Below are 144,179 nucleotides of genomic sequence, written 5' to 3' on the forward strand. Positions count from 1 at the left end.
AGCCGGTTGTATGACTACACCAAATCTAGGCCGATTAAATGATAGTCGTTGAGATTTAAATGCATTAGTGATACATGTGTCATAATTAACATTTTTTTTTTAATTTAAAAATTTAGATTAAGTACACATTGTTAATTAATGCAATCATATTTTTAAGTTTTGAACTAGGCTCTTAGAGTCGTAATAAATAAATAAATATATAAATATAAAATATATATAATATAAACTTCCAATGCTTATTTTGTATTCGCTGCTGTATATTATTTTTGTTTGGGCAATTTGTTTATGACTTTGTACCCATTTTTTATAACCAGTCAATCGGATAAAATGCAATTTTTGAAAATTTCGGGTTTATTTTTTAAGTTTCTTTTTAATAATTTGGCGAAAAATTGTCTCGAGTTGGGTTATATAGTTTTCTAAATTATAGTAGAAATGTAAAATCGGATTTTCATCTAATAAAGTTTAATGAAAATGGGAATGTGTCTGTTATAATTCAGAATAGTCAATTGTAAACGGAAGCAGTCAAATGTAAACGAGAACAGTCAAATGTAAATGCAAAGGCGTCATATAGAAATGAGAACTATCAATTGTAAATAAGAAAAACGTCACTTGAATATGATAATGATCCATTCTTAAAGGGAAAGCAACAAATTCTAATGCGAAAGCGCCATTTACAATTGACAAATCTCCAGCCCTCTCATATAAAAGCGACTATTCTCATTTACATACCACGGTTTCTAATTTACAATTGGCTATCCTTGTTTTAAGGTAACACTTTCTCATTTATAACTGGAAATGGATAGCACTTTAAACAAAAATGAGTTTTGACAAATGATTTTGGTAGTTACATAACATAAATTTATATATGTACCTTTGAATTTGGAAAACTCATAGCTCTTCTTTAACTTTTTTTGCTAAGTATTGGCGTTTTTTGAGGAAATTTGTACCAAAGATTAAGCAAACAAAAGGAATTACTTATGTAGTACAATTAAATACTGGCAAATAGAGCTGCCTGTGTTGTTGACCTCACCTTTAATATTGCATTATGAATTTAAAGAAACAAGTAAATATATTGAAAAATTGTAATCAAATAAAGAAAAATTTCAATAATAAATAACCAGAAACCTAGATATAAACAAAACTAATAATAAAAGTGAAACAAAATAATTAAAAAAATTAATACAAGCATATTACAGAATAAAATAAGAATACAAAAAATATGTATGTCTCGAATTAAAAATACCCAAAAAAAGTAAAGAATACAAAAGTTCGGAACTAAAAGAGAAATAGTGTTAAAATTGGCTGTCTTAGTCAGAGCTTAAAAAAAAATTGTGTACAAAATTGGCTGTCTCTTTTCATTAGGAAAAATCTGTTCAAAAATTTCCGAATTAAAAAAAAATTTTATTTAACTTTTAATACGTTTTGTTTTTTATTATTATGCTGCTTTTTTCTATTTTACTTTATTCTGCACAGTAAACATTTTTTTTTTCGCACAAATAGCCATTAAGCTAATTAAGAAACTTGAAAAAATCTAAAGGATATCGCAAATTAAAAAACAAATTAAGTCGAATAAATTAAAAAATTTAAAGATGTTAAAAAATCTGGAAACTGAGCAAATAAATATATCACGTAAAAGATTTGAAAATTAAAAAGTGTAAATAAAAAATTTGATAGCAAAATAATAACAAAAAAAAAAGTTTCGAAACCAATTTCGGAAAAGTAAAATGTCTATTTTAAAAATGTTAAATTATAATTTTACAAATATTTAATTTTAAGAGAATAAATAAAAGAGGTACTTACTGTAGTCATCAATTAACAACAATGCTTGGTCAAGTCCCGACAGCTAAAAGCATGTATAAGCTATGGAATTTACATAAATTGGATACCCAGATAACGGATAGCCACCTAGCGGCAATTTTTTTCGCAGGCCGTTTTCTATTCATGTATGTATAATGTGTTCCAAATATGAGCCAAATCGGACCACAAATACGCTTTTTGTGAATATCTCGATCCATGCGCCACCTAGCGGCAATTTTTTTACATGGGTCGATTTCTATTCTTGTATGTATTATGTGTTCCAAATATGAGCCAAATCGGACCACAAATCAAAAAAGATCAAAAAAGTTAGTACTGATTTGTTGCTATTTTCAAAATTTAAATCAAATTTTCTCAAAGACGGCTCGGTAGAAAAAGCTTAAATTTTTGTTTCTGACTTAATTTGGTCCATAAAATAAGAATCCACGAGAAAATCGGTTGTGCTTTGGCCCTTCAATTAACCTTGCTTCAGGCACACCGTGAGTTTGCTTTAGACCCGCCTTTGGAAAGGGATTTTCGATTATTCCACAGCTTGTTTTCGGTTCTTATGGTTTAGGTTGAACTGGCCGGTCAATAAAGAGCTCACATAGACTGAATGTGTCCATTGTGTTCGGTTCTTATAGAGCGTTTACTTTTATGATCTGGTTTCTCAGGTGTCCGCAATATTTGCCGTCCTCGCTCACCATCCTTATTATACCACACATTTTTCCTCTTGAATTTTTTCTATGATTCTCAAGTTTGACCAGTTTTGAGAAAAACGCATGAGATTTGAGACGTATGGTAGCTCTAATGTTTATTGATTAGATGCTTAATCTACTTCAGTAGCCCGAATAAAGAGATAGTGTGTCGCGCTATCATACCGAAAGTCTCAGGTTCAAGTGTCGGGGCAACTAACATCAAAATACTTGAGAACATGTTTCTAAACTGGATCACCCTTCCCGTGTAGTTCCTAGAGTATATTTCTGCGGGATTCAAGGGGTTGATAAGCGCATTATAGATTCTGAGCTACCGCAACCCAATTGTCAACCTCACATACGCTAGGAGAATCCTGTTACAAATATGAATGTATCATACGCACTCTGGCGATCTCAAGTTCCTTATGGAACTAGAAGTGGAAGGCGGTATGGCCTAGAAGGTTCAATGTGCTCAAATTACATCGTTCCCTATATGGTTGGGCTAGTACCTTAATGGTGCTTGTTACCGGAACGTATCGGATCTATATCCGGCAAAGAACCATCAACATCGATAAAACTCCCCAAAACCTGCGGGGAGTATGTTGTTGTTGTTGTTGTAGCAATGCTTCGCCCCACCTAACAGCCGCGACCGATCACAAATTGTCATCAATATCCTCTCACGGGAGTCCAAGGAAACTTGCTGTTTCAACAGGGTGGACCATAAGGAAAGGGGTGTTAGAGGCGTAGGTTCCACATTACAATTAAAGAGATGGTTGGTGTCATGTGGGGACACATTGCAAGCGGGGCATACATTTTGTATGTCGGGGTTGATTCTGGATAGGTAAGAGTTTAACCTGTTACAGTATCCAGAACGAAAATGAGCAAGAGTGACACGCGTTTCCCTGGGGAGTATGCGTTTCTCCTCCGCGAGTTTTGGATACTTTTCTTTGAGTACTGGATTCATCGGGCAATTCCCGACATAAAGGTCCGACGCCTGTTTATGGAGTTCACCAAGGACCTGCTTGTGTTTTTTCGCTTCATACGGCTGGGTTCTCAGGTACCGTATTTCTTCAAAATGCTTACGGAGATGACTCCTTAAGCCCCTAGGCGGTGCTGGTTCATCAATCAGATGTCTGTTGGGATGCTCAGGTTTCTGGGTATTCAACAGGAACTGTTTGATCAGCATCTCATTTCTATCCCTGATGGGGGGTATTCTCGCCTCATTATGCAGATGGTGTTCTGGGGACATAAGAAGACAGCCCGTGGCAATTCTGAGAGCAGTATTTTGGCAGGCCTGTAGCTTCTTCCAGTGGGTAATTTTTAGGCTTGGCTTATGGGTGACACGTAGCACATAATAGGCTGGCTAATTGCTTTGTATGTAGTCATGAGCGTTTCTTTATCTTTTCCCCAGGTACTGCCAGCGAGGGATTTGAGGATTTTGTTACGGCTCTGAATTCTCTGAACAATTGCGGCTGCGTGCTCACCAAAATGTAGATCCTGATCAAACGTCACACCCAAGATTTTGGGGTGTACGACAGTCGGTAGCGTAGTGCCATCGACGTGGATGTTCAAAATGGCCGACATTTGGGACGTCCATGTTGTAAATAAGGTCGCGGAAGATTTAGTCGGTGATAATGCCAGGTTTCGCGAGGCGAAAAAACTGGAGAGATCAGGGAGGTAGCCGTTGGCCTGTGGCCATTATTGTGCCGTCATCGGCGTAGGAAACGATTGTGACTCCTTCCGGTGGTGAAGGTAGCTTAGATATTTAGAAATTAAACAAAAGTGGGGATAGGACACCACCATGTGGCACCCCTTGTTTAATTCTCCTTGGTTTTGATGTTTCGTTTCTAAATTGCACCGATGCCTGCCGACCACCCAGATAATTTGCGGTCCACCTTTTAAGACATAGAGGAAGGGTAGACCCTTCCAGGTCTTGCAGTAACGAGCCATAGTTGACCGTATCAAAAGCTTTTGATAGGTCTAGCGCTACGAGTACTGTTCTATGGTGGGGGTATTGATTTAAACCGCAATTTATCTGGGTGCTAATGGCATTTAGCGCGGTGGTAGTGCTATGGAGTTTTCTGAAGCCATGCTGATGAGAGGCTAGTTGCAAATTTGCTTGGAAATAAGGGAGCAAAATGGCTTCAAGCGTCTTTGCTACTGGCGATAGGAGAGATATCGGACGATACGACTCTCCTATGTTAGCTGGTTTCCCAGGCTTTAGTAACGGGACCACCTTGGCCATTTTCCATTTCTCGGGTATGACAAAGGTGGAGAGAGACAGGTTGAAGACATGCGCTAAATATTTGAAACCCGGGGAGTCTCTTTATCGTTACAACAACAATGTTATGAGATAAATGAGAACAAAGAACACCATGCATCACTCCTCGTTTGATTCGCAGCTTGTATCATAGCTATATAATTGTAAAGCAGCTCCAAATAGGAACGCACCCTTGAGAGGCAACAATAAGAACTGTCGATACGCCAATTACTCCCCCCAGCGAGACAGGGGGCTTAGAATATACCAGCGGCAGGTATGCCTGCCGTAAGAGGCGACTAAAATACCAAATTGATTTAAGGGGTTTTGTAGCGCAACCCTTTCAAGGTATTGCTAGCGCAAAATATAGCTTCTCCAACTCAATTGCAAACCTCACTTAGCCTATTGAATCCTGTTACTTTAACAGCTGAGGCTCTGGTGACCCCAAGTTCCTCACAGATGTAGGAGGTGGGAGGGCGCTATGGCCTTGAAGGTTTCATGTGGTCATACTAAATTGTTTTCGAGATGATCGGGCTGGTGCCTTAATGGTGCTTGTTACCGAAACGTACCGGATCTGCATCCGGCAAAGGACCCTCAACATCGACAAAACTCCCCTAGGTCTGCGGGAAGTGTCCTTATCGCTACACGAACAACAACATACGCCAATTACTGAAAAAAATTAAAATTCAAATAGAAGCTGGGTATTTTCTTGAAAGGTGTATCAGGCCAAATTATTATTATTGAACTGTAAGCCTTTAAAAATAAATATAAATAAAAATACAATTGTTTTTCTCTTTTGACGTGAGTTTTGACATAAATCCAAAAAATCATATTTATTCAAAACCACTATTATAATATATATTTTTTTTACGTTTTTCTTTTTTAAATAAAATGTTATAATTGAAAAAAAAATAAATATATGTATATTTTTAAATATAATACATATTGAAATTAATTAGCATTAATTGTTGATGTATGTGTGTAGTTGTATTTTTTTGTAAATATGTGTATAAAATTAAAAAATGTTTATGTATGTAGATATATATAAACATATGTATATATAAATAAAAAACGCTCTCAACATACAATTTAATATAAAAAATATATGTAGTAAGTATGTATGTAAATATGAATGTATGTACATATGCAGATGTAAAATTACATAAATGATTAATAATGATGAAAAAAACCAAAAACATTGAAAAAAAAAATTAAAAAGAAATTCTTCAAATTAACAAAGAAAAATTATAATTAGAATAAATAAGACTGTTTTATTTGTAGTGCTGATTATTTTGAACATTTTTAAGATCAACATAAACTTCCGGGAAAATTGGAATCACGCATATCTAATGTTGAACTTAATATTTTAATTTGACGCAAATTAATTTCAATAATACGAGGTTCAAGTTTCCAAGAAAATGTTTCATATGGGTCATTCCATGCTAAATGAGTTTAGTTCCAATTTCTTTTTTAAACAAATAACGAAGATTTGCAAAAAATATATCCCGCAATGTATTGATAGTGTGGTTTTTTTAAACCACCGTATTATTATGTATATGTTGAAAATGATACCAGATTTTTTTTTTTTTTATTTACTATAATGTTAAGTGTGTGAAAGTTAATATAACGCAAAACAAACACAGTTCATAACACAAGATATAGATTTTTTAAATACATGAAAAAGAGTTACATTAACATTTTTTATGAAAATTTACAACAAACACGTGGGTAGGAAAGCCTTTGGTTAAATCCATTTTATTTTTTGTAAGTATGAATCTTCAAACGTCAACTGTCAAAATTTCATGTAACTTCGTTGAAATCTTCAAGCGTCAAATCTACATTTCATTTCGTGCATTTTTTTAGAAATTACAGCGATTTAGGTGAAGCAACTTTTGCTATTTTTGAAAACATGGATTCAAAGCAATTTCGTGTGTTAATTTAACATTGTTTTTTGATGTGAAAAAATGCCGTTCAAGCCATGGTGGAATCACCAGGTGCAGTAAATAAACAAAGACGGAAGATGTACGCTATCTGAAACGGTAGGGATGTATTTTCAACGGTGAGAAGAGGGTAAAATTTTTACCGGCTTTGAAAAAATAGGAGCAGAAAAATTAATACCTTGCTACGAAGGCCATTACAGAAACTGCTTTTTTTTCAGCATATCAGTGTCACCTAACGCCAATACAAAAGGGGATATAGAGGACCAGTGCATCGAGTAAAATGAAAGTAAAATTCAAAAATGCGTCTAAAGTAAAATTACCTAAACTTCAACTGAAGTTGAGACTTTCATCAAACAACCAGACATAAAAGGGAGAGGTGTTATCTATTATTTAGTTGAACTATAGTATCTTTGCGCACTTAAATGGGTTTCGGGTTCGGTGAAAAGTTTTACAGTCCCACTTGGAAGTGACCATATACTTCTAAATGTGTTTCCATCCCTAAAAATGCATTGATATTTTCATCTGCTCTGTTGATTTGTCGTTGAGGGTCGGAACTAAAATATATGCCCTCTAATATATTATACAAACTTGTACAGAAGATCCCACACAAACTCCTGACAGCTGAATTCATGATGTATTACTACCCTGCAAAAATCGTTGGACCATGTGGTCCACTGGAGTACTTACCATTATACTCCACTGTAATGCAGAAATGGACCAACTAATGTTTCTACACGAACATATTGTAAGCCGATCATTGCTCGTTGTTAACGATTGTAATCACTACACGATGTTTATTGGACTGTGGGTACTCCATGGATTACTCTGATGTAATGCGGAGCTGGAGTATATGGTCCGGTCCTAGGACATCGCAATGTTAATTGGACCATATTTTTTGTATGGATTGTGGTTAATTTTGGAGCACTGGGTTGGTCCATAGCGAGTACTCCATACATGCAGGCATGGAGTACTCGCGATTTTTGCAGGGTAATGTTACCAAGTTATTAATTACTAAAATATGCCAGGGGATATACTATGCTCCGCGGCATTCGGCCTAGAACCAGAAGATACTGATCCGATCGAACCGGATTCATATATTCTAAATTACAATCCATAACTGTAACAGTACTCTTACAACAGTGAGTTAGAATTTTTATTTTTTGTTACTATTCGTATATTTAGAAATTCATTGTTTTAGCGAAGTTTTTATATAAATAAGATGTAATACGACAGTTTTGGCGTTCTTGCTGCAGGAATGACAAAACATTCTTCGATAGTCTTCAGTAGCGCTGCACAGGCGAAAATCCTTGTTGGATATGACATGAATACAAACAGTTTGTTTTAACAAAGACCTGTTTAAATTTATATATAATGGAAACATCAACAATATGAACCTAATAGTTGAAGTACGGCCTTACTTATGAAAGCCAATACGAAAGATACTCAAATGATGAATATCTGTAATTAAACCCAGTAAAGGTCCATCGATATTCACCTATTAGTTTATGTGAAAATTTTACTCCTGAAAAATGCAAAAAAACTACACTTTTTCGGGGGCAACATTGGTGAACATTTTTTCAGATAGCCGAATGACAGAACAAAGAAGAATTTAGAGCGAGACAACTTACAGCTTACTTCACCTGGTGATTACACCATGGTTCAAGCTCACCAATGGCTTGAAAAGTGTTATGGGGACTCTGATCCGTCGAAATCAAGCATTTTTATTGGTATGCTGAAGTTAAATGGGGTCGTACATACACCGATGTTGTACCACGCCTTGGTCGTCCAAATGAAGCTGTTACTGTTTAAAACTGTTCGAAATAATCGTTAAATGAAATTGAGGTTGCTGATATCGTAAAGATATCAAAAAAAGTGTGCATTATATTTTATACGAGTGGATACTGTTTGCTCTTTGACCAAGACAATTCACAATTGTGTGAATTGAAGTTCGAATTGCTGCCCCATCTACAGTATTCTATAGATCTGGCCCAGCTACTATTATCTTTTAAAAATCTGAAAACGAGCTTGAACTGATTTCAGCACTGTCAAAGTAGACAATCTTAATGGATGATGTCAGATTTTGCCAACAAAATATTTTGTTTTCTTATTTAGTCCAATGACTTTGTTACGCAAATTTTAAGACAATTAGTTTTGTTTGAAAAAATTCGTCCTATCGTAGTCGACTTTAAATATTTGTGTATATAGCATGGAATTACCCACATGTACATTTGATCGTAAATACATAAGTATGTGCATCTCAACTGAATGAAATCTTGATTTAACTATATCCATATAAAGTGAGGGTCCAACCATTATGCCTAAGACGATGTCCACACGGCACCTAATTGAAGCCTGAAATAATTCAGCACATAGCCCGTGAACTGTTCTACCTAGATGACGTATGTATTCGTTTGGCAGAAGCAATCAATAGATGCTACTTTGAAAGCTCCAGGAAGCTGCAAGTTTTTCAAACATTATTTGCGTATTTGTGTAGCCAATAAAACCATAAAACTTTCATTATCTTCTCAATTTCCTTTTTTGCTTCCAATTTACACTTGTTTGTTTATTTGTATGTTTTTATGTGGACTTTCCGCCAGATTTTGATAAACTTTCGATAATAGTTAAATAAAATAATGAATGTTAGCACAGTTCGCGACATAATTCAAGAACCTTATTCTGTAACTCGATTCGAAGGAGGGTCGGGTATTTAAAAAAAAAATTACATCTATCGAATCGCATTTCCTTTCGAATCGAGTTACAGAATAACGCCCCACAGCAAATTAAGATCGAATTTTATACTGAATTTTAAGAATATTAGAGTGTATTCCGAAAGAGAATAATCGTGTGGACATCATAAGCATGACACATTTTGACTTTTTGAACTATTGGTTGTGTAACTACCAGAGCTACAAAAATTTTCAAGCACTATATTTTACAATCAGTGATAGTGCTTCTGAACTGAATGCAATCAATATAATTGCTTTGATTATGATTACTATTCCATTATTCTTGTTAAATCACAAGGTCAATAAAGTATATTTTAGGAACAAACGCAATTGATTGTTTACGTTATTGCAATCACAATTTTCGTACAATAAATGAATGTTCGATTAATTCAGTAATTTGTATGCAATCATTGATTGTACAATTAATGATTGTAAAGGAAACGTGAATGCAATCGATTACATTAAAGTGATTGTAGATTGTAATTTTGTAATCACAATCGATGCAAACGAAATAAATACAACCGCATTTGAATTCAATCGAATATGAATGTAAAATTTCTGGTATTTTGTGATTGTAATCAAATGAAATGTGATTGCAATGTTTTACAGCTCTGGTATTTTATGAAACTTGCTAACTTGGTCAATTAATATTAATTAATATTAAGTTGTTCATCTTAAGCGAACTCGACTTGAAGCTACAGTGCAAGAATTTACTATAAAATATGTCGCCACTGTGAAAATTATCTTTGAAGAAAACTTTGGGTTGAAAAGGATTTTATTTAAACTTTTTTTTGTGAACACATCGCAGCAGCAAAACAGTCGCCTATTTTGCTAGCGTAGTAATTTATCGAATTTAACGAAAACATAGATACGATAATTCAAGGTCTAAGGTCAATCTTTCGTTGTTACAAAATTTTTGATGAAACTTTGAATTTTTTAATAAATTAGTGATTAGGTTAGGTTAAGTTGAACTGGCCGGTCCATGAGGAACTCACATAGACTGAATAAGTCCGTAGTGTTACCAGAGGTTTGTTTTAACGACCAAACTGAAAAACCCTATCCAAACCCAGGACCTGTTATAAAATAACTCCTTCCTCTTGGCAAATACTAAAAGTTTCCTAGGACTTAAGCCATTTGCTGCTTCCACATCTGACAGCTGTATCACTCATAATAGCTGCAGTCTTAATATGGCAAGCGCAGGGCACGACCACAAAACGTGCTCGATCGTTTCCTCCTTCAACCCCCACTTCCTACATCTGCTATCACTGACCAAGCCTAATTTAAAGGCATGTGACGCCAGAAGTGTCCAGTCAGAATACCCGTCAGGAGTCCACAGTCCTCTCGTTTTAATGATAGAAGCAACTTTGTTAGTCTAAGGTTGTAAGACCTACATATAATCTTCGACACTTTACAGCCCCCGCTTGGACCCACGCCTTTCCCGCTTGGTCGACCATGTGCACCTCTCGTGTGCTCTTAATCTCGCCCAATCTAATTGGGACGTCTACGGAGCAAGCTCCAAGGGATACGCCCCTTTTGGCTAGTTCATCCGCTTTTTCATTCCCATCTATTCCCATATGCCCTGGGACCCAATATATATGTATGCTTCTCCCTGTCCCGATTCTCTCCAGGGACTGCTTACACTCTAACACGCATTTAGATGCTGTGCTATGCGAGATTATTGCCTTAATTGCTGCTTGACTGTCAATATAAAAGTTAACACGATTGCAGCTTGGACTAGTTTTTCCAGGGTTTCTACCGGAACCACCGGCTACTATTTCCGCTTGGAAAACGCTACAGTAATCCGGCAGCCTGTAGGATCTGTTTATTTCCGGATCAGCACAGTATACCGCAGACTCTACTCCTTGCGCCAACCGTCCACCTCTATTGTGCCCTTAAGATCGCCCTCGAAGCTCAGATAGGGAATCAGGTAGTCTGTTCAATTAGTGATTGTATTCTATAAATTGAATTTTGGTTCGTCTATGGTTTGTCTATTGATAATACGATTGAATGTTTTGGAGTTAAAAAAAAATGTTCAAGCTTATTGGGAAAAATGGTTGTAATGACCTTAGCGTGTGTTTTAAATAAACTTAAAATAGTAAAAATATATACAAATATCCTGAAGAATATGGTTATCGTTGCATTTATTACAACAAAAATCAGTCCAGTTTACTAACTGAAGTTATTTGCATGTATATATATATATGTATGTATCAAACATACATTACTTAAAAAAATTAAACTCAGACAAATAAATAAAACAACCAAATGAACAATGAACCCAATATTTAAAAATTAAAATAAAAAAGTTATGCAACAAAAAACAAAAAACTTTTCCAATACATAAACGGTGGTGTCAAAAAAAAATTGCTTGCTATTCTTACATTCTAACGCTCTGCACTACTTACTAGCTCAACTATACACAAATGTGGCTGCAGCATTTTGCCCCAAATCAACGCACACGTCTCTACTGTCAGCGCTGCTTCACAATTATAGCGCAGGTGGTGGCGGCGGTGGTGGTAGATGTTGAAAAGAACGCGAATGTTGCTGCTGGTGGTTATGGTGGTTATGGTGATGATGATAATGATGATGGTGATTGTGACCAATATGAGCTGCTTGTTGTTTCTGCTGCTGAAGCTGTTGTGTTTGAAGTTGTTCTTCTAATTGGTGATGATGTTGCTGTTGCAGTTGTTGCTGGTGTGCATGTTGATGTGAATTCGCATGCGTTGTTGTTGTGTTGTGATAGTGATGATGATGTCGATGATGACCACCAACGCTGCCGCCACTCACCACGGCACCACGGCTCACATCACTGGAAACCATTTGCGCCGCTGAAGTTGCGGCAATATCAGCGACTGCATTGCCGCCGCTGCTATTTGCGCGCATGCAATTTAGCGAGAAATTACTGAATTCTACCACAATGGGCGCCGCTGATATAACATTTACATTTTGTGTTGCATTAATGGTGCTAATATTGCTGGGTATCGCAGCAGTGCCATTATTGTTTATGCTGCTTGCGCCATATGTTGTTGGTGTTGCTGTTGAGATCGCCAGCATAGCTGTAGGAAAAGAATGCTGTTGTTGCTGCTGCGTTACCGCAGAAACGTTTAAATGCTGCTGCTGAGGCGCGTGTGTATGCTGCGCATGTGTATGTACTGATTTTTGTTGCGATTGCTGCTGGTGTTGTACATTCGCTTGTGATGTATTCGTTGTGTGCGCAGTTGTAGAAGAAGCGGCATGCGATGTTTGTCTGTGGCGAGCTACATGCTGATTTGTTGCTGTCGTTGTGGTTGTTCCTGTTGGCGGATGGAAATGCTGATGTGAATATGGTGCCGCTTGCTGCGGCCCCGTATGCGTCTGCTCCCCTTTTTGCTGCGGTTGTTGTTGCTGCTGCTGCTGATTGTGATAGTAAGCTGTTTGCAATTGATAATGTTGCTCGTATTGTTGTTGTAATTGTAATTGCATTTGTTGGTGATGGTAAGCATCGGATAATGGCGTTGCCGTCGAGTTACCAACAGCATATTGATGCTGATGTGGTGTCTGCTGTTGCTGCTGCAGTGGCTGTTGATGGTTGTGGCAATGCGTTGATGATACAAGCGGCGGTGGTGGTAGAAGCGGTAGTGCTGGCAGCGTATGTCGTTGTATTGTTGCAGCAGCGCCCGGCAAAGTTGTTTGTGGTGTCAAATCAGCTGAACCCGTATAATAATTAAAATTGCTGGTGCTTGTTGGTTCCGCGCTACTGGGCGGCGTACTACTTGTCGATGTCGTATTACTCCCTTTCATATCCCTTAAACATACGCTGGCGTTGTGTATATTGCTGTTGTTACTATTGCCATTACTTGAAGTTTGATTGCTATTGCTGTTTGGGTTATTGCTACTGCTACTAAGACTACCGTTGTTGTAATTATTGCTTTTGTTCGCGTTGGCTTCATTGTTAACCGCACCTACATTGCATTCGACATTGTGAGCATTTATGCCAGTAGCAGGTGCCGCGCTAGTCGTCGAGGATGTATCTCTTGTAGTTTTTGTTGTCGCATTATCTATGTTAGTAGAGCACTTTAAATTTTCTGAGGTCGTTGACGATGTTGTCGAAACTGTTGAATTATTTGTGGAATAATAATTGTCAATTTTAGAAGCTGATGATGAATGCGACAAACTAAATGAGTCAAGTCTTTGTCATTTGGAATTGCTTTGTAGAGCCGCATTGATTTGTGTCCATAATTCCTTTTTGCAAGATTTTGATCTAAAATTAGTGTGAAATATTAAAAAAGTTATAACTTTACTTGATGAATTGGGTGAATAAACAAAAATTTTGTAAAAACTTTTCCTAAGTCGTAAGAGGCGACTGAAAACCCCAAACTATTCAAGGGGTTGCCAGTGCATTTTATAGCTTCTCCAACTAATTGTCACCCTCACCTACAGGCGAATTCTGTTTCTTTAGCAGGCGAGGCTCTGGTGACCCCAAGTTTCTCCTGGAACTAGGGGATGGCGGCGGGATGGCTTAGATGGTTCAATGTGCTCAAATTAAATCGTTCTTGAGATGGTCGGCCTTATACCTTAATGGTACTTGTTATCGGATCTCACCGGATCTATGTAGCCCCAGCGGGTAAGGGGATCAGAATATACCCGCGGTAGGTATGCCTGTCGTAAGAGGCGACTAAAATACCAGATTCAAGGGGCTGTGTAGCGCAACCCTTCAGGTTGCCAGCGCAATATATAACTTCTCCAAACCCAATTGTCAACCTCACCTATCCGCGGCGAATCCTGTTTCACTAACAGACGAGGCTCTGGCGACCTCAAGCTCCTCATAGAACTTGGGGGTGGGGAGGGAGGGAATGGCCTGAAGGTTTAATGTGGCCACATAAATCGTTCCTGGGATGGTCAAGCTAGCACCTTAATGGTGCTGCGGTATCGGAGCGTACCGGATCTGTATCCGGTGAAAAAATACTGCTCTTATCCGTAGAGTTCCCCTTTATCTTCGGAGTCTGTTTTGCTGTCTGTTCTTTGACTAACAAAGCTTCAGAGCCGAGACCGAAATCGAAACTGGGATTTCGTTACCACTAAGCAACAGTTTTCGTATGGCAAACATATTCTTTGCAATTTGTTGCCATACACAAACATTATTATATTCTATTACTCGCCATACGAAAGTCGTCGCAAAGAAGTCACAGCGTTCATCTTCTAAACCGGTAATGGAACAGAAGCCGAAGCCACATCCGAAAGGGAAATTTAAACTGAAAACGGCAAAGAAACATAAAAAAACTGAAAAAGAGCTGAAATCAAAACCGAACTGATACTGCGAACCGCACTAAAATTAAAATCGAACTTAGTACGATTCCATTGAAATCAAAGTGCAAATGGAAACCAATTTGTTAATGCAGAGCAGCTGAAATGAAACTTAAGGTATACATCAAAATCAAAACTAGGTTAGGTTAGGTTGCGAGGGCAGAGCTGGACACTGTGGTAACAGCTCACTACTTAGGCCACCAATGGGCCCATTGTAATACCCCATACGGTCTCAAAGAGGACCCCTACCCTGCCTAAAGCGGGTCAAACCACTTCGTGGAATTTATATATTTTGCTAGACCCTTGACTTCATAGCTAGAGACCACAGCAAGGTCATATAGAAAAGGTTTACCAAGGATGGCCAACCTACGCCTACTAAGCGCTGGACAATGACAGAGACGGTGCTGGACACTCTCCTCCTCTTCTGTACCTTTGCAGCCGCGACAATAGCCGAAGGTCGTTATCCCCATTCTAACACTATACGTGCCTATTAAACAATGCCCTGTTAGAACCCTTATCAGGGACGATAGAACTGATTTGTTTAAAATCAGAAGCGCTCTTGTGCGCCCCTTGTCATATGAGGGCCAGGTTAGCCTGGATGTCTCACACGATGATATGGCTGACTATAGTCCATTTGCAATTCTTATAGTGCTTGTGTTCACACGAAGCCTGAAAGTGGTCATGGGTATTCCTACCGAATCATTTCCCGGAAGGATATGGTCGGTGGTGCCTCTTCTGGAGAGCTCGTCTGCTCTGCAGTTGCTAAATTCAGATAGAAATCTAAAAGGCATGAAACCCAGTTACAAGTTAAATTTTACCGTATTAAAATTCGGGCATTCGTGGCATAATTATCGCCTTTACTAACTCACCTTTTTATCGACTGCAGCCAATCCTTGAATTGTGCACTACCCTCCGGTGTTATTTGGAATGCGGCGCGTGCTGCCAATATAATGCTTGCGAAATCCTCATAGTCAGCCTGTGTCAAATGGTATAACTTCTGGTGAATGCACTGAATGTACCTGTATTTTACAAGCAAATTTACGAAATTAGTCAATAAAAACAAAAAAGGCTAAAACCATTAACGTACATCTGTTGACACTTTTGTACCAAAGGCGTTAACGCCGAACGCAAATGTTGCATAACCAATTGATGATTATTACGCCCCAAATAATGAGCTGACTCAATAGCTACATCATGCAAAACAAAAGGACTCACAATTGAATTCACAGCACATACACAGAATTGATGTAAATATTGTGTGCCCAATTTCTTGGAAATGCGTAGAAGCCATTTCACATCTTCACCATATGGCGGATTACGTGCATACTTTGCTTGCGGTCTATCATCGTGTACACGACGTGCTAAAGTTTCCATTGCTAACATGCCAACATTGTAGGCGGCCAACAAATAACGCAATTGAGTTGAACTGCAAGTATTGAAAAGAATTAGTACATATGATGAGGAGAAATTTATAAGCGCGATACTTACGTAAACTGATGTGGATGCCTTTGACGCACAGGTGGTTGTGGCGGAGCTGCATGTACCTGTGGTTGTTGTACTTGCGCCACTTGCACGTATTGTGGGTAGACACCCTGCTGTTGTTGTTGTTGCTGGTGTTGCCGCAACTGATGTTGGGCCATAGCCACGCTGGCTGCCGCTGCAGCAGCAGCCTGTGATGGATGTTGCGGTGGTGGTGCTTGCTGATGTGGTGCCTGTGCATAATAAACTGCAGCTGCTGCAGCGGCGGCTGCTGCTGCTTGTTGCATATTTTGTGGTGGCATGTGTGGGGGACCACCTTGAACGGGTTGCGGTGGAAAGCCTGTGGGTGGTGCACCAGTAGCGGCACATTGCATAGCCTGGTACGCTTGTGGTGGTATTTGTTGTGGCGGCATTTGTGGTGGAAATCCGCTACCAGGTGCAGATGCTTGATGTACATAGGGTGAGGGTGGTTGGGTAGCACCACCTTGCTGCATGGGTTGTGCATTTTGTTGTTGTACTGGTGGTGGTGGGTAGCCGGGATATGCTTGCGGTGGCGGTGGTCCTGCGGAGATATACATTTGCATTTGATTTCCTGGATAGGTGGTAATATTATGATGGTATAAGTTTTGGCAGAAACCATACGGCGGGAAAGGTGGTAATCCAATTGATGCCAATGTGGCCACGCCTTGTTGAAAAGCTTGCGGTGCAGTAGTAACCACGACTTGCCCTGGTTGGCCGGGCGCATTTGGCCCACCTGGTGGACCTGTCGGCATAACTGGTGGTGGGCCAACCATGCCCCCTGCCTGTTGTTGTTGCTGCTGCTGCTGCTGAGCCTGTACTTGTGCCTGCATTTGTTGTTGCATTTCTTGATGCTGATGCGATTCGATCAAAGCACTAAAACTCACTGCAGAATGATCTAAATGATCGTCGTGTTGCTCGTGTTCGTTATTCGGTGTATTGTGTCCATACAACTCGTACCAATAACGCGCTACTTGGAACAGTACTTCGGGATAAACACCTCCACCCTTGGCAGCATTTTCAACAGTAATGCAAGCTCGTTCCAACATATGATCGCTTTGCTCTTTACATTGCAGTATAGCGCGTTGAATTTCGTTGGGATTTAAAGCTGCTGCGTGTGGTAACACCGAAAGCGCTAACTCTGCCGCGGGATAAACCATATTGTTGTCCCAGCCGCGTGAAGCGCGATCAGCCATACCAGCGGCTTCGGGCGGTGTTAAATGTCCTTCCCACGTGTCTATTAGAAAACTGATAGCTGGTGCGCCAATCTCCATTGCTTGTCCGAGTATCCAGGATACGTGCGACGAATATGTGCGCGAAAGCCAGTTGGGACTGACCCAATTGTGCAAGCCGAGCGCATATAGACCCAACTGAAAAGCGCACATATGCAGGGCACGATGCGGTCCATGATGATTTTGATTAGTGGTGGCTTGTGTGAATAGCGAAGTGGATGAATTGCCACCTGCTTTAACTAGTAAGTTCTTTGCTAGCTCAAACATAAAATGTGCACTAGCCTCCGATGGTTGATTAGGGATAGAAGGATATGCTCGTTTGCCCTTATAACGGCTGTCCTTAGAACGACTCGTAGCATTGCCAGCGACGCTTGTTTGTCCGCCAGGACCAGCCATAGATTGATTACTACCAGCAGCACCAGCCATTGTTCCACTACCACCGCCACCTCCACCTTGGGATGATGATACGCTCAATGTGCCCATGCCCACTTCTAATTCAGCGCTAGTTGAACTGTGTGGCCGACTATTGCCGCCAACCGAACCATAGTCTGAAGGCAACATATCATTAAGATTGGGATTGTGGGCACCACCATTCATAGCGTTAGCATATTCATGTTCCTCACGTCGTGACATAGATGATGCCGCAGTGCGCACAGGTGGATTATTTGAGTAATAAGCTGGCAGTAAAGGTGATTTCAACAGCACATGAATCTCACGATCCAATAATTTTTCCATTATCTTAGCTATCTTTCGTGGCTCGTCCTTGTAGTAGGAGAGTAATGTAAGCGCTAATTCACCACGTTGGCGGCGCGTGCCCTCACACAGCAAGGGATGTTCAGCTTCGGATACATTCGCTTTCAAACCCAATGCAGCGACGGCTGCTTCAAAGCCTAAATTCTCATCGGAAGGCATGCGATACATCATACTCATTAGGCGATTACGTTGCTCCTTTACTGTCACCAGAGGCATAACTAGTGCATCAAAGATGAATGTAGCTAAATTGATGGGTAATAGTGCCTCACCACGCGACTTCAACGTGCCGTTACGCAAACATTCGGCGCGATCTCGTATCACCTGTAGCTCAGGTTCGTTGAGGGGGATCTTTTTGAGTAAGGTGAGAATATCTGCTTCTTGATTAGCCAATTTTACTTCCAGCGGTTTTGTGCTAGCTGGTGGTCGAGGCATTTCCAGAGCAAAAAGACAAATTCGGAAAGCAATGTGAAAATGTTCTGAGTTCTCCGATAATACAGTGCAAAGAAATGCACATTTAGATAAAGTTGATGATGCCAGCACAGTAAGATGGTGTGAAATAGGATTGATATTTTTATTTTTACCTTTACGTTTCGGCATCTGTGGTAGTTCTACCATTAAATTGGGTGGGTTGGCCAACATTTCTTCTGCTAGACGCACGGCTAATATACAAGCCTCGCTCCCATGACCATGTGCATGTAGACCTTCGGCACGCGCTAACAGTATATCCCACGCATCCTCGCTAGGGCGTACATTCGAGAAGATGTGCGGTTTGTCAGTTACAACTGCTGTAGGGTGCTGCGTAGTTGTTGTTGGGGTTACTGCCTGCTGATTGCTAGAAGCTGCCGGTCGAGTTTCAATGTGGGGAGAGCTGACGGTTGGCGCTTGCTTTACTGCTGGCGTGGACGCAGTTTTACAAGTTGGCACTGAAGACGCCGCTGCTGCTGATGTACTTGCTATTGGAGTCAGATCCACTGATTTTAACGCTGTTGGTGAATCTTGTGCCGTAAACTCATCGCTAGATGAAAAGAAAGATTCTTCTTTTGACATACGTCTCACATCAACCGCTTTATTGCTATTACTTTTTGCTGTTACATCAGGTGTGGTATCGATACCTGCTGCACCCATCAACATAGATGATGATGAAGAGTTTGATGATGAGCTGGAGGTCGACGAAGAGCTATCGGACGATAGTGAGTTTGTTGTCTGATATGCAGCACCAACATTCGGTCCCACAACGCTCATAACTGGTACATCATTAACTGCCAATGTGCTCAGTGATTCGAAGCCGCGCTGAGTATCTGCTTCTTCCAAGCGCATTTTCATTCCTATGTTACCACCACTACTGCCAGCTACAGCAGCCGCATGTGCGGCTGGTTCAAGTGTTTGTCCACCTTCAGCGCATATATTATTGCTGCTACTATCGCCGCCAAAGTCTTCATTCTCACAAAATCCTTCACTACTTGCACTAGAACGATTGCCGTCGCCGCGTATACCCCCTCCGCCGACCACACCAGCAACACCACCGCCACAGCTGCCAGAAATACCACTACCCGAAACGTTATTCATCGGTAATCGCGGTAGATCAGCAATAGCTGAGGGACCATTGATGCTTGTGATAGTAACGCCGCCTCCAGGAACACCTCCAGCATGTCCACTCCCACTTGGTGAAGCAGCTGCGCGTATGCTACTACTTTCGGCGCTTTTTAATGCTGCAATCGCTGCACTTGAAGATGATGGGCCATCTGGGGGTATAGAAACGCCAATATTGGACCCGACTCCTACTCCAGCAGCACCAAGTCCTTGATGTAGGCGCGCATGAACGCTGTCACTTGATGAATTGCTGGAATTATTGCTAGACGAAATATAGAAACGTTCGCGGAACGGACGCTCATGTCTTTGCTTAAAAGCAGCAGCATGCATGCCATGATCTGTTGATGAACTGATGTAATTGTAGTGCTTATTGTTTGCCATTAGAGCTTGTGTGGCATTTAGTGGACCGCCATTCGTTTCGCCTTTTGAATCTGTGTGCTTGAAACATGTAAAAGGAGAATAGTAAATTGGATTGGTATCATGTGTATGTGTGATGCCAGCAATTGGATACTCTTCCCAATCCAGATAACATGCTTCAATCGCTGGCTTAAAGCCAATAAAAATTTCCGCGTCGGACCTATAGAATAACCAAAATTAAGTAAGCGTTAGTAAATATTTGAAAAAATGTAGATTTGAATGTTAAGGAATGACATTGGGACTCTGTTTTAGACCAATGTTTGGTAGAGGAATAAGTCCAGCTCAGGATTATAGACCATATCGTCTCTATGCTCAGGAAAAAATTTGAAATTTTGTTGGAGAGATAAATTGTTGAAACCAACAAAATTTCCAAAATATTTTAATTTCTAAACACAATGAGGGTTGAAATAGAAATTTTCTCTGAGATACAATGCACCAATTAGTCCAATGAAGATAAAGAAACTAGTATGTTTCATTGAAATATCTACAACTTTTATATGAAAAATATGTTCGTAGGGCTGGAAAAAAACCACCAAGGGCGATTGCAATTGATTAAAGGCTAATTTTTTTGTTTTAGTTTATTGCTGTTTGCTTCGAAAATCAAAACGTAGAACTTGTCTGCGGAGTTGTATGTTATTTCTATAAAGTTTTTGCGCTACGACTAAGTGAAAGTTGGGATTATTTTAGAGCATTTTTACCCCTTACCACCAAATTTAATTTATTTTCATAATTAAGGTCAAAACCGTTCGTTAAAGAAACCTTTTGTTAACACAGTCACACTTATCTTAAGAATGAAAAACTAGATATTGTCCCAGTGCACACTTTACCTTGAATTCTGTTGATGTTTATTACTATATGATGGCGGCATCATGCGACACTTTACGACACGGTCGAGTATCTTCAAATGCCATGCTGTGAATTGTGCATGCAACATATCACGCTCATCCGGCGCTAAACCCGGATTTAGTGCCGCCAAACGCCACAACGCAACAATTTCGTCACATAACGAACTACAAGCATGTTGTAGCGCTGTCGAATTCGAATGTGTATTCGAATGTTTACCACCACTATGCCCATGTGAACCCATCATGAGTGATAATTTTGTTTGGAACCACCATATTAATATTTGATCACAAACCATACATTCTTCGGTGATGATCTCAAGCAAACGTACAGCATTACGATCACATCGTCTATACATTTCACGTACAATCGATAACAGATTCCACATACCCTCCGGTTCACGACCGCGCAACGGACGTAATAGTGAAGTCCATTCGGCTGCAGCTGGTGGAGCAGAGTTTGTTAAATAATTTACATCGCTGTTTAAAAAAAAAATATTGTTAATTTGTTAAATATTGGCAAAAAAATGTAAACAATTGTGCTGCATGCTTACCTAAAAACTATGGGTGCCGGTAGGCAAAATTTAATTAAAATACGCTTAATATTAGCGTGCAATGTCTTCTCATCCAAATACCAACTAGTCTGATCGTGTACAGAAGCACCAGCTGTTGGATCAGGTGCACCACATACTGTATTTATGGCAGTGGGCTGTGAGCTAAGCAACTCATCGAGCAAACGCTGCGCTGTTGGTAAAATTTGTTGCGGTAATTCGCTGATTAAATATTGCGCGAATTTTTGCAATTGATCACGTTGTAGACGCGTCAATGATTCTGAGACTGGAGCACGTAAACATACTTCTAAGGGCTACAAGGAAGAGAAGAAAACAATGAGTGGATTAAAAAAAATATTGCAGAAGTAATTTTGAGAGATGAAAGTCCTTGTAATTGTAAACCACGCAATCTGTCGACATATAGAACGTTGTTGAGGCTACCAACAGGGTAGCCAATTTACAAATGACTCTTTATTAGGAAACAACTTTTATCAAAAGTATCAAAATTAAACTATTATTATTGATATTAGAGAAAAATTGCAAAGTTTATAAACGGCGATGGATACTTGGACATGTTCCTGAATTTCACTTCTTCATCAGCTAGCTTCTCGGGAGTATTGAACTCGAAATCTTCAACTGGTCTCTAATTTATTGCGTTTTTGTTGCTATTCCTTTATACACCATTAGGTACATACTAATTCTATATTGTAACGAATTTTGGGAAATTCCGATAGTTATACACTTTCTGCTTACGTTCGAATCTCTGAATTGTCGAATAAATAACTCCAATATTCAGTATTGCAAAATGGTCTTTAATTAGACTCATTTGGGAGTAGTGCATTTATACTTCACTTCACAACTAATCGCGTATTTAAATCAAACTGATTGTTAATCTTCAGCTTGCGCTGCTTTTATACTCTCTGTTACCTCGTTCGCATATTTCTCCTAAGGTCTAGATTTTTCACGACATTGACTTTTGGAACAGTTGTATCTCATACTTAGTTGTTTAGTTATACGCGTGTGTGCCGGCTACATATATGTATGTGAAATAATGTCTCTGCTTCAAGCTGCTGGTTATGTGTATGGAATATTCTTCGTTGCCTTGTACATAAGTGTGACTGCTTGCTTTAATGCGTACATATACATAAGTGTGGCTTCTTGCTGTTTTTGTTATTGTGATTATTTACTAACAGCATAGTGATGCTAACATTCGCCACAATATATTTTTAATCCTAATTGTGGGGAATACTTATAGGCGCACTCAAGAGCTTAGTAACATTGCTATTTTTCTCTAATATCAATAAAACAATTGTATAAAGCAATATGAGCATGTCTCGCTAATTAAATACAGATAACAAACTATTATTGTTTGAATTATTTTAGTATGATTTTGGATCATCCCTTGTCAAGTTTGGTTTGAAAACAAACCAGTTCTGGCGATGTGCCATTTCAGGTTTCCTTTTGTGTTCGTTCGTGTTAAGCTGTATCCGAAGAAGATTTAAAAGTACAATATGCGCACTAATTCTTAAGGGCTTTCATCCTTAAATAGATTCATTACTTACATTATGAATTCTATGTAAACAAACAGCAACCACATGTGAGCACCAATAGGCAGCCGATGTGCATGTGCAATTACATGACGAGATACGCCTACGATCGAATGTAACTGCAACATTAAAATGAGCACGTGGTGTTTGACCAATTACTGTGGCGGATAAATGAAAACCTACACGAAAAAAACAACAAAATTTACTGGTTTACATATATGCATACTATAAGAACTAACCAATTTGTAGCGTGTCTTTAACGGAACGCGTCTTAAACAATTGATCGCCGCGATTAAATTCCTCCGCTGAACTATTAGCTAAACACGAATAGAGGCGTATGTCTTCTTCATTGTCTGGGAAACTCCAAAATGCTATACGCAGTTGTAATTGCTCTGGTACAGGCGGATACACATGCTCGACCAACTCGAAGGGGATGTATGACGCGACGCAACGTGCAGCTAACTCAGTTAGTGATGAAACTTCTGCAAAAATCAAAATAAAATTTGAATTGTTTATAAATGAAAATTTTTTAATTGTTATTCTGCTGCTATAATTATAAACCAACAGTCTTCAAAAGACCATATGAGCCAATCAGCGAGCGAAACGTATGCATGTTTGTCGGCGGGGAAAGTGGGATTTATGCGTGTTGCCAGATTGTTCTCAACACACATATTTTATGATTGTCGACCTAAATGAGTTCCATACAGATTAAGTACACCTCGCTGTTATAAAAAGAAAATGAGCGGCAACCTCTATATATGAACTAAACGCAAACAGAGAAACAGTTGGTTAAGATGATTACACCGTTCAAAGAAAAGCCAACAAGTTATAATTTATCCAAGGAACCAGTAGCTGAACTCTGTAAATCGCATATGGAAGGAGTTCACTGCAAACACATTACAAATTTCCCTTTGCAAGATCTTGCCTTTTCGCTTCCGAAAGAGTATCTCATTTGCTCAACAGCACTTCAACTCGCTTATCGAAAAAAGGCGCCGGAAACTATCAGCGATGCCGTACTCAAATTGCTCTTGATTGGAAACTGTTCTTTAATGCCTTATTGCGCGTCACAAGCTTTCGCCGCGCGACAGAATTGCACTAACATACTGGTACAAAGTTCCATACATTACATCGCCGCACAGTCGTTGCAGAACTGTTGCCGTCGCAATGTTGTCTTAAGAGTGCTTCACCTTACTCAATGGGCGCAACCACTCACGAATTGTCATCCATATCCTCGGCTACGGGTGCGCGCGACGTGAGCTTCATGGCTACTCTAACTCTAATAGGTTAGGCATCCATCCTTTGTTTGCTAAGAAGTATATGACTATCTGCGGAACGCATCCCATCTGTCGCTCCGACAGGTCATATTATTGATGACCCTGCCCGGGAATAGGTCGCCAAGTATGTATATCTTCTACTCTCCTTCGCTGTTGGGCAAAGTCCTCGCATTCGAGAACGTGTACGGATTTTCAACCTTACTCATTCTGTGAAGATATTTTCGGAAACAACAGTGTCCGGTTAGATATCGGGTCATGTAAATGTTGACCTTTCCTTGTGGTCATCTTCTTCTACTTCTTGTAGCGATGAAGACACTCCCCGAAGGTTTTGGGGAGTGTTATCGATGGTGATGGTCTTTTGCCGGTTATAGATTCGGAACGTTCTGGGAACAAACACCATTAAGGTACTAGCCCCGACCATCTCGGGAACGATTTAAGATGATCACATTGAATCTTCTAGACCAAAGATTAAGAAGTTAAGTACTCAGTCAGGACTCGATATACTCTGTTTCTTAAAAACATAATCTCAACGAGTTTTGAGTTCGATTTGGCGATTTCAAAACGTTTTCAAACTACAAAATTGATAAAACTATTATTTTTAGTTGACTTAAAACCTCAAAACCAATCAATGGTTAATACAAAAAAAATTAAATTTCAACAAGCAGTCAACGACAACGACAAAATAAGGTTAATGGCACTTCGCATATTCACATAGTAGATATGTACATACAACTTGTATTGAATTTTTTAAGTTCTTCGCGGTCAAACACTTGCTTATTCATGCCAATGACTTATTTGTAAAATGTTACACACAATCCTGCGTATAAAAACCACAACAAAAAAGCACAAATGTGCGAACAATAATGAGCATTCGTGCCACACACGGCTGACGACTCAAATGGATACCTCAACTAGCCACCTGGGGTACCGTTTGGTTTGTTTGACTATACGCTCGTAGGTCAGCATACACATAAGCAACTTGCAGTAGATTTTTTTAAATATTTTTATACTCAGCGTGCTTTGCACACATGTTACCAAAGTTAACATAACGGTTGGTTTTACAGGTACAAAGGAATCGAGATAGATATATACTTTCATATATCAAAATCATCAGTATCGAAAACAAATTCTGATTTAGCCATGTCCGTCCGTTAACACAATAACTTGACCAAATATTGAGATATCTTGACCAAATTCGGTATCTAGACCCAGAATATATTGGCATTGAAAATGAGTGAAATCGGATGATAACCACTAGAGATATACGCCGCCGCTGCCGCCGCCGAATGTTGCGGCGTCGGCGTCTGGCGCGTTACTATATTTTCTCGTTTAAGACTGTTTAGGCCATTTATTGTTATGTCGAAAATTGGTCGGATATGGTCGAAAGTGGTATCAACGGATGCGCATCACTGCCAGTTATAAGAAACTAATTGCGAAATTTAACTCTTTCTAACTGTTCAAAATATATTTAAAAAACAAAACAGGCGTTTTCATGACCCAATTTACCAAGTTATTAAAACAAAACACTGAAAGAAAAGTTATATAATAAATTTATATGCTCACTTTGCATATTCCTAAGCTACTTGAATCGCTTATCACAAAACAACTTGCTTTTAGAGTATCTTCGTTAGTTGATTTTTCACAACATGGATTTTGCAAGGTTAAGTCTACGGTGTCCAACTTGCTTGTGTTTACAACCTTTGTATCCAATAGTTTTAAGACTAATTGTGAAGTTGATGTTATTTATACTTATTTTAGTAAGGCCTTTGATAAAGTTTCTCATTCCATACTTTTATTCAAACTTGATCGGTTAGGATTTCCTCCATTGTTCCTCTCTTGGGTTTCTTCTTATTTAAAGGAAAGAAAACAAACAGATATATTCAATAATTGCTGGTCTCGGTTGATAAACGTATCTTCTGGGGTTCCACAGCCAGCCACCTTGGCGTAGTTTTGTTCCTGCTGTTCATTAACGACCTCCCAAGTGTTTTGAAGCACTACAAGCCGTTGATGTACGCTGATGATGTCAAACTTATAATACCTATCCGCTTACCCGTGGATAGGGCATTTCTTCAGGCTGATCTGAATTATCTAGTTAATTGGTGTAATGTAAACGCCTTGTCACTAAACTTGCCGAAGTGTAAATTCATGTGTTTAACAAGGAAGTCCTTCCAATCCCATGATTATGCTATTGGCGATTATTTAATCAAGCAAGTCACTAACTTTATTGATTTAGGCGTTACAATGGACCCAAAACTGGATTTTAAACTTCATATTGAATCTTGTGTGAATAGGGCTAAAGGTACTTTGGCTTTCGTTAAACGTTGGTCTAAAGAATTCAATGACCCATACGTTACAAAAACTCTCTTTATATCGTTGGTCAGGCCTCTTTTGAAATACGCTTCAATAATTTGGAATCCGCGTTATCAGGTTCATAGTGACAAGCTGGGATCGGTTCAGAAACAATTTTTGCTTTTTGCTTTAAAACACTTAACATGGGATCTCTCAAAAAATCGTCCCCCTACTGCAACCGGTTAAAACTATTACAGTTACCCACGTTACAGGGCCGCAGGGAGATGCTTGGCGTCTTATTTATTGTAAAACTAATAAGAGGGTCAATAAATAGTCAATTTTTGCTTAGTGAAATCAAGTTTAATGTTCCGTTCCAATTAGGCCATCTAGACATTTTATTTAAATTTTTGTAGCTACATGCAGATCGAATTATGAAATGCACGAACCACTTCGCAGTTTATGCCATGATTTTAATAAACACTGTAAAAATGTTGACGCCTGTGACTCGTTTTTTAGTATTAAAAAATTTCTTTTAACCACATTAAATTTGTAATTTGAAATGAAGCAAAGACCGATAAACCGCGAAAATACTATTCAGCCCTCTATTTCAAATATAAAATACGAGTTATTGAAACTTGATCACTATTTTTATATGTATGTACTCAAATTTATTCTGTTTAAATTTTGTCTACTATTAATTTGCTCTATTGTTGTCATTTTCATAAATTCTCGTGTGCCCCTTCCGGGAAAACAGCTCCAGCATGAGTACTCTGCGTAACATTTCCTAAAGTTGGCGGCCGCATCCAAAACTAGTCCCTTGGAATGAATCACATTGATTATAGCCTATCAACCAAGTTTAGCGCCCTCTGCCACAAATCATGAGTATTAATAGACCATTAATAGTAACCGTTAGCCGCCTTTGTGCGTGACCGCCAAGGAGCCACAAATAATTTAAAGAAATTGTGTTCGCGACGATTATTAGGAGTTAACCCCAGGTGAAACTACGCTTTGCACGAGATATAGACAAAAGTGTGACCATTTTATGTATCTCTATTTCTTTTCAGCAGACGGAGCAGTACGAATTCCAAAGACCGGGGTTAGGTTCGAAGCTTCTCTGGAGTAAGTGAACGAGCGACAATCCCTCCGCAAGGAGCTACTCCTGAACATTTTTGAACGATCTGCGAGAATTTGAGGCAAAAACCCCGGATCTTTCCGAAATGGCCAAAACGCTGATTTCCTTAAATACAGACAAACAAAACCTTTCTTAAATATAATTTTTTTAAATAGAAAAATTAAGCTTTTTAAAGTAAAAGCACCGGCGTATGCTGGCGCGCCGACCACGCCGCCGCCGCCGCCGATAAAGTGATCGGCGTAAACCTCGAATAACCACACCCACTTTTTATACTCAGTTGAGCAGAGCTCACAGAGTATATTAAGTTTGATTGTATAACGGTTGGTTGTACATATATAAAGGAATCGAGATAGATATAGACTTCCATATATCAAAATAATCAGGATCGAAAAAAAATTTGATTGAGCCATGTCCGTCCGTCCGTCCGTCCGTCCGTCCGTCCGTCCGTTAACACGATAACTTGAGTAAATTTTGAGGTATCTTGATGAAATTTGGTATGTAGGTTCCTGAGCACTCATCTCAGATCGCTATTTAAAATGAACGATATCGGACTATAACCACGCCCACTTTTTCGATATCGAAAATTTCGAAAAACCGAAAAAGTGCGATAATTCATTACAAAAGACCGATAAAGCGACGAAACTTGGTAGATGAGTTGAACTTATGACGCAAAATAGAAAATTAGTAAAATTTTGGACAATGGGCGTGGCACCGCCCACTTTTAAAAGAAGGTAATTTAAAACTTTTGCAAGCTGTAATTTGGCAGTCGTTGAAGATATCATGATGAAATTTGGCAGGAAGGTTACTCTTATTACTATATGTACGCTTAAAAAAAATTAGCAAAATCGGAGAAGGACCACGCCCACTTTTAAAAAAAAAAAATTTTTTAAAGTAAAATTTTAACAAAAATGTAATATCTTTACAGTATATAAGTAAATTATGTCAAGATTCAACTCCAGTAATGATATGGTGCAACAAAATACAAAAATAAAAGAAAATTTAAAAATGGGCGTGGCTCCGCCCTTTTTCATTTAATTTGTCTAGGATACTTTTAACGCCCAAGTCGAACAAAAATTAACCAATCCTTTTGAAATTTGGTAGGGGCATAGATTTTATGGCGTTAATTGTTTTCTGTGAAAATGGGCGAAATCGGTTGATGTCACGCCCAGTTTTTATACACAGTCGTCCGTCTGTCCTTCCGCATGGCCGTTAACACGATAACTTGAGCAAAAATCGATATATCTTTACTAAACTCAGTTCACGTACTTATCTGAACTCACTTTATCTTGGTATGAAAAATGAACAAAATCCGACTATGACCACGCCCACTTTTTCAATATCGAAAATTACGAAAAATTAAAAAAATGCCATAATTCTATACCAAATACGAAAAAAGGGATGAAATATGGTAAGGTAATTGGATTGTTTTATTGACGCGAAATATAACTTTAGAAAAAACTTTATAAAATGGTTGTGACACCTACCATATTAAGTAGAAGAAAATGAAAAAGTTCTTCAGGGCGAAATAAAAAACCCTTAAAATCTTGGCAGGTATTACATATATAAATAAATTAGCGGTATCCAACAGATGATGTTCTGGGTCACCCTGGTCCACATTTTGGTCGATATCTGGAAAACGCCTTCACATATACAACTACCACCACTCCCTTTTAAAACTCTCATTAATACCTTTAATTTGATACCCATATCGTACAAACTCATTGTAGAGTCACCCCTGGTCCACCTTTATGGCGATATTTCGAAAAGGCGAATACCTATAGAACGAAGGCCCACTCCCTTTTAAAAATACTCATTAACACCTTTCATTTGATACCCATATCGTACAAACAAAGTCTAGAGTCACCCCTGGTCCAGAAAGGCCCACTCCCTCTTAAAATACTCATTAACTCCTTTCGTTTGATACCCATATTGCACAAACGAATTCTAGAGTCACCCCTGGCCCACCTTTATGGCGATATCTCGAAACGGCGTCCACCTATGGAACTAAGGATTACTCCCTTTTAAAATACTCATTAACACCTTTCATTTGATACCCATATCGTACAAACGCATTCTAGAGTCACACCTGGTGCATCTTTATGGCGATATCTCGAAAAGGCGTCCACCTATAGAACTAAGGCCAACTCCCTCTTAAAATACTCATTAACTCCTTTCGTTTGATACCCATATTGCACAAACGAATTCTAGAGTCACCCCTGGTCCACCTTTATGGCGATATCTCGAAAAGGGTCCACCTATAGAACTAAGCCCCACGCCCTTTTAAAATAATCATTAACACCTTTCATTTGATACCCATATCATACAAACAAATTCTAAAGTCACCCATGGTCCACCTTTATGGCGATATCTCGAAAAGGCGAACACCTATAAAACGAAGGCCCACTTCCTTTTAAAAATACTCATTAACACCTTTCATTTGATACCCATATCGTACAAACAAAGTCTAGAGTCACCCCTGGTCCACCTTTATTGCGATACCTCGAAAATGCGTCAACCTATAGAACTAAAGCCCACTCCCTCTTAAAATACTCATTAACTCCTTTCGTTTGATACCCATATTGCACAAACGAATTCTAGAGTCACCCCTGGCCCACCTTTATGGCGATATCTCGAAACGGCGTCCACCTATAGAACTAAGGCCCACTCCCTTTTAAAATACTCATTAACACCTTTCGTTTGATGCCCATATTGTGCAAACAAATTCTAGGGTCACCCCTGGTCCACCTTTATGGCGATATCTCGAAACGGCGTCCACCTATGGAACTAAGGATTACTCCCTTTTAAAATGCTCATTAACACCTTTCATTTGATACCCATATCGTACAAACGCATTCTATAGTCACCCCTGGTCCATCTTTACGGCGATATCTCGAAAAGGCGTCCATCTATAGAACTTAGGTTCACGCCCTTTTAAAATACTCATTAATACCTTTCATTTGATACCCATATCGTACAAACGCATTCTAGAGTCAACCCTGATCCACCTTTATGGCTATATCCCTAAATGGCGTCCACCTATAGAACTATGTCCCACTCCCTCATAAAATACTCTTTAATGCCTTTCATTTGATACACATGTCATACAAACACATTCCAGGGTTTCCCTCGGTTCATTTTCATACATGGTTATTTTCCCTTATGTTGTCACCATAGCTCTCAACTGAGTATGTAATGTTCGGTTACACCCGAACTTAACCTTTATAACTTTTTAGTATTACCATTTGTATGTACCCATGAAAAAGACAATTTTGTCTCCAAAGCTCTCAGCTGAGTATGTAATGTTCGGTTACACCCGAACTTAGTCTTTCTTACTTGTTATATATACAACATTTTGGAAAACACAAAAAACCTGATTATTTAGTAAATAATTAACCTAGAATGTTGAAATTTGATATTGAGACTCTTGATAAAAATTTTAAAACATTTTTTAAAATGGGCGTGGCACCGCCCACTTGTGATAAAATCAATTTTACAAATGTTATTAATCATAAATCAAAAATCGTTAAACCTGTCGTAACAAAATTCGGCAGAGAGGTTGTCTTTACTATAAGGAATGCTTTGAAGAAAAATTAACGAAATCGGTTAAGGACCACGCCCACTTTTATATAAAAGATTTTTATAGGGGTTGTGGACGAATAAAATAAGCAAAAAATAGCTTTATATCAATTATATTTCTTTTCCCCAAGTGTAATTATAATAAATAGGAAAAAAAAATAAAAATTTTAAAAATGGGCGTGGCACCGTTGACCAAGCAATTTTTATGTTTCGGGAACCATAACTCGAAGAAAAAAATTGCCGGATCGTAATAAGATTGGGAACACATTTTTTCCTTATAGCAGGAAATATTTCTAGTAAAAGTAGACGGAACTAATTGATGACCACGGTCACTTTTATATAAAACATGTTTAAAAGCGTCATAGACTATAATAATTAGATATATCTTAACGAAAAATAGTTTTGTATCAATGATGTTTCACTTACCAAGTTTTATTGTAAGAGGGAATTGGGATACATTTTTTAATGAGCGGTGCCACGCCCCTATTCCTATCAAGCATTAGACAACATTTCTAAGGCCTCTAAAAAAGTAAATCACTCGAAAAAGTAATTTATCTGAAATTACAATTGAAGCTCACGCTGAGTATATAATGTTCGGTTACACCCGAACATAGACACCCTTACTTGTTTTTTTTTTCTGTTCCTTTATATAGTTTTCATTTTTTGGTATGTTGACACGTAAAGTTTTGAAAGCAACAAAAATAGTCCAATAGCGACAAGTAACAAGACCGATAACAACAATAGCCAGTCGACCATTCAACTGGTGAGTTGGCCAAAATGTCAAATATGCAGCCAGAGTCGAAGATAGTCAACAAAAGGACGCAAAATAAGCGACAACAACCTTTTAACAACCTTAAAGTGGCACGCAGTGTTGTTTGTCTGTCTGTCTGCCAATCAAAAAGCCAGTCGAACAAAAAATCTCAGATAACCAGCCGTCAACCGAAAGTGAACGAAGGACTGCAAAAAAATATAAATTGAAAAAAAATCAACTTTGTAAGGAATATTTAGTTTGTATTGTTGGCCAAATATAAGACTACCCACATAACCAGCGGTGCACATGAAACTAAACTAGTGGATCCACAAAAAGCCAGGGGATAAAAAAATAAGAACAACTTGCTTTCAGAAATAACAAAAATTTTCTCTCCAAAACTTTTTTGCTTCCGAAAGCCCAATGTTGCCATTTTGGTGATTTTTAGCTGAGATTATTTGCTCATTAATCAACGACTAAACCACTACCATAACGATGATTTTTAAACGGTTTTATTTAGCTTGACTCTGTGTAGCGGCCGGCCGGCCATTGTTTACGAATTTTGTAATTAAAATTTAAGTAACTTCCCGATTAGCTACAAGCTTTACACTTGGAATATGGTTCAGAACCCGATGACAATGCAATAATAAGAAAAAACTCCGATAGGTGGCGCACGGATCGAAATATTTCAAATCGTATTTGTGAAGTTCCTTAAGCTAGCCCAACCTTTCCAGCCCACTCAATAAACGAAACCGTACTAAATTTCACAATATTTAATGCTAATTTAATACGGGTTAATTAAATTTATTACACTTGTTTTTTTTTTTAAACTTAAGCTAGCCCAACCCATATACTTAATTACTTACTTAATTGGCGCTTAACCGTCTTAAAGGTTATGGCCGTCCAACAAGGAGCGCCAGTCGCTCCTTCGCTCCGCCAACTGATCACACCAAGGGAGTTTAAATCGTTTTCCACCTGGTCCTTCCAACGGAGTGAGGGCCGCCCTCTACCTCTGCTTCCATAGGCGGGTTCCGATATAAACACTTTCTTGGCCGGAGCATCATCATTCATTCGCATAACATGGCCTAGCCAGCGCAACCGCTGCGTTTTAATTCGCTGACCTATGTTGATGTCTGCGTATAGCTCGTACAGCTCATCATTAAATCTTCTTCGGTACTCGCCATCGCCAACGCGTAGAGGTCTATAAATCTTTCGAAGAATTTTTCTCTCGAACACTCCCAGAGCCGCTTCATCTGCTGTTGTCATGGTCCATGCTTCTGCCCCATATAGCAGGACGGGTACGGTAAGTGACTTGTAGAGTATGATTTTCGTTCGCCGAGAGAGGACTTTACTTTTCAATTGCCTACCTAGTCCAAAGTAGCATTTATTGGCAAGATTGGTTTTTCCCAACCCATATGCCCAATCAAAAAACGAAAACGTATTTAATTACAGCATACTTAATGCTAATTTAATATGGGTTAATTAAATTTATTACACTTGTTGTTTTTTTTAAATAACTTATAGCTCAAACTTAAGCTAGCCCAACACTCGATATTTTTTAAAAAACAAGTGTAACAAATTTAATTAACCCGTATTAAATTAGCATTAAATAATGTGCAATTTAGTACGGTCTCGTTTTTTGATTGGGCTGGAAAGGTTGGGCTAGCTTAAGGGACCTGTATTTGTGGTCCGATTTGGCTCATATTTGAACAAGCAGAAGGGTTCGGTAGAAGGGACATCAAAATACTTTGGAGTTCGAAGAGGGACAAGCATACGTGGCACTGAGTTGAGTAAAGTCTTTGGAAGGATTATGTATTGAAGCCTTAGATTGTAAAAAAATGGTCAGGAAAGAGTACTTGTAATAATGAGACCCTAAATGAGCTAAATTAAATGAGAAATAAATTAATTAAACGGTTCTATTGAAAGCAATACTTACATGAAGTAATAATAACACTAAAAGCTAGAAAATAATTAGGTAGGTCCTAGGTACTAGTCATCACACTCCTCATCAATCTAGGTCGTTGATCAGACAATTAAATGAAAGCATTGGACGCGCCAAATTTCTATTGATAGTCATAAGTAAGACCAACTGAACCTTAATCAGGTTATGCTAAGCTTCACATTTTTAGAAATTTCACGCGCCCAACGCTTTTATTCAATTGTCTGATCAACGCCCTAGTTTGATGAGGAGTGTGATGACTAGTACCTAGGACCTACCTAATTATTTTCTAGCTTTTAGCATTATTATTACTTCATGTAAGTATTTCAATAAAACCGTTTAACTTAAAAAATTTTTTGTATTATTTTATTTTTAAAATTTTAATTGAGTATTTGTTAAGTTGGTGAGTAAAACGTTGTTGTCATTAAAATTCCTAAAAGGAAGGGAAATTTACTGCTTTTTTGCTATGGACGGCAGCGAATGTGTTATTAATGAAATTCTAAGGCACCTTAACCTAATGCTTACGCAGAAGACGTTGCAATTGTCATACGTGGAAATTGACTTCCAACGATTAGCTCTTTAATGGATCGGGCGCTTCGGGATATTCATACCTGGCCATCTAATGTCGGGTTGAAAGCCAACGCGGAGAAGACGGATATATTATGCAGACTATCAATGTCTAGCATTACGGGAGCCCTGAAAACAACCCCGACGACGGCACTGTATTATGCGCATTCCACCTGTAGACCTGGTAGCAAAGAACATAGCGTTAACAGTCTCGGTGCCTCGGGGCAGCTTGGGCGCCGACCATACGACCATAGTAGTATAGTGTCATCAATTGCAAGACGAACAGACTACCTGATTCCCTATCTGCGCTTCGAGCGAGATCTTAAGGCCACAATAGGAGTGAATAGTTGGCGCAAGGATGCTCAAATGGCGGACGAGGCGATACATGTGTACACAGATGGTTCCAAAGTAGTGGAAAGAGTAGGGTCTGCGGTATACTGTGCTGATCCGGAAATAAACAGATCGTAAAGGCTTCAGATTACTGTAGCGTTTTCCAAGCCAAAATATTAGCAGTGACCAAAGCATTATAAACACTGAAAAAGAGTAGCTTAAGCTGCAACCGTGTTAACTTTTATATTGGCAGTCAGGCAGCAATTAAGGCAATAGCACAGCATCTAAATGCGTGTTAGAGTGTAAGCAGTCTCTGGAGAGAATCGGTACAGGTAGAAGCATACATCTATATTGCGTCCCAGGGCATATGGGAATAGATGGGAATGAATAAGCAGATGAACTAGCTAAAAAGGGCGCATCCCTTGAAGCTTACCCCGTAGAGGTCCCAATCAGACTGGCCGAGATTAAGAGAAGGCGAGACGTGCACATGATCGACCAAGCGGGAAAGGCGTGGGTTTAAGCGCGGGGCTGTAAAGTGTTGAAGATTACAACCTTAGACTAACAAAATTGCTTCTATCATTAAAAAGAGAGGACTGTAGACTCATGACGGGTATTCTGACTGGGCACTGCCTTCTGGCGTCACATGCCTTTAAATTAGGCTTGGTCAGTGATAGCAGATGTAGAAAGTGCGGATGGCAGGAGGAAACGATAGACCACGTTCTGTGATTGAACTTCTTGCCTGACAACTTTCCAATCCAAGTAATGTGGAGCGCATTTTTATCTCTCCTAAATATTTTTACAATTTCTATGTCAAAATTTTAAAATCAAAGTTCAGTACAAGGACACATTTTTCGCTGACTTTTGTCCATTTATATTAAGGAAGTGCTTAAAATTTTTTTATTGTCTTTTTATTTTATAATTAAGTTATATAGGTGTTTTATTTAAAAAAAATAAGTTAAACCTTTTTTGTAAAGAATGCATTTGCAAAAATTTAGCATAAGCTGAATTTGTTTTCCACATTTACAGGGCTAGTGTTTGAGCATGCCTGTAGAAGTTACAGTTTATATGGGGTGTATAATATATATACCACCGATATCTATGATTTTTTCAGACAACAATTAATGCTCTATACCTAAACATTTGGTGAAATTTTAAGCTTCTAGGAGCAGAACTTACGAAAAGTTTCTTATCTGAACAATCGGTTGTGGGGGATATGTTGTGGTTGTAGCAATAACGACACCCGCGAAGGCCTTGGGGAGTGTTATTGATGTTGATGGTCCTTTGCCGGATGCAGATCTCGGGAATGATTTGTTATGACCACATGCGACCTTTTTGGCCATATACGACCGATCTCATACATTTTTTCCGGCAATAATATGTGCAATATACGAAAGCATATGGTGAAGTTTGAAGCTTCAATCTGATAAATTGAGATATGACAAAAATCCTCTTTTCTGAAGAATCGATTATATGGGTAGTCCGATCCGACAAATGTCTAATCGGACACCTAAATATACCCGCTCACTAAATTTTATCAAGATATCTCAAAAATTGAGGAACTAGTTTGCATACAAACAGACAGACGGACAGACGGACATGGCTAAATCAACTCAGCTCTTCATCCTGATCATTTCAGTATACTTATCGGTGGGACTATCTATTTTCCTTTTACGACTTACAATTTTGAGATTATTGACGAAGTTAATATATCATTTCATTTTCATGAAAGGTATAAAAATATAATATCTGCTGAGAGCGGGAGGTGGGAAAGGAAATTGAAACAGCATACATTGAGACAGGCTACGCAGAAGGGCATTCAAAGGAAATGAGACAGGAAAGATAGCATGACTTGTTCGTGAGTAAATAATACTTTGAAGGCAAGCAATAGCTGGAAATATACAAGGGTTGCTACATAAGTGTAGACGTTTTGGGCTCGTGCCATGTGCTCGCCACGCTAAAACTCCAGCTAATAGGTGTGATACAGCTGTCAGATCTAGAAACAGCAATAGACACAGGTCCTACAAAGCTTCTAGTATTTGTCAAGTGGACGAAGTTATTTTATAACATAGACCAAAGTTTTTGATAGGATTTTTCAATTTGACCGTTAAACCAACTTCCGGTAACACTATGGACTCATTCAGTCTATGTGAGGTGCTCACAGACCATTCAGTTCAACATAACCTAACCTTGTTGAGCAAAGGGAAACTGGAATACGACAAAGAGCAATTGAGTTTGATACAAGGGCAAAGGTATTTCAAAAACGGCGAATATATTTTGCGAAGAGGGCACATGAAATTCAAAAAATGGTAAATGTTTTTGGTTAAAGGCCAAATAAATTTCGCAGTGCATCATGTGCCACGCCTAAAACGGTGGTTAAAGCATACGTTTGACAGGCCAACAAGAATTCGGTTGCGTTCTAACGCAAGTTTAACATTTTTGCGTTGGGCAACAGTTTTCAAAGGATTTTAAAACAACCGGAAGATAGTTTTATTGGCTGGTTTTTAATTTTTGCTACTTTTCCCCTGGTTTCAGGATTTTTTTTGTTTTTAATAACAGGCTACTTCCCACTCGAGGTTTCAGTTTTTAGGTTTCCTTGTATCAATTTGAAGATTGTGGTAAACTGGCAATAAAATACGTTGGGTAGGGATGATAAAAAAAGATCAAATACATATATATATCGCTTATCTTGTTTGCTTAAAACTACAGATTTCCCAATTTGTGATTTTATGTGATGAGCCGTGACATGTCTCCGTAAAGCTTATGCACCTCATCTTTAAACCTCCTTCGATACCATTGTGAGCACAAACAGGACCATAAATCTTCCGGAGAACTTTTCTTTTGAATACTCCAAGAGCCGTCCCATCTTCCCTCGACACCGTCCGCGGTTGCGAGGCATGCACCACTCTACTTGTAGAGTGTGATTTTTGTTCGTCGAGAAAGGATTTTAATACATTTCAACTGCCCGTTTGAAGAAGCACTTGTTTGCAAGAATGATTTCCAGGTTGAAATTGTTTTGACTGTTAATGCTGGTTCCCAGGTAGACGAAGTTTCGCACAATTTCGAATTTATATCAGTCCAAGGCAATCCAGAGTGACAAGTTGTGACTCAGCCCAGCACCCACTGAAGTGGCTTCTTTATCAAAGCGAGGGCGAGCGTTTCTTAAGGCCAATGATATCAATATCCGAGCATAATTGTTTCACAGACAAGCTGTTTATGTTAGAAATACACTCGAAGTGTTTTTCAAACTACTGCCGAAGGGCGATCTCCCTTAGAAACACTTTTTTATACCTTTCGTGATAATGGTATATTAAGTTTGGTCCGATTCTCGAAAATGTTAAATCTTTGAAGGAGATGAGTTAGACCCACCAAAAGGTATAGAGAAATTGTCAGGATGAAGACGTATGTCCAGCTGTCTGTCTATTTGAAAAATGTTTAAGATATCTTGATGAAAATGTGTGTGCCGGTATATTTGGGTGTCTGATTAATCATTTGTACCAACCCACCGGATCGAACCACTATAGCATACATCTCCCATACAAACGATCTTTGGGAGAAGCAAGAAGCTCGAAATTCCACAAGATGCTTACATGTAAGGCGTACGTTACTGTCTAAAAAATCCTTAAATTCGGTCGTATATAAGATATATATTCCTACAATGATTATTCAAATAATAGGTTTTACGTCATTTCTTCCTTATATAGAGCAACAAATTGTTGAGATCGGTTATATATTTATATCATATATCCATTATACCAGATGCTTACGTATGTATATGGCATATGCTATTGTCTGAAAAAATCCTCCAACTGATTGTTCAGATTTTACGAATTGTAGTAGAACTAAATAAAAAAATGTTAGTATGAAATTAGTCAGACTATCTGGCATCTCTGTTCGATTAAACTTAAAACATACTGATAACTTGTAAGCACTTATGTCAACTATTTTGGGGTATGAAAGAAAAAAAGCAATAAAAGACATTCGATTGTAACCACGAAGCCGGTCAATTGTACTTTATTTAAAGAAAAAGTGTATTGCGAATATTTTAGAATTTCTAAAATTTCATCAGATTATTGCTCAGCTCCATTCAAAAGATCTTCGGCACAGCCGAAGAAAGTCCCGTCCTTACTTGTGTTTAATTGAGAAACTTCTTTCTAAATTGTTGTTGCTTTGCCCGGAATTTGAACCCAGGACCTTCTGTTACTGCGTCCAACCGCCATGCTTGCTTGATGGTTTGTTTGCTACTGATACATTTTTGTTATGCGATAATGCCAGCCTACAATAAAATAAATAAATGTAAGGCGCGATAACCTCCGAAGAGATCTAAGGCCGAGCTTCTTTTCCAATTTGCCTCGTGCTCCTCTTGATTTTCTCTACAAATTGGCCGGACGGGACCTACATGTTTTATGCCGACTCCGAGCGGCATCTGCAAGGCAGATGAGTTTTCACTGAGAGCTTTTCATGGTAGAAATACACTCGGAGCGCTTGCCAAACACTGCCGAGGGGCGACCCCGCTTAGAAAAATTGTCTTCTAATTGAAAAACCTTATTTCTAAAATTATGATGTTGCTTTGCCCGCGGTGCGAACCCAGGGCATACGGTGTGGCAGGCGGAGCACCCTACCATCACACCACGGGTGCCAGCCTACAATGCAGTAAACTATTCCCAACCAAATTTATGCAAAAAAAAATTGGAAAGGACCTACGATAAGATAATCGACCCACTATATGCCTGTATGCTGCTAAAAGTGGATGTTGCGACGGCCTCGTCACTGCTGACGGATATAAATTCAAATTGGAAATCACCATTAAAGTGCCAGTTCGGTTTGTTGGGTACAATTGCTATATTTATGTAACGTAAGCACAGTAAAAGCAACAGTTAGTGCAATCAACGGAAACAAACACATGTCATTTCGGTAAAGTCCAGACATAGTGGCACCACCTTCCTTTTACGATGTTTCATACTCTTTATGACTTTAGCATGGTTGCCACTTTATCTATTTGGATCTAAAACGGTTCATTTGATTTAGATTTGGTCAACTGGTCTCTACTCTCCTGATTTGGCCCGTTTTATGGATATTTTTTGTGAGAGTTTTGAGTTACTACTTTCATGCAATTTCGAAATTGCAAAAGACTTCGTTTGTTTGGGAGCCAGCATTTACACAAAAAACAACAACTTCAGTTAAGAAATTCAGCTAAAAATTGATTTTGTAGGTAGGCAATCGAAAAGTAGTCTTCTCTCGACAAACGAAAATTATGCTCTACAAGTCACCTAACGTACCCATCCTGCTATATGGTGCAGAAGCATGGACACTGACAACATCTGATGAGGCGACTCTGGGAGTGCTCGGTGAAAAGTTCTTCGAAAGATTAAAGCACCTCTACGCATTGGCGACGTCGAGTGCAATAAGGTTTAATGATAAGCTGTACGAGTTTTATGTTGACATCAACATAGTCAAGCGAAGTAAAACACAGAGGCTCCGCTGGTTAGGCCATATTATGAGAATGCAAGATGATACCCCGGCCATGTTTTTGACGGCCAAAAACGTTTAAACTTTTTAGCGCCAATAAAGTAGGGAATTAAGTTGAGTCAATGGACCTTAAATGGTTATAAAGTCAATTGACCTTATGGCGATTTAAAGTGGTCATAAGGTCTATTGAATTTATAACCGCTGGCATTGTGTCATCTCACCGAGCTTTATATGGTACTACTAATTTTATGTATAACCTTCCCTAACTATAGCCATATACGCGATTTTAAAAGCAAAAGGACTTGTTATAACACAAACTATCTATATCAAAGCTTAAAATTAAAGGAATGTTTTAACCTCTTTTCATAATAAATTTCGGTCCATATTAAAAATATGGTGTGGCAACCATGTACTTTGGTAGTATGTGCTGCTGCTAAAGTGATAACGACGCTGCCGATGACGATGGTGTCGTTATCGGTATTGTTGTGAGCAAAGTCAATGTTACAAGACAGCGTCAACACCACCATCCCATCGGCAACAACCACTGGTTAAAAGAAGCAGCAACAATAGTTAATGTGGCTTTTGACATCTCAAAATGTTTCGCAAGGCTCAGTAAAAAATAGAAAGAAACAAGTAAGGAAAGCTAAGTTCGGGTGTAACCGAACATTACATACTCAGCTGAGAGCTTTGGAGACAAAATATGGGAAAATCATCATGTGAGAAAATTAACCTAGGGTAACCCTGGAATGTGTTTGTATGACATGGGTATCAAATGAAAGGTCTTCGTGAGTATTTTAAAAGGGAGTGGGTATCAAATGAAATGTGTTAATGAGTATTTTAAAAGGGAGTGGGTCTTAGTTCTATAGGTCGACGCCTTTTCGAGATATCACCATAACGGTGGACCAGAGGTGATTCTATAATGTGTTTGTCGATATGGGTGACAAATTAAAGGTATTAATGAGGGTTTTAAGAGGGAGTGGCCCTTAGTTGTATATGTGAAGGCGTTTTCGAGATATCGACCAAAATGTGGACCAGGATGACCCAGAACATCATCTATCGGGTACCGCTAATTTATTTATATATGTAATACCACGAATAGTATTCCTGCCATGATTCGAAGGGCTTTTGATTTCGCCCTGCAGAACTTTTTCATTTTCTTCTACTTAATATGGTTGGTGTCACACCCATTTTACAAAGTTTTTTCTAAAGTTATATTTTGCGTCAAAAAACCAATGCAATCACCATGCTTCGTCCCTTTTTTCGTATTTGGTATAGAATTATGGCATTTTTTTCATATTTCAAAATTTTCGATATCGAAAAAGTGGGCGTGGTCATAGTCGAATTTCGGCCATTTTTTACACAAATGCAAAGTGAGTTCAGATAAGTACGTGAACTAAGTTTAGTAAAGATATATCGATTTTTGCTCAAGTTATCGTGTTAGTGGCCGAGCGGAAGGACAGACGGCCGACTGTGTACAAAAACTGGGCGTGGCTTCAGCCGATTTCGCCCATTTTCACAGAAAACAGTTACCGTCATACAAGCTTTTTGTTTGACTTATGGCATTACAAGTATTCTAGACAAATTAAATGAAAAAGAGCGTTTTAAATTTTTTTTAAGTGGGCGTGTTCGTCATCCGATTTTGCTAATTTTTATTTAGAACACATATAGTAATAGGAGTAACGTTTGTGACAAATTTCATCATGATATCTTCAACGACTGCCAAATTACAGCTTGCAAAACTTTTAAATTACCTTCTTTTAAAAGTGGGCGGTGCCACGCCCATTGTCCAAAATTTTACTAATTTTCTATTCTGCGCCATAAGGTCAACCCACCTACCAAGTTTCATCGCTTTATCAGTAGATTTTCGATATCGAAAAAATGGGCGTGGTTATAGTCCGATTTCGTTCATTTTAAATAGCGATCTGAGATGAGTGCCCAGGAACTTACATACCAAATTTCGTTAGATACCTCAAAATTTATTCAAGTTATCGTGTTTACGGAAAGACGCACGGACGGACGGACATGGCTAAATTAATTTATTTTTTCGCCCAGATCATTTTGATATATAGAAGTCTATATCTATCTCGATTAGTTTATGCCGTTACGGGGTACCGTTATGCGAACAAAATTAATATACTCTGTGAGCTCTGCTCAGCTGAGTATAAAAAGAACCAAAGAACAACAAAAAGTTGGTATACATGCAGATGGGTCGGTATAACAAACAACTTTACAACAACCACGCACTCAAAAAGGGGGTAATATATAAATAAATAATAAGATTTTCCTACCCCACCAATGGACAGCTACAAACGGCACCGTGTCATCGTCGTTGCCCACCCTTGCATAGCATGTCAAAGTTACGACGGCATTATACAACGCCATGAACAACAACAAAACCAAAATGTCAGGCGCCCTTGCTATACCCATCTGGTTGTTAGTCGTACCCAGGTTCATTCGCAGAAAGGTAGGCTACCTACAGTATAGCCAAGATAAAGTGTCACACAAGCACTGTTAAGTTTTTGGGTTGGCACTAAAATTAGTTTAAACTTATTTTTGTTGCCTAAGCTTTCGAATTGTCTGACAAAACGAAACATGGCTTTCGGGACAAAAATTATCCCAGTCAATTCTATGAAAAAGGCAAAGGCAGAGTATTATTCGAGTCCCAGAGAAGTAATTTCCCATTTGACGAATTTAATAACAAAGTAGCCGAAAATCAAATTGAGAATTTACATTTTCTCTTACCTTTGAGAATTTTTGTTCCGCGCGTTTGTTGGGTTGCTATGCCTTACAGAGTGGATTGCCTGTGAGTGTTTGTATGACACCTGCTTGTTTGTATGACACCCCACCCCCGTTATCGTATTCTACAATGAACTTTGTTTGTTGGTTAACGCTACCACGTGCGTGTCGTATATTCAGAGATGTACATTCCGTTGTCGTGGAAACATCAAACCGTCACACTCTACACTCGATAGTTAACACGAAGCAACTACTGGTTTACGCACTCCATGACAGCTGATTTTGTTGTTGTTTATTTGCTTATTTTGTTTACTCTTTTGCACAAATTCAACAATTAATCATAGCAACAACAAAATAAAATAAGTAAGGCAGTCCATATTTGTGTAACACCCAACAATGTATACCTATTTGTGAGGCCTAAGCTAGGCATATCAATAAAAAAAAAATAAATGAATGTAAGGCGCAATAACCTCCGAAGAGATTTAAGGCCGAGCTTCTTTTCCAATTTGCGTCGTGCTCCTTTTTAATTTTTCCTACAAATTGGCGGGACGGGACCTACTTGTTTTATGCCGACTCCGAACGGCATCTGCAAGGCAGATGAGTTTTCACTGAGAGCCTTTCATGGCAGAAATACACTCGGAGTGCTTGCCAAACACTGCCGAGGGGCGACCCCGCTTAGAAAAATTTTCTTCTAATTGAAAAACCTTATTTCTAAAATTTGTATGTTGCTTTGCCCGGGGTTTGAACCCAGGGCATTCGGTGTGGTAGGCGGAGCACGCTACCATCACACCACGGTGGCCGCGTGGTGCCAATGCCGATGATCTGCAAGTTCTTGTCAAGGTGAAATTTCTGAATACACTGAGGGACTTTAGGTGGGTGACGTAACAAGGTGGCCCGAATCTTACAAGATTCCTCACTTTGGCGGAGTAACACTGGTGTTGTCTGACAGGATTAATTACATTGGGACTATTCTTGACAGCAAGCCGTCATTGAAACCTAATGTGAAGGACGGGGTTAGGAAGGATTCGGTTGCCTTGTACGCTGTCGATGGGCAATTGGCAAACCCTGGGTGCTCTTTCTAGTGGCCAAGCCTATTAACTTCTACGGCATTCTGGTCTTATGGAAAGCACTTCGCACTTTTTTCTCGGCCAAGGGACTGGAAACAGTGCAGCAATTGGTGATGGTTGGAATAAGCGGGACATATCGCACATCACGTACAATGGCACTAAACGTGATGCTGAGTCGTGAGCGAATCGGCGAAAGCGCGGGCGGCAATACGGCTTCGTGACACGCGATATAAGCTTGAATATTACGGGTACTTCAGGGTGCTGACCAACTTTGACTTCATGCGCCGGCTTGCGTTCCTGTTGCCATATTCACCACTTATATACCCTTAAGTAAGGAATCCGGTGGGGAATTAATATGCGACAAGAGTATAATACACCTGTATACCATCAGCTCGGTGCTAGACGGACATTTAGGCTGCCCGATCACTGCAGCGCCTTCCAGGGGGAGGTCACTGCTTAAAGGATGCGGTAGATATGATGTTATCCGCCACTGCAACTGTTATTAATGCGGTTAACTGTGCCATTACGAGGTCGAAGGCCGTGAGGGATTTGTTGACCTCACTTGCGGTGGCATCTAGGTTAGATTCATTTACGTTAAGAGGGCGGCCTTGGGTATTTCTGTCACTTCAACTCGGCACATTTATCCAACCAGATTTCTGCCTAGTGGTTCTCAAGGAACCACTTTCTTTCTCTGATGAAGTTAAGTAGAAGTGAAAGATCTACCTTCCCAACATCTGCTAAAATAAGGTAAAACCGTGGACACAGAAATATGAGTCGTCTTGTACTATATCAATATCACGTTAGATTTAATGCCTTTAAGTCGACAAACATCGTTACATTGATGTCTAGGACTGCACTGTCCTAGCGCGGTATGGCTGCTCTCTCTATAGCATAGACCTCTGCCTGGAAGACACTGCATGACTTAGTGTGTCGGTACGATTGATTTACCGGCAGATGTTTTGAGTACATTTCAGCTCCAGTGACATCTAACTATTTTTTGAAAAAAGTTATCTGCGCGGCAGGCCATATCCCTGACAATTGTCAGGCTAACACTTTGGCCCGAGCAGGCACTGGTGAACTGAACGTGTCTGCCAATGGAGACATTGGGATTCTGCTGGTCACTTGCGCTCTGCTTTTAGACAGGTGGACCTCGAGCCAACTAAACAGTCATCCTCCTACGCTCATCCGGACAAGCGTCAATCGCCATCAGGCGATACAAGTTTTAGCACCTTATGTGCTAAGTACAACTAGGTATAACAACAGCAACAACATACAGTAAATTGTGCATGCAATTAAAAAATGCATAAAAACATGTTCATAAAAAAGCAAATCAACGACAAAAACGTTGCACTGCAAATTGTTGTTGTCCATATTATTTTTTTATGTTCCTTCACTTTGCTGGTTGCCATTTTTGCAGTCATAAACTATAAATTTTGCCATAAATACTCGCTTAATATGAAATTCTGTAAATTGAGTAAACAATTTAAAGTTATAACTATTTGGTCATACGAGGGTGAGCGTGTTTATGTTTCGCAACTTAACGGTTTCTTCGCGTTCAGATAATTTTGGGTACACAGAATCGTATAAAAAATAACGCTGGGCCCATCGAACCACGACTACGGCAGATATTTCCCCTATAACATACCCGCCTGTCGTCAGCGGCAACTAAAATACGAAATGCATTGAAGGGGTTGTGCAGCGCAGCCCTTTGAAAGGGTTGCCAGCGCAATTTATAGCTTCTCCAACCCATTTGTAAACCTCACCTACACGTGGCGCATCCTGTATCTTAAGCAGCTAAAGCTCTGGCGACGCCAAGTTCCTCATGGTGGTGAGAGGGTGAGATGGCCTGAAGGTGTCATGTGGTCATTCTAAATCGTTCCTGAGATGGTCAGGCTGGTGCCTAAATGGTGCTTGTTACCGGAACGTACCAGATCTGTACCCGGCAAAGGACCAACAACATCGATTGCACTACCCAAAACCTTCTGGGAGTGTTCTAATCGCAATAACATCAACAACCATTTAAAAATATCGCCAGATAACTAATGAATATTTAAAATCCACGGTGGCAATCCGTTAAACCCTCGCCAGGTTTAATATTGTAACGAATGTTAGCAGCACTGAGCGATGCTATCGTCTCTAAGCCGATGCTAAGCAGTGACGTGAATTCACATCCATAGATCAATCATTATGTATCTACATAAACGAAACAATAATTGCGTCTACACATATGTACCATGTGCGTATACGAGCAGCGGAGAGTCAATGCACAAACACATGCATATATCTGAGATACTCCTAAAAGTATGCAATGAGAAAAACTATAAAATTGTGCAATTGTAGTTACAGCTGAGAAGTTTGAGAGCTGCTGGACTAGTAGATTCTGGAAGCGCCTAGAAGATGCGAAGGTTGAAATCAAAGAGTATAAAAGGCGGCAATTGTAGAGGCGCTGGAATTCAGTTTGATTTGAGTTTCGATTAAGACGATATCTATGAGCAATAGCAGTATTATTTTGAAAGTCAGTGTCATTTAAGCTATCAGTTTGGTTATTAAGCCAGCTAATTGCAAAGTATAAGTGTTATTGTGAAGTACTTTAATAAAGGCCATTTTTACATTATTCAATATTGGAGTTATTTATTCAACAGTTTAGTGATACGAACTTAGCAAAAAGGCAAATAAGAGGATTTGCAAGCAAATTCGTTACAATATGATACTAGTTTGATGGCTGTCCATGCATTTTTTTCTGGTGATGAATTGGCAAAGGAAGGGGCTGCAGTTGGTGAATCTACGGTAGACTTCCCAATACGCTTGGAAGAAATCAAAGAGAGATAGGAGTTGCACATAATTCATCAAGCAGGAAAGGCGCAGAAAGAAGTGCGAGGCTGCAAAATCTTTAATATCATGTGCAAATCCTACGTCTTACAACGTTAGTCATGTCGCTTAATACTATTTTCACACACACGGCTTATTGAATAATAAAGGCAGTTTTCTACATTAAGACGCTTATTGAGCTCAATCTTCCATACAAGATTCGAATCTATAATTATTTCATTAGTGACTAATCGAATGCCTAATGAAATCAAAAGCCCAATGCAACTCTGTTGGGAGCGTTCAGTTTCTTAATTTTTGGAGTGTTCAGTGCTTAAAAATGTCATTTGTCAAAGTAAATGTCATTGTCTGTCATATAGGATTGTCATTTTATTCGCTTGACATTTCATCCTTCATACTAATCGAGCAGTTACTTCTGTGTGAAAGCAAAAATTTACGATTTCATTAGAAGGTGAAATGAGATCATTAAGTTTCTGTGTGAAAACAGTATAAGGCTCATCATAAGCATACTAACTGTACTTTGACTCTGACTGCCATGCGTATAAATTAGGGCTCGCCAGTTACAGTAATTGTATGTAGTGCGCGAGGGCAAGGCTGCAGCTACTAGTGCCGACAGAGTTTCCAGATACCGAGGCAGCTATTAAGATAGGATCCAGAGAACTTCTAGTTTTTGCCGAGGGGACGGAGTTACTTTATAGTTCTCCCTGGTCCGTTTGTCGGACAAGCGAACTCTGGTAATACTATGGACACACTCAGTCTATGTGTGGTTTTTATTGAGCGGCCAGTTTAATCTAAACCAGTCTTCATTTTTGTAAGTTGAGCATTTGTTGGCCAAAAAAGTTTTAATTGGTATTTTCGTAAGTTCAAATAGTGTTGCTTTATATGGAACGTAAGTAAAGTATTAAAGGATTGATTTTCAAAAAGTTATTTTTCTAAATTTGTGCATTCTCATCTGTAATGCCTGCAGGTCCATAATAGCACAACCAGGAAAACTTGAAAATTTGCTTGAAATTAAGGAGGCGAAAGAGATGTAGTAAAGGGTTTTCAAAACTGACCTAAAGAGGATGTAGAGGGGTTGCAGAAGGAGGTTGCAAATGCTAGCTAAATGAGATCCCTCATCCATCTAGAATGCTTAGGTATTGCTGAAAATAACAGGCGTGATAACCTCCGAAAAGATTTTAGGCCGAGCTTCTCTCCCAATTTGCGTCGTACTCCTTTTAATTTTTCATACAAATTGGCGGGACGGGACCTATTTGTTTTATGTCGACTCCGAACCGCATCCGGAGGCTTGCCAAACACTGCCGAGGGGCGACCCCGCTTAGAAAAATTGTCTACTAATTAAAAAAACTTGTTTCTAAAATTTTGATGCTGCTTTGCCCGGGGCGTGAACTCAGGATCTTCGGATTGGTAGGCGGAGCACGCTACCATCACACGACGGCGGTCGCAATACAAATTCTTAATAATCGAGTGAAAAATCTTGTCGAATTCGGATTTTATTGAAAATCTTACAAATGACTATCAAAAATTAATTACTTTGAATAATTTACTATTGATATTAGAGAAAAAATTAATAAAATAATTTACAATATATAGAAAAACACCAGAAAACAAATTTAGTTACACCATTTGCAGCAAAAATGTTTTTTTTTTAAATAGTCACAGATTCGGTCAGTAAAGTTAAAGAGGAAACGGCTGCTGTTCATTTTAATTATTGTGGCGAATATTAGCAATTTCGATACATCACTATGCCGCTATGTAGTAAATAAATGCTACACAGCAACAGCAATCCATATACACACACATGCATAGAGGGAAACGAAGAATATTTCAAACACATAACCATCAAATAAGAGCGGAGATAAAGTGCGTATATGGATGGCCTTACATTAAATTCAGATATACCTATATGTAGCCAAAGCCAATACGAGGTACATTAACGAGTAATAAATAAGTAACTGCTCGAGAAGGCTATTCGTGAAAAGTCTAAACCCTAGGAGAAATTAGCGAATCGGGTAACTGAAAGTATAAATGCTGCGCAAACTGAGGAATAATCAATTAGTTTGATTTTAAAACGCCATAAGTAAAGTACGCGAGTAATCTAATTGTGAAGTACTACTACCAAAGTAGTGTAAATAAAGAATGAATCAAGTGGCTCTGTGTGAAAGTGGAAAATATATTATTTTATTAAACAATAGCCGTGTTTTTTTCACACGCGTATACGTTTACGTTTGCGCGTAAAAAAACGCTTATCCTCGCTTAGTTAATGCTTAGGAGACCCATCTAGAGGCAGTGGTTAAATAACTAGCTACAGCACAGGGTGTACCGAAAAGCGGAGACACAACCCTCTGTTGTTTTTCTGTGTATAACATATAGCTGAATCAGTTGCCATGAATTGTGGACACACATAGAATACATAGAATTAGTATAGAGGGTGAAACATAGACACATATTTGAGTTACATCTGAGTATAATGCGTATTGAAATTTAGTAGGACAATTTTTATGAGCAGCGATTTCAGAGGTGTATTTAAAGTTTGACGCGTAGCAGTCCATATAAAGTTTAAGCGTAAACGTCTATAGATGTAAAAAAACACGGCTTATATTGTGATTCCATTAAGTTTTTGTGTGAAATTGGTATATCATTTGATATTTTTTGTTCACTATCACCACCATGAAAACCACTTAGCGTAGCGCAATTTCACAAATTTTCAAAATAATATGTTTCCCATGAAGTTTCTATTAGCGTAGTTATGTGATTGTCAGGGGTTTGACTTGCCGACTTTAAATTTTAAAATTATTAAGAACAAAAAAGTTATTAATTATAAAAAGACTTGAAAGTATAATTATTTCAACCCTCGTATTTTCTAAGTCGAGTGCCCTTTTGCTCTATTGCATGTGGCATTTTCTTGATCATGCATATGTCGGCTATGCACAAGCATGAATATCGTTACGGTGACAACCTCAATTAAAATGATTGCAACGCCAACAACAATCGAAACTATGTAGTACATATAGAACTACATATATACAAAAGATTGCTATCAAAAAGGGTCAGGTCGATTTTGTATTCAATATTCGCTGTTCAACACACACGGAAGTTAAGATATTAAATGTAGATAATAAAATGTGTTACTTAGAACAAAATAATATTCCTAAATACCGCTGCAAAATTTGCCAAACATGCTACATACATATATGCCGTAGTTGTATAATGTTAGGAAGCGCTTCAAGAAGAGCCTTCCTACAAGTTAAGTTCCTTTAAGCAATTTATATGTAATCTTTTTTAATTAATTTTGTTAAAGTACAGCTGCGGACACGAAAATAGCAGTAGCATTTTTTATCAATCAAATAGAGCTTCCATGAATGTGAAGTTATGCAAATCAATCTCAAAAACGTTTTAGAAAAAATTCGGAACTTCCAAAAGTCTTTTTGCCCAATCATTTCAGTTCAAAGTACGAGCCTTTCAAAATTCGCATTAATTTTGGCCATTTTTTTTTTTCTGAAGGCTATTTGAGACTTACTTCCGCAGCGCATAGCTTTATTTTTTTTATGGAGGAAACTCTCTTCGGAAAAAAATTAATGCGAAGTTTGTGAGCCAAAATTGATTCGAGCTAGAAAACTGTAAACTCCAAAAAATGCATGGGCTGGTATCGTGTTATACGATCACGTCTCGAAAAGCAATTTCACTTAAATGTGAATCTGCCAAAAGATTCGTAATAATTATTATAAGTTATGAATCTAATGAGTACCGGTAGCTACCATTTCACATATTTTAATAATCCGATTGACCATTGCAGAGGCGTTGCGATTTAAAAAATTGATTTTGATCCCGGGCCTTACAACACGATACAGGCCCAGAAAACTCTATATAAGGTTGAAATTTTCAAAAAAATTTCCGAAAACGTTTTTAGATTGGTTTGCATGGTTAGGCCCGGTTTTTCAGTGCAAGTTTAAACTCATTTTTATACTCAGCGTGCTTTGCACACAGAGTATATTAACTTTCATTGGATAACGGGTGGTTGTACAGGTATAAAGGAATCGAGATAGATATAGACTTCCATATATAAAAATCATCAGTATCGAAAGAAAATTGATTGAATCATGTCCGTCCGTCCGTCCGTCTGTCCGTTAACACGATAACTTGAGTAAATGTTGAGGTATCTTGATGAAATTTGGTATGTAGGTTCCTTGGCACTCATCTCAGATCGCGGTTTAAAACGAACGATATCGGACTATAACCACGCCCACTTTTTCGATATCGAAAATTTCGAAAAACCGAAAAAGTGCGAATATTTATTACCAAAGACGGATAAAGCAATGAAACTTGGTAGGTGGGTTCCCTTATGACGCAGAATAGAAAATTAGTAAAATGTTGGACAATGGGCGTGGCACCACCCACTTTTAAAAGAAGGTAATTTAAAAGTTTTGCAAGCTGTGATTTGGCAGTCGTTGAAGATATCATGATGAAATTTGGCAGGAACGTTACTCCTATTACTATATGTGTGCTAAATAAAAATTAGCAAAATCGGATAAAAACACGACCACTTTAAACAAAAAATTTAAAGTAAAATTTTAACAAAAATTGAATATTTTTACAGTATATATGTAAGTAAATTATGTCAACATTCAACTCCAGTAATGACATGGTGCAACAAAATACAAAAATAAAAGAAAATTTCAAAATGGGCGTGGCTCCGCCCTTTTTCACTTAATTTGTCTAGAATACTTTTAATGCCATAAGTCGAACAAAAATTTACCAATCCTTGTGAAATATGGTAGGGGCATAGATTCGATGACGATAACTGTTTTCTGTGAAAATGGGCGAAATCGGTTGAAGCCACGCCCAGTTTTTATACAGTCCACCGTCTGTCCTTCCGCTCGGCCGTTAACACGATAACTTCAGCAAAAATCGATATATCTTTACTAAACTCAGTTCACGTACTTATCTGAACTCACTTTGTATTGGTGTAAAAAAGGGCCGAAATCCGACTATGACCACGCCCACTTTTCCGATATCGAAAATTTTGAAATATGAAAAAATGCCATAATTCTATACCAAATACGAAAAAAGGGACGAAGCATGGTGATTGCATTGGTTTTTTGACGCAAATTTAACTTTAGAAAAAACTTTGTAAAATGGGTGTGACATATACCATATTAAGTAGAAGTAAATGAATAAGTTCTGCAGGGCGAAATCAAAAGCCCTTGGAATCTTGGAAGGAATACTGTTCGTGGTATTACATATATAAATAAATTAGCGGTACCCAACAGATGATGTTCTGGGTCACCCTGGTCCATATTTTGGTCGATATCTCGAAAACTCCTTCACATATACAACTAAGGGCCACTCCCTTTTAAAACCCTCATTAATACCTTTAATTTGATACCTTTATGGCGTTATCTCCGGATAATGCCTGAAGATATTGGCAAATTTTCCAACAATCAAGTAAATTGTTGTGGAAGCTCAACGTGGAAGAGAAAATGAAGAAGGCCTCGCCGGCACTTTATGTATGTTAAAGAATGCTGGGGTTAATGCGGGGTTTATCACCCTCTCTCTCTCTCATTGGGTATTTACGGCGATTGCTACTATGGAGTCCTAGTTTGGTGGACAACCACACAAAAAAACATACCTCAAAAAATGTGAGGGGGTATGTAGGCTATCAATGCTTAGCACTACGGGAGCCCTGAAAACAACAACGACTGTTGCACTGTATGCCATTCTGCACATTCCACCTGGTGGCAAAGAACATATCGTAAGCAACAGTAACGAGGCTAAGTGCCTCGGGGCAACTTGAGCGCATACCATACGTTCATAGTGGTATAGCATCATCAATTACAGGACGAACAGACTACCTGATTCCGTATGTGCGCTTCGAAGGGACCCTTAAATATAATAGAGGTGGATCGTTGGCGCAAGGGTGCCCAAATGGCTGCCGAGGCGATACATGTGTACAACGATGGTTCCAAAGTAGTGGAAGCTGGCAGATCACTGTAGTGTTTTTCAGGCCGAAGTAGTAACCGTAATCAAAGCTGTAGAAACACTGGAAGAAAATAGCTTTAACTGCAACAGCGTAAATTTTTATATTGACAGCCAAGCAGCAATTAAGGCAATAATCTCGCATAGCACATCATCTGGAAGTGTGTTAAAGTGTAAGAAATCGCTGGAAAGAAGTGGCACAGGGAGCAGCATACATCTATGTATATTGGGTACCAGGGCATATGGGAATAGATGGTAATGAAAAAGAGGATTAACTAGTTAAAAAGGCCTTCGAAGCTTGCTCTGTAGATGTCCAAATTAGATTAGAATTAGCGAGAGGTACGACCACGAGGTACAGGCGTGAACTTAGTGGAAGATTATGTGTAGGTCTTATAACCTTTAACTAACAAAGTTACTCCTTTAATTAAAAAGAGAGGACTGTGACGGATATTTTAACTGGTCACTGCCTTCTGGCGTCACATGCCTTTAAATTAGGTTTGGTCAGTGATAGCAGATGTAGGAAGAGCGCTATTAGGAGTAATACGCTTGTCAAATCTAGAAGCAGCAAGTGGTATAGGACCTAGAAAGTTTCTAGTATTATTAGCATATTCTAGGACGGAGTTATTTACAAAATAAGTAATGGTTTTTGATAGGGGTTTTCAGTTTGGTTAGTCAAAAAAACTTCTGGTAACACTACGGACTCATTCAGTCTATGTGAGGTCCTCATAGACCAGCCAGTTTAACCTAAGCTAGAGGTTGCAGACAACAAGAAAACTTTATTGAGTGCAAAAAAATTATCGAATAAATTAAGAAAAAAATAAAAGACATAGGCCGATTTTGAGGCAGAATTCAACGCCAAGTTTTTAGGAACACCGAAGCTCTTAGGACCAAATAGGAAAATTTAAGGAAAACAGCCATGACCCCGTCCTAGGAATTGCTTCACATCGTCTACGTCATACTCTTGTTAGGGTGTCACTTACGATCGATCAAGATATTCTGCGTTAAATCCTAATTTTTGTCGACCCGAAATTGTTATCGATGTTGATGGTCCTTTGCCGGATATAGATCCGGTACGTTCCGGTAAGAAGCACCATTCAGGTACTAACCCGACCATCTCGGGAACGATTTAGTATGACCACATGAAAGCTTCTAGGCCATACCGCCAGAGCCTCGACTGCTAAAGAAACATAATTTGACACGGGTAGGTGAGGTTGACAATTGGGGTGGAGAAGTTATAAATTTCGCTGGCAACCCCTTGAAAGGGTTGCGCTTGCCGTGGAATCAATGTGGTATTTAGGCTCCTCTTGTGACAAGCAGACCTGCCGCAGGTATATTCTAAGCCCCCTAATCCTCTGGGGCCCGCTGCTGTTCGTGCAAACCGGTGCCTCCAAATCATACGACTGCTCCAACGCAATGCCGAGAACCAGCCCCTGGCCCCGTCCCGCTCTTCAGTGGTTATTTGCCAGCTAAATACATACATACACTTATCTTAGCAATTTCAGAGAGGTAATTTGTAATGCACATAACAAATCTGAAACAATGAATCAGTGTGCACGGATATCATATGGCAAATCACACATACGACTGAAGTAATTTTATGCTGCATGGTTATTCATATAGATATATATCCATATTGTATAGCTCTCGGTCATATACCCCCAATTAAAATATATTAAAAAATCTCCTTCAAAATAATAAGGGCAATTACTGTAGAGCTCATCACGTATTAATCGATCACCCAACAACAACAACCGATGTACATTTTACCGAGCCACAAGAAGAGAATCGCTAGTATAGTAAACGGAGGAATTAAATAGTATAGGATAAAAAAAGTTGGAAATCGTGTCGTTATTTTAATTTCATTTAAAACAACAGCTCAAGAATCCTTGAAATGGTTTCTTGACACCAAAAAAATATAAATAAAAAACCAAGCAGGGCAATTGTGGAACGGCGTATAAACATCACAAAGGCTACGAAAAATATACATACATAGATAGTTTTTGTTGCAATAAGCACGCATTGAATGGGGGGAAAGAAAGCGCATAACAGCAGCTGAAGACAAAAGAGAATGGTCAAAAATATAGCAGGAAGATATGTTGTCAAAGAGCCTGCAGTGTTGAAAATGGATATCTTTATCTTATGACTACAAGTCAACGTAACAACGACGAACTCCTCAAACTCCACACCAGTAATATCAATGTACAATAACAAAGCTAGACAAAATGCAAAGGAATATAAAAGAACGAAAACAGCAAACATTTAAGAAAAAAAACAAGTAAGGAAGGTTAAGTTCGAGTGTAACCAAACATTACATACTCAGCCGAGAGCTTTGGAGACAAAATAAGGGAAAATCGCCATGTAGGAAAATGAACCTACGGTAACCCTGGGATGTGTTTGTATGACATGGGTATCAAATGGAAGGTATCAAAGAGTATTTTAAAAGGGAGTAGGCCATAGTTCTATAGGTCGACGCCATTTCGCGATATCGCCATAAAGGTGGACCAGGGGTGACTCTAGAATGTGTTTGTACGATATGGGTGTGAAATGAATGGTGTTAATGAGTATTTTAAAAGGGAGTGGGCCTTTGTTCTATAGGTGAACGCCATTTCGGGATATCGCCATAAAGGTGAACCAGGGGTGACTCTAGAATGTGTTTATACGATATGGGTATGAAATGAATGGTGTTAACGAGTATTTTAAAAGGGAGTTGGCCTTAGTTCTATAGGTGGACGGACGCCTTTTCGAGATATCGCCATAAAGGTGGACCAGGGGTGACTCTATAATGTGTTTGTACGATATGGGTATCAAATTACAGATATTAACGACGGTTTTAAAAGGGAGTGGCCCTTAGTTGTATATGTGAAGCGGAAGGACAGACTGTGTATAAAAACTGGGCGTGGCTTCAACCGATTTCGTCAATTTTCACAGAAAACAAAACAGTTACTGTCATACAATCTATGCCCCTACGAAATTTCACAAGGAATGGTAAATTTTTGTCCGACTTATGGCATTAAAGTATTAAAAAGTATTCTAGACAAATTAAATGAAAAAGGACGGAGCCACGCCCATTTTAAAATTTTCTTTTATTTTTGTATTTTGCTGCACCATATCATTACTGGAGTTGAATGTTGACATAATTTACTTATATACTGTAAAGATATTCAATTTTTTTGTTAAAATTTGACTTAAAAAAATTTTTTTTCAAATGTGGGGGTGTTTCATCCGATTTTGCTAATTTTTATTTAGCACACATATAGTAATAGGAGTAACGTTCCTGCCAAATTTCATCATGATATCTTCAGAAACTTAGGTTACATGCATTTTAAAATGGTTCTCACTCTCCTCACCTATGTAAGAGCTACGAAACGTTCGAGGATTTTGATTTTTAGTACGCAGTGTTACTATAAGGCAGTTCCGAGTTTTATGCATTTGATAGAGGAAACGTTGCAATAGCAATGTTAAGCTGCGGATCGTGAACAACTTTTTCCATTTTAAATTTTTTCTTTACATATTTTGTTTTGTATCGACAGTTGCACAACTGCTATTCTATGTTTAAAAAATATTCTACAGTTTTTGATGTTGCATACATATTTGCAATGAAGTAGCAAATGCATAGTCGTATATTTTGCTAGTTTATTGTGTTAATATACCAGACCAGTTTGCAAATGCAATGATACTAGACCATTTGCACAAAATCTGAACTGCCCATACATTTTTCACCCCAATTTTTAAGCTATATGCAGTTTTTCTTAAAAATCAACAAAAAATACAAAATTTTACGTTTGAGCAGGTATGAATTTGCAATTTATAACAAATGTTTTGTTATTTCTAGTAGACTAGGTGGAAAAAAATTGCAAAGGTACGCCCATAAATTTGAAGCTTATGTCGAGAGGGTCTCGGAAACATTTCTTTTTTTAGATCCTTGCAAACTCAGCGACATTTTTGTTGTTGTTGAAACCTGGTTATTTTATATCTGATTTTTAATTTTTATGTCATAATTGTTGTCTTGGAATCTCTATGATTCCATCTAACTAATGTCCTTTTGTTTGTTTATAGATGTGTTTTGGAGTTGATCACATCGAGTCAAAGCGTACACAATTTTTCAAATCCAACTAAGTCTATTTGGTTTTCATCAAAACTGCTTAAGTCCAGTGTAAACACTGTTTTTTGTATTTTTGGTTTAATTTATCTTTTTTTTTTTGCAATGCCCTTCACACTCTTAATTGGCAAATATCTATACTGCTTAACAATAAGTATATTAAATGGGTAGATTTTCCCAAAGTTTGTGTAGGTTGGACCTTGGCGACTTTGACATGTTTCGACCCCATTAGCGATGATATCTGTAAAAAATCGTGTAAAAGAACTTTTTGGTCATTTTTTAAAGATTAATTGTACCGTATTTCTAGTTACACTAGGTACTCATTCAGTCTATGCGAGATCCTCGCGGACCACCAGTTCAAACTAACCATACCGTACTTCCAAGTATTAAAAATTATATTATATAAAACACACAGAACATCCCTCTTAAGCTCGCAGCCCATGGCGTATTTATGAATTTAATAGACATGGGAGATGAGCGCATATATTTGGAGCCGAACTTAAAGCTGTAGACTTACAGCAACCTTGTATTCGTCATGTTTCAATACAGCATTTGCACTAGCCGTCCAAAGGTGTCTGATCCTTTCATAGCATAGTTGCGGGTTTAAATCGTGTTTCTTTACTTACTAGTATTTCTTAATCAGGATCTCTTATTTTATAATCATAAGCTCTATATTTTATTTCTTTTCACCTTGTTAAGTGGAAAATTAACAAATAAACGAAACAGAAGCCGTTTACAAATCCACCCCAAGTGCAATTGTAGCCAACTTTGAAAAGTAATAAACTTCACAATGTAACCGATGCAGTGACATTGGTAAGCGAATAACAACAACAACATGATATAAATAAAACAAACAAATTGAAAACAATATTTCGAAGAACTTGTTAGCGTTCTACCAACGAGGAGGCCGACCAACAGATGATTGTAATTTCAGGTAATTGACATTAAACGGCAATAACGATGTTTATACGAAGTATTGCATTTGTTATACCTGTCATGGACATGAAATAGTACTTGTCAATATTAACTTAACCCTGAGGTTTGTAAGTTTCTGGGCAGAGAAAGACTGTCTGAAATCAATCAGGATGTGCCTACCACTGACCTTGTCAGATTTGATTTCGAGTTAAGATAGTGTAGTTTTGGAACCATACAAGGACTAAATCAGCGAACTTTATGTTACCACTTCGCCACTATTGTTTTTGATCTCCTCAGGTGCGGACTTCACTTGCCAATATGTTGACCTAAAAAATCTACTAAGATCTTATTTTTTTAGCGATTAGTTATTGTCAACATGGCGGCCACCGTGGTGTGATGGTAGCGTGCTCCGCCTATCACACCGTATGCCCTGGGTTCAACTCCCGGGCAAAGCAACATCATAATTTTAGAAATAAGGTTATCGCGCCTTACATTTATTTTTATTTTTTTATTGTCAACATTAGAATGATATATGTATGTATTTTGGGAACAATTATGGTTTTTTTGTAAAATCTTTTATAATATCGGTAGTGTAATCTTACGTAATAGGGCAATTTCAACATAATTTCAGGAACTTCTTCGACAACTTGGGATCAGTTCTGTACTATTTGCAGATGGTTTCGGTACTTTTGCTTGCTGCTACTCCGCGAAAATATTGATATTATCTCCGCATCCTATCGGAACTATATTTACTCTTTTCGCAATTTTTTTTTGGATCACTAAGGTACATTTTTTCTCCGTCTCCTGATTATATATCTACCGTAGTGACCTATAATACAGTCATTACTCACGATTGCTTCAAATAATGGGATCGATGTCCGCCTGACTGTAAATGTCAAAATTCATGATGTATGCGATTCATGATTTTTTTTTGGTCATAACCTCTGCTAGTAAAATACTGGTTATTCAAAATATTTACAGATCCCAAGTCATGGGAGTAAACTAACAGCTTAAAAATCATGATAGTTCCTATATTTTCACTGTATAACACTTAAATGTTTAACAACCTTTGTTTCCGAGAAACTCTTAAGCCAGTTTTTTTTTTTGTTAGGGTTTTTCGATATGGTATGAAAACTTTTGATCTGGGCACGCATTGTTTTATACGATCACGTATCGAAAATCATTTTAACTGAAGTTATAAATATGAAACTGCCAAGTTTTTTATTAAAATAATAATCAGTTATGGATTTGGCGAACATTTGTTGTCCATTGTTAACATATGTATGTCATTAATCCGAATCACCATTTAAGAGTACCCCAGCGGGTTAGGGCGTCAGAATATACCCGCGGTAGGTATGCCTGTCGTAAGAGGCGACTAAAATACCAAATTCAAGGGGCTGTGTAGCGCAACTCTTCAGGTTGCCAGCGCAATATATAGCTTCTCCAAACCCAATTGTCAACCTCACCTATCCGCGGCGAATCCTGTTTCACTAACAGACGAGGCTCTGGCGACCCCAAGCTCCTCATGGAACTTGGTGGTAGGGAGGGAAGGGCCTGAAGGTTTAATATGGCCACATAAATCGTTCACGAGATGGTCGGGCTAGCACCTCAATGGTGATGTGGTACCAGAGCGTACCGGATCTGTATCCGGCAAAGGACCATCACATCGATAACACACCCCAATGCCTTCGGGGATCAACCTTATCGCTACAAGAACAACAACAACAACCATTTCAGAGTTGTTGTGATTTGAAAATTTGTTATTCGAACACGGATCGTAAAACCCGATAAGGGTCCTCTTTTCTGTTTTTCTCTCACAGGCTTCTGAAGCTTACTGCATATTACCATACAAGGCGAATTCAGTACCAGGTGTTGTTATCCAAACAGCTGGTTGCTTCTTCTTGATGAGTTTCCATCAAGGCGAATCCATACCAGGTGGTAGCAAAGCGAATTCAATCAATTCGCCGTGCAGAAGAATGTAAAGCAAAAGAAAAATTTAATTGATTTCGATTAACTGACTAATTAAAGTAAAATGCGCTGTATGGTAAATAACCAAGAAGCAATCAGCTGTTTGGATAACAACACCTGGTACTGATGTCGCCTTGTTTTCAATACATCGCATTGTACTTTAATATGTCAGTCAAGGCGAATTCAGTACCAGGTGGTGTTATCCCAACAGCTAATTGCTTGTTCTTGACTATTTTCCATACAGCGCCTTGTACTTTAATATGTCAGTTAATCGAAATCAATTAAAATTTTCTTTTGACTTGACATTCTTCTGCACGGCGAATTGGTTGAATTCGCTTTACCACGACGTGGTATGGATTCACCTTGATGTCAGTTAATCGAAATCAATTAAAATTTTCTTTTGGCTTGACATTCTTCTGCACGACGAATTGGTTGAATTCGCTTTGCCACCACCTGGTATGGATTCGCTTTGGGCAAGAGCAACCGACGTATTTTAAAACGTTTTGAGTTTGACAAAACAAAAAACTTTCAAATCGAATCCATACCAAGTGGTGGCAAAGCGAATTGAACCAATTCGCAGTGCTGAAGAATATCAAGTCAACAGAAAGTTTTCACTGATTTCGATTAACTGACATATTGTAACAAGGCGTTGTATGGAAAATAATAAAGAGGAAGCAATCAGCTGTTGGGATAACAACACCTGTTACTGAATTCGCCTTGGGCGGTTTGAAAATTCATTTAAAAAATGTATTTTTAAATTATTTCCATGCAAGCAATTTTCTGATAATTGTGTTTCGCCAAGATGCAACTAATTCGGTACGAAATATATATTAATAAGTAAGGCGATATAAATCCATTTCACATAGAAAAAATACTTTAACGGTATTTTCTCCTTAAAGCAGCTACTAAGGCTATAAATAACCGTAAGGTTTTGAATTTCCCTTTATTTTAATAATTTTTGAGAACTCGATTTCTCTACTCTATTATATTGCAATAACATACTTCGGGATCTAGTTTATGGGACATGAATTAATCACATTTTTGGAATATACCTGACTTCCCAGTGGCGCTTCCGCCACTCTCTTTGTCCCAGAATTAGTTACATTCCCGATACAAAAATACTATCACCCTCGACAGTTTCATCTTATCGCTGAAGTTACTTCTATTCCTATCTAAATAGTGCCCACATTCCCGTAGGCTGATAAGAATTCGAAACAACGGCGATATCTCCGACGATCATTTTTTCAGAAATGTCGTATCGAATAAGTGATTTGCGCAAGAATGCTGGCAAGATTAAAGCGCTTTAACGCTACATATTTTCATATTAACATGGCATACAATATAAACTTAATAGATGTAATGAAAGAAATATAAATGTTTTCAACTTACCACTTTCAACGCCGCCATCATTTTTACGGGGCACACTGCTGGCTGGTGTGGAGTTGGCGCTATTAGCCAGAGGATTAGTCAAACCGAAACTTGAAGGTTTCTTCCAACCACGCCAGTTATTGCATAGCGATTCTGGTTCGGAGCTCCAGCTGCAAAGTGAATCTTCCTCAAAACGATCTGAGTCATCGAAGCTGAAACGATCAATTTCCTCAGGATTCCATTCAGCACCTGCCGCAGCACCCTGTCCCCCGTTAGCACCAGCACCACCTGCAACGTTAGCGACTGCTACGCCAGCAGCAGCGGCACCACCACCGCCATTACGCCGAGATCCCTCAACTGCATTACCACCAACAGCAGCGTTACCGCCTCCACCAGCGCCACTAGCACCACCATTTCCACTGCCACCACCAACACCGCCGCCTCCGTTTCCGTTGCGGTTAGCCAGGATGCTGGTCTCTTATATACCACCACCACCAAGTGTTATGGTAATTTAAGATATTTAATATATCTGAGAAAATTTTCTCAAAATTGTGCGGGTTCCTTGCGGACGTGATTAATTATAATTTCTTTGTATGTACACGATTTATTGTTTTCTTGAAATAACCCGACGGACGATTTAACCTTTTCTATACGATTGTTTAAGTGTGTGTGCGTATGTGGATGCGCGTTATTATTCCAATAGCAGAGGGGGTTTCATTAAATTTTTATACTATTTGGTAGGTTTATTATTAATATATGTACAACTATTTTACATACATTACACATCCAATTTTGTGTTTCGCTTGCATTTAATTTAAACTTTATCGACACGTACCAATAACCTTAGCACTTAGACGACGATGACAAACATGACGATCTCTCTGTTCATTTATGATTTCTATACCTATGTATGCTATTCCTTTGTTTCCAATTCTGATGCGCGATGAGCGCTCTGTAAAACGAGTCCGTTGTTGATGCATACAAACACGTACCTACGTCCTCGATGCCTGCGCGCCGGCGGCCCTTCACGAATGTTGGGGATATTTGATTTACTTTTCAGTTATTCGTTATTTTTACTTCTGCCCCCCACGAAAACACTCCGCGACGATAATACATAACACGAAGATGACTACAGCTAAAGAAACGGAGAACCGACCAAACGGGATTGCGGCAGCAAATAATTGCGACAGTGAAATACAAAAACCAACAATACCGATGTGTTCAAGAACGCTTAATGCGTTAACCTCGACGTGGATAGCGATGTTGGCGCAAATCGGCGCTGTGTCTATATAACGAATGGAGTTACGCACCGTCGCAACAGCACGTTGCCAGAAAAGAGGATCAAGCTAACAGCTGCTCCTCTTATTGTTTATGTTTGAAATATTTATTAGTATTTGCCTTAGTGTTTTTCTTGGTTCTTTTACCTACTTTGCTTCGCTATCAACCAAGGAATTCGCCTTGAACATATGGGACTTTGTTGTTGTTTACCTCGGTTTGCTGTTGTTGTCACTGCTGCGAATCGTTTTTCGCCATTTGTTGTCTTTTCGCTGCGCTGGAAGTCAATTTTTTTTGCTTTTCCACCACTTTTGCTTTCTTTCACATTCACTTCTCTAATTGAGGCCCCCCTTCCACTTTTCAATAGAATCTTTTGTAAAGAAAAAATTATAATTTCACCAGAATACATCGGGCAAATGCATATTTAAGCTGTCTATATACATATTTAAATTTAGCACAAAATATATCAGTTATCTTTTAGTTGTTCAATTAGTTTTCCTATTTTCGTTGCTGAGAAAATTATTCAATTCTACCCATTGAAGGGAATATGCACGAATGCCCCTGGTAATCGTAAGCAGAAGCAAACGAATTAATCATTTAATGAGATTTCGGGTTTTATTTTATTATTTCGATCTTCTTTTTAGCACATTCATGTTTACTGTGGTTAGTGCATAGTTTTTCACACATTTTCCAGTTTTTATTTGCTAAAAATTTATCAAAAACTTAATTTTTATTTGTCAAATTTTCACACACAAAATATCTTTTGGAACACAAAACGCACACACACAACTGTCAAGTTCTTCCAGTGCTGTCAGACTGCATTGGAAAATATTCTACCATTCTGCTGAGAAAACGGCGCATAAATCGTTATTTTACACTCAAAAGTAAATCGCAAAAATGGTAAGAAAGTGGCCGAAATTAATATTTTTTGTCCAAGAGCTTCGAATTTTCATCAAAATGCTTTCAACAAATTTAATAACCTTCAAATCTGTTAAAAAATGTTGCTTGAATTCAAAATGATATATTAACCAAGTGGTAGCGCCAATAATTATCGATGTAACTATGGGCATGGTGTTCTCTTTCGTATTTTTCTTACCCCTTTGATGACATGCTGTGTAAAAGAGATCACTAGCACTCATAACTTTCGGCGAATTGGGCACTGTTGCAGTAGAACGGTTAAATTTGAGTTTGATGCAGTGCACGGACTTTACAACTTTGTTGGCAGATTTACCAACTTTTAAGACCATTTTATTTTCTAGTGAGGTATTAAAGACCGAAATAATTTTCGCGTGTTATTTGCATTGTTTTTATTGTTAAAAGTGTTAATGTAAAAATAAATTGTAAAACATAAACAAAAACATGTCAAACTCACCAATTTTGGGGGAATAGTGGTCTCGCTTTTTCATGATAGAAATTGTTTTTGTATTTTAAAGTTCGGATAAAGTTTCGTCAGTTTTTTTAGCTTGGAATCCAAGCAAAAATAAATTAGTGTCATATATGCTTAAGGAAATTAAGAAACGATTCAATTTCGAAGATGGAAAATAACACCTTTTGGAATATTTTGATGCAAAAAATATTCAATCGTTGTCAATTGTTTCCTTATTTAAAGCTTTTCCATTTCACAAGACTTCCATGGAAATTCTTAACAACGAACGGCGATCATTAATGTTATATGATAAGGAAAAGATAGAAAAGATATTTTCCGACGATATTCTTAAACGATGGATAAAATTGGGAACTGAAAAGAGTCTTCTAGAAGAAAATTTGTCTCAAAATTTAAGTGAATTAATGTGCTCCTTAGCAATATTACCTCACTGTAGTGCAGCCGCAGAAAGGTCTCTATAATGAACGACATAAAAACCGCCAAGCGTGATGGATTAAAAATGTCAAACATTTCCAACCAAATATTAATAAAAGAGTATTGTATCGGACGGACTTTATTTCAGCCTCCAATTAAATTAATAAGATTTAATAAAAATTTTAATTTTTAGAAGGTGATTTTCTTCCTTGTATTTAATTATAAAAAATAAATTTTTTTATGAAAGAAATGTAGTATCATCTACTCACAAACATTTTCCTGCGCTATATTCACCAGTTTTTTATGAATAATTTTGAACGAAAATAAAAAATTTTAAGTAAACAATAACATGCTAGTGTGGCAAAAAAAATACTGGTACATCGGAAAATTGTTGTTTTAATTAGACGTATCGGTAAAGTTTCCTCAGTATTTCAAGCTCAAAATACAGGAAAAAGGCAAGTATCATATAGGCATAAGCTATGTGTGTACGTACATATTTACAAATTTACATGATTTTTTTGTTTTGTTTACATGTTTTTTAAGTGTTATTTTCGTGAAATGTGCTTTATTTGTTTTACAATAAAATATCTTCTTTGCAGAAAAAAGGCTATATGGACAAAAATTAAAGGCTAAAAGAAGCGAAATCTATTTTTTTAAAGCTAATAATAAAAGCTGAAAGTTAAAGGCAACTTTTCAAGAGTTTTACTAATCACTAAGCTTTGCAAAAAAATCGATTAGTCTAGGATGAATGTTTTAAAGATTAATTGAGTTTGGTGTATTCAACAATTGCATATGCACAACCAAAAGGAAGCAGTCAAACTACCTACCATTTTTCTTTTGCATGTAGTGTATGAATGCAGTGAAAATATTTGTCGATTAGTGAAAAGCAAAATAGTAAATGCCGGCCACCATGGTGTGATGGTAACGTGCTCTGCCTACCACACCGTATGCCCTGGGTTCACACCCCGGGCAAAGCAACATCAAAATTTTAGAAATAAGGTTTAGTGATGAACACAACCATAAAAAACATTGACCATCATCCGAGACGACATTTGACAGTCAGTGCTGTCGCACTAGTGACCTGATACGAAACATTCACTCTCTCTCAATTCTTTTCCAGGAATGGGTCTTGAAGTTCATTCGATTGTAAACAAAAGTTCATTCGTTTCCAAGAATGGGTCTTGAAGATCAGATGGCTATAGAATTGCCTAAAATTCGCCAAAAAAAAACTCCAAGAAATCCGTTCGGTTTCATTATTTTCAAATAAATCAGCAAGTAAGCTGATAAAAACTTATTAAAATTTAAAAGGCAAAGTTTTGTAGAAATATTTTGTGGTAGATAAGTGAAAATATATGAATTAATATATTTCGATTGCGTTGCTTTCCTTTGTTGCTCTGGCACCGCCATAAGATAGCAATGAACGGCTAGCCCCTTTTCACTTTGATGCGACCAAAACGTTTATGTACATAAATATGTATATCCACATACAATAAAAAAACGCAAAAAAATTATAAGAAATTACGAAATTAGATAACTTGGTGAAGTAACTGCATTGTCGTCCGCAAAGGGCTGTTAATTAAACAAGTTGCGTTAACTTATACGTATACCTACAATTTATTTCAACTGTCAAAAATGGAATATCGCAGCGCTCCACAAAACTATGGCCTTTATGCATCCATTTACATCAATGCGAAGACTAAGAAGCTGACTTTTTCACCAATCGAAAGTTGCTACCAAAACCCATTTCGTGTGCAGCCCTTCGATGAAAGGTGTTGTCACTGTAAATTTTCCACGGGAGAAAAAGAGTTATTTTTTTCTTCGGATTTGTAATCTTGACAAAAATTCGAGTTTTTGATATCCCATTTGATAATCTTGTGTAAATTTTCGGTGAAAATCATAAATTAAACCTTTACCATGTAAAATACACCAAAGTTATTCTGAAATGCCCAAATTTGATTTTGAGCATGATGGCATCTATGGCCAATATTATAAAGCTTGAAACACAATTGCCTGATTCCGCGAAATAAACGCGACGAACATCGCCTTGTCAAAAATAGAATCCCCATTATAACATGAAGGTGAACACAATGAACGCCAAGATCGAAATTTACGCGATGTCATTTTTCGACGATAGATTTATTTCCATCGTCGCCGCCGGGCGATGACGACAAACATGCCAAGAATTGCTGCTGTTCAATTTTTTAAGTATAAAAAAAGAAAACATAATATACAAAAACAAATTTTTTAATTTCTTAACATTTTTGTTTTGTTTTGTTAATTTCTTAACATTTTGGGAGTGGTTTAGCAGTCAAGTGCTAAAGCAGAGAATTAAAAAAGTTTTAATTGTTTTCATCTTTATTTCTAAATAATGGCCACTCTGAATAAACAGCGTCAATTTCGCCCTGTATTGTGTTTTAAGTAGACGAAATGTCTGGGCGTAATTTGAAAAATGTCATCGCCCGGCGCGGCGTAAAGCGTCGTCGCTCGGCATTGTGTTTCAAGTATAAAAAATGCACATTTTCACGCGCTCTCAGAGAGCGAGAAGTTTCATATCAGGTCATCAGTGGTGCTGTCAACTTACTGCCGTTATTAGCCCAACTTTCAAGAGTGGCAATAAAAACAATATCGCCAATTATAGCAAAGAGGATAAATACAATAAGAGTCGTCACTCGTTATTTTTTAGGCATTTACTCTATGTATACTGAGAGGTAGTCTCTACTTTTTTCTTGGGCGAGATGTTTATAAATGTCTTCTATACATTTTCGTGGGGTATTTGTGTTTATTTTTCCGACTGTATTAAATTAACTTATTTAATCTCTTTCCAATAATCACAGTTGCACAAGGGGCCTACACGGCATGGATAAATGCGAGACAATTAAAAATCCCTCTCAGAAAACATTCGGCATCAATTTTTTTCAATTTCCAGCGAAATACTCGCCACAAAATAACGAGTGACGGCTCTTATTGTATTTATCCTCTTTGATTATAGGGCCATTGCAAAGTTGTTAACTGTTTCAAAATTATATGAGTATGTTGTTAAACAGAAAATTTATATTGCTGTTATAGCTCTGACACATAAGCAGTTTTATGAGTAGATTGCATGTATTTTTATTGAGAATGATAGAATGAGCGACACTAGCGCCATCTGATATTGAAAAGTATCCAACTCCCCAATTTTGTTCCAAGCAAATCATAAGAAGAAGAATTTTACATTTGCTTTGGCTAAGGGTGTTGGCACATCTTGCAAGTGAAATTATTTATTATTATTTTTTAATTATTATATTAACATTTCACATAATTAACAACTGCAATATAACAATCGAATACGACACATAATATGTGTCTCAGCGGGTTAGGGGATCAGAATATACCCGCGATAGGTATGCCTGCCGTAAGAGGCGACTAAAATACCAGATTTAGGGACTGTGTAGCGCAACCTTTCAGGTTGCCAGCGCAATATATAGCTTCTCCAAACCCAATTGTCAACCTCACCTATCCGCGGCGAATCCTGTTTCACTAACAGACGAGGCTCTGGCGACCTCAAGCTCCTCATGGAACTTGGGGGTAGGGAGGGAGGGAATGGCCTGAAGGTTTAATGTGGGCACATAAATCGTTCCCGAGATGGTCGGGCTAGCACCTTAATGATGCTATGGTACCGGAGCGTACCGGATGTATCCGGCAAAGGACCATCACATCGATAACACTCCCCAAAGCCTTCGGGGAGCAACCTTATCGCTACAACAACAACAACAACAACACATAATATGTAAATAAGTATTTTTGTTGTATAGGGAGAATGTTTACAACAGTGCTTCGCGAAATGTTGTATATGAATGGGCAAGGGGTAATAAACTTCAATTGCCAAGTCTGAAGTTCCTTCATATTTGCAAACGCATCATATTGGTTGATTGTGGCGATGTTACTGGAATGAATAAGCTTGTCCCTTCAAAAAACGCGAGTACTGCATAAATAGTGAAAGGAATACTTCTTTAGTAGTATAGAAGTGTTCCAAAACTAATCTGTAGTCATACCAAAAATGTGCTCCAATTAACATTGCGATGTCCTTGGAGAGGAGTAGGTGATCCCACTCTCGCTTTGTTTGTGAGTATTCCATAGAGTACATACGTGAGAGTACTTTCACTGTAGTACTCCATGGAGCACCCACAGAGGATCATATGCCAAAGTACTAAAGAGGAATTGTGTCGGAAGGAATTATCGGAGTGAATTTGTTATGGTCCACTTGGGAGAGTCACCTTTGGAACGCACCAAGTGGCTAGTGATAGGGAAAAGGTTAGGATTCACCCTCACTCATGTCTGCCTGGGATGGTTAAAACACTTTTCGTTAGTTTCGTGCGATTGACATCGCAAAAAATATTCCCATGACATTGACGAATTTTCAATAACACCTGACGCAATGGTGTAGGTGGCTCATTTCATCAGCTGATTTTATTCGTTTTATTGTACTGGCATGGAGATTGTCAAAAGGAGATGGTGAACGTAAAATGCAACCAATATGGTCGCCAAGCCTAAGGGCTACTCACTGGGCATACCAACAGACATCTGATTGATGAGGCTACACCGCCCAGGGGCTTAAGGGGTCATCTCCGTAAGCATTATGAGGAAATACGGCACCTGAGAACACACCCGTTTGAAGCGAAAAAGCACAAACAGGTCTTCAGTGATATCCGCAAACAGGCGTCGGACCTCTATGCCAGGAATTGCCCGGCAAATCCGGTGCTCAAAGAAAAATTCCCAGAACTAGCAGAGGAGGAACTCACTCTCCCTAGGGAAATGCGGGTCACTCTAGCTAAACTTCGATATGGGTACTGTAACAGGTTAAACTGTACCTATCCAGAATCAACCCCGACATACAACTTGAAAGAACATTGAGGGAAATTTATAATAAAATTCCAACACAAAATATTGAAAAAAAAAATTTGAAATTTGGTAATACTCTAGAACGACTGCTAATACGCGTCCAAAAATATCGTAAAATGAAAATAAAAATATTAACTCCATAGTATTTTTGCGCAGAACACCTTTCAGCGTTGGCGGTATTCGGCCGCACTTATAAACAATTACTTTGGCCGGTCCACCAATGGGGTGGGATCAAAATTAAATGCGTGCAAAGTCCCTTTGTACATAAAATTTTTTTCAGTGCACAAAATTACAACAACCACATGAACATTTTATATTCCGCTTTCGGACTGCAACGAGACTGAGCCTAGGGAAGCTTGAGCGCAGCCCCTACGGTCATAGTGGTATGAGCTTCAAGGCGCATGGTACCAAAACTTGTTACGGTCTGCTGTTATGGTCTGCGGTTACGGTCCACTTGGGAGCGTTTTCGTTGGAACGGTCTAGTGGCTGGGGATGGCACCTAAAAGTTGCGATGAAAAGTATCGAAACAAAAAAAAGTCGGCGATCGCTAGTAAGACAAAAAACCACGAGTTTCCGGGAAGGAGAAAAAAGAAAAGGTTGGTTAGCTGGCTGCAAGAAGAAAAGAAGATTACGTGCATGTGATGGAACTTATATCTTGGCACTTTTAACATTTTGCGAAGGGGAAACGTCACGCTGAAATAATATAAACTTAAAATAACTTAAGAAGCTGCCTTAATATAACATGAACTAAACGCGCAGTGCTAGAGAAGTGAAAATAGAAAGTGACCGAGTGACGATGAAATTTCATACATATAACTTCAAGGGAGTTTCCAAGGCGATGGTTAAGAGCCTTCGTTTGGACAGAAAAAGATTTGTTTTAGGGAATAAGAAATCCTCAAATAAAAAGGAAATATTGAGTCCTCGGCATGCATGCACAAGAAAATATTGTAATTAAAATCATTACTAGTCGAATCTGCAACGGAGTTGGAAGCCAAAGCCGATTGCAGAAACAAAATTCAACCTTTTTGTGCTCTTCCACGGACTCCTACTACTAATATCTACCGAGTTAAGACAATAAACGACACGGTGTCGTCGATGAGTCTGTAGCAACTACAAACAACCATATCCTTTAACTTGGAAAAACTCATGTATAATACTCCATCATGCGATACCACCAGTTATAGCGCCCACGAAGCCCCCAGGCTTACCACCATCACCAACCATAATAGCCGGCAACTAAAATTACCAGCAAGAACCATAATAGCCGGCAACTAAAATTACCAGCAAGAACCATAATAACCGGCAACGACACATAACCGGCATCCACACATAACGGGTAAGAACAACTACCATCAACCGTATCATCAGAAGGTACACCAGCAGATGCCGCCGGACGGTCTTTTCCGGCTAAGTAGGTACCGGCCTACTGGGTGAGTCCGTTCTGGAATAATAAAAACCCAGAGCTGTAAAAAGATTGAATCAATTGAGTGTGCATTGTGTGCATTCTCTCAGCATTCTTTTAAAAGTTTGTGATTTTTTGGTTGCATATTATAAATTCCCATTCCTGAATGGCTTAATATACTTTAACTCAAATTTAAAGTGTGAGTGTTATTGAATGGTAAAATATAATTCAATATAGAATGTGAATGTAGGAGCCATTCCCACTCTTTATTGAATGTAAACTTGAAATGAATACACACTTTTTTGCCATTCAGTACTAATTTCCTTATATCAGAGTTGATATTTTTATACTTCAGTAGCTATACAGGTATGTTAAAGGAATGCTTTCTTTAAAAGGTTATAAATCTATGTGATGAAATATGTAATTTTTTAATCGAGACGGCGTATGTTCCGTCTAGCTTCCCATCATGTTCGTTTCCATGAACATGCGTGTATTTTTGACAGTCCATTTACGCTGTGCCATTGTGGCCGAGACGATGGTTCCTGTACTAAGCAAAATATGTATTTGTATACCAGATACTCAATTTTGTAAATGTTGATTAAGGTATCACAATGAAAACAATTATTTATTTATTCTTGGAAATATCGAGAGAAATGTATCGATATACTATCGTATCCTCTTTAAATCCCTATCAATCTGACAGTAGACAAAAAATTATTTAAAAATTTCAGTGCCACAAAAAGTTGCTGAAAACAATATAAAACAAAATTCGTATATTGGATATGTTATTGAAGTACACCAAACAATATTACTTGTGCGTAAATGTACACAACATTCGTGAATAAGCTACCAATTTTTGTACCATCAGACTCTTGATAAATTGTTCCCCTCAGGGCGAGCGACAGTCGCTCTTCAGATAAATAACCCCTAAACTCCAAGAAAAAAAAAATTTGTCACGTGCATACGAACCTTTTTCAAGATTTCAAAATATTTTGTGAACAGGATTTCGTTTCCGCCAATATCATATTTTGCAGCAAATATTGTCTCCGAGAAAACTGAGGTTTCGTCCATTTCTTGCCAAAAAAAAAAAAGAAGAAGGAGAAAAAAGTATATATATATATTTTTTTTTTAATTAATGTCTCCTATTAGTGAATATCTTTTTACGTGCTGCACATATTTTGATTTCTTCACCTCTCCAAATACATGCATATAAACATACATGTACAATAGTGTATAAAATATATTGTTTTGGATACATTTTTAGCAGAGATAAAAACAAACTTATATGTAAAAGGAAAATGCAAAGATATACGAATTCGAAAATTTTATTAAGTTGCGAAGAGCATTCATGAATTGCTTTTGTAAGAAATATTTACAGGTGCTTGAATGTGAACAGACAAGTAATTAGAGAGAAAGTGAAAGCCTACATAAAATATCGTACAGATTCATTTACGGGATAACTTAAATTTTAAAAATACAAAGTTTTTTGATAAAGTTTAATAATGAATTGTAAATAAAATCGTTATAATAAGAATGGGAACGCTGACTCCCTTATTCATTTAGAAGGCACTTAGGACATACAGGTAAGGGGCCACCGAAATACAGGTTCGTCGGTGGCCATGGATTTTGAGGGTGGGCTAAGCAACGGGCGTCGCAACAACACCCGCGGCGCTCCTCTATATATTCGGCCCATTTCTTCTTTTGTTTGTTTTCCTTTTAATTTGAATTTCAAGCTTTTTGAATTCGTTCTGCGCTTTTTGACGATTTCTTTTTTAAAGGCATGATAGGAACTTTTTCTGTTTATGGCGCAGGAACTGCAAGGTTGGCAAGAACTCAGCCCAGCCGACATGACTAGCCACTGTGCACCACAATATCATGCCAATTGCCTTCCTTGCTGATCCCATAGAAAATGCGTAACTATAACAGATGGCGCCCAACGTGGGGTGTCCGAGGCACTGCCTCGATGACAGTTGCTGAGGGCGCCATAACAGATGGCGCCCAACGTGGTACTTGAGGCGCTGTTCGCAGGGGTCATTTCGGGTCAACTTGTGAAGTTGACCATTCCACCAGTCCGAGGTGGGCAGCCGCAGGAGCAGCCACCTGCGTTGCGGTGGGATGGGTGACGGATCAAGTTGTCCGGAGTGGTCCTCGGGGGCAGTGGCCGAAGGAGCCACGAGACTGAATGTCAAGTCTCCGGATTTTTGTATTCACCCGATGAGGCAGTGCTGCACGCACTTAATTTTTTTTTGTAATTTAGGTTTTTTGTTTTCCCGGAAGTTGTCCGTTATTCGGCTTAGGTATATATATATCCGCTAATTGGTCTTTTTTTGATTAAAATTTAGAAAATTTTTATTTCTTTTTTTTGCCGAATTTGTGACGTCTAGTGTGAGTGAGTGTGTGAATAGTAGGACCCCAGCTCAGCTCATGTCTTAGGTGGTACCACGGAATACCACCTGGATTGTGACGGGTTGAGCTGGGATTCAAAGCGGCACCTTTTCCTGTCCCACCAGTCTGGGGAGTGGGTATTGCAGCCGCTCCACCCATAGCTGTGGAGGCAGGAGGGGTGTCCAGGGTGAATGACGGGAGGCCTCAAAACCCCCAGCAAGTCCGACTAGCGCGTCCCTGGAGACCGCCTCTGCGTTGCGGCTGGGTGTGTGGGACCAACTTGTGTGTGTCCGGGGCTGACCCTAGTGGCCCCAACCAGTCCCAGAGGCAGGTCCCTAAGACCGCCATTTGCGTTGCGGTTGGGAGCACTAGGGACCAGTATGAGTGAATGTTTTTTTTGTAACAAAATTTTTTTTATGTAACAATTTTTTTTTCCGGATACCATGTGCCTTCTAATGATGGGATGTCAGCATTCCCATCACCACCTGTAGTATATATTTGTCTATCGTTTTTTCCAGTTTTCGAATATTTTTTTTTGGTGATGCGATTATCAAAAAAAAAATATATATTTTTATTACTTATTCTCGCAATTTTTTTTATTCCCTCGCGCACATTTATTTTATATATATACTTTTTTTCAATCATCGTCTATAATATAGGGTGAAGAGGGGTGAATTTTGATTTTTTTGCCCCTAATTGCCTTGCGTTTGCTTTAGATAGAAGTTTTTTTTCCACACCATCACTTAAGCTAACAATTTACAAATTTTTTTTCCTTAATATAATGGCGAGATGGAAATTTTTTTTTACCAAATTTATAGAATGATTTTTTTTTTAAAAGAAATTTACAAATTCGATTTTTTTACCCTGTCTGGGCGTCTTGGCGGTCGGGGACATCTCGCCCAGTATTCTCCCCGAGCAATGACCTCATAGGATGTTCACACGCGTACTCACCGAGAACCGTGAACAGCCTGGCAGTCCAAGCTTGGGTTGGACTAGCCTTTCGGAGTTTGGACGAGTTCTCCTTATCAAAATGTCTACACCCATATTTTTTTTTGCCTTTCGGTGGGGGCGATAACCACTAGAACCCTACGGAGTTTTGACGAGTTCTCCATAACAAATGTCTAATTGCCGCAAAGCCTTTTCAACTAGGAAACAGAATTAATTCCCGATTTGACATAACTTTTTTTTTATGGACCTATGTTGCCCGGCTAGCTTCGTAGTAGAACTTTGAGACTCTTATCTCAGGAGTGAGTCGTGCCCCACGTTGATTGGCATCGGAGGTCCCTGGCAGTGGCTTCCCACAGATGATTCGGGTTCCTGTTCGCTTCATCGTCAGGTCTTCAAAGCGAAGCAGGTTTGTTAAGGTCTGCTGTTATGGTCTACGGTTACGGTCCACTTGGGAGCGTTTACGTTGGAACGGTCTAGTGGCTGGGGATGGGACCTAAAAGTTGCGATGAAAAGTATCGAAACAAAAAAAAGTCGGCGATCGTTGGTAAGACAAAAAACCACGAGTTTCCGGGAAGGAGAAAAAAGAAAAGGTTGGTTAGCTGGCTGCAAGAAAAAAAGAAGGTTACGTGCATGTGATGGAACTTATATCTTGTCACTTTTAACATTTTACGAAGGGGAAACGTCACGCTGGAATAATATAAACTTAAAATAACTTAAGAAGCTGCCTTAATATAACATGAACTAAACGCGCAGTGCTAGAGAAGTGAAAATAGAAAGGGACCGAGTGACGACGAAATTTCATACATATAACTTCAAGGGAGTTTCCAAGGCGATGGTTAAGAGCCTTAGTTTGGACAGGAAAAGATTTGTTTTGGGGAATAGGAAATCCTCAAATAACGAGGAAATATTGAGTCCTCGGTATGCATGCACAAGAAAATATTGTAACTAAAACCATTACTAGTCGAATCTGCAACGGAGTTGGAATCCAAAGCCCATTGCAGAATTAAAATTCAACCTTTTTGTGCTCTTCCACGGACTCCTACTACTAATATCTACCGAGTTAAGACCATAAACGACACGGTGTCGTCGATGAGGCTGTAGCAACTACAAACAACCATATCCTTTAACTTGGAAAAACTCATGTATAATACTCCATCACGCGCTACCACCAGCTATAGCGCCCACGAAGCCCCCAGGCTTACCACCATCACCAACCATAATAGCCGGCAACTAAAATTACCAGCAAGAACCATTATAGCCGGCAACTAAAATTACCAGCAAGAACCATAATAACCGGCAACGACACATAACCGGCATCCACACATAACCGGTAAGAACAACTACCATCAACCACGTCATCAGGAGGTACACCAGCAGATGCCGCCGGACGGTAGGTACCGGCCAAGTATGTACCGGCCTAGTGGGTGAGTCCGTTCTGGAATAACAAAAACACATTTTTTTGATGAACAAATTACTTATACAGACATATGTAGTCTCAAAATTAAAACAACAACAACTCTATTTCCTTATGTATATAAACTGTCATAATAGATTAATTCCATACTTGCATACATATTTATGTGTGGAAATGACTTTAAATTAACTCTTGCAACGTTATTATTAATAAAACCTACTTTTACATTTTTTTCCAAACAAATTTTCCAAAAAAAAAAAAAACAAAAAATAAGAAGAAAAGGAGAAAAAAGTATATATATATTTTTTTTAATTAATGTCTCCTATTAGTGAATATCTTTTTACGTGCTGCACATATTTTGATTTCTTCACCTCTCAACATACATGCATATAAACATACCTGTACAATAGTGTATAAAATATATTGTTTTGGATACATTTTTAGCAGAGATAAAAATCAACTTATATGTAAAAGGAAAATGCAAAGATACACGAATTCGAAAATCCTACTAATTCGCAAAAAAATCATAAAATCGCTTGCCGACAGTACTTGAGAAAAAGATAAAGAAACATACAAAATTCAACCGCTTATTTGCTACTCGTAGCCTGTTTGATAATGTACACACACTCGAAAAGGCTGTTAGCCTGCCACAACACTGCCTCGGAATTTCCAGGGAATGTTCCATATTAAACATATTTATAAACTATATATAAACTATAGTTATGAAAAACAGCTCAATATAAAAGGGCATATAGAAAAATAAACAAGCAACTGGTTTTAAAAACATCAACAATTGTTAGGATCTGCTGCTACGGTCTACGGTTACGGTCCACTTGGGATATTCGGCCCTTTTATTTATATTTTTATTTTTCAGCCGTTTTTCTTAGTTTGATTTTCAACGTTGGTAACCGGCCATGACCGGTTCGGTAATTTTTTTTTGCGCTTAGTTTTTTTGAATTTCTTTTTTTTGAATTTAAAATTTTTGAATGTTTAACGGTCTGTCCGTGACATCCGGTTCGACCGGATGTTGTTTCAGTTTGAATTTATAAGCGCTTTGAGTCGGTCTCTGCGCTTCTGTCAGGGTTTTTGATTTTGACAGCTTTCAGTTTTGATAGGCATGATAGGAACTTTTTTCTGTTTATGGCGCAGGAAGAGTAAGGTTGGCAAGGACCCGCCCCAGCCGACAATGACTAGCCACTGTGCACCACCACATCATGCCGACCGCCTTCCTTTCTGCTTCCACCAAAGATGCGTATCCATAACACAATCAATATTGCAATTTACACTGTTTTCTTTTTTTTACAATTGTCAGTTGTTTCCTCAATATTGCCAGCTCGTTGAAACGATGTTATTCCGAAAAAATTGCACTGCAAAGTTTTCCGTAAGTACAAAAGTAATAAGTGGCTATATTGGCTACGTATTGCGTTTGACATTCTCAGTGAATACGCCGTGACTACGTAAGAGGACAAACGCGAATAAGTAAGAATTTATAAAATACGAATTCTGGGTGAATGTGAGTGATTGTGACTAAACATTCACGGTGACATACATAATACGGCCCTAAAATACATACATTTTCAATGCAACCGTACGAAACACAGTTTTCTAGCAGTTTTGACATTTCAATAAACGGTTGACATTTTTGACAGCTAGCAACTGTAGGGCTTTCTTTTTCGATATCCGGTTAGCGCAATCGGTTTGTTGTTTATTAAAGCTCTTAATTTCTATTTAATAATTACGAAAGCGGTGAATTTGTTACTAAAAGAATAGTGTTTACTATTAGAAGGAATGTCCACCAACACTATAGAAGTGAAATCTTTTTCTTAGTTTATCTGTGTTAATGGATGTTGGCAAATAAAAATTGGATTAAAATGACTTTGATAAACAAAATTGTTACTTGGAGTTTGTATTAAGCAAAGAACAAATTCATCGCTTAAATGTGCAGTGAACTAATTGAATCAATTTGAATTCTTCTAATGTTTTGTGTTTAATTCGGTTACTTTTAGTTGATTTTACCATATAAAAATGGCACCCAGAAAGGCTAAAGCTCAAAAGGAAGAAGTCCAAGTGTCATTGGGCCCACAAGTACGTGATGGCGAATATGTCTTTGGCGTAGCGCACATCTATGCCAGTTTCAATGACACTTTCGTCCATGTTACCGATTTATCTGGTCGTGAAACTATTGCTCGCGTTACTGGTGGTATGAAAGTAAAAGCGGATCGTGATGAAGCCTCACCCTACGCTGCTATGTTGGCGGCTCAAGTAAGTTAAGCATAATGCATTCATTGCTTTGATGAGAATTTTAATTTTGAACTTATTGATTATAAGGATGTTGCTGAAAAGTGCAAGACTCTTGGTATTACTGCATTACACATTAAATTGCGTGCTACCGGGGGTAATAAAACAAAAACGCCTGGACCAGGTGCACAATCTGCGCTCCGTGCTTTGGCTCGTTCGTCAATGAAAATTGGTCGCATTGAAGATGTTACACCAATCCCATCAGACTCCACACGCAGGAAGGGAGGTCGACGTGGTCGCCGTCTGTAAACTATATACAAACGTTCTGTATATTTTGTTGTGCAAACGCATTTTTGAAGCGTATGGGAAACATTTGAAATCGTAAAAAAAAATCCAGATTTTTTAATATAAGTGCTGAAAACTTTAAATGTGCTATTTATTTCTGTAAATGTCGCGTATCATATGAATACGGTCAGAGGAGGAATGCAGGTATCTACACAAGCATATTTTTAACACTACTAAGATTTTGAGAAAAGGTGTTGGGTTTGATCGCGACTTGTCTCAGTGTATTCTCGAACATTGTGGATAGTCGGATAAAGCTACTTTTTTGATTGTTTTTGTAATAATACTGCGTCCTACCATTCATGAACTGTCATCTCAATCATCTAGAAGTCCCACGAAATTTTCTGTATTAACAGAGTTGGACCACATCGATGTTGGCGTTACTTGAACAGGCTTCAATGAACACTTGAACAGAACACATCACTCGTATCGACAACATTTGTTGATCCATACCACGCAATATGATGCGATTGGTTTCTAATTACGTTTGTCGGTAACTTCTTGTATGCATGAAATAGATGCTACTTGAAAAGGAGGTGTCGATATATCCTGGTCAAGCAGTCTCTTGCTCTGAACTCTGGATTTCTAGGTACAATATACGTAAACCAGGTAAGTTTGCATCGTCGGCTTATCATGGAATGCGCCTGCAAGACGGCATCAATCTTGGCAGAAACGGCTTGCTATATATGTAGATATCGTTACCTTAATTCGCAAAGGTATTAACCAATATATTTTTAAAAGCTGCGCTGTCTCCACACATTCTGGTAAAATATTGCATTCTGTAGTAAAAATTTGCAAGTATTATAACCAAAAACAGAGTTATACCCACTCAAAAAACGCCATATCTTCACGTATTGAATTAGGCTAACAATATTTGTTATTAGCAATCCCGTGCCTGGGTTGTGTGTGCGTCGTACCCGCAACGTAGAAACCACTAATAATAGAAATCAAAAATAAACGTATGATGCGATTTTATGGACGACCAAGCATACGATTAAACGACTATGTTTCAGGTCATGTACCTGATATATCCGTACCTATTATTTGTCGGGTGGTTCAGGAAAATATGAACTATACAGTTGTCAGTAAGAGTAAGAGGGTTTAAGGACTTAGAACATCCCCGCGATAGGCATACCTATCGAAGGAAGCATCTTAAGTCCGCAGACTACGTGGTCAAATATAATCGTTCCTGAAATGGTTGGGCCAATATCCTAACAGTGCTTGTTTCCGGATAGTACCGGATCAATCCCCTATTGCGAGTGTCGATCGTAATATAATATGATATCTGTCGATCCAATCTTTCATTTAATTTTGTTTTTGTGCAAATTAATTGGGAAATCTATGGACCGTTATAAACAGTTAACTTATTCGAAACAGATTTCGAAACTTCACATTTCCATGTACATAACACACTTTTTGTCCTTAATGAAAATAATCGAATATCGCTCAGCGGTCTACTATCTACTGCAATCAGGGGGAATATCCATAAAGGTCCATCATCGTCGATTAAACACATCAAAGCCTTCGAGGTAAGAAAAATAAGAATTAAAGCGGAAGGCGAGACCTCGCCATCGTGTACTATTTTGATCGTTGTTATATGAGCTAGATTTGACATACCCAAGGGTTTGAAGAGTGCTGTCGATATTCCTAGGTACGGATATAAATCCGGTACGTTCCGGTAACTAGGTCCATTAAGGTACAAGCCCCACATTTTCGGCAGCGAGTAAGTCGAAAGAAAGTTAAGCAATCTAGCTCATTGATCGTAAAATATGTTTACGTACGCATTTTTTATTTTTATAAATTGGGAGGGAGAAGCTGAACAGCTATGAATCCATACAACCCCATGAATCCCTCTTGCTCACGGTATGGATAGAGCGGTCTCTCCAGCGAGTTAGGGGGCTTAGAATATACCCGCGGCAGGTATGCCTGTCGTAAGAGGCGACAAAAGTACCAAATTGATTCAAGGAGTTGTGTAGCGCAACCCCTCCAAGGGGTTGCCAGCGCAATTTACTTCTCCAACCCAATTGTTAACCTCTAGGGGGCGGAAGGGCGATATGGCCTAGAAGGTTCCATGTGGTCATACTAAATCGTTCCCGAGATGTTCCGGCAAGTACCTTAATGGTGATTGTTACCTAAAACTACTGCCGTCAAGTATTCTTTCGGGATCGTAGCTGTGTTGGTCTGCGCTTATGAGCCAACATAGGTGGCCGATGTCACATACTCCCGAGGGAAACGCGAGTTACTCTAGCTCAACTTCGTTCTGGATACTGTAACAGGTTAAACTCTTACCTATCCAGAATCAACCCCGACATACAAAATGTATGCCCCGCTTGCAATGTGTCCCCACATGACACCGCCCATCTCTTTAATTGTAATGTGGAACCAACGCCTCGTAACACCCCCTTCATTTAGCATGACCAAAAGAAACCTTCAAGGCCATACCGCCCTCCCACCCCCTAGATCCATAAGGAACTTGTTGTCGCCAGAGCCTCGGCTGTTAAAGAAACAGGATTCGCCACGGGTAGGTGAGGCTATATATTGCGCTGGCAGCTGGGTTACGAGGTTACAATGCCTTGAATCAATTTAGTAGTTTGATCGCCTCTTACCACAGTGGCGGGTATATTCTATGCCCCCTAACCCGCTTCTTCGTTGTGCTAGCTGGCGCCAATTGGCAACAATTCGACCAAGGGCGTTGTAATCGTTTTCCACCTGGTCCTTCAAGCGGAGTGTGGGCCGTCTTTTCCTCTGCTTCCATAGGCGGGTTCCGATAACAATAATTATTTGGCCGGCGCATTATCTTTCATTCGCAAAACGTACATTAACCGGAGTAGCCGGTGTATTTTAATTCGCTGGACTATGTTGATGTCTGCATTAAGCTCATACAGCTCATCATTAAATCTTCTTTGATACACACCGTCGCCGACGCGTGACGGCCGATACATCTATCTCTCGAACACTCCCATAGCCGCTCATCTGATGTTGTTATGGTTCATGTTTCTGCATCATATAGCGGGACAGGTACAATAAGTGAATTGTAGAACTTGTTGTTGTTGTTGTAGCGATAAAGACACTCCCCGAAGGTAACGTTTCGGTAATAAACATCATTAAGGTACTAGCCCAACCATCTCGAGAAACTTCCATATGGATACTGTAACAGGTTAAACTCCTACCTATCCAGAATCAACCCCGACATACATAATATATCTCCTGCTTGCAATCTGTCCCCACATAACACCAACCATATCTTTCTTTGCAATGTGAAACCAACGCCTCTAACACCCCTCTCACTCTGGTCCATCCCTGTTGAAACTGCAAGTTTCCTTGGACTCTCGTTAGAGGATATTGATGACAATTTGTGATCGATCGCGCCTATTGGATGGGCCAAGCACTGTTACAACAACAACAACCACTATGAAGAACTTGGTGTATTTTGGCAGGCCTGTAGCTTCTTCCAGTGGGTAATTTTTGGGCTTGACGACCATATGGGTGACGCGTAGCACGTAATCGGCTGGCTAATTGCTTTGTATGTAGTTATGAGCGTTTCTTTATCTTTTCCCCAAGTACTACCAGCGAGGGATTTGAGGATTTTGTTACGGCTCTGAATTCTCGGAACAATTGCGGCTGCGTGCTCACCAAAATGTAGATCCTGATCAAACGTCACACCCAAGATTTTGGGGTGTGGGACAGTCGGTAGCGTAGTGCCATCGACGTGGATGTTCAAAATGGTTGTTGTTGTTGTTGTTGTAGCAATGATCGCCCCACCTAATAGCCGCGACCGATCACAAATTGTCATCAATATCCTCTAACGGGAGTCCAAGGAAACTTGCCGTTTCAACAGGGGTGGACCATAAGGAAAGGGGTGTTAGAGGCGTTGGTTCCACATTACAATTAAAGAGATGGTTGGTGTCATGTGGGGACACATTGCAAGCAGGGCATACATTTTGTATGTCGGGGTTGATTCTGGATAGGTTAGAGTTTAACCTGTTACAGTATCCAGAACGAAGTTGAGCAAGAGTGACACGCGTTTCCCTGGGGAGTATGCGTTCCTCTTCTGCGAGTTCTGGATATTTTTCTTCAAGTACTGGGTTCACCGGGCAATTCCCGACATAAAGGTCCGACGCCTGTCTATGGAGTTCACCAAGGACCTGCTTGTGTTTTTCCGCTTCATACGGCTGGGTTCTCAGGTGCCGTATTTCCTCAAAATGCTTACGGAGATGACTCCTTAGGCCCCTAGGCGGTGCTGGTTCGTCAATCAGATGTCTGTTGGGATGCCCAGGTTTCTGGGTATTCAACAGAAACTGTTTGGTCAGCATCTCATTTCTCTCCCTGATGGGGAGTATTCTCGCCTCATTATGCAGATGGTGTTCTGGGGACATAAGAAGACAGCCCGTGGCGATTCTGAGAGCAGTATTTTGGCAGGCCTGTAGTTTCTTCCAGTGGGTGGTTTTTAGGCTTGGCGACCATATGGGTGACGCGTAGCACGTAATCGGCTGGCTAATTGCTTTGTATGTGGTCAAGAGCGTTTCTTTATCTTTTCCCCAGGTACTGCCAGTAAGGGATTTGAGGATTTTATTACGGCTCTGAATTCTTGGAACAATTGCGGTTGCGTGCGCACCAAAATGTAGATCCTGATCAAACGTCACACCCAAGATTTTGGGGTGTAGGACAGTCGGTAGCGTAGTGCCATCGACGTGGATGTTCAATATGGTCGACATTTGGGGCGTCCATGTTGTAAATAAGGTCGCGGAAGATTTAGTCGGTGACAATGCCAGGTTTCGCGAGGCGAAAAAACTGGAGAGATCAGGGAGATAGCCATTTTATTGCATAGCTCATCGATCTTTGGGCCTGGGCCTGTGGCCATTATTGTGCAGTCATCGGCGTAGGAAACGATTGTGACTCCTTCCGGTGGTGAAGGTAGCTTAGATATGTAGAAATTAAACAAAAGCGGGGATAGGACACCACCCTGTGGCACCCCTTGTTTAATTCTCCTTTGTTTTGATGTTTCGTTTCTGAATTGCACCGATGCCTGCCGACCACCCAGATAATTTGCGGTCCACCTTTTAAGACATGGGGGAAGGGTGGACCCTTCCAGGTCTTGCAGTAACGAGCCATGGTTGACCGTATCAAAAGCTTTTGATAGGTCTAACGCTACGAGTACTGTTCTATGGTGGGGATATTGATTCAAACCGCAATTTATCTGGGTGCTAATGACATTTAGCGCGGAGGTAGTGCTATGGAGTTTTCTGAAGCCATGCTGATGAGGGGCTAGCTGCAAATGTGCTTGGAAATAAGGGAGCAAAATGGCTTCAAGCGTCTTTGCCACTGGCGATAGGAGAGATATCGGACGATATGACTCACCTACGTTAGCTGGTTTCCCAGGCTTTAGTAGCGGGACCACCTTGGCCATTTTCCATTTCTCGGGTATGACAAAGGTGGAAAGAGACAGGTTGAAGACATGCGCTAAATATTTGAAACCCTCTTTCCCTAGGTTTTTAAGCATCGGCATGGCTATGCCGTCTGGGCCCACTGCTTTGGATGGTTTAGCGCGACCAATGGCGTCCTCAACCTCTCTAGCGGTGATGGTAATTGGTGACGCGCTGAGTTTGTGTTTATGTGCGTGTCTATTGGCTCTCCGTCTATCTTTGTCGACCGTAGGATGCATTACATATTGTCGGCAGAAAGCGCTCGCGCATTTTTTCGCATCCGACAGCACCTTATCGCCAAAGGCGATGGAAACTTTGTCTTTGTGCTTAGTCGGATTCGATAGGGACTTTACGGTGGACCAAAGTTTACCTACACCGGTAGAGAGGTTACAACCTCTTAGGTGCTCTTCCCATTTCGCCCGCTTGTGTTCGTCCACAAGCAATCTGATGCGTTGGTTTATATCCCTTATTTGGGAGTCGCCTGGATCAAGCTGTCTTATAAGGTCGCGTTCCCTCGCTAAGCTCGCGGCCTCCGCCGGGAAGTGGGGCCGGATTTCGGGAATTCTCCCGGCGGGAATGAAATGTGCCGAGGCGGATTCAATGACCTTATGGAAGGCACGCTCCCCTTGGCGGGCATCAGTCGGGATAGGGAGGGCAGCAAAGCTGCTGTCTGTTGCAGATTTATATTCTTCCCACTTTCCTTTTTTGAAGTTTATGAATGTGCGTTTTTCGGTGACGATGAAGTCGGCGGTACGCTCGAACGAAAGAAGTATGGGCAGGTGGTCGGATGCCAATGTTACCATCGGCTGCCAGTTGACGCAGTTTACGAGTTCTGCGCTCACGATTGAGATATCTGGCGAGCTATGACAGCTTCCTACCATACGTGTGGGGGCGTCTCCGTTTATTGTGCAGAACGTCGTTTCGTCTATTTGATCCGCCAACATCTCACCCCTACTGTCCGCCCGCAAGTTTGAATGCATAGGTCGTGATGGGCATTTAAATCGCCTAAGATAATGCGATTGTTGCCAGAGAGTAAGGCCTCGATATTAGGGCGGTATCCACTGGGGCAACAGGTGACAGGAGGGATGTAGATGTTGATGATTTCTAGATTTGCATCGCCTGACCGGACAGATAGGCCTTGACGTTCTAAGACATTGTCACTGCGGTCGATGCCAGGATCAAATATATGATATTGCACAGAGTGGTGTATAATAAACGCGAGGCCGCCTCCATTTCCGCTCTCTCGGTCTTTCCTGTGGACATTATAACCAGAGCAGGTCTGCAATGCAGATCTTGCTGTGAGTTTAGTCTCTTGAATCGCAGCAATGCGGATGTTGTGTCGCTTCATGAAATCGACTATCTCCGTAATCTTCCCAGTTAGTCCATTACAGTTCAACTGCAGAATTTTGAAGTGCATGAGGGGAGACGCCGCCACTCTAGGGGTAAGTGAGGGGTGACTACGCCTAGGTTGTGGAAGGCCAGGACGCAATTGCTGTTGTGGCCTTGGGACTGGGCGCCCTTGGGCAAGCATTGGGGTACCCGGATGATTTGGGTTTGCGACCTGGCAACATGGCGCGATGAAACCCGTCGGGGGTTGCCGTCGCGGAGACCAGAACATCTAGGAAAGTGGCACCACCCAAGGCAGGAGCTGCATTGAGCGGATGTCGCAAACCTATATATTCTGTGCTGGTAGACGGTGCAAACGGAGGCAGGGACTAAGAGTCTGTTTCCCTGACCTGCACAATTGCTGCCAGAAAAGAGGGGGGGAGAAGAAGACGGGGGCAGGGGCTGATGCTCAGCATTGCAACCAGCTCTACTACGAAGGTAGTAGTTATGAGTGGTATCAGCTGTTTGAGTTGTTGACGCCGTGGGGCGCGAGCAGCAGCGGGTACTTGTTGTGGCTTGCTGAGCAGCGAAGCTGCTGGAAGGTAGTGGGGATACGCTTAGGCGTAGACTACGGGACGCCCTTGGGCGTGAGCAGCAAGGAGCCACAAAAGATTTATAAAAGTTACGTGGACGTCGGGTTTTGGGATCAAGCCCAGAACAACCTGTCCGATGCAACCATCCCTTGCACGAGACACACTGAACAGAGTATGACCGTCCTAAGAAGATTCTTTTCTGGCAAATGCAGCAAAACCATTTCTCAGGACTGGGGTCAGGAGACGGACCCGGATTGGGTTCGATACCTTCCCGGAGTAAGAGAATATGTAGCAGTCCTGCTGCAAGGAGCTGCTGGGAGGATGACAATTTGTGGGGGGGACGAAACAATCAAAATGGTCGACATTTGGGACGTCCATGTTGTAAATAAGGTCGCGGAAGATTTAGTCGGTGATAATGCCAGGTTTCGCGAGGCGAAAAAACTGGAGAGATCAGGGAGGTAGCCGTTTATTCTATTGCATAGCTCATCGATCTGTGGGCCTGGGCCTGTTGCCATTATTGTGCAGTCATCGGCGTAGGAAACGATTGTGACTCCTTCCGGTGGTGGAGGAAGCTTAGATATGTAGAAATTAAACAAAAGTGGGGACAGTATACCACCCTGTGGCACCCCTTGTTTAATTCTTCTTGGTTTTGATGTTTCGTTTCTAAATTGCACCGATGCCTGCCGACCACCCAGATAATTTGCGGTTCACCTTTTAAGACATGGGGGAAGGGTAGACCCTTCCAGGTCTTGCAGTAACGAGCCATGGTTGACCGTATCAAAAGCTTTTGATAGGTCTAGCGCTACGAGTATTGTTCCATGGTGGGGGTTTTGATTTAAACCGCAATTTATCTGGGTGCAAATGGCATTTAGCGCGGTGGTAGTGCTATGGAGTTTTCTGAAGCCCTGCTGATGACAGGCTAGCTGCAAATTTGCTTGGAAATAGGGGAGCAAAATGGCTTCAAGCGTCTTTGCTACTGGCGATAGGAGAGATAACGGACGATACGACTCTCCTATGTTAGCAGGTTTCCCAGGCTTTAGTAGTGGGACCACCTTGGCCATTTTCCATTTTTCGGGTATGACAAAGGTGGAAAGAGACAGGTTGAAGACATGTGCTAAATATTTGAAACCCTCTTTCCCTAGGCTTTTAAACATCGGCATGGCTATGCCGCCTGGGCCCACAGCTTTGCATGGTTTAGCGTGACCAATGGCGTCCTCAACCTCTTTAGCGGTGATGGTGATTGGTGACGCGCTGAATTTGTGTTTATGTGCGTGTCTGTTGGCCCTCCGTCTATCTTTGTCCACCGTAGAATGCATTATATATTGTCGGCAGAAAGCGCTCGCGCATTTTTTCGCATTCGACAGTATTTTATCGCCAAAGGCGATGGAAACTTTGTCTTTATGCTTAGACGGATTCGATAGGGACTTTACGGTGGACCAAAGTTTACCCACATCGGTGGAGAGGTTACAACCTCTTAGGTGCTCCTCCATTTCGCCCGCTTGTGTTCATCCACAAGCAATCTGATGCGTTGGTTTATATCCCTTATTTGGGGATCGCCTAGATCAAGCTGTCTTATAAGGTCACGTTCTCTCGCTAAGTTTGCGGCCTCCGCCTGGAAGTGGGCCGAATTTCGCGAATTCTTCCGGCGAGAATGAAACGTGCCGAGGCGGATTCAATGACCTTACGGAAGGCACGCTCCCCTTGGCAGGCATCAGTCTGGATAGGGAGGGCAGCAAAGAGGTTGTCTGTAAAAGATTTATATTCGTCCCACTTTCCTTTTTTGAAGTTTATGAAAGTGCGTTTTTCTGTGACGATGAAGTCGGCGGTGCGCTCGAGCGAAATAAGTATAGGCAGGTGGTCGGATGCCAATGTTACCATCGCCTGCCAGTTGACGCAGTTTACGAGTTCTGCGCTCACGATTGAGATATCTGGCGAACTGTGACAGCTTCCTACCATACGTCTGGGGGTGTCTCCGTTTATTGTGCAGAACGTCGTTTCTTCTGTTTGATCCGCCAACATCTCACCCCTACTGTCCGCCCGCAAATTTGAATGCCATAGATCGTGATGGGCATTGAAATCGCCTAAGATAATGCGATTGTTGCCAGTGAGTAAGGCGCTGATATTAGGGCGGTATCCACTAGGGCAACAGGTGGCAGGAGGGATGTAGATGTTGATAATTTCTAGGTTTGCATCGTCTGCGTCCTTGGGCAAGCATTGGGGTACCCGGATGATTTGGGTTTGCGACCTGGCAACATGGCGTGATGAAACCCGTCGGGGGGTTGCCGTCGCGGAGACCAGAACATCTAGGAAAGTGGCACCACCCGAGGCAGGAGCTGCATTGGGCGGATGTCGCAAACATATATATTTTGTGCTGGCAAACGGTGCAAACGGAGGTAGGGACTAAGAGTCTGTTTCCCTGACCTACACGATTGCTGCCGGAAAAGAGGGGGGGAGAAGACGGGGGCAGGGGCTGATGCTCAGCATTGCTACTCCGACTCTACTACGAAGATAGTAGTTATGAGTGGTAGCAGCGGTTTGAGTTGTTGTCGCCGTGGGGCGCGAGCGGCAGTGGGTACTTGTTGTGGCTTGCTGAGCAGCGGGGCTGCTGGCAGGTAGTGGGGGCGCTTAGGCGTAGACTACGGGACACCCTTGGGCGTGAACAGCAAGGAGCCACAAAAGATTTATAAAAGTTACGTGGACGTCGGGTTTTGGGGTCAAGCCTAGAACAACCTGTCCGATGCAACCATCCCTTACACGAGACACACTGAACAGAGTATGACCGTCCTAAAAAGATTCTTTTCCCTGCTCTCAGAATCGCCACGGGCTGTCTTCTTATGTCCCCAGAACACCATCTGCATAATGAGGCGAGAATACTCCCCATCAGGGAGAGAAATGAGATGCTGACCAAACAGTTCCTGTTGAATACCTAGAAACCTGAGCATCGGAACAGACATCTGATTGATGAGCCAGCACCGCTTAGGGGCTTAAGGAGTCATCTCCGTAAGCATTTTGAGGAAATACGGCACCTGAGAACCCAGCCGTATGAAGCGAAAAAACACAAGCAGGTCCTTGGTGAACTCCACAAACAGGCGTCGGACTTTTATGCCGGGAATTGCCCGGTGAATCCAGTACTCAAAGAAAAGTATCCAAAACTCGCGGAGGAGGAACGCATACTCCCCAGGGAAACGCGTGTCACTCTTGCTCAACTTCGTTCTGGATACTGTAACAGGTTAAACTCTTACCTATCCAGAATCAACCCCGACATACAAAATGTATGCCTCGCTTGCAATGTGTCCCCATATGACACCAACCATCTCTTTAATTGTAATGTGGAACCAACGCCTCTAACACCCCTTTCCTTATGGTCCACCCTTGTTGAAACAGCGAGTTTCCTTGGACTCCCGTTAGAGGATATTGATGACAATTTGTGATCGGTCGCGGCTGTTAGGTGGGGGAAGCACTGTTACAACAACAACAACAGGAACTTTGTGTTGCCAAATACTCGCTTGCTAAATATGTGTATGATACATTCTTATTTGTAACATGAGTCGTGAGGTGAGGTTGACATGCGGAAGCTGTGAATTGCGCTTATCAACCCCTTGGATCCCTGTAGAACATGATCTTTTGCTGAGAGAGGACTTTACTTTTAGTTGCCTACTCAGCGCAGAGTATCATTTTGTTGGAAAGATTGATTAATAGCTGGATTTCTTTCTATACTGACTTTTTTGAATGCGTTAATGCTGGTTCCCAAATAAACGAAGCCTTATCCTCTTTCGAAATTAGGGGGCACCGCAATTACAAATGCATGTTAAGTACTTTGGTTTGCTTTATGCACTTGAGCTTTGCAGGTGGGGTTCCGGTGTCATAAAGGAGTACCCTCAGCTTGTTCCGCACTGCGTTGTATTGTCTTCCATGCTGGCAAGACAGAGCTTATAGTGGGTTGGCTGGTTATCTCTTATATTGCTTTTTCTTCTTGTAGCAGACTATGTTTCTAGCACTGTATTGAGATGATCCCTTAAGAGCAGGTTTTTGTGGGATTCAAAGGGTTGTGTAGCGCAATATATAGCTTCTCCAAACCAATTGTCAACCTCATCTTCGAGTGTGCGAATCCCGTTTCACTAACAGACGAGGCTCTGGCGATCACAAGCTCCTCATGGAACTTGGGGGTGGGGAGGGAAGGATGGTCTGAAGGTTAAATGTGGCCATATAAATCGTTCCAGAGATGGTCGGGCTAACACCTTAATGGTGCTGTGTTACCGGAGCGTACCGTATCTGTATCCGGCAAAGGACCACCACATCGATAACACTCCCTAAAGCCTTCGCCGAGTAACCTTATCGCTACTACAACAACAACAGCAGGTTTTTTTAAACAACTTCGATAAAATTCCTCAAAGTCTTCGGAGAGTTGTCATTTCCAAAGTGTGCCATTTTCATAATTTAGTTGAGTTTACTGTTTCAGTGAAATTAAAATCCTACATAGAATTCTAATTCCTGACAGTTATTTTTCCGTTCACAAACTCGGCAGCCGTAATTAACCTTATGATTTGTGACCAAGTTCCAATGTTTGTCGCTTCAGACTGCTTTAATTGCCACACATCATAATGTAACTCATTGTAATCCTAAATGGAGGTCAAGGTTCAACGCTTACGACGATTACTTTAAGGGGAATATGCAGTTAAAGACATTCATACCCACGTACATATGCACATAAGTAGAAAAATGTCTAGCAGCTAGTGATGAAACGATCCGCAGTACTGAACTCAGATAATCGGTTCTTTAAAGAACTGACGACACCGATTTTTTCAAGCACGGAAAAATGCGTTCGAGTCCTATTGCGGGTCCAAGTTTGAGAGCTGAGCTGAGCTCAATGGATCCGCGATTTCGTTTCAAAAAAACAAAAAATGGGCTGCGCTGAGCTCAATTGATCCACGATTTCGTTTCAAAAAATCAGAAAATGGGTTGCGCTGTCGGTTTTGAAGGACCCCAAACCGTCCTAATTGTCCTCTTTCGAGAATAAAGCAAGGTAAGGGTGAGATTTCGATCAAGAGAATTTCCTGATTTTTCTACTCGGAGGCATTTTCTTCTATGGTGAATATGGGTTAGGTTAGGGTGAACTGGCCGGTCCATGAGGACCTCACATAGACTGAATAAGTCCGTAGTGTTACCATAAGTTTGTTTTAACGACCAAACTGAAAAAACCCTATCAAAAACCAGGACCTATGTTATAAAATAACTCCGTCCTCTTGGCAAATACTAGAAGCTTCCTAGGACTTAAGCCACTTGCTGCTTCTAGATCTGACAGCTGTATCACTCCTAATAGCCGGAGTCTTAGCCTGGCAAGTGCAGGGCAAGAGCACAGAACGTGCTCGATCGTTTCCTCCTCCAGCCCGCACTTCCTACATATGCTATCACCGACCAAGCCTAATTTAAAGGCATGTGACTACAGAAGGCAGTGCCCAGTCATAATACCCGTCATGAGTCTACAGTCCTCTCTTTTTAATGATAGAAGCAACTTTGTTAGTCTAAGGTTGTAAGCCCTACACATAATCTTCGACACTTTACAGCCCCGCTCTTAAACCCACGGCTTTCCTGCTTGGCCGATCACGTGCACCTCTCGCCTTCGCTTAATTTCCCCCAGTCTAATTGGGACGTCTACGGAGCAAGCTTCAAGAGATGCGCCCTTTTTAGCTAGTTCATCCGCTTTTTCATTCCCATCTATTCCCATATGCCCTGCGACGCAATATAGATGTATGCTTCTCCCTGTCCCTATTCTCCCCAGGGACTGCTCACACTCTAACACGCATGTAAATGCTGTGCTATGCGAGATTATTGCCTTAATTGCTGCTTGACTGTCAATATAAAAGTTAACACGATTGAAGCTTGGGCTGTTTTCTTCCAGGGTTTCTACTGCTTTGGTTACGGCTACTATTTCCGCTTGGAAAACGCTACAATAATCTGGCAGCATGTAGGATCTGTTTATTTCCGGATCAGCACAGTATACCGCAGACCCTACTCCTTCCACTACTTTGGAACCATCTGTGTACACATGTATCACCCGTCCGCCATTTGAGCACCCATGCGCCAACCGTCCACCTCTATTGTGGCCTTAAGATCGCCCTCGAAGCGCAGATAGGGAATCATGTAGTCTGTTCGTCTTGTGATTGATGACGCTATACTACTATGGGCGTATGGTCGGCGCTCAAGCTGCCCCGAGGCACCGAGCCTGGTTGCAGTTGTTACCGCTATGTTCTTTGCTACCAGGTCTACAGGTGGAATGTGCAGAATGGCATACTGTGCAGCTGTCGGGGTTGTTTTCAGGACTCTCGTAATGCTAAGCATTGATAGTCTGCATACCCCCTGCTACTGCTACAACAACAACAACAACAACGTACCCCCTCCAATTTTTTGAGGTAGGGTGCTTTTTGTGTGGATGTCCACCAAACGTGAACTCCATAGTATAGGATAGGACTTACAATCGCTGTAAAAACCCAATGAGAAAGAGGGCAATAAGCCCCACGTACACCCCATCATTATTTCACATGCATAAAGTGCCGCTGAAGCCTTCTTCACCCTCTCCTCCACGTTGAGCTTCCATGACAGCTTACTGTCTAGGATGATTCCTAGATACTTTGTGAAAGGTTTCTCCTGTAGGGTCACCCCTCCTAACTTAGGCCTGATCCAATTTGGAACCTTGTACCTCTTTGTAAACAAGACCATATCCGTCTTATCCGCGTTGACTTTCAACCCGACATTTGATGCCCAGATATGAATATCTCGAAGCGCCCGATCCATCAAAGAGCTAATCGTTGGAAGGCACTTTCCACTTATGATAATTCCAACGTCATCCGCGTAAGGCGTAAGTTTTACGGGTCCCTCATCAAATCGCCTGAGCAGTTGGTTGATGACCAGCGTCCACAGCAGAGGTGATAGCACCCCTCCCTGCGGCGTTCGCCTGTCCACTGATTTCGTGGCCTCGTACAATCCTCATTGTGATGTCATCTTCCTGCAATTTAACATGCAGCCGATCCATCTGGTTAAGGCTGGATGTACTTTAATGTAATTAAGACCATCCATAATCGCCCATTTAGAAACATTATTGAAAGCCCTGGCAATGTCTAATAAGACTCCTAGATCATATTCCTTATATTCCAGGGCTTTCTCTACGCTTATTACTACCCTATGCAATGCGGTGTTTACCGACTTGCCTTTGGTGTACGCATGCTGTGTTGTGGAGAGTAGCTTTTCATCCACGTTGGACTTTATGTACACATCTATCAGCCTTTCAAAGGTTTTCAGCAGAAATGATGTTAAGCTAATGGGTCTATAATCTTTGGGATACACGTGACCGATCTTCCCCGCCTTTGGTAGGAAAGCTACACGAGCAGTTCTCCAAGAAAGCGGTGAATATGGGAATTTCATAATTTATCCCCAACAAACCTTTTATTTTCTCATATCAACTTAAATAGCAGCATAAAATTCACCTCCCTTTCCTCCGCCTTTTTGTCTGCAGCCCACACACTCCTCTTCCTTTTAAATGTCCCTAACCTAAAAGCTTCTGAATAGAGAATCTGTTGGTATACGCTTTCGACGCAGATTTGTTTAGTTTCGAAAATAAGCTGGTGTTTCCATATCGAAATATGAATTTGTAATCATTCCAGAGGGTTATCATCGCTTTATGATAGAAGCCGTATAGAGCTGAACGCCACTTTAATATCTGTTTCGAAACCTTAACTGACCAAATAATCTGCAATTTCTTACTCTTAAATATGGTGGTGTCTGGTGATCAGGTTAATGAAATCTAACGATATGGAATCGGCTTGATTGGAACATTATAAAATATTCGGCGTGGCCCTATCCAATCTTCACTGACCTACTAGTCCTCTTCAACATATTTTCTCTCCCCTCGCCACGGTCGGGCTTGTGGAGTTTCATCGTCAGGGCCGGGTTTATATTTTATATCGATATTTAGCAATGAGGCGAAGGGTTTTCTCTATAAATTACGTTGGTTAACAGGTGGTCATAAATGTTATTGTTAGGATGCGCCTTTAGTGTACGGAGCGTTTAGTTTAGAGAGCAGCTTTTTGTTCATGAGCACCTGGAATGTAAGCTCTTTCCAAGGGGAACTAATTATTCGGACTATACAATTTTAGAAAATTCGCCAGACATCACTCACGTAAGGGTGCTTGACACCGGACTCGGGGTTTCAAGGGGTTGTGTAGCGCAACCCTCTCAAGGGGTTGCCAGAGCACTATATAGCTTCTCCAACCCAATTGTCACACCTACCCGCGTCGAATCCTGTTTCGTTAACAGACGACGCTTTGGCGATCCCACGCTCCTCATGGAACTAGGGGGTGGGGAGGGGGGATGACCTTGAAGGCTTAATGTGGTTATATAAATCGTTCCCGAGATGGTCGGGCTAGTACCTTAATGGTGCTTTGTTACCGGAACGTACCGGATCTAAGGCAAGGGACCATCGACATCGATAACACTCCCCAAACCCTTCGGGGAGTGTCTTTATCGTTAATACAACAACAACAACAACACTGGACTCGAGTATCTCAGTCTTAAATGACTTGGAACCGCACGTCATTACTAGCAACGCATGTATGAATTATAGACGTCTGAGAACATCCAAAGCTATCCTTTAATGAAAGTGTATGTGGAAGTTTCGTTTTGAAAGATCCTCTACGACTAATGCATATCTTACCACATTTTTGTACGCATGTATGTATATACATACATACATATGTATAAAGTTAAATGAATGTGTACATTATGCATTTTCAAACACCATGGCGACACCACAACTGCCAACGAGCGTTAAGCTCCAATTGCTTCCCATTTACAAATAGCCGTCTTAGGCAAACGTAGTCAAGCAATTCTTCCATAGTTGCTTGTGCATTCTCACATATTATATATAGTAAAATATGTTTAATGCCCGAGTAGTATCATCAAATGAAACGCCATTACCGGAATCCTTTTAAGGAGAGGTGGCATAAGGTCAACGGCCATTGACTTTTTTACCACTTCCAATGGCCACAAAGTCAAATAAAGTTATGTCCGTATGAAATTGTGGCAACAGTAAATTAAAATTTTGTTTTAATTTTACTATTAAGATGTTATGATAACCATTAAGGATCTAGCCCGACCATCTCGGGAACGACACATTAAACCTTCAGACCATCCCTCCCTCCCCACCCCCAAGATCCATGAGGAGCTTGGGGTCGCCACGACAGGCATACCTACCGCGGGTATATTCTGACCCCCTAACCAGCTGGGGGACATTATGAGCATCCTGCTTTCTCTAAAATGGTCATAATATAAACGCTTTGTTTCTCAAGTGGCCATAGGTTAGGTTAGGTTGAACATGAGGAACTCACATAAACGGAATGAGTCCGTAGTGTTACCAGAAGTTTATTTAACGACCAAACTGAAAAACCCTATCAAAAACCTGGACCTATGTTATAAATCATATAACATATAACTCCGTCCTCTTGGCAAGCACTAGAAGATTTCTAGGACTTATGCCACTTGCTGTTTCTAGATCTGACAGCTGTATCACTCCTAATAGCTGGAGTCTTAATATGGCTAGCGCAGGACACGAGCACAAAACGTGCTCGATCGTTTCCTCCTTCAACCCACACAATACATCAGCTATCACTAGCCAATCCCAATTTAAGGGCATGTGACGCCAGAAGGCAGTCAGAATACCAGTCATGAGTAGAATACCCGTCATGAGTATACAGTCCTCTCTTTTTAATGATAGAAGCAACTTTGTTAGTCTAAGGTTGTAAGACCTACACATAATCTTCGACACTTTACAGCTCCCCGCTTGGACCCACGCCTTTCCCGCTTGGTTGATCATGTGCACCTCTCGCCTTCTCTTAATCTCGCGCAATCTAATTGGAACGTCTACGGACCAAGCTTCAAGGGATACGCCCTTTTTGGCTTGTTCATCTGCCTTTTCATTCCGCACTGTGACCCAATATAGATGTATGCTTTTCCCCGCCACGATTATTTCCAGGGACTGCTTACACTTTAACACACTTTTGCTGTGCTATGCGAGATTATTGCCTTAATTGCTGCTTGACCAGCTTGATCAGCACTGTATAACGCAGACCCTACTCCGTCCACTACCTTGGAACCATCTGTGTACACATGTCTCGCCTCGTCCGCCATTTGAGCAGCCTTGCGCCAACCGTCCACCTCTATTGTGGCCTTAAGATCCCCCTCGAAGCGGAGATAGGGAATCAAGTGGCTATAAGGTCAATTATTTTGTTTAGCACCTCCACATTTTAATTGTTACTAACTGTTGAAATACAGTTACGTCTTTTATTACTTTTGATAATTTTGTTCAGTCGATTAAATTTTCCAATACGTCGCTCCTTTTCCTACATTTTTACCCTAAACTAGTGAAAAAAGGATAAAAAACTGGACTCTCTCTGAGTTAAGAAGAATTAAAAGATTAGAGAAAATTTGGAATGACAAATTGCGCCAAAAACCCACTGGGAGCTTTTGATGACTTCAGACTTATTTTCGAGGCACAGCTTTTATAAAACTTCCGTGTATGTCCTAAATGGCCATAAAGATAAATTAAGAAAGGTATTCAAAGTCCATACCTCTTAAGACCATTTGAAGTGGTCATAATGTCAATTGACCCTTTGGCCATTGACTTTTTGTCACCCCACCTCTTTATAACTTGACTCTATTGGGCGTTCTCGTTTCGCACCACCCGCCCATTTTGAACTAGTTAGTGAGGGAACCGTTTTACGGGTAATTGGCAATATAACGTTTCCTTGGAGTAGCACAGTGGTTTCGTGTATTATCTGATATCCTTTTTTCATGTATTCCGTTCTTTTTCGCTGTTGTTTGCGTCTTGTATTGAACTCTTTCTTAAGCCAAATCCGGTTTGCATTTGTTATCGTGTACATCGGAAGGGCCATGACGCATATGGTTGCGATCAAATTAGACTTTGTATAAATTACTTAGAGGTAATGTGAAGAGTTGGGTTGCACAGTGTAGGATTACTAAAACCCACAATTCATAAGAAACAGTTGCGTCAGTTACAGTTACGTAGGACAGAACCATGTCGGTGTAAATGCATCCTTATTTCGTAAATAAGTTATTTATTAATTTGTATGCATTCCATGGAGCTCATCGTTTTTCTCATTGAAGGGGTCATCTTCTGGGTCTGTATGAAGAATTGTTATCTTTAACTCTGAGCCTCTCTATAAAGATCATGCTTGTTTTTGTTGTTATAACCGCAGGAAAACTGCTCGAAGGGGAACTATACTTTAATGGTGCTTCTTACCGGAACGTACCAGATATAAATCCGGCAAAGGACCATCAACATCGATAACACTCACCAAAACCTTCGGGCAGCAGCTTTAGCGCAGCAACACCATGAGTGACTTATAGCATTTGCCTTATCAGGAGTTGAAACATTGGTAAATGCAAACTAAAGGAAAGCGAGAGTAAGGTATCCCACTACCACATATCGTTTATAATTATCAATATTTCGCATTTGCTTTGTCGTTACGCCTCTCAATTTAGATTGACGGTTGACTATGTTAAGTACAAGCAGCACCGTTTCCTCATATAAGCTAGATTGACAAACTTCATGGATCCAGCGGAATGCAATATGATATATGTACATACATAAATACCTCCCGTTAGGTAAAATAATGTCCTATAGATATCCAGAAAAAGACCAACCCACATTGGATAACTATACTCGTATTTTCCGTTAGCTAGGCAGCACTTTCGTTGGTTAATGTAGGAACGAATCAGGCTTTTTAAATACGGGTACTGGGGCATTCTAATATACACGAAAATGAGCTGGCTGATGCCGACAACGCTAAATTTTGCTCTTGATGTCAACTCGTTCATCAATGATTGGGGTTAATGCGGCACGGATTAAGTAACCATACCTCATGCCGCAGGACAGCTCACTGTCGAATTCGAATAAAATTTTTTGGAATACTTCCAGAATTTGGTGCGGTTAAAGTTCCACACTGACTTTGAGGCTTTCGATACTTTTTCCTTGAAAAGAAAAAATACATAAAGAACACCAAAAAACCAAATACCTTCCCATACGTAACGAATTTTGGGGATTTCTGATATTTATGCACCTTCTGCAAACGTTCGAATCTCTAAACTGTTGAATAAATCACTCCAATATTCAGTATTGCAAACTGGGCTTTATTTAGATTACTTTGGGAGTAGTACTTTACAATTATATTTCACAACCAATATCGTGTTTAAATCAAAACTTAGTAGTTATTACTCAGCTTACGTTGCTTTTATACTCTAAGTTTCCTCGTTCACCCATTTCTCCTAAGGTCTAGTAATTTCGCGAACAGTTGTAGCTTATGCTTGGTTACCAGCTATCTACATGTATATTTGTAGTTTATAGCCATATGCGTGTGTATGTGTGAGTAACTACTTCGGCTGATGACTACATACATATTTGTGTGTGTGAGATATCTCTTCGTCGTCTTCTACATAAGAGTGGCTGCGTTATTGTTGTTGTGCATTTATTTAGTAGAAGCTTAGTGATGCTAATATTCGTCACACATATAAGAGCTTTGAACGTGATATGCAACCGATTTATAGTTTTACTAAGGCAGCGGTATGCCAGGGTGCTCAAAGGCCATATAACAGTCGAATGTGTCTACTACAGCCTTTACTCGTAATCATATGTATATATGAATCAAATCCCCTATCCTAACCATAACTGAAAAGTTTTGCGGACAGGCAACACCATTAATAAAATCGTATATCAGGAAGCCTAAAACGATGAAACTGAAAAAAAAATTGTCTGTCAAAAAATATGTAAATTCAACTTACTTTATTTCTTTTAAAGAAATATTGAATATTTAATTATTATGTTTTTCTAAGAGAGACTGAAAAGACAGAAAGAAACATTTACTGGCATATTGCGATGGTACCATTTCGAAAACCGCCACGAATTCATCATCAGGCAATTTCGTAATATTAACAAAGGCTATTTCTTTTCGCAATTCGCAAAGAACTTACCAATTTAAGCTATAATATAGAATTATATGTCTGCTGAAGCCGTGGTGTAGTGGTAACGTACTCCGCCTACCACATTGGAGATGCTCAGTTCAAGCCCCGGGCAAAGCAACATCAAAAACTTAGATAAAAGTCTCGGCAGTGATTTTGCAAGTACCTACGTAATTGGCGCTTAACCGTTTAAACGGTTATGAGTGTCCAGCAAGGCGCGCCAACTGGGCCAATCGGTCACACCAAGGCAGTTTAAATCGTTTTCCACCTGATCCTTCCAACGAGTGGGGGCCGCCTTTTTCCTTTTCTTTCATGGCCGGGTTCCGATGAAAACACTTTCTTCGCCGCCGCGTTTTATTTCACTGGACTTGTTGATGTCTGCGTTAAGCTCGTACGGCTCATAATTGAATCTTCTTCGGTACTCGTCATCGGCAACGCCGCTTCTGCTCCTATAGCAGGACGGATACTTTTTACTATTTCGAAATTATGGCTGTCAAAGGTAGCGTGGTTGCATATGGGCATCTCCTTTTCGTGCTGTCCACGGCGGCTTTAAAACGACGAAGAGGTGATGTGTGTAAATTACTTTTTCGTGGCATTTTTCCAAGATTTGGCGTGTTGTGAAAATCTGGTCGATGTTAGATTTACCAGGTCTGAAGCCGCATTGATAAGGTCCAATCAGCCGATTCACGGTGGGCTTCAAACTTTCGCACAATACACTTGACAGGACCTCATATGCGATAGTAAGAATGCTGATTCCACGAAAGTTGGCTCAATTTGCTGGATACACTTTCTTGTGGACTGGGAAGAGAACACTTAGATTCAAATCGTCGGGTATGCACTCGTCCGACTATATTTTGCAAAGCTGATACATGCGCCTTACCAACTCCTCGCCGCCGTATTTGAATAGCTCCGCAGGTAATCCATCATCGCCCGCGGTCTTGTTGTTTTTTATTCCGGTTTAATTTGGCAAGTACTGCGAGTATATTTCTACCATGAAAAGCTTATCAGAGAAAACTCATCTGCCTTGCAGTTACGACCTTTGTATTAGGAAAGGTCGACATAAATTTGAACCGTTCTAAACGGAAAGCCTATTCATTGTACATAAGCTTAAATTTAATAATTTAATTTCACAAACATGACACTATGCGGCGGATAATTGTAATGAAAGTCTGGCGACGGACATTGGGCGGTGCTCATAATGAGAAAATAAAAGTTTGTACTCTCAAGTCAGTATGAATTTTGTTTTTAATATTTATATACAAATATACTATATAGAGGTTTACGCCAGTCACTTAATCGGCGGCGGTGGGGTAGGCTCTATTATATACCGGCGGCGGCGTCACGACCGGCGCGCCGACAAAGTGATCGGCGTAAACCTCTTAATTGAATGTCTGGACTTCAGAGTATCACATTGTCCACAACTAATGAATATAAAAATATACTGCTAACGTCAATGGTACGACTATGTTTGACGATCTGGAGCAATATCATTAACTTGCGAATGAGTATCTGGGAGGCTTGTAAAGCGAAAATTAAAAAAAAAATATTTGGAAAGGTTTTGTTTATATGTATTTAAAGAAATCGACGTTTCGGCCATTTCGGAAAGATCCGGGGTTTTTGCCTCAAAATCTCGATGATCGTTCAAAAAATTTCGGGAGTACCTCCTTGTAGAGAAAGGGAGAAATACTTAAAATGGTCACACTTGTAGCGTAGATTTACCGAAGGAGATGGTTTGGGCTAACTCTAATACCCGTCGTCCGCACGATTTCTTTAAATCATTTGTGGCTACATGCTGGTCATGTACAAAGGCGACTTACTGTTGCTATCCATTATCTACTAATAGTCATGACTCTCGTGGCACAGTTTTAACGATTAGCGTCAATGTTGGCTTGTTGGTGATCCCGCCAAAGGGCGCCTTCAGTTTTTTCGGCTGTTTCTAGGAGCTACAATTCCCGAACAGTAGCAATCCCGACCACCAGTCGCTACCAAAGGGCGTCTTCAGTTTTTTCGTCTGTTTCTAGGAGCTACAATTCCCAAACAGTAGCAATCCCGACCACCAGTCGCTACCACGCATCCTGGCCCTTATACCATATGCCAGTACAAAAGCTGTAGGACTGCGACTTCAAACTCATACCTTCGTCGACGTCACTTTCCTAGAAGCTCTAGGTGTAGCTCCGAAGACATTCTGATGTCTTTGTCGCGCTGTGCTTCCAAGCTACACCAAAAAAATTGAAATGTTAGTGAGTATTTATTCGGCCTAGAATGCCGCCCTCGAAATCATAAGCAGTCTAAGTCTATATAATTGGGTAACACATGGGTGAAAATCATATAATCCTTGGCGCATCTATATAATTTATTTACTTTACAAGGACCGTGGATAAAAGTTTTAAAGCATAGACCAAAATTCGCAATTCGATACATTGACTTCGTTTCCGGCCTTATGATTTAAGAGCTCATTATGGATGACAGCCTTCAGTTTTCAAACTAGTTCGACTATCCTCTACGTTAGGATAGAGAACACCCGGTCATTTCTTCGACTGTCTTGAGAAAGCTTTTGCTTCATCACTTTGAGTGTTCTTGCGAAGGACAAACCCTAAACTGGTTAAAAAATGTGCCTACGTATTCACATTTGTAACAGGAGCCCTCACGTGCTGGTCATATTGAAACATGGTTGATAGGCTATATCGAATGTGATTCACTCCAAGGGACTAGTTGGGAATAGGGCGACCAAACTAAGGAAATATCAAACCGGGAGACTTGGGTGTTGAATGATGAAATGTGAAAATCAAAATAAGTTTTCACACGCTATTTTATATCTAAGCAAATAAAGTGATTTTTCAAACCCTTCTCATAGTGTTGAAGATATATGCAACTTAAGCGTGAGCTGAGAATCATTTCAAAGGAGAATTTAAATCACTGGAGCCTACTACCCAACAAACATTTAGGTTAGAAAACGATCGGAAAACGAATTGGGTTCTAATGTATTTCTCTAAGGTAGAAGGTTACAGGACGATTTGCGAAACTGTCGCGAATTATAGCACTCTCGACAAAAAGGGGAATTCGTTCTCGATATCGAGAAAAGGGTTAGAATTCTAATCGAATTGAAAAATAAATGGCCTAGACAGTCTTAAAAGAGTAGAAAATATAGTAACGCAACGAACGCCGCCGTCGCCGCGTCGATTTTTTTGACATTCGGCGTCGGCGTGCGCAAACCGAAGCAAATCGGCGGCGTATATCTCTAAAATAGATACTATATGTATATATACATAAGTATGTATGAAGAGCGGCCGCCGCCACAGTCAAAAGCGTACCATACTTGCGTTCTAAGGCACAAGTCTTTGTTTCAATAGCAAATTATTACCGCCGAGTCTTCGACTTCTTCTTGGTTTCTTATCTGCATGTTGCAGACGAGTTACAGATGTGTCAACGATTTTATATTAAAATGTTATCGTTATCTGCTATACAACAAACCGTCGATAACAAATCGATAACACGTTGATAAAAAGTTGGTAAAACTCCATTAGAAAGTCGATGACTTTTCGGTATCGAAATGATTACTTTTGACAACAATCGATTACTTTTCGATAAATAATCCTTAAATTGCCGATTATAAATTGATAAAATATCGATAACTTTTTGATAAAAATCGATTACTTTTTGGTAACTATTCGATAACAAATTTATAAATAATTGATAATTTACCTTTCATGTCCCTTCCTTTTTATTGCTATTACTTGACTTTACATATCTTTCTCTATCTTGCCTTGTCATGCTGTCTTGCCTTGATTTGCTGTCTGATTTCGCTCATATGAAAGCGAATCCATACAAGGTGATAGCAAACCGAATTCAATCATTCGCCGTGCAAACGAATATGTCAAGTCAAAAGAAAATTCTCATTGATATCGACTAACTGACAAAGATGTTGTATGGAAAATAATGAAGAAGAAGCAATCAGCTGTTCGGATAACAACACCTGGTACTGAATTCGTCTTGGCTCATATCAACTCATTGCTCCCAAATTCTGCTTCAAATTACGCCCAATTCCCCCATACCGTGGCAAAGATGTTTAGATATCAAAAATTTAAAATAGCGCGTCTAAAGTCGGAGAAGCTTGGCCAAAAATACGTCAGAGTTAAATTCGTTATATTCTTATGTATGTACGTATATTTCAATCTGTCTTTATAGTACGTTGAACATAAGTTTGTATGTACTATCTATTAGTATGGTGCCACAAATGCATCATTAACTGTGCTTGCCTGCATATGTTTGATCTCAGATTCTGCTGCCAAGGCTATCACGAAAAAAAGTTTATGCATACTTATATTAGGGCGTATCATTATGTATGAAGAAAAAAAGAGGAAAAAACTTCGCACGTGTTTGATTTGTGGGAACGGGAATGGTTGTGGAAATTTCTGCACCCGGTAACAGCTAAATCCAGTTTTCCTTTTAATCTGATCTTAGACTTTTATAAGTGATATTTCATTGTAAGAGTCAAGTCTTAATAGGCGAGGTTGATTAGGATGATGCTTCTGAATTTTTTTTATGCATCTGCACCGCCTTAGCTAGCATTAGGTTTAAGGTTTATCGTGATAAATATTGTTATCTTCATAGCTCTACATGCCTTTAGGGAATGAGACGTTTCAGTCTGCCATGCCTTTGCTAGGAACCGGTATAACCCTATGGATCAGCAGTGTAACATCTGACTTTACTGGCCTTCTTGTATAGAGGGATCTCATCCCCCTCTGCAGGTCAATTTCATACAATGTGGTCCATATTCACTAGGACCAGGTACGAAACCTTTAGGGCAGCTGTGTTGAGCTGTTCTGAGCTCTTCTAGAAATTATGCACAACCATTTCGGCCATCGCCGTGGTGTGGTGGTAGCGTTATTTGCCTACCACATCGAAGATCCTGGGTTCAAGCCATGGTCAAAGCAATATCGAAAATTTAGAAAAAAGTTTTTTCAATTAGAAAAAAAATTTCAAAGTTGGCTCGCCCCTCGGCAATGATTTGACATATACTCCGAGTTGTTGTAGCGATAAGGATACTCCCCGACGGCCTTGGGGAGTGTTATCGATGTTGATGGTCCTTTGCACCTTACCGGTACATTCCGGCAACAAGCACCATTAAGGCACCAGGCCGACCATCTCGGGAACGATTTGGTATGACCACATGAAACCTTCTAGGCCACACCGCCCTCCCACCCCCTAGATCCATAAGGAACTCGGGGTCGGCAGAGCATCGGCTGTTAAAGAAACAGGATTCGCCACGGGTAGGTGAGGTTGACAATTAGGTTGGAGAGGCTATATATTGCGCTAGTAACCTCTTGAAACGGGTGAGCTACACAACCCCTTGAATCAATTTGGAGTTTTAGTCGCCTTCTACGACAGGCATATCTGCCACGGGTATATTATAAGCCCCCTAACCCGCTGGGGTAAACTCGGAGTGTATTTCTGCCATGAAAAGCTTTTTAGTGAAAATTCATCTGCCTTGCAGCTGCCGTTCGGAGTCTGCGTAAAACATGTAGGCCCCGTCCCAACAATTTGTAGGAAAAACTTTAAAATAAGCACGACGGTAATTGAACGGGTAGTAGGTACATCTTCTGCCAAATACAGGGCAATGTTTGAAAAGCTCAGAGTTTGATCTATGTCATTAGGTCAATTCTTTCTAGAGCGAAAATGTGGCTGATAGTTTCCTGTGATCTTTGGTAAAATAATTTGATGGCAATTTCAATGAGTGGACGCTCCCTTTAGACAGGTATAAGTATCGTTCCGACAACACCAACAAGAGGCTTCAGGTCAAAGCCAAGTGGTTTTGTTCAGTGACGGGGCTGGAATAATAAGCTCAAGTCAACAAGCTGCAAATGTAATGATATCTTAAAGTAGCTTAAGCAGTTTTGTCTAGCCTACTGGGATTGGGCACAATATCAATCATCTAGAACTCAAATATTTCGACGCAACAGCGAGGTGCTTCGTATATTTTAGACAAGAATTTTCTCTTTTACTCTGGCTTACAAGCTAATTAAAGAGTCGATGAGCTGGCCTACGAAGGATCACATACGACACATCGCTTTAAAAAATATATAAATAAGGCACGAGTTTCAAGGGAACATTCAAGAGCCATTGCCCTTGATCAAGTAGAAATCATTCCATTTTAGAAAAATGGGTGGTAACGTTGAGCGTTTTACAGGTCATTGCATTTCATGTAAAAAGTGCTGTGTCAAGGTAGAAGTGGTTCAGGAAGAAGGGATGGCACAACAGGCGTTATTTTTTGATGTTAGGACTGGTTCTTGATTGGGTTATTCCATTTGATAGTCAAACAACCTTCGGGTGAAACGGTCTAATGTACATTAATACACACATACACAGGGCGGATTAACAGGTAGGCAGAATAGGGAGTTGCTTAGGGCCCCCCATTTTGGCGGGCCCCCGAAAAATGAACAAGACTTCTAAAATTTTCTTACAAACAGAAAAATCTAGAGAGTGAAAGAAAAATATAATCAGAACTGAAAATAAATTTAACTCAAATAAGTAAAACTCAATTGACCGCATTCAAAAGGCGACGACCGACAAACTAGACAAGGTTCCTAAAAAGGACATTTCCGACTCATTTGACAAATTGTATGAGCGTGCAAAGAAGTGTGTCGAAGTGAAAGGAGAGTATATTGAATAATGAAAAAGGTTTATAACTTTTCTTCAGTTTGAAGGTCATACTGGTGAAAGTCTAGCGAATCAAATTTTAAAGTTTCTTACTGAAGACTGTGGTTTAGATATTCAAAATTGTAGAGGACAATAATATTACAATGCATTAAACATGTACGGGAAGTATAAAGGTGTGCAAGCAAGAATATTAAGTGTGAATGAGAATGCGATCTAAGTTTCCTGTTCCGCGCATTCCCTTAATTTGGTTGGAGAGCATGCTGTGAAGTGCTGTTTTAATACAGTAGATTTTTTGGCCATTATGCAGACATTATACAATTTTTTTCCGCTTCCACCTATCGTTGGCGCGTATTAAAAAATAAAATAAACAATGAGAAAACTTTGAAGACATTGTCAACTAAACGCTGGGAAGCAAATTCGAATGCGACGAATGCAGTTAACGATTCATTTGATATCATATTAGAGGCTCTAGAAATCATTGCTGATGATGAATCACAAAATACTGATATTCGTTATGAGGCGACGTGTATCGCGAATAAAATGCAAAAGTTCGAATTTGGTTTCATGTTGAATTTATGGAACTCTATTTTGACTGCTATGCGTTCAGTGAGTAAGTCATTGCAAAGTGAAAAAGCAGATTTGCAAACGAGTGGTTTTTTGTACGGATTGTTAGAAGAGAGTTTAGTTTCACTCCGTGGAAAGTTTATTATTATTACCTGGTGTAGGTTATACAGAAATCGTAAAACGTACTCGTCGTAGAAAAAACCAACCTAATGACGAAAATGCTCCAGAAGTAGAATTTTCGCCTCGCTATATATGATTATAGGATAAAAGCTTTCCTCGAAATCATCGACAATCTTCACAGTGAAATCAAACAACATGCGAAAATTATTTGCGTTTCTCATCAACTTTTCTCTAAGTCATGGAGACCTCCACGAAGCTATAAATAACTTAGTTCGTTTTTATTCTAGAGATTTGGAAGAATTTTTCATTGAAATGAAACAATCCCAAAGTTGCGTGAACTCCAGATACACTAGTGCACAATAACTCATAGTCATTTGTATAAGATTCTAATGGAAGATCAATTAGCCGATGTATTTCCTAGCATAGTAATAGCTCATCGGATTTTTTTAAACGGTTTTATTTAGGTTGACTTGACAGGCAGGCCGCATGCACGGGCGTTGTGAACGAATCTTGTAATTAAAATTTAAGTAACTTCCCGCAAGGATCGAGATATTCGCAAAATTCGCATTTGTGGTCCGATTTGGCTCATATTTGGAACACAAAATACATGCAAGAATAGAAATCGACCTGTGAAAAAAAATCGTCGCTAGGTGGCACATGGATCGAGATATTCACAAAAATTGTATTTGTGGTCATTTTTGGAACACATAATACATGCAAGAATAAAAAGCGACTTATGAAAAAAATCGCCGCTAGGTGGCGCAAGGATCGAAATATTCACAAAAATCGTATTTGTGGTCCGATTTGATTTGGTCCATATTTGGAACACATAATACATACATGAATAGAAAGCGACCTATAATGCCCGATTTGGCTCATATTTGCAACAAATATTGCATACAGTCCGGTAGAAGTGACATCAAAATATTTTAGAGTTGGAGGAGGGACAAGTATACGCAGAGTGGAGTAAAGTCTTTGGAAGGATTATGTATTGAGGACTTAGATTGTAAGAAATTGACAGGAAAGAGTCCTTGTAATAATGAGTCACTAAATGAACTAAATAGAATGAGAAATAATAGGCAATTAAATAAAGACTAAAAACTTGAAAATAAAATAATTAAAAAAAATTTTTAAGTTAAACGGTTTTATTGAAAAAATAACTTATATGAAATAATAATAATACTAAAATCTAGAAAATAATTAGGTAGGTCCTAGGTACTAGTCATCACACTCCTCATCAATCTAGGGCGTTGCTCAGACAATTAAATAAAAGGCTGGTTCTATTGATAGTCATAAGTAAAACCAACTGAACCTTAATCAGGTTATGCTACGCCTAACATTTTTAGAAATTTCAGGCGCCCAACGCTTTTATTTAATTGTCTGATCAACGCCATAGATTGATAAGGAGTGTGATGACTAGTACCTAGGACCTACCTAATTATTTTCTAGCTTTTCGGATTATTATTACTTCATGTAAGTATTGTTTTCAATAAAACCGTTTAACTTAAAAATTTTTTTTAAATTATTTTATTAACATTAATGATCAAAAATTGTTCTGCCGAACGATCCTTCTCGCAATTGAAAATAATCAAAGCTGCTGAAAGAGCTGCAACGCGACAAGAGCGACTCGAGTTGTCAGGTATACTTTGCATTGAGTCAGATTTATTGAACAAAATCGATATTGATGATATAATTGATGAATTTGCCGAAAACAAATGTAGAAAACGATATGTTTAAAATGTAGATAGTAATTTTATTGATATTATTACATTGTGACAACAAAATTTTTGTGAAAGATATAAGTTTGTATTTTTCAATCGAAAAAAGAAGGGAACGGACGTGAAAAAAGGGTCCCCAAATTGATCGTTGCCTAGGGCCCCGTTGAGGGTTAATCTGGCCCTGCACATACATATTTACTAACATACATACATATATGAATTACCAGTAATGGACATGTTACGAAAGTTGATTGCCATTTGCAATTCTACACACTCTGATTACATGCTGGAGCAATAAAATGTTGTAAACGTAAAATAGTTTTATAGAATTATGAGACGCTTAGTTATAAAACCGAGTAGTGTAAAAAAAAAAGATTTACAAGGCGAGCAAAGAAAGTTCATATAAATTGTGCGTGCTTAGCTGACGATTACTGTTTGCTTAAATTAAATTTTTAATTTTAATTGGCTTAATAAAGACGATAATTGGAAAATTTTTTTTTTGATCGTCTATATATATAAAAGAAAGTGGTGTTAGTTACACTACGCATAACTCAAGAACGGATGAACCGATTTGGCTGAAAATTGGTGGAGAGGTAGCTTAGAACAAGGGAACGGACATAGGATACTTTTTATCCCCTTCTGGCTAGGGCCTTGAGATCAAAATGTGGACCTGGGTAATTCTGGGATGTGTTTGTACAGTATGGGTATCACATGGAAGCTGTTTATAAGTACTTTGATACTGGGTATTTTTCGTACCCCTGGGTGACTAGGGTCTCGAGATATAGGCCAAAACGTGGACCCGGGCACCCCTAGAATGTGTGTGTAATAGGGATATCAAATGAAAGCTGTTGCTGAGAGCTTTAAAGTAATTTTCATTGTGATATTCGATTTAGTCGCATCAACCTGGAAAAACTGATAAATATGCATGCGAAGCCGAAATAAAGACATGAATTAATTATTTTTGTTGTTTACGGCCTTTGAATTATAACTTTTTAAATAAAAACGAGCACTAGGCCAAATAATTGTATATTCTTAAACAAATTAAATAATATAATTAAATAATATTATTCTTAAACAAATTAAATAATATAATTGTATATCAAAAATTCACGTACTGTGTTTTATTAAGAATATACAATTATTTGGCCTAGAGCTCGTTTTTATTTAAAAAGACATGATTTAATAATACCCACATACCTATTTACATACATACGTCCTATTTGATTTGCCTGAAATTTGTTATATACATTTGCCTATATTAGTATTTACGATGCTTTTTTCCGAGAAGTAGACCAGACACGAACTGCGACTGGGATTAGGACTAGGACTGGGACTGAGACTGAGAGTCGGAGTGGGACTGGGCTGAGACTCGAATGGGACTGGAACAAAATACATACCACCCTCTGGGACTGGAAATAAGATATGAAAAAGAATGAGAAAAACTTGAGAGAAGAGAAAAGAGAGAAGGAGTCTGAGAAAGAGATAGAATGAGACTTAGATGGAGATAGATGAAGCGAAAAATACGGAGGGAGGAGTGAATACAAAGATTAGGAAAAAGTGTAGAGGAGCGGGCAGAGTTAGACGGAAAGAGCTTATTTAAATGTATGCAGATAGACCATATTTAGGGCAGAACAACGTCTGCCGGGTTTGCTAATTGTATATGAAAAAGACTTCACAAGAAAAACTTGCAATTGCTGTCTGGATGTTCGGGTATTTGTTTTTGTGACGCTATCCAGAATGGTTGAATATATTTGGATGTAGTATGGCACATAAGGGAATCTTGATTAGTTTAGGCCACTGCTCCAAATTTGTCGAATTAGCTCACTTGAATACTTTTACGGTACGTCCAAACATCGGGGTAGCAAAAGTTGGGCAGTTAACCATGACGTAATTGGGTGACTCCACCTTGTCATTCTTCATGCAAACTAACACAATTAAAATTTTCCAGAGCACTGAGCCGCACACTAGTAATGCAGCTGAGCGTTTGTTATTAGCCGACATTACTCCATGCTGACAGTCACCTCTAGTTCACACGTAACAGCTAGGGCTAAGGGATCTGCTTGACAGTTGCCACTGATGTCGCACATATTGTGTATGCAAAAGTAGCTTGCTGCGACCGTGAGCGATATCAGGCACCCGCCGACTATGCTTGAACGCACAGTTTTAAAGCAGCAACATCCGCTTAGAACACGCTGCAGTGCTCAGGCAGCCTAAAAATTCAGGTGACTCCAAGTTCCGGGCAGTATACGCCCCCTGCTGCCCTCCCACCAAGCTTGGACCAATCAATTGAATGCTGGGATCTTGTATTTAGTAAATAAAACTACCTCAGCTTTATTGGAATTTACAGCTAGACTGCAGGACAAAGACCAACCAGCCACCTTGCTCAACGTGTTCGTGTATCTGCTCCTGACAGGGATTGCTATATCGTCATCATAGGCCACCACCCGGTAGCCTCTGCATTCGAGGTCTTAGAGTTATTCGTTTACGACTACGGCCCATAGGGGGAGAAAGGACACCCCTCTGTAGGTCACAGAACTACCCCACTCTGCTGTGAAATTTCTGCCGTCCAAAAGTCTGTTAATAAATATAATAAGCGACGATTTGATTTGCAATACTGTTAAAGCGCATAATTGATATATTCGATTTCAAGAAAGCCACCCGGAACGACGGTGTAAAAACGAACTTTTGTGCAGCTGGGACATCGGGAAAGTGAGTACCCCATGGGAGCAGGATTCCTGGAGACAATTTTTCTGAAGCTCGCAGACTCACTGCACCCTTACACGTCTTCGCATAAGGTTATCCAGGAGTAGCGCTTGGTTCTTCTGGCTTGTCGATACCCACCCAAATCCTGTAAAGTTCCCTGGCTGAGGGTAGTTTACTCCTGCTGTTAGTTTTCCGCGGGCAAGGTCGGCTCCGACATTAGCCCCTGTTTCTTTCCTCCTCGCTTCAGCGCGATTTGGCGATGATAGCTGGTGGGCCGTGTGGTCGCCACTCAAGCAAGCAAGTACTCCGAGTGTATTTATGCCATGAAAAATTTCTGAGTAAAAGCTCATCTGCATTGCAGATGCCGTTCGGAGTTGGCATAAAAGATGTAGGTCCCGTCCCGCCAATTTGTAGGACAAATTAAAAGGAGCACGAGGCAAATTGGAACAGAAGCTCGGCCGAAATATCTTCGCAGGTTATCGCGCCTTACATTTATTTTATTTGTATTATAACTATAATTGAGAGTATGGGGGTAATGTAAGTCGAGGTCTAGCTGATTTTGGAAAAGTAGCTAGTTCTAAGTGGGAACAGTTATTTTAATCGTTACAGCTGTGAGGCTTTTTCGCCAAGATGTTTTAATACCTGGACTTCCCTCCGCATTATTTAAAATACCGGGATCATCTCGGACCTGGTTTCGGCAACGATTCAGGATCAATTCAAACTAGATATTTCTAATGTTGAGACTTTATCCAGATCTTTTCGGGAAGAGTTAAGTGATATTTTTAGATAGTTTCGAATCATCGTTTCCAAGCCCCCTTGGGACTATTTCGGGATTTTTTTGATCGCTTATGGATTGTTTTCGGTATTATTTTCGGAATCATTTCTAGATTGTTTTCCTTATTATTTCGGGATCATTTTCGGACTACCTCTACGTGATTTTGGGACCACTTATATACGTAACATTTTGGGATTGCTTTCGAATTCGAGACTATAGAGTACCAAAATTTCGGGACTGTTTGCGACATTATTTCGGAATGTTTTCAGAATGATTTGTGGGCCAATTTGGAATCTTTTGGGATGGCTAGGTTAGGTTGAGCTGGCTGGTCCATGAGGACCTCACATATACTGAATGAGTCCTTAGTGTTGCCAGAAGTTTGTTTTAACGACCAAACTGAAAAATCCCATCAAAAACGACGACCTATGTTATAAAATAACTCTGTCCTCTTGGCAAATACTAGAAGCTTCCTAGGACTTAAGCCACTTGCTGCTTCTAGATCCGACAGCTGTGTCACTCCTAATAGCTGGAGTCTTTGCCTGGCAAGCGCAGAGCACGAGCACAGAACGTGCTCGATCGTTTCCTCCTCCAACCCGTACTTCCTACATCTGCTATCACTGACCAAGCCTAATTTAAAGGCATGTGCTGCCCGAGGGCAGTGTCCAGTCAGAATACCCGGCATGAGTCTACAAGTCTTTCTTTTTAATGATAGAAGCAACCTTGTTAATCTAAGGTTGTAAGATCTACACATAATCTTCGACACTTTACAGCCCCGCGCTTGAACCCACGCCTTTCCCGCTAGTTCGATCTTGTGCACCCCTCGCCTTCGCTTAATCTCGCCCAGTCTAATTAGGACGTCTACGGAGCAAGCTTCAAGGGATGCGCCCTTTTTAGCTAGTTTATCCGCTTTTTCATTCCCATCTATTCCCATTTGCCCTGGGACCCAATATATGTAGGTGTATGCTTCTCCCTGTCCCGATTCTCTCCAGCGACTGCTTACACTCTAAACATTATCAGGTAATTTTTTGGATTTTGTTTTCGTTATTTTTTGATACTTTTACGAATTCAGAACTTTTTCAGGATCATTTATAAACTATTTCGGATTAGCTTAAGGATAATATCGAGATTATTTTGCTAAAATTTCGGGATTATCTTCGGAAAGTTTCGCGACTGTACTCGGATCATTGTGAGACTACTTCGTGATTCTTTCCAGCATAATTTCGGTATTATTTGAAATACTATTTCGGCATTATTTTAGAACTGTTATCCAACTATATTTCGATATTGTTTGCATTACTATATCCTGCCTTTTCGTTCGAATCGTTTCGGTATTATTTCATTATAAGTCATTTTGTTTTCATGGCCTGTTAGGGATTGTTCTAGGGATCATTTAGGGACTACTTCGTACATACCACCGTGGTGTGGTGGTAACGCGCTCCTACTACCAAACTAAAGGACCTGGGTTCAAGTCCAAGCTATGACGCTTTAAAATTAAGAATGCGGTCAAGGCCATAGGAATTCTTACGACTAAGGTAACTACGCCTTATCCTTGCGGCTGCCCTTAAATTTAGGGATATGGCATACGGATACGGTTGCAGCTTTTGCTAACACTTTTTGTTCGCGTCGCTTCACTTTAGTGCTTTGACAGCGCCCTAAAATAATAACGAAACGCTCCCCAGCGGGTTAGAGAGCTTTGAATATAAACAAAGGGTTGTGTGGCGCAACCCTTTCAAGAGATTTCCAGCGCAATTTATAGCTTCTATAACCCAAATTTAGCCGCCGAGGCGGGATGTTTCAATGTGGTCATATTAAATCGTTTCCGACATGGTTTGGTTTGTACATTAATGGTTCTTTGTTACCGGAATGTACCGGATGTACATATATCCGAATAAGAACCATCAACATCGATAACATTCCCAAAAATTTTTTGGGATTTTCTTTACCGCTACAACAACAACAACAACAGCAACCTAATATTGAAACGCGTTAAGAGTCCTATACTCCTATAGTGGCGGTTATTGCTACGTCTACAGTCGAAGCTACAGCCCAGTGACTGCTTTAGTGACCATTACGGTTACGATAAAACATAAACAGCTCAATCAACCATTGTTTAGTTATCCTTGCAAACGGTTAAACGTCTACTATACATCTTTTCTCTAAACGGTTTTTTGATCCATTAATATCAATTCCGTTCATTGCATTTGCTTTTGTAATTATTTTCTAAATCACATTACGAACACTGTTTCATTACACTCCATTGCAACGCCACTCACTCTCATTGCTAGTGCCATGTTAGCAAAGTTTTCGCTGGTTGTATGCCACAATAACTAGAATATGAAAAATGCTGCAACAGCACAGCAGGCGATTTCGTAATGAGATTTGCTTATTCTTTTTTCGTTCAACTTTCCCTTTTCTTTCGTTCGCATATCCCTTTACAACATTTTCAATCTATTATTATTTCTTAGTTCTTATTGTTTCTTGGTGTCTTTATTGTTTTTGCTTTTTTCTTAGTTTCGTGGCAAGCAATTTCCACAAATGAAAACGTGATTATACTACAAGCATTTACAGTTAAAGTTATATTATTGAAAACTTTTCTCATTAAAGATACATTTGCCATTTCATATTGCATGTATGTATGTATGTACTGTTTGCACATATATGTGTCCTTTTAATTGCTTATAGTATGCGTCAGTAAGTAAGGAGGAGTGCGGTATGGTATAAGAGTACATGTCGTATACGCAACATTTTTGTAAAAAACCCAGCGTTTGATTTTGGTTTTTGTTGTTTCAGAACAGGAAGCATTGAAAGCCGAGAAGCCAGTGTGGTACACTAAACCTTCTACCATAAACTAGCAGTGTCTACCGTCAAGTATTCCGTCGCGAGGTGGGTTTAGCACTTGGCTCGACGTCCCTTGGAGTCACGTTAATATACTTTCATAGTCGCGCGGTGATAATTTCAGGTTAAATGATCCTTAGATACTTTTCAAGTTAAGTCTATTTATGGTGATCAGACAGTCTTATTATGTTCTAGTTGAAGTTCTGAGTTTGAAGATGAATTGGATTAAGGTTGGGTTAGGTTGAACTGGCCGGTCCATGAGGACTTCACATAGACTGATTGAGTCCGTAGTGTTACCAGAAGTTTGTTTTAACGACTAAACTGAAAAAAAATCCTATCAAAAACCAGGACCTATGTTATAAAATAACTCCGTCCTCTTTCTAAATACTAGAGGCTTCCTAGGACTTAAGCCACTTGCTGCTTCTAGATCTGACAGCTGTATCACTCCTAATAGCTGGAGTCTTAGCCTGGCAAGTGCAGGGCACGAGCACAGAACGTGCTCGATCGTTTCCTCCTTCAACCCGCACTTCCTACATCTGCTATCACTGCCAAGCCTAATTTAAAGGCATGTGACGCCAGAAAGCAGTGTCCAGTCAGAATACTCGTCATGAGTCTACAGTCCTCTCTTTTTAATGATAGAAGCAACTTTGTTAGTCTAAGTTTGTAAGAATTACACATAATCTTCGACACTTTACAGCCTTGCGCTTGAATTGGATTAAAATATCATAATTTATCAATATAACTTGCCAGACCTATATACTTTGCCAAGGAATTCGGTCAAATTTCTGATATTCTTCCTACTCTTTATAGCAAGCGTATGCCAGGTCGACAATATATATCCCCTTCCACCAGCTGGTCATCAGATATAGGGCGGCGCGTATGAGCTCTTTTTATATTGATATATATTTTAATCCGACCAAGCTAGGAGAGGTGATCCAGCATCGTGTCTTGTCTCTCCAATTGTAGCAATGCGCATGCTGTCGGATATCTTTACAATCTTTTCCGCGAATTTTAAACAAACTTCTGTATTTTTATTTCCGACTTGAAAATCGGCGTGCTTGGGTCAGGGACTGGTGAGTTTGCCAAGTTTTAGTACGGCACACGCAGTTGCCGGTTTTGAAGATTGTAATGCATAATCAGTGCCCAGTCATTGCTTGCTAGCATCCAAGTAACTCTCCACTTGTTCTCTCCAACTTCCTGCGTGCCTCTCCCCTTACTCTGTTTTTCGAATTTGGTTACATAACTAATTTTTTATTGGTCCTATTATCCTTTTTGCTGTTGCTGGACTTTAGTTCGGTGCACACTGGTGACAACGCCCCAGTGGACCAATTTTTTGACAGCACGTACTTCTTATTGTCTTTGTTCACTGCAGAACTTATCTTTTCGCCTCTTTAACCAGGCCAAAAAAGGCAGAACTTGTAGAGCACATGTTAAGTTAAATGTAGGTAATATCATGAGGATGGTGACCCGCCTAAATCCCAATTACGGTTGATATCTGAGCTTTGGTGAGCGCAATAACTTTTGTAGACTGCCTGTTTTTCATTTTCGGCCAGAAGGACCTGGGTAGCCACGAGGCAGTGTCCAACCAGCGTTTGATTAACTGACTAGGAGCACATCTGTACAGGAGCAGACCACAGGTGAATTCCCTACAGCCATCTAGATGGGGTTCATCCATGCGCGCTAAGAGATTCGCCTTAAACTTGCCCAGAATTCTTCTATGGCCGAGGTTCCACATGATCGGCGTGGATATCGAATTGTCCAACCGTACAGCATCCAATGCATCGCATACGAAATCGGGACAACTTAAACTTCCTGCTTATATTGAGCTCCTGATAGAACAAAAGCGCTCTCCATTGTACTGCTACTAACATAGTGGTAATACTCTCCTTGTTTAATGCGTTTTACTACCAAATAGAGCTGGATCGGCTAGCGTAATATCTCAAAAAGCAATTGTACTACCCTTTGCGAGCGTCGCTAGCTCTTACCTATGGTCCTCATGGTACAAGACAAGTGAGACCTTCCCAAACGTATCCTGAAAGCTGGGCTCTTGTATCTCCACGTAAGAAGAATCATTTTCGTTTTGCTAGTCCACTCAGCCCACCCAGTCTACACGTTCAGATAGAATATAGCGCAGGGTGTAGCGAAATGTATCCCGAACAAGGATAGCCAGGTCAGCTGCGGAGGTAACCATTCGGCATCCACTGCCTTTGGCTCTACCAGAAGCCTATTTAATACAACTCAGATTAGAGAAGATAGAATAATTTTATGGTGTGCCTCTGCATACCTTTCTCCCGATTGAGGCCCCTGCCCACTTCTTGTGACAGTTTTGTTGTACAGGACATTCTTAAATGATCTTCCGCTATATAGAAATGCACCCAGAGCAAATTTTTCTGCTCTAGGTATTCTTCGCATTTTCTTTACAATCGAATGAGGGGCTGTTTGGTAAACGCTGAGGAAGCTCGTACCGGATATACCGTTCACTAGGCTGCTGCAACGTGTTTACGTGAAATGTAACGGCTTCCACCGGTCTTTTGAACGAAGGTTCCAAAACTGGGGAATGCACCAGGCAGCCAAGCCGGTAAAAAGTTGGTTGATTGGTTGCTGTGCCGCCCGCATATCAAATATCCGAGCATAAGTAGCACACGCAGCACCATTTGAATGCATATATCTCCTGGAACCTCTTGCTGCTGTTATGGTATGGCTAGTCGTTACTCCGTTCGAACCATTTGGAGCAAACAATGAACCTGCTGATTTCTTTTGCAAAGCATTTACCTACTTTTTTAAGTTCTGGTAGTATATAACTGCACAAGGTTAGTTAGAAACCTAGTATGTGCTAGAGCTGCGCAATCACACAGGTAGTGCGCGATTGTTTCTTTGCTGTGCTCCTCGCTGTAGTTGCTACAAATGCTGTTAGAAGGGATCCCCATTCTCTCAGTATTCGGTCCAAGCGGACATTGTAGCACTGGTCATATAAATATCTGTCCTTGATCTATTTAGTATGTCCTCTGTTCTGTTACTGTCATAATTCGGTCATGTTTGCTTGGTTATCTTGCAGGTGTCCGAAGAGTACCAGTTGGAGACTGCTAACTACTTGATTTCGCTATGTAGGTTTCTTATGTGCCTTAGATTAAGTGATGAGGGAGTTAAGCGCCTTGTGCGTTGCTTCGACCCTCGACAGTACAAATTTACCAAGGTGTATTTATTTTTAGAAGTTTTTGAAAGATAATTTAATATTCGTAAATTTAATATTTTCAACATTAAAACCACAGCATAACACCTCCAAATACGGCCCGCATATGTATTTATGCCATATAAACAGTTAAGCTTTTCTTTATTTTTTTCAATATATACATACATATGTATCTAGTTGTGTGTGCATGTTCATGTGCGCTTAAATCGTACCAAAAATAGGCACAATTTTTCGTTGTTGCATATCAACAAACACCCATGGCCAAAACAAAAAAAAAGTCACGTATACGCCGGGTAAACCCCAAAGCCACAATTCTACAAGTAACAATCACTTGTGACTAATGTTGTTCAAATTTTCAAGGATTTTCAAAACTCAACATACGATATAGAAGCATAGCAAACATACAAACACATATACATATAGCACAATGCCAACGAAAATGAAAGTAATGAATGCCACATAAGCAAAAACGGAAGTAAAAATAGTTCAACATACATATTCAATGAGCTTCCGACCAACGTTACACATACATACATATACATAAGTATTCCTACACAAGCATTTGTTAATTCATAAATACGTAGAACCAAATCAACAGGCAATGCAAATATCTACATAAATATGTATGTATGTACATAATGTTAGCAGCAAGTCGTATATTCATATCAAATGCCTGCCATCTAAATGGACAACATCGTTGTTTTCATGCTAAAGGCTATGGCATGCCATGAGCTATATCTATGTAAATACAAACATAAATATACATATATGCACATATCTGAATGATTAGGCTACGTTTGTGATCGAGCGTAATGGCGTCGAGCGATGCGACGAGAAGCGCTGTTAGCGATAAATTATATTAGTGCATATGGAGATGTTTATGACAAAGCGATTTAGCGTAAAGCGAATTGAGCGATTACAAGCGGCAAAAGCGACGAAAATTTGCAACCAAAATATTTTGATTCTGTTGAGCGAAACTAGCGAAACAATATGGATGTTTTTATTAGCCGTGTTTTTTAACACGTGTATATCCGTTTACGCTTAAACTTTATATGGACTGCTAAGCGACAAACTTTAAATACACCTCTGAAATTGCTGCGCATAAATTTTGTCCTACTAAATTTCAATACGCATTATACTCAGATGTAACTGAAATATGTGTCTTTGTTTCACCCTCTACACTAATTCTATGTATTCTATGTGTGTCCACAATTCATCGCAACTGATTCAGCTATATGTTATACCCTATGGCCATCAGAGCGTTGTGTCTCCGCTTTTCGGTACACCCTGTTGCTGTAGCTAGTTGTTTAACCACAGCCGCTAGATGGGTCTCCTAAGCATTATCTAAGCGAGGATAGGCGTTTTTTTACGCGCAAACGAAACGTTCTTTTTGAGGACTCCCTCGGGGTCATTTGGGGTCATTCCGGGATCTTTTTGGGGACTTATTTAAAGTTGAGGATTGCGGAAAATGGGCAGCTATTACAGCTGTAATCCATCCGCAATTCAAAACTCAGTTGATAGCTTGCCTCTTGACCGAAGCACAGAAAAAAGTTAGCTGCCCGAATGACCTCAAAATGAACCCCGAAAGACCCCGGGAGGATCCAGAGGGTGTCCCCGAAATTACCCCAAAAACCCTTGGAATACTTCCCAAAAGCATCTCAAGATGTCTACTAAAACCGATGTGGATGGGTTGTCTTCATACCTATTAAAAAAATGTTCTGCCCTTGCTTCCCCATTGTTAGTTCTGTTCAATAAATCACTTGAAAAAGGAGTGTTTATTGATGCGTGGAAAGTCAGTTCTATCACTCCAGTGTTTAAAAGTGGTAATAAAAACAATATTACGAATTATCGGCCAATTTCAAAGATATCCTCAGTCTCAAAACTATTTGAGGCTACAGTTAAAAATAAAATTTATTTTGCGGTAAATCACTTAATCTCCGCTCAACAACACGGTTTTGTTAAAGGTCGCTCAACAGTCTCAAACCTCGCCGAATTTTCGGAATACTACATTTCTGCGTTTCAAAATCGCTATCAAGTTGATTCAGTTTACACAGACTTTTCAAAAGCTTTTGACAAGGTGAACCACACAATTTTATTATTGAAACTGAGAGCTCTAGGATTTCATTCCACTCTTTTAAAATGGCTTGAATCCTATCTCTCCTCTCGAAAATGTGTGGTTATGATTGATGGGGCATCATCTGATCCTTTCATTGCGACTTCTGGGGTTCCACAGGGTAGCATACTGGGCCCGCCTTCGTAATTTTCATCAATGATATAACCAGCTGTTTCAATTACGCAAATTTTCTGTTGTACGCTAATGATCTTAAGAGTTTTTCGACAATTACGAGCAATGAAGACATGGTAAGGCTACAATCTGATATAGATAATGTTGCCGACTGGTGTAAACGTAATAAGTTGAATCTTAATATAAAAAAGTGCTCACATGTTTGCTACTCAAAGTCTCGCTGTAATCTGTATCTGTAAAATGTATGAAAATGTTCAAATTTTCTAGATTAATACGAGATAAATAAATAAAAATAAATAAATAAATATTACACTTAGAAGCTTCAGAACTACACGCGCATTGGTTACGCATATGGGTATATTTTCAGGGCATCTCGAGGGTTTATTTTTATATTTTTGAATAACTGAATACAAATTGAAATTTCATTGTTATTCCATATTTTTTAAACTCAACTATTTACTCAAAATTTACAAAAATAAGAATGACCGATTATCATGACTCAGGATATTTTGAAAAAGATAAAATGTTATTCATTATTCCAAAATCCTTGAATAAAAAATACCTTGTTATTCATCATTCAAGTTTTCTTGAATAATGAATAAAAATTTGTTTTTTATTTTTTCGTCAATCGTTATTCAAATTTGTTGATACGCCCATCCCTGGTACGTGACAAGCAGTGTTTGTGAAATTTGCGTCATGCAGATTACCGCAATCGCAATATAATTAAAAATCTTGGGAGGATGTAGAAAAAGAATGCGGTTTTAAAGGCTTTGAATGTAAATTATGGAATTCACTACAATATAATCCTTGGCGATTGGATGCACTTGATTTTTTTTCTCAATCTCCAGCGATAACGCTAGCGAAAATGTAACAAGCGAAGGACCGTTTCTTGTCGCATCGCGCGATGCGATTACGCTCGATCATAAACGTAGCCTTAGTGAGTGACTAACTGCGTTGATGTTAACTGCTTGTGTATGGGTGTGTTAAAAGTAGTTGACTACATTTCTCGAGCGCCTGACTGATTGTTGCATTCCAAATGCATAGCACGTCGGAATTGTACAATTTATTTCAATGTAGTTGAGTTTAAAAAAAAATATAAATATATACACACACACATATGTGTATAGCTAAAAAAAAAGTTAAAAAAGTAAAAGTAGAAAGGGTGCAATAAATTGCATTCAAGTCTAAAAACGGAAGTTGAGCGCTGAGGCGAGACCGATGGGGCAGCATCCGTTCTCACAGTTGAATCTCGTGTAACATTCTCATGTCACCCATCAGGGAAGCGTTATAATTGAATCATTTTAAACAGGGATTGCAAATAATTGTTGTTGGTAAAAAAATTAAACCAAAAATAATCATACTATCAATCAATACTATCTGCAATAGATATTCGGCCACTATTGAGCCGGAGGGTTGGGTGCAGAAATGGCAGAACATACGAAAATGGCAGTGTATACGGATGTTACGGAATTAATTTACGGAATTAATTTACTGTGTTGATCCACAAATAAAATAATAACCGTGAAGAAAGCAGCAGAAATTCTGGAGGAAGCGTGCTTAAGCTGCATACGCGTTATTATATACATATATTAATAGTCAGGCAGTGATTAAGGCAATAATCTCACACAGTACTTCATCAACAAGTGTTGGATATACAGAGAATACCGATAAATTGATTGATGTTTGAGGGTTTTTTTCGGCGGATTATATCAATGTACTCGCCTCGCAGGTCAGGTGAAAAAAGAAGGATAATAAAAATAATAAGGATGAGGATAGCGTACGAAGAAAGCATTATTAGCGGAGAGTCGGGCCAGAGGAGCGACGATACCGCAGCGTTAGTTAGATCGGTCGACTAGAAGGGAGAATCTGGGTTGCCTAAATGAGAGGACCAATTAAAGAATGCAACGCAATTGATAAGATAAGGGAGCGCTATCGTAGCACAGGGCAACGAAAAGGACTGTTGAGCACATGAACCAGATGGTTTACGTAACCGACAGAGAGAGTAAACTCGAAACATGATACCATAAGAAGAGTTTGTCGAAGTCAAATCGTTGTTGTGAGCAATCCTCAATATTGTAGTAGGTTCAATGAGGAAGAAGCTACAAGCAGAAAAAGGGCACCTACTGGCGGAAGGCGACAGAGCGCAGAGGTACGGGGATAGTTCAAATAGCAAAGACTTAAAACATCGAGAACTGTAGTGCTGATAAAGAAAGGAAACAGTGATAACACATGAACTTCAGTAGATAAGAGGGAGCTCCCAAAATTATTGAAAAGCCACCCACTAGGGGGTGGGGTCGAGATGGCCTATATGGTTTAATGTGGTCATATTAATCGTTGCCGAGATGGTCGGGCTAGTGCCTTAATGGTGCTTGTTACCGGAACGTACCAAATCTATATCAGGCAAAGGAATATCAACATCGATAACGCTCCCCAAAGCCTTCTTGGAGTGACTTTATCATTGATACGACAACAACACCAACAATCCTCATTTTGTTATATACTGCAAAGAAGTTTGCCAAAATCCAACAGTTCTGGTACTCGTAAATCAAAAAATTTTCTTGTCATAGAGCTCTGAGCGTGATACAGTAATGGCTGGCTAGTTTTTGACATGCTATCCTAATGAGACTATGCACATTACATGTTTAGGACCCTGAAAATCCCAGGACTATAGACTGGACAAAATTGCATACATTTGAGGATAGAAAATTGTGGCAACGTAATGATGTTGTCACTGTGGAAGAGTTGACGAAGGGTGATAACATCTTAGAAAGGACTTAAATAAATGCGTATAATACAGATCCGCTGTCGTACACCATTGCAGTCCTACTGGACTATAAGAAATGAATTGTTGATGCGATAACAAATGGAAAGAAGCACAACACCAGCAACCGGTGGTATGTTTATTTAGGAAACTGAAAAAATGTTTACAAATGTGAATACGGCAGACGCAGAAGCGCCGCAATGTCGCTCGTCTCAATTCATCTCGAAATGCAGCATCGGAAATACACTCACGCAAACTATCAAAAGCTATTTAAGTAATTTATACATGCAAATATATAATTGGAAATGTGTACTCGTTTATTTTTATATATGGGATAGTTAAACTAGAACTTTTTAATTTTTCTTATCGAAACTTTTTGTCAAAACTGTGTCATTGAAGTGTCATTGAACTCTGATCGGGGAAAGTTTTTAAAAATGGTTCCACAACTCCAAATCTCGTAATAATTTTGATTTATTTCGACTCGTGCGCCACCCAGCTGAACTATGTGTAAGGTTTCAAGCTTCTACCTAAACAAGAAGTCAATGAAAAATCGAACACAAGGTTTCATATGCTCTAAATTGATTTTCTAAATATCTATATTTATCTCGGCCCCTGCCCCACCTGGAACAATTTTATATCCTGATATTCAATGTTTCAAGACTCTAGTTCCACAAAAAGTTTGTAATGTAGTGTAACACACCTTGCTCATAGAACGTGGCCGGCTGTGCATGCTCGCGTTATCCGGGCCAAAGCTCGTCGGGTGGGTCCTTGCTGCCGATAGCCGCCTATGAACTCGTTATACTTACTTACTTACTTAATTGGCGCTTAACCGTCTAAAGGGTTATGGCCGTCCAACAAGGCGCGCCAGTCGCTCCTTCGCTCCGCCAACCGGCGCCAATTGGTCACACCAAGGGAGTTTACAAAAAAAAAATCAGAAAATCATGCAACAACGACAAAAAAAATTACTACCCCAATCAAATCCCATAAACAATTAAAAACGGAAAGACTGCTCGGATGAAAGGTCCTCTAATTAATCCCAGGAATCCCATTACTAAACAGCCTCCTTCTCTTCCCTACCCATCCATAAAGAGATACCCTTATGCATCACCAACCCAACCATACTTACGAACCTAAGTTTTAATCCATCTCACAAAATAAATTTGAATTTACGAACACGTATTTCCAACTCAAATACAAAAATCTTTATTTAACAATTTTTGATAACCGACTTCATGTTTAAGTTTTAAATTTTGAAGTTTAAATCTAAATTTATTGTTTGGTCACCTTAATGCATATTATACCAGTTTGGTTTTACGTCCGCCAGTGGGGTAGTGAAATTTATATATAAGAGGGAAGCATTGGATATTTGTTGAAAAAAAGATGTAAAAGTATCTAAAAAGCTTTTATGTTTTATGATACATTTATAGCGAAATTGCGAATGAAATGTTTGCTCTTCTTTTTTGTATACTAATTAAATAAATTTGTTTTTCATATACCGTTTTGATTCGTTTGAAATTATTTGCTCTCATACATTTTGAGTCAGTGCAAATTGCAATAATTAATTTGATCAAATAAAATAAAAAAAGTTTAACCGAACATTGTTATAACTTAGCTTCAAAAGTGAAAAATAAGTAATAGTTATCAATAATCAAAAAAAATAATTATCAATTTTGTTATAAAAAGTGAAAGAGTAGTTTCTGTATAAGTAACCAAGTACGCCGAGTAGAAATCAACACCAAATGGACCAATCATAGATATATCAGCACCAGCCTGAATGCTTTTTGTACCAGATTTGGCAATTGTACCCAAATTATTGAGTAAATCAGTTTTGGTCATACCAATACCAGTATCAATAATTGTCAAGGTGCCAGGAGTTTTGTTTGGGATGAGCTTAATGTACAACTCTTTACCGCTGTCCCATTTTGTAGGATCTGTGAGTGACTCGTAATGTATTTTTATACAAATCATCGGATGCATTAGAATTCAATTCACGTAGGAAAATTTCTTTGTTCGAGTAGAATGTGTTGGTGATCAACGACATAAGTTGAGCAACCGCAGCTTGGAAAGCGAAGGTTTCCAAATCTTCTGGAATCTGTATTCTTTAATTTTTTTATAAAACTGCACAAAATTCAATAAAATTTCCTTTTTCTTTTTAAAAAATTGGCAAATTCACTTTTTATGTACTCTTAACCAGCAAAATTATTTTCAAGCGTATTTTTTTCACTCTAACTGATCTGCTCCAATTCCAACTTAAAAAGGAAAGAGCTCTCCCCAGCGGAAGTTCGAAGTTGCTCTCTCTCGTGCAGCTGGTTTGACATCTCTCCACTGTCAAGTTGACAAACTTCACAAATACTGCAGTGTCGTTATTAGGGTTACCATCAAATGCATAAAATGATACTAAGTTTTAGAGTGGACTTTTACATGAAACCCTAAAGGAAGTGAGACAGTTGCATTTTCATGTGTCATACTTATATTTAAATAGATTTCTTTCGTTCAGACTTTGACTTTGAGAGGCTAGTGCGTCATAAGTAAGTTGAGAATAGCTCAACATTTAGCTGGCGCTGCATAAACTGTGAGACCGCATCTAAATCGTACTGCATTCAGTCCTTTACTCAGACTGCCATTGTAACACAAGCGACAAAACTTGAATGTCAAAATGCGTATAAATTGGTATCAACTATGTAACAAAAATAACAACAACACCAACAAAAAAGTACGCCATAACTCTTAACACTGCAAAGCATTAACAATATGAAAGTAGTAGTGAAGCATGCAACAACTCTATATGCAACATGCATTGTATGAGGTAGTGATGCAACGTGCAGTAACGACACCAGCAACAGCAATAACAATCTGTGCCCGGGGAAAGGTTTCAAGATATGCCGCTGTTAGGACGGTGGCACTTTATATGTGGCAGGAAAATGTAGGTGAAGGAGCAGCGGTGCAGAGAAAAAATGTTGCATGCATACTTAAGTAGTTTTGCATGTAAATTTTGTTGAATGCAATTTAACTTTTAATTACATTTGATTACATATATACATACATATGTACATACATAGTAACACATAAATATTAAAAATTTAATATATGTATTTAAATTGTTTTTGTTTTTTGCACATTTTCGTTACCATGTTTTATTCAAATTTTTACAAACAAGTGAGTACAGCGCATAAATTCTTCTGTAACATATCCATTTATCCTTCCGCTGTCATTTAGTGTAATAAAGTTATGCTAGTGTTGCATTAAACACCAGCGAGCACTACAATGGCAGTTTAGATTTTTATCAAATTTCGCCTATAATTTTTTTTTATTTTCGATAAATTCAGAATAAACTCCAGTGAATATTGTACCTGGAACTATTTTTAATTTTTTACTTAGCGCTTCCTGTATTCAAAAAATATGTTCTTTTGTAGCCCAATAATTTTAAGTTTAATGAAGTACAAGTTATATGTCTCTCAAAATTCATATTTTTGGTAATTTATTACAACAAAAAAAAAAAAAAATTACAAAAACAAAAAATTAAATTCGAAGTTTTTACTCAGTTTTTTGAGTATGCTAACAAAGTGTGTATAAGTTTTAGGTATCTCAAAACTCAGAACGAGTTTTTATTTTATAAAAAAAAAATTAAAATCGAGAACAAAAATAAAGACGAAAAAATAAAAAAGGTCGAAACACCGAGAAATTTTTATGAAAGTATGCAAAAATTGCCCAATCACTTTTAGTCTAACAAAGTAGAAGTTATAGCTTTCTCAAAATTTGCACTGACTTTTGGCAATGAAAAAAAAAATTATAAAACAAAAACACAAAAAACAATTTTTGTTCAATAGAAAAATAGTAGAAAGAAAAAATTTAGACAACTGCCAAAGTTCGTTGTATAGATCCATTTCGGGAACTGCTAAATTCCCTCATCGGCAGGAATTTGGCAGTTCCCGAGATGGATCTATACAACATCTATGCAGCTTTGGCAGTTGTCTAAATTTTTTCTTTCTTCTATTCTAATTAAAAATTTTTTTAATTTAAGAAAAAATTTATCATAACAATAATAATGATAAAATAATAATTGTTAGGCCTTGAGCTCGATTCGAACTCGCGATCTTACAAAAAAAAAAACAAGCTTAATAAAAAAATTTTTAATTCGAGAAACTTTTACGAAAATTTTGAGCTTTTACTTAGTTTTCTGTATTTTTTAATATGCAATTTTGTAACCCAATTAATTTTAGTCTAACCACTTAAAAGTTAAAGGTCTATCGAAATTAATACTGATTTCTTGCAATTTATAAAAAAAAATAATTTATAAGAAAAAATAAAAAAAATTAGAAAAATGTAATCAAATATAAAGAAATCAAAAAATAAAAAAAAAAAAATGAAAAATGAAAAAATAAAAAAAAAAAAAATGAAAAAAAAAGTTCGAGAAACTCTTACGAAGTTTTCAGAATCTTTTCGAGTATGCAGTGTTGTAGCCCAATAAATTTTAGTCTAATGAAGTAAAAGTCAAAAGGTATCTCAAAACTCATATTGTTTTCTTACAATTTATGAGAAAAATATTTAAAAAATAAATAAAAATAAAAAATTAGAGAAATTTTTATGAAGTTTTCAGCATTTTTTAGAATATTTAATAAAATAAATGAAGAAATAACAATAAAATATAAAAAATGAAAATCTAAAGTTAGAGAAATTTTTACCCAGTCTTCAAAATTTTTTAGAGTATGCAGCTTTGTAGCCCAATCATTTTAGTATAACAAAGTACAAGTTATAGAACTCTAAAACTTTGCGTTAAGTTTTGACAATTAGAAAAAAGAAAGACGAAGTAAAAAATATATAATAATAATAATAATGACAAAAAGTTGTTGGGTGAATATCCTTATCGCGAAGTTCACGCGGGAAAGTGTTCGCCTTCACTTCTTTCGTTCGGGTGAACTTTTTCCGCCTATCGGCAATTTCGGGCGAACAAAAGTTCACTTCGAAACAGCTGATGCTCTATTGCGAATTGGCAGTGAACAAATAACAATTGTGTAAATTTTGTAACCAAGCATATATTTCCTTAAAATACAACAAAAATATAAATAAAAAATTAATAAAATAATGTTTAGTATTGCACTTTGGCTGGTATTGATTGAGCGCGAGGCGAATATATATGTGAAAGCGATTTGGAGGCAATTAAGGGACAGTTCTAACCCTTTGGAGCTAAATGATTCACTGTAAGCTAAAAATTACTATTTTCAGCACTTTTGAATAACAAGTTGATTTTTTTTCAATTAGCTTTCGCCAATATTACAAGCTAAACAAGCTGACATTCTAATATTTGCTAGTTATTCTTACCAACTCCTTGCCACCATTGAAGCAAAAATTTGGAGTTCCACCAATTGTAAAGTTGAGTAAATATCTTCGTTTTTTCCGCACAGGGAAAAAGCGTTGGAAAGGACCATGAAGTGGGTCTTAGGTAATCTTGTTTCAGTGAGGTGATCAACATTTTGGAACCGTTGCTTTTCCACAATAGATAACTTGGTCGACTGATACGTTGTGAAAAATAGAACTTACATACTTAGCAATACAGGAATTTCACTTTTTTCCGCTCAGCTTACGATTGTGTATTATTTATTGATTTATTTCTAATAATAGAAGTACATATAATTATAAGAGTATCAAATTTAAAAAAAAAAAATTAATTACATTTTGTTTTCCTCTCGTTCGCCTGTAAAATATAAGTGAACAAATTTTGGTTTCCCCGCTGTTCATTTCGCCCGAACAAAGAGTTACCGATAAGGCGAAAACTTTTTCGAACATGAAAAATTGTTTCGCCACCCTCTGCGATAGGGTGAACAAAAACTGTGAATATTTTCGGGTGAAAATAAAACTCGCGATAAGGGTGGTTGTTAGACCTTGAGCTAGATTCGAATCAGAGATCTTAGAACACAAGGTTGAATCCTTTTTAATTTGTAGTTTTGTGGCCGAATCAATTTTAGTCTAACAAAGTACAAAGTAGAGGTCTCTCAAAATTCGCATTTATTTTTGATACTTAAAAAATATGTCTCGCATTTTTTCAAACAAAATTCATTATAAGTTTTTTTTTTAACCCTAAAACGGCCGACGAGTCACCGGGGTGACTGTTTCATATTCTCTCCTCCATAAAACACATTTTTTATAAAAAATGTTTATCTCATTTTCCGGATTTTAAGTCGAAAAAATACAAAAAAAGGTTTTATAATGTTAGTCATTTACAACCGTAACGGGTTGAACACTTTTATTCCTTTTCTGGCAATCACCGGGATGACTCCGTCGGCTAAAATGTGTTGTAAAAATCGTCGGCCGTTTTAGAGTTAAATATCGAAAATGCACCAAAGCTAAATTTAATTCTCACAATTTCATAAAACCTGCCACTACTCTTTTCGCGTTCGCTGCTGCTTGTAGCACTTAAATACGCACAAATATATATGCATGTGGTAGAAGCGTTGGGAGAATATGACATAAAGCCGAACTTATACCACTTTGCTATTGCTATTGTTGTTTTAGCATCTTCTGCCATTTTGCTTGATGGTGTGTGCAGTACTTAAATTTTTGATGTGTCTTTGGTTGTTAAACAATAAAAATGCAATTGCTGCAAACTTCAAAGTGAACCAAGAAATATGTTAAACATGTGCATTATTTCAAAATTTTCCTTTAATGCCGTTAAGCGTAGAATTATGTCATTGCCGTTAAGTCCGTAGAACATTTTCAATTTATGGCACGCATAACTGAACACTCTTGCGCAAAATTATAGTATTAGAAAGCTGCAATACTGTTTGTAAGCAAAACATATTGTAAGTATGTGGTTGCTCACATAGAGCTCTCAAATGTTTGGACCAACAGTACCCGCGGATGTGTTTAAGTTAAGCTGAAATGGCAGAGCAAAGGATTGGCGCTTGTCAAACATTCTTAAGAAAATATGGCACACATTCCCGCAAAGCGACAGTTTCTCACTACTGATGACTAATAACTACCTTCGAATTTTCAAAATCTGTGAAAAGCGTAAGCAATGGCCATTTCATAGAACACCACAATGTTAATAGTGTCAGTTGAAAGCACTACAAGGGGGGCCGAATTAGAGCTAGTACCGTCTCTTAATGCGGTAGCTCTGCGTTAGAACTAGTACGTCTCGCTGCACGAGTAGCTAACGCCTTTGTTTGGAGTTTATACGATTTAAACAATAATGTATATTAATAAGTTATGGAAAACGTATCGATTTACTATCGAAAAGATACCGATTAGTCATCGAAGAAATAACAATTTTAAGCCGAAAAGTTATCGATTTACTATTGAAAACCTATCGCCATATTATCGAAAATGTATCTATTTTCGATGGAAGAGTTATCGATTTGCTTTCGAAAAAATATCTAATTGTAATGAAAAAGTTATCGATATCGCACGTTTCATTGTAAACTGATCCAACTCAAAATTTCTATTATTTAGATTTTATGACAGACCAAGGTAACCAACTGACGAGATTATGCTGACATTTATAGAATACTCAAAAATACCTAAATAACGGACTTATCATATTTTTGTTTTGGAACTTTATGAAGAAATAAAACTTTGTTTGCGTTTTCCCAAAGTAATAAATTTTGGATTACATCTACAGTACATTTTTTCCTTTATCATCGAAAATTTATCGATTTGGTGTCAAAAAATTAGCCATTTGTTTTCAAAAGTTATACATTTGTTATCGTGGTATTATCCATTTGTGTTCATGAGCTGAGTGTATATTTGATTCTGGTAAAGTTACCAAAAAATTGTCGCTTCTTTATCAAAGAGTTATCGATTCACACTAAGCTAACTAACTTATAGAAAAGGTATCGTTTGCTATCGTTTTATTTTCGAAAAAATATCGATTAGTTTTCAAAAAATATCGACTCGTTGTCAAAAAACATCGATTTGTTATCGAAAAAGTATCAATTTGCTATGGAAAGTTGTAGTTTTTATCGCAGTGTTATCGATTTGTGTTACTTTGATTGTGCGTATATTTGTTTCTGTTTAAAAACATCAGTTTTCTAGACTTAAAGCGGCATTTTTGTACTTCGAACTGCACGAGACCTTACGTTGCGAGGTACTTTCGTTTTTTTAAACGGTTTTATTTAGCTTGACTTGACAGGGTGGACTTCCCGATAAGCTACAAGCTTGAAACTTGGAATGTAGTTCAGAAGCCGATCACAATACAGTAATAAGAAAAGAACTCCGATAGGTGGCGCATGGATCGAAACATTTCAAAAAATCGTATTTGTGGTCCGATGTGGTTCATATTTGGAACACATAATGCATACATGAATAGAAAGCGACGTATGAAAAAAATGCCGCTAGGTGGCACAAGGATCGAGATATTAAAAAAATCATATTTGTAGTCCGTACTCAGTAAAAATTGTACTAAAAGTCTTGTATTAATATTCCCATCTCAGCTCTAAATAATGTATCCTTTTTATATTTTTTCAATGGTAAACTCACAATGCCTGCCTGATTTAGATCAACATGGGTGATTCAAATGTTTTCGGGAACCCCAGTATTCCATCCTTTCTTCGCTATACAAAAAAACGGTGATGGTGAACTTCTGTTGTTGTTGTTGTAGCGATAAGGACACTCCCCGAAGGCCTTGGGGAGTGTTATCGATGTTGATGGTCCTTTGCCGGATGCAGATCCTGTACGTTCCGTTACCAAGCCCGACCATCTCGAGAACAATTTGTTATGACCACATGCGACCTTCTAGGCCATCCCGCCCTCCCACCACCTACATTCAGGAGGAGTTCGGGGTCGCCAGAGCCTCGGCTATTAATGAAACAGGATTCGCCACGGGTTGAGAAGCTATATATTGCACTGGCAACCCATTGAATCTATTTGGTATTTTAGACGCCCCTTACGACAGGCATACATACCGCGGGTATATTCTAGCCCCCTAACCCGCTGGGGATGAACTTCTAGGTTGCTTAAGCTTGAGCAAAAGTCACTGCATTCCTTTTGGTCAATTTTATATAACTACGTCAACGCTTAATTTTTTACATCCATTTTAGAGTATATAATAAAAACCAAGTATTACTTTGCTTCGCTAACTCGTTATATTATGAATGTATACAAATAAAGTATATGTATATACATGTGTACATACTTATATATGTACATACGAAGCAAATTCTTTAAACAAAGCCTCGCAATAAATCAAAAATTATTGTTGTCCGTCTAGATGAAAATATTAAGTACAATGAGCTCACCAGCCATGAAGTCAAAGTACAAAAATGTGTTAAAATACGAAGTTGTTGTAATAAATTATTCATGCTTGTGGCTGCGCTTAACATGAATTGACCATAATTGCAAGCCTCCAAGGCTCTGCTCTAAAGCTGAATTTTAACGATGCTTTTAAATAAGGACTAAAAAATATCTGAATTGGTACACAAATGCATGCACGTATACAGTGGCGGGTGCAAAAATAGCACCAAACTATAAAATGATGTAGGTTCTGTTTTTTTCTGCACTCTTGCTTCAACTTGAGAGACCTGGAAAACAAGTGGGAAAATCGGGGTCGGAAGGCGTGCGAGTTAAGTTCTTTATAGAAATAGGAAAGAGAATGAAAGGAGTGGAAGAAGAAAATATAGAGAAAGTGAGAGATTGGAAGAGATATTTAGAAGGAGATGGCGATAAAGCCAAAGGAAGAAAAGTTTGGCGGAGAAGAAAAAAAGGAGCCAAGGGAATATCAAATAAATAAATGCAACACGCGATAACCTCCGAAGAGATTTAAGAACAAGCTTCTCTTCCAAGTTGCGTAGTGCTCCTTTTAATATTTCGTACAAATTGGCGGGACGGGACTTACATGTTTTTTGCCGACTCCGAACGGCATCTGCAAGGCAGCTGAATTTTCATTGATAAGCTTTTCATGATAAGAATACACTCGGAATATTTGCCTAATCACTGCCGGCCCGGCTTAGAAAAACTATAATTGAAACAAACTCTTTCTAAATTTTCGATGTATAGGGCTTGAGCCCAGGATCTTTGGTAGGTGGAGCATACTATCACCACATGCCAAGAAGAGGAACGCATACTTCCCAGGGAAGCGCGAGTCACTCTAGTTCAACTTCGTTCTGGATACTGTAACAGGTTAAACTCTTACCTATCCATAATCAACCCCGACATACAAAATGTATGCTCCGCTTGCAATGTGTCCCCACATGACACCAACCATCTCTTTAATTGTTATGTGGAACCAACGCCTCTAACACCCCTTTCATTATGGTCCACCCCTGTTGAAACAGCAAGTTTCCTTGAACTCCCGTTAGAGGATATTGATGACAATTTGTGATCGGTCGCAACTATTAGGTGGGGCGAAGCACTGCTACAACAACAACAACTACACCAAGGTGGCTGCGTGGGTACTAACTACTCGTGAAGTTCGAACAAAGGTTTTGAAGTTAAACAACAACAGAGGTAGCATTACCAGAAGAAAATAGCTTCTTGGTCAGCTTTTTATCCGTAACAACCCATAAGTTATTCTTTTATTATCGAAAGCAAGTTATTGTTATCAAGTTATCGATTTGCTATCGGCTTTTTATCGCCGAGTCGTCGGCCACATATTGGTTTCTTTCATCCAAGTTATATCTGTATCTGACTCATAAAAAATCGATTCGGCGAAAACAAGTTGGTAGCACTCCGATTACTACTCGATAACTTTCTAAAATCATGGATACTTGTTTGATAATATACCGATTGTTTACGATAAATAATCTAAATTTGTCGTTACCTTTTAGAAATCGATAACGGTTGATTACTTTTGTTCTCGACATTAAACTTATAACATTTTGATAATAAATCGATAAGTTTTTACCTAGTCAAAGAGACTTCGACACAGTGGCGGATCGTGAGCTTGGCTGTGGGAGGAAAATGGTATCAAAAAGTTTTATAAATTTTGTTCTATTTTTACTAAAGCGGTATTTATGTATAAATTGCCATGTATCGTGAAATGCCAAAATTTTGTGCCTACTGGTAAATTTTTCTTGAATGTTTGCTTTTAATCTGCGTACAGCGCTTAATAATACCAAAATGTAAGCTTTCGATTTCAAAGTATTTTCGAAAGTATGTATGTATTCTGTTTTTAAATACTTTTTATATTTTTGTATGTTCTGGGGCCACCAGAAATATTATATCATAACATCTTGTTATTGTTGTTACACAATATTACCAATATACATATACATTTAACGCATATGTCTCGGATACATTTTCACGAACGCTATGAACGTTTAAAGTTTCCATTTTCAATCTAATCAGAAAAGACCGTAAGAATTAATTGCTACAAACCAATCAGACACAGGAATAAGGGGGTCCATAACGCTGTGATAATAAAAATACTCATTCTATTACACTGTTCAGCGCTTCGATACCGTATATTCAAAAATATTTTCCACTGGAGATACATACATATGGATTAGTATATCGCATGTTGTACATTCTAGAAGAAACATACATAAGCTCTGCATTACCAGCAATTGCCAATGTTACGTATGGGTCATTATTTTACAAATCGTACGGATTTGTAGAATAAAAAATTTTCACTTTTTTAAAGGACACCAAATTTATTTGTTGGAATTTTTTCGCATTTTAAGTAAACACATATATCAGTATTCCTCAAAAAATTTTTTTTAGAGATCTGCATGTGCTCAGATTCGATGGGTAAGAAAACTTGTCCATATTCAAAATGCTATATCTTTGGTTCCACTCGTCGTATCTTATTCATTTTTGTTTTATTTTGAAGGTAATAATATTTACTTTATAACTGCATTAAAAATATTTAATTATAAAAAATCAAAATTATGAATAAAAAATGAATTTTTTAAATAATTATTACATACTGTTTTCCCCCACGAATATTTTCGAAAAAATATATATATGTAATATACGATAAACTGTTATCTAAAAAACCCTTTTTATTTTAAGTTGGATAATTTTGTGGTTCAAAAGATATTAACTCATTTCTGACCTGACCTCGAGCAACTTGCTTACATTTACTTGCAGCAGGTACGTGCTACAATTGTATACAGCCAACGCCTGCCTGGGTATGCATGCACCAGGGGCGTAGCTAGAAAATTGCCTTGGGGGGTCCAAAAAAATTTTTTTTTCAGTTAAATAAATAAAAAAAAAAATGTTGTCTTTAGCTTTAACATTAAAGTACGTGTATTTAGAATATGATATGAAAAAGGTTACATTAAAAACTCAAGCGCATGCGTCGGCTTTTCTTTGCCATTTCATCTAAAACTTCATCAACGGTAACAATTTGATCACGGTGGATGCTTAGTGATGCACAGCCATTCACTCGATTTTCACTCATCGTGTTTCTCAAATAGTTTTTAATCAGCCTAAGAGTTGAAAAAGATCTCTCGTTCCTTGCCGTTGTTACTGGAAGCGTACACAAGATTTTCAACAACATGTGAACATTAGGAAAAGTCACAGAATCGAATTCCTGTAATATTAATAAAAAATCGCTGCTAGGTGGCGCAAGGATCGAGATATTCGCAAACTTCGAATTTGTGGTCCGATTTGGCTCATATTTGGAACACATAATACATGCAAGAATAGAAATCGCCCTGTGAAAAAAATCGCCGCTAGGTGGCGCATGGATCGAGATATTCACAAAAATCGAATTTGTGGTCCGATTGGTTCATATTTGGAACACATAATACATGCAAGAATAGAAATCGACCTGTGAAAAAAATCGCCGCTAGGTGGACAAGGATCGAGATATTCACAAAAATCGTATTTGTGGTCCGATTTGATTTGGTCCATATTTGGAACATATAATACATACATGAATAGAAAGCGACCTATGATGCCCGATTTGGCTCATATTTGGAACAAATATTGCATACAGTCCAGTAGAAGTGACATCAAAATATTTTGGAGTTGGAGGAGGGACAAGCATACGTGGCGCAGTCGAGTAAAGTCTTTGGAAGGATTATGTATTGAGGACTTAGATTGTAACAAATTGTCAGGAAAGAGTCCTTGTAATAATGAGTCACTAAATGAACTAAATAGAATGAGAAATAATAGGCAATTAAATAAAGACTAAAAACTTGAAAATAAAATGATTAAAAAAAAAATTTTTAAGTTAAACGGTTTTATTGAAAACAATACTTACATGAAGTAATAATAATACGAAATAATTAGGTAGGTCCTAGGTACTAGTCATCACACTCCTCATTAATCTATGGCGTAGATCAGACAATTAAATAAAAGCGTTGGACGCGTCATATTTCTATTGATAGTCATAAGTAAAACCAACTGAACCTTAATCAGGTTATGCTACGCCTAACATTTTTAGAAATTTCATGCACCCAACGCTTTTATTTAATTGTCTGATCAACGCCATAGATTGATAAAGAATGTGATGACTAGTACCTAGGGCCTACCTAATTATTTTCTAGCTTTTCGGATTATTATTACTTCATGTAAGTATTGTTTTCAATAAAATCATTTAACTTAAAAAAAAAATTTTTTATTATTTTATTTCATTTCATTTTCATCAAATAATTTGACCGTGGTGTGATGGTAGCGTGCTCGGCCTACCACACCGTATGCCCTGGGTTCAAACCCCGGGAAAGCAACATCAAAATTTTTGAAATAAGGTTTTTCAATTACAAGAACATTTTTCTAAGCGGGGTCGCCCCTCGGCAGTGTTTGGCAAGCGCTCCGGGTGTATTTCTGCCATGAAAAGCCTTGCAGATGCTTTTCGGAGTCGGCATAAAACATGTAGGTCCCGTCCGGCCAATTTGTAGGGAAAATCAAGAGGAGCACGACGCAAATTGGAAGAGAACCTCGGCCTTAGATCTCTTCGGAGGTTATCGCGCCTTACATTTATTTTTATTTTTAATTTGAATTTTACATTCTTGAAATGTGTTTTTGACATGAAAAAAATGTAGATATTACATTATAATAATGTGTTTTCCACATGGAAAATAATGTCAAATTTGCATTATATTTCAAAATAGGAAATGTATACTTCGAAAAAATGCTGTAAATTTAGTATTATTTAAATGTGGAGAATAAAATCAAAGCACGAGAATTAGTATCGTTTAGTTCGGCAAACAAACAGAACCGTAAGCAATGTTTATATGTAGCTTGTGGCCGTGACGTAAGGGCAGAAGAATCATGCAAATATTCAGACGCCTTTTCATTCCGATGAATGTAATCGCGGTTGAGGCAAACGAGCAAACGCCTGAATTGATTATATTCACGCATTCAATAATTTGGTTGATTTTAAATCAATGTTGATTATGTTCGATTAAGCAAGTTGGATCATTGAACACGATCATGTTGCCGAATGTAATCGAACGTTTTTGTGTTCAATTTTTGCTGTTCTCTGATATGTATATAGATGGTCGTTAGGCAAATTTACAAGGAAACTTCTTTATGAAATTATAGTAAAAGTTAACATGTACATCTGTATATTTAATAAATTGCAGAATTATTATGAAACAGAATACGATTAAAATATAAGCGTTCACTTCGTACATACATATGCTTGCATATTAAAAATATAATACCACCAACAAAGTAAATACGTAGCAGAATTATAAAGACATTTATTAACATAGACATAAAAACATCAAATATTTGAATTGTAACGACCAAAAAAATTAAATGATCTTGGGGCAAGGGGGGAAGCTTCAACACCCAAAACCCCCGTCGCTACGCCCCTGGCATGCATGGTCAACTTAACTACCACATACATACATATGTACATGTACCTGTAAACAAATCGACTAATCACTTAGCAGGTAGCTAGTTCTACGAAATCATTATTTATATCATAATTAGTATAAGCAGGTGTAAGATTGTAAATAGAAAACAATTAAATTTTGTTTCAATGTAGAAACATCGTTCATTTCCTTAATTCAGAAAGTTCTTCTTTTATTATGCGAGTTGTAAATAAATATTATTAGGAAAATGTCGAGTGTAATATGGTTTAATCCATTTGATTTGTCTCCGCACCAAAACACCAAAAACTACGGGACTCTGAGAAAAGTAAAAAAAAGAGTGATCAGCAGCTCACACTGAAACGAGCTACACAATGGAATGACCAACAAAAAGGAAAGTTTGAAAGATTACGAAGCGCGCGAAATAAGCAAATACTAGGCAACAACAGTAACAACAAGCAGTGGTTGGTAAATAAAACAAACACAGATTTTCCACCTGAAGTTGAAGCATTGCTTGAAAAGGTCCAAAGTTCGCTCTACCAATATCAACAAATACATTCCCCCTTTTCAAATGCATGCTGATGGGGAAGAATTGGTAAGGAGCATAAAAAACAAAGAAAACTAGGAATCTGCGAGAATCAAATTATCATTTTTAATTAAAGACACTTTGACGAAAAACAGAGCCAGCACAACGGACGTAGCCATTAATGACACAGTGAACAAACACGCGAATTTTTGAACAAATATAAAAATATTATGATTGTGAATGCAGACAAAGGTAATGTGACGGTAGCAATTAAGCGACTATAAGTCAAAAATGCTAAGTTTGCTGGAAGATTTGTCGAATCGAAGACTACGCCAGGATCCGTCGTTAAAGTTACAAACGAAAAATAATCAGTTGGTAGATAAATTGCATAAATTAGGTCTTATAACGGACAACGAAAAACTCAAAATGTCTACACACACAGCTCCCCCGTATATATGGATTACCAAAGGTCCATAAAGAGAATATGCCCTTAAGACCAATCTGTCCTATGCTAAATGCTCCGTGCTATAATTTATGTAAATACCTGACTAATATTTTAAAAAATCTGACGAAAAAACCTAAGTTTAATGTAAAAAGTGCAATAGAATTCAAAGACAAGGTCAACCACTCCTACATTTATGATGATGGACGCCTCGTATCGTTTGATGTCGTGTCACTATTCCCAAGTATACCAACAGACCTGGCTATACAAACTATACTGACAAAGTGGAAAGACATAAAGGAACACACGGATATTCCAAAACACCTTTTTATGGAAATTGTGAAGTTTCGCATATCGGAAAATAGATATTTCAAGTATGAAGAAATAATTTATGCCTTTGACTTAAAGGACTTCCGATGGGATCCCCAGCATCACCGATTGTTGCTGAAATCATCATGGAAGAGATTTTGGAAACAGTGACAAACGCGATACTACTTAGCAAATACGTATATGATGTGTTTGCCATAGTTAAGGAGGACGAACTGGAGCAAACGTTGGAGGTGCTAAACTCATTCCACAGGGACATAAAGTTTTCGATGGGGCTGGAGTCGGCTGGTAGACTGCCGTTTCTAGACACATTAGTATGTAAAATAGACAATAAAATTAAACTTGACTGGTAGCAAAAGCCTACATCATCTGGACGAATAATAAATTTTAAATCAAAACACCCAAGAAGTATGATTATAAATACGGTGAAAAACTTCATTAGACGAGTATTAGATACGGTTGACACAGTTTTTCACTCAGAGAATAAAAAACCTAAAACACACATACTAGAGATAATGACTTCCCTCCTAACGCAATACAGAGGTTAATAAAGGAATACCCGAAAGATAAATGCCTGAAGAACAGAGAGAGCACGGCTACAAAATATAGATCTGTAGTATATATACCAGGTTTTTGAGAAAGACACAAACCATCGTAAACAACAAACATATTTTTTAATAACATGAAAAGCAAAATAACAAAATCAGACAAACATAATGTAATAATAAGATTACATGTGCGGGAAATGAAAATAATAACTGTGGAATAGAATATGTGTGTACAACAAAGAACAAATTAAAAACAAGAATAGCAGGACACAGATATGATATTAAATGTAGATCATCTGGCAATATTCAAAAAACAGCACTTGCGGCCCACTATACAGAGAACTGACACCAGCCAGATTTTAAAGCGGTGAGCATACTTGAGCAGGAGACAAATTATAGCAAAATGTTTACGTTAGAAATGCTACACATAGCAAATACACGACCAAGCAAGAGACTCAACTACAAAACGGACACAGAAAATTGCTAACATATTTATAGACACTTACTTGACTCACGAAAAAAAAAATTAGTTTCGTGTATCGGACAAGATAATTAATGTAAGTATGTATGAAAAATTGTATATCAATTGTATTCAGTTTTATATGTAAATATTTGTTTGTTATTGTTATAGCCCCTGAAGACGATCTCAGCAGGAGATGGAAATATATTGGGAAATATTTAAAAAAGTGTTTTATTACATTGGACCTTGAGCCGGCAAAAATCACAGTTTGATAAAATCAAAGTAAAAAGGTCGCCACAGTCATATTTTAAGTATAAAAAACCACTTATAGACGCTGGATATTCCTGCAACAAAAAAAGCGATGGAACAACGAATTTCCAAGAAATGCCTACTTAAGCTGTCTTAAATCAACCAAGATAATGATGTTTGTATATACTTGCACATACAATAATTAAATATAAAAATTTAGAAACAATATATCTATTTATGGAACTCATATGTAAGATATTGGCAGCTGCCCTCATGTACACATATGGTTATCCATATTTTAACTTCAATATTATTAAATTCGTCAGATATTAGGTACTTATCATACATTTATTCGTTTTTCCAGATGAAAGAAGCAGATGATATTAATTTCAGCGAAGTACTCACTGAAACTGATACCGACGTGAATTACGCTCCGGAATGTTCTACATATGCTGAAAAGATCCAAATAAAAATAGGTTTTTCCGCTTAACAATATTTACCATTTATTTCCGTTCAATGTCAAAAACAGACTGACTTTATCATTAACTTAAACTAAGCTCTAAGCTTCTACATTAATCTAAGTGATTTCATAATTGCTGACACTGCACTTCCCACGATTGGCCAAAATAATATTTTATCGCTTGCGTGGCGAATCACACGGCTTGCATTTTGTCCGCATATCATATCGCTTACGCTGCAGTTCCCATGGATTGCATTTTGTCTGCTTACGCAATATGATATCGGATCAATTACCTACGTTGGCTTTGCTTGTGTTTGTTGAAGTGTGGTGTCAGCACATTCTTACAATTAAGTGTGTCTGCCCCCTTGTTAAGTACCCCCCTTTAAACATCTGCGTCCCGCAGATGAGCTCCTTTTTCAGAAGGATCCTTTGCATGGCTTGGCTGGTCCTGATCTGTGGTCTGATTTAGTCTAGGAAAGTTGATTGTAGTAGTGAGTTTTCTCCAGATAATGTAGCATACGGCTGCTAGAATGGCCAAGGCAAGAGCGTCAAAAATTAGCGAAAAGTGAAAATTATTGCCAAGTTGTTTAAGCTGATTAATATTTTCCATGCTCATGCCGTGAATGTAGTTAAGGTTCAATTTTAGTCCTTCGCTCGTGATGTTTACCAAGGGCGGTGGCAGGGCCTGCGCTGTGCGTACTGATCTGCTGGTGAATGTTTGATTTCCCACCGTGACTGTTTCGTTGTTCAAAATAATGACGTACGTTCCATTTAGGGTTGTGGAGTAGTTCTTCCCTTGTAATAGGCCCTCAAAGTTTGTAACAAATATTGTTGAGTCTGTGATCATCTCGACGGTTTTGGTGTTGTCTGGTTCAAAGCGGCATTTGGCATCGCCACCTTTAACTAGCCTAGCTAGGCACCCGTTTTCCCGTAGTTTAGTCAGGGATTTGGGAGAGCAAATTGTTGTGTTGCTGATCGAAGGGCAATCCTCGTTCACCCCGAACGTTTCAACTTCGTTTATTAGCATTTTTTTATAGCCGAGGTCAACGTGTTGTCCTTTTATAACAGCGGCCCGTGTTATTAGGAGTCGGTAGCCATCTGGTTTTACTTTTGGCATTTAGAGTACGTACAAAAGTGTGCTACCGTTTGAATACACGGAGGCCGACCCGTACTCTATGGCTTCAATGGTGTTCTGATATGGTAGGGAATCTTCCTCCATTATGAGCCTTCCAATCTCGTCTCGATCAAGAAGATTTGTGTTGATTACGCCAGATTTCGCCATTTGGCACGCTTGGACGACTTCTGACACCTGTTCCTTCAAGATAAGGACTTTGCTTAGGTCAAGAAGTTCGATATTCTCCTCGCTAATGTTTTTGCTTATAGCGTTAATGTGGAGCATCGCTTCGTTTGCTTTCTCGATTGCCTCGCGGGTACCGTTGAATAGTTTTTCGTTGATCCGGTACTGGTGATTGTTGTTTATTATCACGTCATTCATGCTTCGAAGAATATAGTCCCATCCGCTGCATCTGGAGACCCAGCTATACACTTCCATGCTGAACCAATCCAGTCAATGGAACGTACCCTTCGTAATTTGCTTATTTGTAGTTCGTCGAGACGCAGCTTAGTTTGATTTAGGTGGAATTGTAGCACAGTCCGCACAGCCCTGCTTGTAATATCGTGCTCTGTTGACTCCATCAATTTGACCAAAGCCGTGTTGAAGTATTTTAGGTCGACCACATGGACTAAACTGAAGTGTCAGTTCAGGATCCAACCACGCCCGTGCTCAATAGTTACCAGTGGGGAGCCATAATTGTAGATGTTGAGGCCGTACACGCCAGATATTAAAAATAAACTGTGTTCCATTATGGAGAGAAAAAAAACTCATTAGTGTTGGTAAGATTAGTATTGACCATTTTTTGTTTTTAGGCACTTTTATTATTTATCCCAGGGACGGTGAACTAATAATAAATGGTTACATAATGTAAATCTTGTTTTCTTTTGTATTTTTTCCTTTTATTATTATTATTTAAAGAACATTCTATTGTATAATAAAAAAATCTTTCCACACTAAGGGAAGAGTTAAAAAAATTAAATTTTTTGTGTGCTTTTTTGAATTTTATTATTTTATTTATGTGTTTTTTGTTGCGTTTAAATGTATTCTTATATCCTACCACCGTCCCCGGCTACCCATCGTGGTACTTGGAAGGTCCACAGGATCCGAGAGCATGGATATGAAAGGGAGGTAGTTTGTAATTCTTTACTTTTGTTTGAAAGGTAGCGTTAAAGGCTACTACCCTTGGATCCTACCGCCTTACAAAAACTCGTGGTAAAGAAGCTGAGGAAAGAGGATAATATTTCTAAGAATTACTGAAATGTTTCCTCTTTACCCCCTTCTTTAAAGTTTTTTATGTTTTTTTTTTTTTCTTTTTTCTTTTTTTTCTATTTGTCTAATTTGCCTTTTTTAGTAAGCGCATAATTAGTTTTTTGTTGTGGGCAGATTTCTTCTTAAGAAAAAAATTTATTTTTTATTTTGCCTCTTGTATTAAGCGTGTAATTAATATTCTTGTGGGCAGATATTGCTTTATTAAAAATTTTTTAAACGAAAAATCGTTTCCTCTGTTTTTTTGTATTTTTTTGTTGTTTTTTTTTTCTTTTGTTTTTTGCAACATTTTATGTTGCCTTTTTAATCGCTTATGTGGTTTGTTATAGAAAAGATCTTTGATCTTGAAATTGACGCCTTTTTGGCGTCGTCTGTGCTATAGAATTTCAAATCTTTGGGTCCCTTATTGGGACATCTTTTTGTTGTTGACTTCCCGTGGTGACCTTATTATCTTTTTTTTTTATGTTGGCGTATTTTTTATCTGCGCTTTATTAATCCTTTTGCCAGTGTCTGTGAGCAATGTCACTGTATTGTCTTTACCAACCGTTTCCTTTTTGTAAAGTGCCTTTTGTTTTGATTTTATCTGTTTATCCCTGACGTAAATCTCATCTCCTGGCCTAAATTCCTTAGCTCTTTTCCTTTTTTGATTCAATCGGAGATTTCTTAACTCCTGGTTTCTCTTGATTTGTTCCCTAATCTCCATGTGGACCCTACTTTTGAAGTTGGTTAGGCCTTGGTAGTTAATTCTTTCGGTTCTGTTGAAAAATATGTCGCTAGGCTTCCTCTTCGTTACAGAGTGTATTGTTGTGTTGTAACGATCGACAGCAATATACACCAATTCCTTTGGTCTAGCGTTATTTATTTCTTTCCGGAGGCACCGATAAATCTCAATAATGGTAGAGTGGAATTTCTCGATCTGGCTGTTTACTTCACTTATTTGAATTGGAGTCTGATATAGTTCGATTCCCAAACCTCTTATGTAGTTACATACCAATGGAGTCATAAATCCCCTCTCATTGTCGGTGACTATCATTTTAGGAGTTGTGAAATAGTGTACTACTCTGGCTAGCTTAGCGCGGAGAGTGACGGATGCTTTATTTTTAATGTGAAAAAGCTTGGCAAATTTTGAAAATTTGTCTATGCAAGATAAAAATTTCTCCCCTTGAATTTCAAAAATGTCCACATGCACTATTTCGCGTGGATATTTCGGCACTGGAGTCTCTTTTATCGGTGGTACTGCCGGATGCCTATCATACTTGTTAGCAAGGCAGGTTTCACAGTTAGAAGTGAAATTTTTTATCTTACTAGCCATTTTGGGAAAATAATACTTTTCCAAGATTTGTTCCCTATTTTCTTTTGAGTTTCTATGGGCCCTCCTATGTTCTGTCTCTATTATACCGCAAATCCTATCCTCGTTGGCCACATCCTCGACCACCCTCTGAGTTATCCTAATTTTGTATAAAAGGAAATGTTCTATATATACTTATTGTAGGAGTTGCAAGTAAGTTTCTGGAATCTTTATTCCATTTATGAATGCTGGGTTTAGTCGTTCCTTCAAGGCTTCGGTTAAGCTGGCCTTTTCAATTATATCTAGTCTCACATAATGACGAGTGAATCCTGGATGTGGGTTTTCAATACAAGTCATTGCATTCCCCTCCGTAAAAATGATTTGGTTTCGGAAAACGTTCGAAGGGGCTTCAACGTGTGGAATAAGGTCCGAAGAATCCTGTTCAGCACTGTGAGCTGTCCCCTCGTCACTTCTAGCTTCTGTTGGTGCATCGTTGGGTTCCGACGGTGCTGTCAAATGGTTTGCCTGGCATGGAATTCTGGAGAGAGCATCCGCCACGACATTCGATTTACCAGGAGTGTAAATCAATTCGTGGTTATACTCTTCTATTCTAGCCTTCCACCTCTTCAACTTGGCGTTATAGTTTCGACTTCCTAACGCAAAAGTGAGATGCTGGTGGTCAGTGAAAATTCTAACTTTTTTCGCCTCATAGAGGTAGGATCTCAAGTTGTCTAGAGCCCAAACTATAGCCAACATTTCCTTCTCGTTTGTGGCATAGTTTTCC

General features: G+C 39.0%; 2 protein-coding genes across 3 annotated transcripts; one reads left to right on the top strand and one right to left on the bottom strand.

Moving 5' to 3' along the window:
* Positions 1-13,515: 13,515 nt before the first annotated feature.
* On the bottom strand, positions 13,516-63,922 carry Dora (Dorado). The gene is made up of 10 exons (XM_067779637.1): positions 63,772-63,922; positions 61,422-61,877; positions 23,364-23,606; positions 23,140-23,303; positions 21,581-21,891; positions 21,012-21,506; positions 16,184-20,344; positions 15,783-16,121; positions 15,565-15,714; positions 13,516-13,652 (listed from the first exon to the last, which is right to left on the bottom strand). The coding sequence occupies exons 1-10, from the start codon at positions 63,920-63,922 to the stop codon at positions 13,586-13,588; spliced, it is 6,537 nt and encodes a 2,178-aa protein (XP_067635738.1). The 3' UTR covers positions 13,516-13,585.
* A 13,206-nt stretch (positions 63,923-77,128) lies between these two features.
* Positions 77,129-78,166, top strand: LOC137248320 (small ribosomal subunit protein uS11A). 2 transcript variants are annotated; one of them, XM_067779188.1, is made up of 3 exons: positions 77,129-77,196; positions 77,507-77,762; positions 77,829-78,166. In XM_067779188.1, exons 2-3 carry the CDS (start codon positions 77,526-77,528, stop codon positions 78,045-78,047), a joined length of 456 nt encoding a protein of 151 aa, XP_067635289.1. In that variant the 5' UTR covers positions 77,129-77,196; positions 77,507-77,525; the 3' UTR covers positions 78,048-78,166. The 2 variants fall into 2 exon arrangements, with proteins under 2 accessions (XP_067635289.1, XP_067635290.1); XM_067779189.1 differs by lacking the exon at positions 77,129-77,196 and adding an exon at positions 77,246-77,439.
* The last annotated feature ends 66,013 nt before the right edge of the window (positions 78,167-144,179 follow it).

Source organism: Eurosta solidaginis, chromosome 4 (assembly GCF_040869045.1).
Source record: "Eurosta solidaginis isolate ZX-2024a chromosome 4, ASM4086904v1, whole genome shotgun sequence".
Lineage (NCBI taxonomy): Eukaryota > Metazoa > Arthropoda > Insecta > Diptera > Tephritidae > Eurosta > Eurosta solidaginis.

Bases quoted from the DNA above. Each gene is read 5' to 3' on its own strand.
- LOC137248320 (XM_067779188.1), top strand. From the start codon at position 77,526: ATGGCACCCAGAAAGGCTAAAGCTCAAAAGGAAGAAGTCCAAGTGTCA. The intron at 77,763-77,828 runs GTAAGTTAAGCA...ATTGATTATAAG, and splicing joins CTGCTATGTTGGCGGCTCAA to GATGTTGCTGAAAAGTGCAA.
- Dora (XM_067779637.1), bottom strand. From the start codon at position 63,922: ATGGTCTTAAAAGTTGGTAAATCTGCCAACAAAGTTGTAAAGTCCGTG. The intron at 61,878-63,771 runs GTAAGAAAAATA...GTGGTATATAAG, and splicing joins CACAGCATGTCATCAAAGGG to AGACCAGCATCCTGGCTAAC. The intron at 21,507-21,580 runs GTAAGCATGCAG...TTTTTTAAACAG, and splicing joins CCGGCACCCATAGTTTTTAG to CGATGTAAATTATTTAACAA.